A 144179-nucleotide genomic window follows, 5' to 3' on the forward strand; every position below is an offset into this window, starting at 1 on the left:
TCTATTTCTTTACTTATTCTTGTGAACAAGTTCTGTCGACACTCTCTATTACAAAATTTTTAAAGTGAGGATAAAGTCTATGTTCAACCCTGACTCACTGCAGCAATAAGTAAGAGCCATTCAGGATTACATAAATTATGAAAAAGAAAAGAAAATTCCCATCCATCTCATTAATAGACAAAAATGTCAATAAATTATTTTTCATATTTAATAATTATTTCTCAAAATTCTGTCAGATCAAAAAATTAATATAGAGCTTTTTATCATAGCAAGTTAAAAATATAATACTTCAAAATATAAACATATTAGTCATTGGAATATGACAGTGTAATAAATAAAGGAATTATAAGTAGAAGGTATATCTCATTAGGATAAATTTTGTGGAAGAAATGGAATGGAAATGCTAAGTCAAATTAAAAAAGGAATGGGGTAACATTTCCAACTATTAAGAAAGAACTATTTGTTTATGTTTAAGCAGATCATAATGGACATCAAGATAATACGTTATTTACACTTCATTGGAAATATTAATACCTAAAATGTGACATAGCAATTTCATTTTAAAATGTCACTATTTACAATTCACATAAATTATTTCCTTTGAAATTCTTTTAATATTGCAACTTGGACATGATACTTAGAAAGAAACATGAGTGGAAGAACCTAATTTTACAAAACACTTTTCTGAGGTATGAGGTCAAAGGTATTTAGAAACCAATGGTTTAAGACAAATATTGTATGTTCTCACTTATTTGCAGAATCTAAAAAAAAGCCAAATTCATAGAAATAGAGTAGAATGGAGAGTAGAAACACAGAGTAAAATTGTTCTCCATGCACAGATGTTAAATATAAATGGGAACAAACTCTTCAGGAATTTGTTTCAAGACACCTTTCTCTGTCAACATAATTTTTCTGCATTTACTTAATTCTTTATAATAGCTGCATATCAACTATGTAGTCTTATTTAATCAAAATGAACCTAGAAACTTCTGGAGTGATGCACATTTACTTTATTTCAAATTTGAAATCAATGCAAATTATAATGTAATAAATATTCTTGTATTTTTCCATAAATATATCTATAGGATAGCTTATTAAATATATGATCACAGGGTTGATCCATCAGCATTTCAAAATCTTGGTAGATCTTGCCAACTGTCTCAGCAGAGTTCACTTCAATCAATGTGGTGTGAGAGAGCTAGTCTCTATTTCTTTACATCATTTGAAATGATCAAACAAATCTATGGTGATCTGAGGGTCAAAATAATCTTGTTTTTGCATTAACTTGTATTTTACTCATTTCTAGTGAGGGGAGCACTAGTGACTGTTTATTGGCTATTTGCATTTGTCATTTTACAATTTGCATTGTATTAACCTTTTTCCACAAATGTATTTCCTTTTCCTTACTGATTTAAAGACATTTTGAGACTTTTGTCAATTGTGACCATGTCTTTCTTGTATATTTTACAAGTGTTTTCTTCCAATCATTTTCTTGTCCTTTAATTTCATTAATTTTATTTTTTTTGTGCAAACACTTATTTATATTATTTTCATAAAGTTAAATCTGTTTAGCTCCATGAACTCTTTCTTTCTTTTTCTTTACTTCTGGGTTGTGATTTTTTTAAGTAGGCCAAGTATTTGTACAATGTTATAAAAATACATATTTTCTTGGGCAGAAGAACTGAATCGACATTTTTCCAAAGAAGAAATGCGGATGGCTAACAGACACGTGAAAAGATGCTCAACATCACTAACCATCAGGGAAATGCAGAAGAAAACCCAATGAGATATTATCTCACATGTGTCAGAATGGCTATTATCAAAAAGTCTACAATTAACAAATGTTGGTGAGGATGTGGAGAAAAGGGAACCCTTGTACACTATTGGTGGGAATGTAAATTAGTGCAGCCACCATGGAAAATGGTATGGAGGGTTCTCAAAAAACTAATAATAGAACTACCACATGACCCAGCAATTCCACTCGAGTATATATCCGAAACAAAAAACAAAAACACTAATTCAAAAAGATACATGCACCTCAATGTTCACAGCAGCATTATTTACAATTGCCAAAACATGGAAACAACCTAAGTGTCCATCAACAGATGAATGGATAAAGAAGCTGTGGTATATATATATACAACAGAATACTACTCTGCCATAAAAGCAATTATACTCCAAGAAAGATGTTAACAAAAAAAAAAAAGAATGAAATTTTGCCATTTGCAGCAACATGGATGGACTTGGAGGGCATTATGCTAAGTGAAGTAAGCCAGATAAAGATAAATACTGTACATCACTTAACGTGTGGAATCTAAAAAATACCACAAACTAGTGAATATAACAAAAAAGAAGCAGACTCACAGATACAGAGAATAAACGTGCTTACAAGTAGGGAGGGGGGAGGGGCAATGTAGGGGTGAACCAGTGAGCGGTACAAACGACTGGGTGTAAGATAGGCTCAAGGATGTATTGTATGACACGGGGAATATAGCCAATATTTTGAAATAACTATAAATGGAAAGCAATCTTTAAAAATTGTATAAAAATTTTAAAAATTAAAAAATAAAATAAGAATTCAAAAAAATACGTTTTCTTTAACCTCTGTATTATTGATTTTTTAAAAAAGTTCAGTTAAACGATGTTTTTTTCTTCAAACATCACTTAATCTATTTTAATATAACATTTCCCTATTTGCTTGAAATGCATCTTTATCATAAATGTAATTCTTATCTATACATGAGTCTTTTTTGGAATTCTCTCTTCTGCTTTATCAACTTTTGCTTCTTCCTCCACTAATTCTACCTTGTTTCAATTACTTCAGTTTTATTTCACATTTTGGTTTAAAATAAGGCTAGTTTCTTTATTGTTCTTTTAGACGCATTTCTCGACACACCTCATGTTTTTCTCTACTGTCATATGAGCTTTGAAGTCACTTGCTGGATTAGAATAGAATCACCTTGATATGTTATATTGAGATTACACTAAAATCATAGGTGAACTTAGAGAAAATGGATATCTTTATAAAACTGATAACTTTTATTGAAACAATTATAAATTTCAAAAATATGAACAAGATGAAAAAATATAGGGCAGATGAGTTAATCTTTCACACTTTCCCCAATTATGTACATTGCTAATTTCTCCCTCCTGTCATGGCCGCTGGATAGTTTGGAATAAGCTTACCTCAGGACTGGCCTTATTTCAGTGTAACTATGAAGAAACAAAAACAAAAATGAGAAACCCATAGGCACGTGCCTGAAGGTATAAGGATGTAAGCTGTTGACTCCAGCTGGGTTAACTTCAAGCCAGAGTAAATAAAATGTTGCAGAATCGTCTAAACTGTCTACTTTGAGTGTCTACAGCCCTCTTGGCTCTTGAGTGCAGCTCCAGTATGTCAGTGATTTAAAGTCCTCGTATCTTAATTCTCCTCAACTCCCACTTTCCAAAGCTCACTCTCTTCTTTGTCAAAGTAAATATTTTCTTGTATATATTAAGTGACCTTTTTATTTTGAGATAATTGTAGAGTCACATGCAGTTGTAGGAAACCATACAGAAAGAGCCTGTGCATCCTTCACCCAGTTTCCCCCAATGGTAATATCCTGCAAAATGATAGCGCAATATCACAGCCAGGAAATTGACAGTGAAACAATACACTGATCTTGTTCAAATTTCCCCAGTTTTACTTAAATGCGTGTGTGTGTGTGTGTGTGTATGTATCCCTTTTTTCTACTTCAGATGTAATTAACTACAGTACAGCAAGCATATGAGTATTTTTTCTTAATTATAGAATCACAATTTAACAGTTTTGCTGTGGATGTGATGTACTGCATGGCCCAGGATGATTTGTAACAGAGTTTAAATGTACTTAATGTATTAATAATATTAATGTATTGTGGAAATTAAACCATAGACCACGAATTCATGACATGTGAACTCTAATGGATCAAGAAAGATATTTCTATTTGTGCGAAAGAGGTTGGTTTCTCATCCGCTGATTTTAATTTATTAGTATGCAATCTGGGTGATCGGCTTTCCAAATGAGTTTCTGCCTTCACATTGTTCCAGTGAGACATTTATAATTAATGCTACAGAAAAATTACACTGGGGCAATATTTAGTCAATCTTTGTCAATAGGAAACAAAACCATAAATCTAACACTAGATGGAAAATACAAGATTGCATTAGAATAAATAGGGTAAATGTTGATTAATTTACTTACAACTGCATTTTTCTTTGATGAAATTCCATTTGGGTGGCATGTCTATCTTTGTTTAAATTCATTGTTTCATCTTGTCATAACTGTTCGTTATTTATACACTGCCATTTGTGCTTAAAAATAAAGTGCTTAAAAGGATAAGCTCTAATGTGTATTCCTTATTTTAAAATCATTCTGTGGGCTTTCCCTTTCCTAATTATGCTTGGCTCATCACAATAGGGAAGAATGTTCGGTCGCAAAAATATTCAAACAGAATTCAAAGAGGGTCCTCTTCAAGACCAAATAGAAATGGAATCAATGAGCACTTCATAACTAGGAAAGACATGTTCTTCCTTTGCTTCTTTATCTTTTATTGTTTACCATTGCTATTGTTGTTGTTATTATTATCTGGAACGGCTGTCAATTTCTGTTTATTTGGGATATTTTTTCCCCTGGGCTATATGCAAGGCTTGGGTTCTCTTAAATTGTGGCACATAGCTGGGCACAGCTTATTCTGATTTTTAGCAGCTATTTGACTGACAAAATCGAGCAAAGATCAGATCAAAGAATCATATAGGTCGATGGGTTAGCTTGGTTGCCAAGCTGAAAGTAAAACAGAGGAGCCCGTGCCATCTGGGGGTTCAGAGTATCTTGTCTGGATTGACTTTTGCCAGGCCCGACAGGGCTGTTTATTTTTTGCTGCTGTTAAATTTGGAAGATAACCGGTAGAGAAATAACCACCAGCATCCTCATCATTCTTATCATTTTGTTCACCACAAAGTCTGATGTGGAACAAAGCAAAGTGAAAGAGGAAGCCATAAAGAAATTATGATTAACATTGTCTTGAACATAGCTTCTCTATCCAGAAATATGTCTGTTAAGTCAAACATTTTATTTTATGCCATTGAAGATTTAGTGTTAATTACTATTACATTGGTATGAGAACACTTCAACTTTATAAACTTTAGTTTTCACATCTATAAATAAAGGATAAGAATGACATATACTTCATATAAGCTGAAAATATGAAGATGATCTTACTAGATTGAGAAAGTAGACTGAGAAAAGAATTCCAGGTAGAGGGAACAATATTAGCAAAGGCACACAAGCATAAACATGCATATTAAGCATGATCCAAAGTCTATCTGAGCAGAGTACAGTGTTATGAAATCATCATGAAAAATAATTTGATGTTAGATGATGAAAGGCTTTGGATGCTCTGAAAAATGATTTAGGTATTAACATCTTCAAAGACACTTTCAGGACTTCCTTTACCTACTCTTTTTTGTGCCTTTGACTTTATCCTCTTCCTAGCTTTTGTGACACAGTCTTGTGCTCGCTTTCCCCTTAATGTTCCCTTCTATCAAGGACCCTAATGCTCCTTATGCAGTGAGAATTTTAGATCTGTTTCTTTAGAAATCTTAAGTTAGGAAATTGAATTCACAAAGGCAAATGAGGTTAGTCACGAGACTCAAGTTGAGCAAATGCCTGGCTAGGTGTTAGCCTAAGTGAGGCAGAGTTGGACATCAGAAGAGCTCTTTCTTGATGATTCTGTAGGGTAAAATTAAGAGTTCTGAGTCTAGAGGTGTTTCCATAGCCTACCTCTGAGTACTGAACTTCTGGAGGGGGTTTTCCCTCTTGTTACAATGCTGTATCTCTCTCTGTAGCTCACATCCAGGGGCCATACCTACTATTGCTGACTAATATGACCAAGTTGCTGGGCTGAATTGACTGCTAGTGAGGAAGAGAGGGACAACAGCAGACATAAATAGTAATGACCAGGTTGAGGGCTACAATGAAGGAAATACAATCAATTCTATACACACCTCTCAGTTGGATAGACAGCAGAAAAAATGAAAATGCCTTCATCAATTGGCCTATAGAAATGACTGGCATTTCTCAAGGAGTAAGTCATCTGTTGCTCTGAGTCAATTCTGAGAAAATCCACTGCCCTCTTGTCCCACATACATTCAGAAGAGCAAAAATAATAATGGAGAAGAGAACTGGTATATTCCAGTTCACATACAATATTAAAAAGTTTGAGGCTGAGAGAATAGAGCAAAGGCTCAGAATAAAGGTAGAGACTTCAACGACCAGAGCAAAGATCTCACTTTACGCCCAGTGCATCCTGCATCCTTACAAGGGTGTCTCAAATAAAGCTTCATTTATTTTTGGCATGGGGAGAGCATTGTTCTCTGCTTCAGATAAATGGGTGGAATAAAGACTAGGCCAGAATCTATATGCTCCTAAGCCCACATAATCATGTAAGCATCAGAGTTCACTCAACAATAAATGTTTATTAAGCATCTACTCTGAGCCACGTTACTTTTTCTGGTGTTGGTGACATAGTTGTAAACAAAGCATGGTCCTTGCCCTCATGAAACTTATATTCTTATAGAAGATAAGATCAATAATTAAATGACCAGATGAATATGCAGTGTTTCAACGTAATTAATAATGTCAGGTAGTGACCAGTACCATCAAGTAATTTAGGAAATAAGATGCAATAGCTATAAATAGACATTGCTCTTAAAGTGAACCCTTATTCAGAAAACCACTTGCAGGACTTAGGTCAGGAAGAAACACACTTAATGTGAGTTGCCAACTTCTTTAAGAGAAAGAAGACGGGGAACAGCAAGCATTTCTGTGGAGCATAGCTTTTCCCTCTCCTTCTCTACAAGGGCATCTGGGATACTTCCGGAACAAGTATGGTCTTATTAGAGTTGAGAAAGGAGACTAATTCTCTTAAGGTGTTTTTAAAATATTTTTACATAAAGGATTTACTCATTATTTTGGAAGAACTCACATTAATAATTCAAATGCTTCTGTTCAGGAGAATGATTATAAATTTTAGGCTTTCTGAATTCCTAGACTGAACTCAGAGTCAGCAGAGATGCATCTTCAGCCAAGGACAGAAAACTGACTCAGTGCAGAACTGTTCCTGAATAATACCTTTTTTGGCTTCAGCGCTTCAATATTTCATAAGGGCTATTTCCCCACAGTCAAACAGCTCCCCCCCCACCAACTCTGAATTGATATATTTAATCTGATTATGACACTCTCGGTTAGACGCTCACAATGATGAGTTATTTCTCACTTAGCCTGTATTCTGATGTTTTTCCTTTTTCCTACGGCTGAGGTTCTTGTCTGATTTTTTCCACATCTCCTACCCCATCTGCTGGGTTGTCTATTTTAGCGTAGCTAGAGCCAGGCTTTGCAGAGATGAGGGATTGAGGCCCAGAAGGTCAGCCAAGAACATAAGGTGCATCTTTATTAGAAACCATCACACTCTGCTGTGCATTTCTCTCTTAAATTCTTCATCTAATTCCTTATAAAAATATTTAATGAATATCTATGAGTGCCACATAGGGTGCTAGAACTGTGAAGGTCATTTATTTCCTTTTGAAAGTCATTCTCGGTTGGCAAAATAATTTCATGTAGTTAAGCCCAAAGGGTAAACATTCATTGCAAATAATTATACAAAATACCAGGAAGCAAACACTCAAAATGATGAACATTTGCTCTCTACCTAGAAGTGATAAAATACCAAACTTCAAGAGCCACAGAAAATCAAAGATTAAACAAACACTACAGGTATGCAGGAGCAATTTGAAAACAAACTTCACACCTGATAGACGGTGTGGCCTGTTTCTCAGCTATAGATGATAGGGCCGATTAAAAAATAATATACTTGATATCAGTGATAACAAATTGTCAAGACTTCACTGAGAATTGCTTTATCAGCAACTAGGCACAGTGATAAATCATCATTACCCATCACTAATACTACTCAAGAACACTAGTAAGCTTCCTGAGAACTCTGTGAAATTTTTGCTCCATAATTAACCCTCATTAAAAGGTTGCAGGGGTTTTTTTTCCTCAGAACGATCAGCGATGACACAAATGCAGCTGAGAACAGCTGTGATACAGGTGTTTTATGTTCAGTTTCTTGGGTGTAGTTCATCACTCATGAAGTGATTCAATAATTTTTTTCACTCTATTCATTCTGTTGCAAAAAATGGAGAAATAGGCTTAAATGATCATTTCTAACTTATTAGAGGAAATATCAAAGGAACAGACAATAGTCACTAGTATAATAAAATGTATATTTTAGTGTTTTAAAACAAGGTTTTACATTAAAATTTTAAACACTCCATTATGTCACACCAAAAGGGGACAAGAGATGCCTTGACAGGGCTCCTACTGGTCAACTTGGGATCTGAACATCAAAAAAAAAAAATGCATATTAATGATAATGGTTTATATTATATTGAATAAAAAAAAATCACTGAGTCCACAGTAATACTCAAAAACAAAAAGGACATAAGGGAAAGCTGTTTGTTGTAGAAAAACACTAGCTAATACATTTGTATGTAACAATACAATTAGAAATCCACCAATGACCTTTGCAACCACTAATACAACTATTGATTAGGTGAGAATCATCCACAGATGCTAAAACCATTAGGTGAAATGTTTTAGGAGGACAGGACATTAATATGGTCTCATAGTATGAAGCCACAGTTGCTATTACTTACAATGGATAAAAATACCTCTACAACAAAGAGAGCTAGAAAACACCATCTTAATTCAGTCTTCAAACTAGGATACCCATCATGGGACAAACTGACATTACGTGTTTTCTGAAACACTCTAAGAAGTGCACATTTATAGAATTCTTATAAAACAATATTTAACATACATTTAATCATGAGGAAACATTTGGATAAATCAAAATGTGGGGCATTCTACAAGACAATTGACCTGGTCTCTTCAAAATATCACCGTCATAAAAGACAAAAAGTGTTGGTGGGAATTTTCTAGATTAAAAGAAGTTAAAGACTCATGACAATCAAATGTAGTAAATGATCCTTGATTGGATCCTGGGCCAGAAACAAAAATCTGTAAAAGAGTATTTGGGGAAGTTTTGGGAAATTTGAATAGGAACTCTATGTTGACTAAATTACTCTATCATTGTTAAACTGCTTGGGAGGGATACTAGTTTGGGCATTATGTAGGAGAATGTCCATATTCTTAAGAGACACAGGATAAAGTATTTCTGATGTAATGTCATCATATTTACGACTTCATTTCAAATGGTTCAGTAAAGATGATGATATAGATATAGGACTAGTTATAGCAAATGTGGGAAAATGTTTTTAAATAGTCACCTTTTGATGAAAGATTTTTATTATTATGTTACTCTCAGATTTTCTTAGCTGCGTGGTTACAAAATGCAGTCTTAAGATAGATCTGCCATTTTCCATACCATAAGTAGATTATACAGTGAAAAAGACAGTTTCATTTTGTCTTTAAATGTCAATGAAGGGACTTCCCTGGTGGCGCAGTGGCTAAGAATCCACCTGCCAGTGCAGGGGACACGGGTTCGAGCCCTGGTCCAGGAAGATCCCACATGCCACAGAGCAACTAAGCCCGTGAGCCACAACTACTGAGCCTGCGCTCTAGAACCCGCAAGCCACAGCTACTGAAGCCTGAGAGCCACAACTACTGAAGCCCACGCTCTGCAACAAGAGAAGCCCCCGCAATGAGAAGCCTGTGCACCGCAAGGAAGAGTAGCCCCCGCTCGCCGCAACAAAGACCCAACGCAGCCAAAAATAAATTAATTAATTTTAAAAAAATGTCAGTGAAAAAGTTGGCCATGCACAGCACTCCATACTATTAAAAAAAGAGGGGTGTGGAAAGGGTTTTAGAAAGAAAAGGAGAGATAGTATAGCAGATTTTCAGAAGTGAAAGGAACACTGGAGAAAAGAAAAAGAAAGAAATTTGTACTGACTGTCCTCATGTTTTTATGTTCCATGAAGACAGGCATTTTGTATGTTTTATTCACTGCTTTATCCCAACTGTCTAGAATGGTGCTACCACAAATTAGGTGTTAAATAATAGATGTGTGAAAGGATGTGGGGTTGTACCAGCTACCTTTATACATTTAAAGTTATACAATGGTGGGGGGCGGGGAGAAGAGGGATGGACTGGGAGTTTGGGGTTATTAGATGCAAACTATTACATTTAGAATGGATAAACAACAAGGTCCTACTGTATAGCACAGGGAACTGTATCTAACCTTCTGGGATAAACCATAATGGAAAAGAATATAAAAAAAAAGAACGTATATATGGGTATAACTGAGTCACTTTGCAGTACAGCAGAAATGAGCACAACACTGTAAATCAACTATACTTCAATTTCAAAAATAGAGAACAAAAAAAGTCATACAACAAATCTGAGAGACAGAGACAGTGAGAGTGAGTGAGAGTGAGTGAGAGTGAGAGAGAGAGAGAGAGAGAGAGAGAGAGAGAAAGAGAGAGAGAGAGCGCCAGAGAGCAAGAACCCCTATTTTGCATAGGACAGAATGGAGAGTCATCTACTTGCTGGGAAAAGACAGGTGCAACGGCATGAGTCTAGCTCTATTCAACCCCACAGCCCATACATCAAGTCCACAGCCCCTCGTAACATCATCTAGTCCTTTCCTTTCAGTCTATAAGAAAGGAAGGACAGAAGTAGGACCCTATCTGTACTAAGGCAGTAGAGCTCATTCATTGCAGAACCAAGACAATGCCCTATATTCTTTACCCTAGTCTACACAGGAGATACAATTCCACTTGTCTTTGCTAATAAGGGAAATGCCATATCATCGAGAAAACTGTTCTGGCTTTAGAGTTAGATGTTCCTGGGTTCAAATATTAATTCTGCTCCTACTGCCACATCATTGTCAGTAAGTATGTGTTAAGTAATTACTTTATACTTTTCATGCTTTTACTCAAGAACCCAAGCTAAAGGAGGGGTCTTCCGAAGTGTTTTCATGATCACCAAGGCAGAGGCTGAGGTGAGTCAAAGTGCCTCACATTGATACACACCACCTTGGCTCACTCTCATTAAGCAGAACTTAAACAGTGATGTGGTCATCCATCTTAAAGGAGATGTGGAAGGATCATTTCCACAGGGGCCTCAGAAGAGAGGGAACCAGACACCGACAATTATTTGCCATATGTGACACAACGGTCACCTGATGAGAATTTGCAGAAGATTTATGCAGAAAATCTAACGAGGAAAATCCAGAGGAATATTACTTTACAGTAAGAATATTTTGTACTTTGTAACTTTCTGAAGTGCCTTTATTCAGATAATTTGAAGAATACGAGTAGACAAACATTGATTGGTTCTTCCTTTACCTCAAAGGATTTAGCCCAACACTAATAGACATGATTTTGAAATAAATGATCATTTAAGAAATACAAAGTAGTATAATAATCATAAGTCTTTCAATCCTCACAACAAAGCTGTAAAGTTGGGATGCCCATCTGAACAAGTAAGAGCTGGATGAATGCAATAACCTTCCCCCTTATCTGCCTCCACTCTGCCACACCTGCTGTCTACCATCCACACATTGGAGAGAAATCCTGTAAAAACGCCAGTCCAATCAAGTCTCTGCTCGATATACTGCACAGGCTGCCCAACTCTGAATAAAAACCAAGGTCACAGCATCTACAAGTCACAATACATTCTATTTCCCTCATCTCCACACTAACCTCTACTTTCATCTCCCAATTATTACTGCTCTCTCCTCTTCACTCACTCCGCGGCAGCCACCTTTGACCTCCTTGCTGTTCCTCAAACAAAATAACTCTTTTTTCTGTTCCTTTGCATTTACTATTATTTCCACATGAAACGACAGTCCCCTACACCAAGGGTTCTCAAACTTTAGCTGCATTAGCAGCACAGGGAGGGCCTGTTAAAATACATACTGCTGGATCCCACTCCCAGAGTTTCTGATTCATTAGGTCTAACATGGGATGCAATGATTTGCATTCCCAGCAAGTTGCCAAGTCATGCTGATGTTGCTGGTTCAGGGATTTTGATAACTACCTCTCTATACAGCCACCTGTGTCACACTTTATTGATATTCCCTAGTTTATCCTTATCAGGAGACATTCTCTGACATCCTATATTAAAAAAAGAACACACAGTCCTCATCAGTTTTTATCATCTTGTTCTCTTTTGTTCTTCTTCATAGAATTTATCATCTGATGTCATATAATTTATTAACTTTCCTATACTTTTCCTCTTTCTCATTTACACCCATCAGAATTCAAGCTCCATGAAAGGAGGGACTTTGTACATTTTGTACACCACTATAACCCAAAGCCTAAGTCAACATCTGACATACAGAAGGTGCTCAATAACTATTGGTTGAGTCAGTGACTCAGCAGAAAATTTGGGAAACAATTCCCAAAGAAATCTAGAAGAAACTTTTGCTCCAAAAAGAAAATATAAAGACAAGGTAAAGTTCATGATGATGAGCTTGAAATGAAAATGAAATGAAATTTAAAATGAAAGATGACTATCATCTATGAAATTTTTAAAACGCCTTTGAGTACAATTATTTTAAGGGAACAGGGAAGATAAATTGTGATCTCCGTTGTATACAGATTTTGAAGAGGGTTATACAGGGAGCCCATTTAATTATGGGGATCAAGAAAGTGGTTGTAATAATTGTTAAAGAGACTGAATAAAAGAAGCTCCTATATTTCTAAATAATCTAAGTGTCAACTGCATTCACTGAGTTGGGGGAGGCATTACAGCAGGGGAAGAGGAAAAGGATTTTCCACTTTCCTCATCAGCCACTGAGTTGTTTAAATCTATATTTTAATCATAAAGTGTGTTAATACAGTGCACGCCTATCATACTTGCAAAAGATGTACGAGCTACGATCACCACCTTGATACATAACAAAACTTCCCAAATGTAACACACTTCCCACAAGACAAGAATGATCACAGAATTCTTAACATGTTCCATCTAGTCCAACTACATGAAAAAGTCACATTTTATTTTTTAATGAAAATTTTTAGTTTAGAATAATTTTAGGTTTTCAGAAAAGTTGCAAAGACAGTACAGAGAATTCTCATACACTCCACACCTAGTTTCCCCTATTATTAACTTCCCTGTTATTAACTGAAGTCCACACTTTACTCAGATTTCCTTAGTTTTTACCAGGTGTCCTTTTGATGTTCCAGGATCCCATTCAAGTTACAATATTACATTTAGTCTTTACATCTCCTTAGGCTCTTTCAGCCTGTGCCAGTTTATTAGACTTTGCTTTTGATGACCTTGGCAGTTTTGAGGAGTTCTGATCAGGTATTTTGCAGAATATAACTCAATTCGGTTTTGTCTCATGTGTTTCTCATGATTAGCTGGAGTTATGGGTTTTAGGAGGAAGACCACAGAGGTAAATTACCATTCTAGCCACATCATATCAAGGGGTCATGCTATCATCATGCCTTATCATTGTTGATGTTAACCTTGATTAACTGGCTGAGATAGTGTTTATCAGGTGTCCCCATTATAAAGTCACTTTTTCCCCCCATGCATACTCTACTTTTTGGAAGGAAGTCACTATGTACAGCCCATAGTTAAGGGGTTGGAAGTTGCGTGCCACCTCCTTAAGAGAGAAAAAAATCTATAAAAATTATTTGGAATTTTTCTACATGGGATATTTGTCTATTCTCTCCCATTAATTTATTTCAGTATGGTCTCATGGAGTTTTGTAATACTTTGAGTTACAATGCAATACTACATTGTTTATTTTGTTGTTCAAACTGTTTCTGCTTTGGCCATTGGGAGCTCTTTCAGTACTTTGACGTTACCACAGTGTTGTGGTTTTTGTTTTTTTGGTTTTTTTTTTTTGTTTTTTTTTAGCATTTCCTTATTTTCTGGTACTACAAGATGCTCTAGGCTCATCTATTATTTTTCCTGCTCCATTCCTAGAATCAGCCATTTCTCTAAGAAGCCCTGGTTCCTCTTCTTGGGAGATGATATTAGAAATCAAGATTTGGGCATTGAGTGTGCTCATTGCTCCAGAAGAGTTGTCATTTCCAGGCCCTCTCAGCTGACAAAGCAAGAAAATATGTGTGTGTACTAAAACATGTATAATACATGTCCATATCTATAAATATTTCCACATGTACCATTTGTATCTCTAACAAATTAAACATGAGTTCATACTAATGTCTCCAACTCTAATCTACTATCAAATGGATTATTCTAGTCTTTCCATCTTGCTTATCTGTCACCTCTCTCTCCAACAGTGAAAAGTCAGGGTGCCCTAGTCCACCAACCATTTGCTTAATTGTTCAATTCTACAAGACATGTATAGCAGTTTCAGAATTGTTAATCCTTACCCCAGGGGAAACAACTTTATCAACTAGAATAAAGTGCTGATGTACAGTTCCTTTTGCCTTTAGTCTTAACAGTCTCCACTAATTTGCAAAGCTACTTAGGTTAGCACCTTATACTCCCCTACTTCGTCGAAGGAATTATCTCATTTATTAGTAATACAGATTCTTTTCTCATAGTATGCATTTTTTTCTGGGTTTCCCCTGGCCTCTTAAATGATTTTTTTTTTAATTTCCATATATTAAGGTTCACTCTTTGTGCTATAAAATTCTACGGGATTTGTCAAATGCACAGTTTCATATGTCCACCACTACATTATCATATAGAAGAGTTTCATTATCCTAAAACATGCCCTGTGCTTCACCTCTTCAACTGTGTTCCCTTCCCAAACTCCTGGGGGCAAGTACTATACTGTTTACCATTACTACAGCTTTGCATTTTCCAGAGTATAATATAAATGGAATCATCCAGTATGCAGCTTTTCCAACTGATTTATTTTCTACTTAGTAATATGACTTTATGCTTGCATTGCTAGCTCATGCCATTTCATCACTAAATAGTATTCTACTATATGGATGTACCACATTTCATTTATCCATTCTCTTTTTGAAGGACATCTTGGTTGCTTCAAGTTTTTGGTGATTATGAATAAAGCTACTATAAACATATGAGTACAGGTATCTGCGTGGAAATACGTTTTCAAATTGGTTAGGTAAATACCTAGGGAATGTGCTTGCTGGATCATAGGGTAAGACTACTCTGAGCTTTGTAAGAAAATGCTGAACTGTCTTCCAAAGTGGCTATATCCACATTACATTTTATTACAAAGACAAAAAAAAAAAACCCGACAAAAAAACCCCTGCTCTTAAGCTGATGTATAGCATTTACAGGTGGATAGCAGATTCATGCAAGTGGATTCATTAATAACAATGGATTGAATAAGGCATATTTCAGGCTCAGCTCATGGGGCATTCATTACAGAGCAATACTAACACACTCAATTCTAATGTGTCCACCCCAGAATCAGCTTCTGAGGTTGAGACAATTTGGCCTGCAGACAGATGGTGTGAAATGGCTTTGTGTATTAGTACAGCAAAAAGTTCTACAGAAAGCTGGAGTAGCAATTCTCATATCAGACAAAATAGACTTTAAAACAAAGACTATTACAAGAGACAAAGAAGGACACTACATAATGATCAAGGCATCAATCCAAGAAGAAGATATAACAATTGTAAATATATATGCACCCAACATAGAAGCACCTCAATACATAAGGCAAGAAAGCAACAGTAACACAATCATAGTAGGGGACTTTAACACCTCACTTTCACCAATGGACAGATCATCCAAAATGATATTTATAGGACACTCCATCCAAAAACAACAGAATATACATTCTTCTCAAGTGCTCATGGAACATTCTCCAGGATAGACCATATCTTGGGTCACAAATCAAGCCTTGGTAAATTTAAGAAAACTGAAATCATATCAAGTATGTTTTCCAACCACAACACTATAAGACTAGATATCAATTAGAGGAAAAAATCTGTAAGAAATACAAACACATGGAGGCTAAACAACACACTACTTAATAACCAAGAGATCACTGAAGAAATCAAAGAGGAACTCAAAAAATACCTAGACACAAATGACAATGAAAACACAACGACCCAAAATCTATGGGATGCAGCAAAAGCATTCTAAGAGGGAAGTTTATAGCTATACAAGCCTACCTTAAGAAACAAGAAACACCTCAAATAAACAACCTAACCTTACACCTAAAGCAATTAGAGAGAGAAAAACAAAAAAACCCCAAAGTTAGCAGAAGGAAAGAAATCATAAAGATCAGATCAGAAATAAATGAAAAAGAAATGAAGGAAACGATAGCAAAGATCAATAAAAATAAAAGCTGGTTCTTTGAGAAGATAAACAAAATTGATAAACCATTAGCCAGACACAACAAGAAAAAAAGGGAGAAGACTCAAATCAATAGAATTAGAAATGAAAGAGGAGAAGTAACAACTGACACTGCAGAAATACAAAGGATCATGAGAGATTACTACAAGCAACTATATGCCAATAAAATGGACAACCTGGAAGAAATGGAAAATATGAACAGACCAATCAGAAGCACTGAAATTGAAACTGTGATTAAAAATCTTCCAACAAAAAAAAGCCCAGGACCAGAAGGCTTCACAGGCGAATTCTATCAAACATTTAGAGAAGAGCTAACACCTATCCTTCTCAAACTCTTCCAAAATATAGCAGAGGGAGGAACACTCCCAAACTCGTTCTACAAGGCCACCATCACCCTGATACCAAAACCAGACAAAGATGTCACAAAGAAAGAAAACTACAGGCCAGTATCACTGATGAACATAGATGCAAAAATCCTCAACAACATACTAGCAAACAGAGTCCAACAGCACATTAAAAGGATCATACACTATGATCAAGTGGGGTTTATCCCAGGAATGCAAGGATTCTTCAATATACACAAATCAATCAATGTGATACACCATATTAACAAATTGAAGGAGAAAAACCAGATGATCATCTCAATAGATGCAGAGAAAGCTCTTGACAAAATTCAACACCCATTTATGATAAAAACCCTGCAGAAAGTAGGCATAGAGGGAACTTTCCTCAACATAATAAAGGCCATATATGACAAACCAACAGCCAACATTGTCCTCAATGGTGAAAAACTGAAACCATTTCCACTAAGATCAGGAACAAGACAAGGTTGCCCACTCTCACCACTGTTATTCAACATAGTTTTGGAAGTTTTAGCCATGGCAATCAGAGAAGAAAAAGAAATAAAAGGAATTCAAATTGGAAAAGAAGAAGTAAAGCTGTCACTGTTTGCATGATACTATACACAGAGAATCCTAAAGATACTACGAGAAAACTACTAGAGCTAATCAATAAATTTGGTAAAGTAGCAGGATACAAAATTAATGCACAGAAATCTCTTGCATTCCTAAACACTAATGATGAAAAATCTGAAAGTGAAATTAAGAAAACACTCCCATTTACCACTGCAACAAAAAGAATAAAATATCTAGGAAAAAACCTACCTAAGGAGACAAAAGACCTGTATGCAGAAAATTATAAGACACTGATGAAAGAAATTAAAGATGATACAAATAGATGGAGAGATATACCATGCTCTTGGATTGGAAGAATCAACATTGTGAAAATGACTCTACTACCCAAAGCAATCTACAGATTCAATGCAATCCCTATCAAACTACCACTGGCATTTTTCACAGAACTAGAACAAAAAATTTCACAATTTGTATGGAAACACAAAAGATCTCGAATAGCCAAAGCAATCTTGAGAAAGAAAAACGGAGCTGAAGGAATCAGGCTCTGTGACTTCAGACTATACTACAAAGCTACAGTAATCAAGACAGTATGGTACTGGCACAAAAACAGAAATATAGATCAATGGGACAGTATAGAATGCCCAGAGATAAACCCACACACATATGGTCACCTTATCTTTGATAAAGGAGACAAGAATATACAGTGGAGAAAAGACAGCCTCTTCAATAAGTGGTGCTGGGAAAGCTGGACAGCTACACGTAAAAGAATGAAATTAGAACACTCCCTAACACCATACACAAAAATAAACTCAAAATGGATTAAAGACCTAGATGTAAGGCCAGACACCATCAAACTCTTAGAGGAAAACATAGGTAGAACACTCTCTGACATAAATCACAGCAAGATCCTTTTAATCCACCTCCTAAAGTAATGGAAATAAAAACACAAATAAACAAATGGGACCTAGTGAAACTTAAAAGCTTTTGCACAGCAAAGGAAATCATAAACAAGACGAAAAGACAACCCTCAGAATGGGAGAAAATATTTGCAAATGAAGCAACTGACAAAGGATTAATCTCCAAAACATACAAGGAACTCATGCAGCTCAATATCAAAAAAAACAAACAACTCAATCCAAAAATGGGCAGAAGACCTAAATAGACATTTCTCCAAAGAAGATATACAGATTGCCAACAAACACATGAAAGAATGCTCAACATCATTAATCATTAGAGAAACGCAAATCAAAACTACAATGAGATATCATCTCAACTGGTCAGAATGGCCATCATCAAAAAATCTACAAACAATAAATGCTGGAGAGGGTGTGGAGAAAAGGGAACCCTCCTGAACTGTTGGTGGGAATGTAAATTGATACAGCCACTATGGAGAACAGTATGGAGGTTCCTTAAAAAACTAAAAATAGAACTACCATACCACCCAGCAATCCCACTCCTGGACATATACCCTGAGAAAACCATAATTCCAAAAGAGTCATGTACCAAAATGTTCATTGCAGCTATATTTACAATAGCCAGGACATGGAAGCAACCTAAGTGTCCATCAACAGATGAATGGATAAAGAAGATGTGGCACATATATACAATGGAATATTACTCAGCCATAAAATGGAACGAAACTGAGTTATTTGTAGTGAGGTGGATGGACCTAGAGACTGTCATACAGAGTGAAGTAAGTCAGAAAGAGAAAAACAAATACCGTATGCTAACACATATATATGGAATCTAAAAAAAGAAAAAAAAATGGTCAGAAGAACCTAGGGGCAAGATAGGAATAAAGATGCAGACCTACTAGAGAATGGACTTGAGGATACGGGGAGGGGGAAGGGTAAGCTGGGACAAAGTGAGAGAGTGGCATGGACATATATACACTACCAAACGTAAAGTAGATAGCTAGTGGGAAGCAGCTGCATAGCACAGGGAGATCAGCTCGGTGCTTTGTGACCACCTAGAGGGGTGGGATAGGGAGGGTGGGAGGGAGGGAGATGCAAGAGGGAAGAGATAATGGGACATATGTATATGTATAACTGATTCACTTTGTTATAAAGCAGAAACTAACACACCATTGTAAAGCAATTATACTCTAAGAAAGATGTTAAAAAAAAAAAGTTCTAGAACCCAGTGCTCATTAATTGACAGCTTTTATGGAAGCTGTGTGTTTTAAAGGAGGGCCTTGAAACTCCCTACTCTGCATTGCAGCAGTGATAACAGAAGATATCAGTCTTTTTCACACAGAATTAGCTCTGCCAGCACTCCGCTCAATCAGGGGAGAAATGAAAATCGGCACTTATCAAATTTGAGTAAAATCTAAGGGACGTTAAGCCTGTATCTGAATTATAAAACCTCAGATAATTCAGAAAGACAAGCTAGATCCATGTCTTCACTTGTTCCTTTTCCTGTCCTTTGCCCATTATTTGGATGCTTATGGATTAAAGCCACATTATTGAAACAGTAGCATGCAACAGAATCATCTGGAAGGCCAATTAAAACACAAATTGCTGGGATCCAACCCCATAGTTTTCTGATTCAGTAGGTCTCAGGTAGACACTAAGAATCTTCTTTTCTACAGTGTTCCCAGATGATGCTAATGTGCTGATCCAGGGTTAACACATTGACTAGTACTGTATTAAGGTACCACATTCCTAAGTTTTCAAAGTGTTTTGATATTTTAATAAAAAATTGTTTGTCTTTACAAAATTTGAAATGTCACCAAACAACCAAGTAGCCATTTTTGCTATGCAAGAAAAAAGGAAAGTATCTGAATTCACTGGATGGCAATTACATAAAGGGAAGGAAAGAGAGAAATTATCTCAGTCATTCATTTTTCATACAACCAGTATTATCAAATAATCCCATCTGCCATGGATGGTGCTTATTAGAGTGGACTAGCTACTTGCTACAACGTTGATTATAATCTCACACAGTTTCCCAATTCATGAGAACACAGTCACAGCCCAGGTGTTAGGTTACATTTAGAGAAGAAAGTTGATTATATATTTCGACCACTCTTTTTCTAAGTTCCTCTCTCCTGACATTAAGAGGCATCTCCACCCCACACATTTCCTCTAGAGCTTTGACAAAGTGGTCTTTTCTTTGCATCCATCTAGACATAGGCACTGAGATTTTTTTCATATTGTCTTACATAAATTTAGTAATGCTATCTTTTCGTCTGTGAATGCATGATTTGTGTCTTTCTTTAACCTTTAAGATTTCCACTTTACCCCTGCTGTCCAAAGCCAAAATTTCTCCTTTTCTTGAAATTTTATCTTATTTTCCTCTTAAAGGCTGAATAGATATTGTACAAAACTGAGGTTATAGTATTTAAATCCTTCTTTGACTAGATCTTTTTAAAAAGTCACTATTTCTTGGAAATCCTTACACATCAGTAAAATTAGATTTTATTAATTCTGATGGATGCATATAATTTCATTTTCTTTATAGAAAAGTTAAACTTTGCTCAACCTCACCATGGCAATGGCTGGGGTGGCACAGTGAGGATCTGCTACAGTAGCAACCACATGGGGAACCCGAAAGATTCACGCCATCCCCACTCCCCCCTCCCCCCCACCATCCCTCACTCCTGACCTCACCTCTCCACCTCTGCCAACAACCAATCTGTTCTCTGTATGTATGAGCTTAGTTTTTTTTGTGAGTTTTTTGGTTGGTTTTTGTTTTTTTCTTTTGTTTCTTTTATTTTAGATTTCACATATAAAAAAGAATCAATACTGTTAAAATGACCATACTACCCAAGGCAATGTACAGATTCAATGCAATCCCTATCAAATTACCAATGGCATTTTTCACAGAACTAGGACAAAAAATTTTAAAATTTGTATGGAGACACAAAAGACCCAGAATAGTCAACAAAACAATCTTCAGAAAGAACGGAGCTGGAGGAATCAGACTATACTACAAAGCTACAGTGATCAAAACAGTATGGTACTGGCACAAAAACAGACACATACATCAATGGAACAGAATAGAAAGCCCAAAATAAAACCCACACACTTACAGTCAATTAATCTATGACAAATGAGGCAAGAATATACAATGGAGAAAAGACAGTCTCTTCAATAATTGGTGCTGGGAAAACTGGACAGCTATATGTAAAAGAATGAAATTAGAACATCTCTAACACCATATACAAAAATAAACACCAAATGGATTAAAGACCTAAATGTAAGACTGGATACTATAAAACTCCTAGAGGAAAATATAGGCAGAACACTCTTTGACATAAATCAGAGCAATATTTTTTTTTGGATCCATCTCCTGGAGTAATGTAAATAAAAACAAAAATAAACAAATGGGACCTAATTAAACTTAAAAGCTTTTTGCACAGCAAAGGAAACCATAAGCAAAATGAAAAGACAACCCATGGACTGGGAGAAAACATTTGCAAATGATGCTACTGACAAGGGATTAATTTCCAAAATATACAAACAATCTATAGAGCTTAAAATGAAAAAAAATCCCAATCAAAAAAATGGACAGAAGACCTAAATAGACATTTCTTCAAAGAAGACATACGGATGGCCAAAAGACACATGAAAAGATGCCCAACATTGCTAATTATTAGAGAAACTCAAATCAAAACTACAGTGAGGTATCACCTCACACCAATCAGAATGGCCATCTTTTAAAAGTCTACAAACAATAAATGCTGGAGAGGGTGTGAAGAAAAGGGAACCCTCCTACACTGTTGGTGGGAATGTAAATTGGTACAGCCACTATGGAGAACAGTATGGAGGTTCCTTAAAAAACTAAAACTAGAGCTACCATATGACTCAGCAATCCCACTCCTGGGCATATATCTGGAGAAAACTCTAATTTGAAAAGATACATGCACCCCTATGTTCATAGCAGCTCTATTTACAATAGCCAAGACAAGCAAGCAACCTAAATGTCCATCGACAGAAGAATGGTTAAAGAAGGTATGGTACATATATACAATGGAATGTTACTCAGGCATAAAAAGGAATGAAACAATGCCATTTACAGCAACATGGCTGGACCTAGAGATTATCATATTAAGTGAAGTAAGTCAGAAGGAGAAAGACAAATATCATATGATATCACATATGTGGAATCTAAAAAAATGATACAAATGAATTTCTTTACAAAACAGAAATAGATTCACAAAGAAAACAAGCTTATGGTTACCAAAGGGGATGGGGGTGTGGGGGGAGATAAATTAGGAGTTTGGGATTAGCAGGTATACACTACTATATATAAAATATATCAACAACAAGGACCTACTGTATAGCACAGGGAACTATATTCAATATCTTGTAATAACCTATAATGGAAAAGAATATGAAAAAGAATAGATATATATATATGTATAACTGAATCACTTTGCTGTACACCTGAAACTAACACAACATTGTAAATTAACTATACTTCAATTTAAAAAATGGTTTTAAACAAAGAGATTATACAGCATACAGTCTTTCTGTGACTTATTTCACTTAGCCTAACGCCCTCAAGGTCCATCCATATGTTGTCAAAAATGGCAAGATTTCATTTGTTATGGCCGAATAATATTCCATTGTGTATATATATGCATATTTACTATAATTTCTTTATCCGTTCATCCATCAATGGACACTTAGATTGTTTCCATTATCTTGGCTACTGTAAATAATGCTGCAATAAACATGGGGTGCAGATATCTTTCCAAATTAGTGTTTTTGTTTTCTTTGAATAAATACCCAGGAGTGGAATTGATGGATCATATAGTAGTTTTATTTTCAGTTTTTTAAGGAACTTCCACACTGTTTTCCACAGTGGCTGCACCAACTTATATTCTCACCAACAGTACACAAGGGTTCCCTTTTCTTCACATCCTTGTCAACACTTGTTATGGCTTCTTGATGATAGTCGTTCTAACAGGTGTGAGGTGATAGCTCATTGTTGGTTTGATTTGCATTTCCCTGTATCAAATTTTTTTTTTTTCCTGATTCAAGATGTTTGATGTAGGAAGATCCTGAACTCCTTTCCTTCCTGAACTCCCTTTCCTTCCACGGACACACTGAATCTACAGCTACATATGGAACACTTTCTTCTTAAAAAAACCAAAAGACTGGCTGAGTGATGACTACATGCCAAGCAAATGAGAAGAAAACCAAATTGAAGCAAGTAGGAGAGTCTGGGACCCAATATTATGATAAACCCCACCCTTGGCACAGTGTCCCACAAGCTGGAGGGAACTCGGAACCTGGAGCTTCTCTATGAGGAGGGAGGGGTTCAGACCCCATGACAGGCATCCCAACTTTGGGGATGTCAACTTGAGAGATCAGCCCCCAAAGCACCTGACTTTGAAAACCAACAGGGTCCTGACACCCACTATGCTATAGCAATCTGAGAAGCCACCCTTAAAGGACTCACGTGCTTGGACTCACCCAGGACCCAGCTCGGTGGCAGCTGATCGTACCCAGACCTAAAGTGAAGGAGGCTCACCTGATTATATAAAAGCATCGGCCTGAGAGGCAGGCATCTAGTTTAACACACACATCTAAGAGCCTGCTGGAACATTCTCTGGAGACAGAGACTGGGGGGCCCCAACCTTTCACTCTCCCTTTGCTATGCTCCAAAGCACCAGAATCTGCTATGGGGGAGCCTTTGTTATGGGTCTGTTGCCTCAATTTTTATGCTGCTGCCAGAGGATGCCGCTCGATCACCTGGCTCTGGATGTCAAGGGAGCTTGCATTCCTGGTCCCATGGGACTATAATAATTGGTGTCACCCAGAAGGGAGCTCATACCCCTGTCTTGTGCCCCAATTTTTATGACTGCTGCCAAGGGATACCTCTGCATCACCTAGCTCTGGTGGCTTATGCTCGCGGATCCCATAGGACTGTAACCAAGGGAGCGAGAGCTGTTAAACAGCTACCACCCCCAGGGCACTGCACAGACAGTGGGCTGGGGCATATTCCTAGGCTTTCTGTGAAGGAATTTGCTTGCACTGGAGCTTCAGCCTGAGGGGCAGGTCAGGTTTGACACACAGTGGCCTACAGAGCTGCTTTCAAAGAACATAGGCAGCAGACACCATCTTGGCGCTCTCCCTCTGCCCTGCTCCGGTTTGCCAGTATCACCCAGAAGACAGCTTATACACTCATCTGGAGCCTTGATTTCTGTGACTGCTGCTCAGGGGGCACCTCCAGATCGCCTGGCTCTGGTGGCGAGCAGGGCTTAAGGTTGTGGTACCACAGGACTGTATATATTTGCATAGATTTAAAAGCTTATACCTTGTGGGTCTGGCTTCTAGTCAGCCTGACTCTAGGTGCTGAGATCCTCCCATGGGGCACTGACAGGTTTTGACACATCCTCAACTACTGGGAACAATTAAATCTATCATAGGCTGCTAGGACAAGCAGAGGGGTTTAAGAGACAACAAGGAGCTGAGGGAGGGTTGGATAACAAGGCTCATCTCTTACATGAGCCCACTCCTTCAAGACTGGGAGAGGTGGTTGTTTCATCTACTATATAGAAACCAACACAGAGAGTCAGGTAAAATGAAGAAACAGAATATTTTCCAAATGAAAGCACAAAATAAAACCTCAGAAAAAAAGCCTTAATGAAATAAAGATAAGTAACACTCATAAAGCTGCTCACCAAACTGGGAAGAAGAATGAACACACTGAGAACTTCAACAAAGAGATGGAAAATGTAAGAAAGTATCAAACAGAAGTCACAGAGCTGAAAGATACAATAACTGAACTGAAAAATACACCAGAGGGGTTCAATAGCACACGAGCTGGAGAAAAAAATCAGTCAACTCAAAGACAAGGCAGTGGAACTCAACTAGAGTAGTAAAAAGAAAAAAAGAATTTTAAAAAGTGAAGATAGCTTAAGGGACTTATGGAACAATATTAATTGAACTAAGATTTGCATCGTAGGGCTCCCAGAAGGAGGAGAAAGAGACAAAGGAGCAGAAATCTTATGTGAAGAAATAATGACTGAAAACTTCTTAAACCTGGGGAAAGAAACAGACATCCAGATCCAGGAAGCCCAGACAGTTCCACATAAGAGGAACCCAAAGAGACCCACACCAAGACACATTATAATTAAAATGTCAAAAGATAAAGACAAGGAGAGAACATTAAAAGCAGGAAGAGAAAAATAACTTGTTATATACAAGAGAACCCCTTTAAGACTAGCAGCAGATTCTTCAGCAGAAACTTTGCAGGCCAGAAGGAGTGGCCTGATATATTAAAAGTGATGAAAGGAAAAAACTTCCAATCAAGAATACTCTACCTAGTAAGGTTATCACTCAGTAGAGAAGAGGAGATGAAAAGTTTTCCAGACAAGTAAAAGCTAAAGGATTTCATCACCTCTTAACTGGTCTTACAAGAAATGTTAAACAGATTCTTTGAGTTGACAAGAAAGGGTGCTAACTAGTAACCTATGAAAGAATAAATCTCACTGGAAAGGCAAATATATAGTTAAGGTAGTGAATTAATCACTTTTAAAGCTAGTATAAAGGATAAAAGACAAAAGTAGTAAAAATAGCTATGTTTACAATAATTAGTTAAGAAATACACAAGGTAAAAAGATATAAAATGTGACATCGCTTGTTTGCATACAAGTATGTATGCTTACTTTAGCCTTAAATTTAATTGTTTAAATTTAGACATTTGAAAGTGTGGTTTAAATGGGCTAAAGGATACAGAAATGTTATTTAACCGCAAAGTCTAGATTAAGATCCTGACCTATAAGTGTGGTGGTACTGGATTGCACTGAATACTTTTCATTACATGCCGCTCTCTGACATGCTGTTTTTTCTTCTAATCCAATCAGTTTCTTAAGTCAGGGCTTTGAAATAAACTTATTTCTTAACATAATTCACTTAAGTTGGGGGCTTTGAAATAAGTGAATTATGATCAAGTAGTGATTCTCCCCACTCTCATACAGAAGGCCTTAATAATTTAAATCTAATAAATTTTATATTTTTCAGAAAATATGAGCATTGTTAATCTTACTTAAAATTAGCCCATATTTTATTCTAAAAGTAAGACTGAGCTCCAAAGCACTAACACAAATATATTACAAATAACATTCTAATCTAATGAACAGAACCATTTTGTGGTTTTATTACTTTCAAACATAAAGATTTAAATTTTTTGTATGGTTAAATATAGACCCTTAGAGTGTTCCTTGGATAATTCCTTATATTCTAATTCATTATCAAACTGTCACAACTGACTGTGTTGTGGAACTTACGAAGTTTAAAACTGTACTTTTAATCTCTACTGTATTTAATAAGCATTTATTGAGCAATTATTATGTTCAGAGTGTTACAGATCATCTTTGCCTTTAAGGGCTCACACTGTATTTGGATAACACCATACTTGTAAGTACAGAGAAAAATAAAGAACAACACGGGGAGAAGGTGCCAAAAGCCAAATGAGTACATCAGGTCATATGTTCTAAAGCAACTCAGAGGAAGGAGATAACTATGCTTCATAGAAGAAGAAAGCAGCTTCCTATTTTGCCCTTAAATACAGTTAACTTTACCAGTGCTTTCTATGTAATGAACATTGTGCAAAGCTATCCACCACTTTTTATTACCTTGATAGAAATACAGAAAAACAGAGATTGGACATGACTCTTATAGCCAAATGTGAGGTAAGTAGCAGACTAAAAAAGCAGTCTATCAAGAGCATGATTTTCAAGTAACAGACCAGTAAAAATAAAGATCAAACAAAATTGTATACAAGAAAGCTCAGTATGGTATGCAAACACTGATCTAGTTGTCAGGGACATCGGGGTTCGATCTGAACATCCATTTGTTGCTCAGATATACCACAAGGGAAAACTGTTTCACCTTACGTTTCTCATTGTCCTCGTGTGTTACGTTTTCAGCTCTAAAATACCACGGTTCAACAGTAAATCACTAGAGGTTTTGATTGGGGAGAGGGACGTGAGAAAGAAATGGCAAGCATATAGTCTGTATGGTGGAGGAGGGAGTCTGGAGGAAAAGAGAACAATTAGTAGAACATTGTAATACGTCATGCTTAAAGAACCGTTTCGCTTATGATGGTGTGCTTTATTTAATATCATGTTAATGTACGTTTTCTTCAATGGATATTTTCTGATGCTATTTACGATTTGAGATATATAAAGTTCATATTTTAGTTTGTCTCTTCAGTTTCACAACTCTGTATTTTTAAACAAGTTAACCTTAATTTTAATTGCGAAATATCTTTGTTCTCCTTTATAATGGCCTAGCCTACTTTCCATCCAACGGATACTTCCAGTTGAATTTTAGATCACTGTAATTTTATTGTTTTGCCTACTTCTTTGAAGCCACCCTATACTTTTAAATACAATCCCATTTTTTTTATTTCTTTTTTTTTTATTGTTTCTAGGTTTTCACGATAACGTGAATAAAGAATTACATATGAATTACATACAAAACAGACATTGATTAACAAATGTGTATCAATGTGTGCCCGAATTTTGGTTTTGCTTCATAAACTGTTTAAAATGGTTATAATTTATACTTCACTACTAATTCTTAATTTTTTTGAATTTTTATTTACTTTTTATACAGTAGGTTCTTATTAGTTACCCATTTTATACATATTAGTGTATATATGTCAATCCCAATCTTCTTAATTTCCCTAGTGAATTCCATTTCTTTGAACTGATTTCTTTGTTTTAACTTTATTCATTCCAGATAATAAAATACCATCTGTTTCTTATCATTTTATTAAAGATGCTTTGTATTTAAAATCACCAAACAATCCTTCCCTGTTTATCATGATTCTGTGCAGAAAAAAAAAAAATTATTCCAGTTATTCCCTAGAAGGTAGAGCATTTTGTGAATTCATAACCCAGAAAACATATAGAAAATTAAGCCCCACTTAAGTCACTTATGTTTTCTATCTAGTGTTTAGGCTGTTAAGTTGGTAAATAATGTGTCCTCTATTTCTACAACAGGGGTAAGTAACTTCTTTTTTTTCTGGGAAGGAATAAAGAGGAAGCATTTTAGGTTTTGTGAGCTATATGGTCTCTGTTGCAACTACTCGATCCTGCCATTGTAGAATGAAAGCCACAGACAATACACAGAATGGGTGTGGGTGTAGGTCCAATAAAACTTCAGTCTGTCACCTTTTTAAAATAGATTTGGTCCACAATTTGCCGATCCCTATTCTACAATATCTAATATTTCATAATTTTTTCTGTAAATATTATTTCCTGTTTCGAAATAAAATGAGAAAATGTTTACCCATGAAATTATTTTTATATTATAAACGTGAAAATTGTATTACTAGTATAATTTAGCACTCTCATATATCAGACATCCTTGCAAAACATGAAGTCATTGCATGATTTGAAAAAGATTTATTTAATCTTTTACACGATGACAGTTTTACTGTCCAAATGATCAAACTGATAAATATTACTCCTTAGTTTTAGGAGTGAACAAGAAAAAATAAATTTTTTCAGGAGTTGTAAGGCTGAAATTTCACAACTGATTTTGATTGCTTTTCCTTCTAGCATAAACGGGAATGGGAAAGGCTCTGGATCACTTACATGTATATTTCACAAGCCTGGGTGTAGTGGTAGAAACAAACAGAGGTAGTATCTGTACTGGTTATTTTGAGGAAAATGCAGAAGTACAGTCAAGCAAGTTCAAATAAACAAAGAGTTCATCATAAAAATATAGGAGAATCACACTGAACAGAAAATTGCAGGAACTATAACTGAGCCTCATGGGGAATATAAAATCATCAAAGATGTATTCTCTCAATTTCTCTCTCTTTCTGACCACAGTTTTCCATCTGTGCTTCTTTATTACATCTGTTCCACTGCCCTCTCTGAAGACTGCTCATGTCTGAAAAGTTTTTAATGTTTGCTCCTTCATGCATTTGACATGTGCACATTTTCTGGCTTGTCAGATTCTGGATCTTACTTTACCAGATCTTTCAGCTTGGGTGTTCACTGTCTCCCAGCTACAATGACTATCCCTTAATCAGAGATTTTGATTGCCCGCTGGCTGGCAACGGATTGCCTGGCTTTGAGTTAGTTTCTCCCCATTCAAAACAGTCATAATCAGAAAGGGTAGCATCATGTGACCTGATGCCAAAATCAAAGCCATTCTAGTTTAAATAAATTTCCTGAGTAGAAGCTGAGGGCAATGAAGGAAAATATACTGACACCTCTACTATACTCGGAGAAATAAGATTCCCACAGTTGGGGGAGTTACTATTCTTGAAATTAAAAGAACTCTTTTAATAGTAGGGCTCATAAGAAAGAAAGATTCTTGAACATTAGTTGATAGCTGAGAGGCCTGTGTGCTGGGTGGATAAGCACATGTTCACTAAACTTTCCCAGAATGATCACAGACCTAGGGGATGAGAGGGAAGTTGTGATCCAGGGTCAAAATCTTGATTTGAGAGGATGGCGAGGTGCTTAGCAGGTGAGAACAAGGAGCAGGCTTTCTTCTGAGAAGATGACATAATAATGGTGGGGAAGCGACGTCGAGGAGAGTGTTGGGGACTGTGAAAAAATAAGTGGCCTACACTTCAGTTTTAAGAGGAAGACTACCTTAGAGGAGACCTAATTACATCCAAAGAATCTTCTAGTCATAATAAAGTGGTTTCAGTCCTCTGTAGCTCCTTCTTTTTCTTGGACAAACTATCTCATTTCCTGCAAATGCTTTTCCCAACTTACTCATCCTCACTACTACACACACTCTGTATAAAATAAACAACAACGACCTACGGTATAGCACAGGGAACTATGTTCAATATCCTGTAATAACCTTTAATGGAAAAGAGTCTGAAAAAAAATATATGTATAAATAAAACCAACACAACATTGTAAATCAACTCTACTTCAATTTTTAAAAATCCTCAAATTTGGACAGAAATAGACAGAAATAGAGATTATAGAGAATTTGTGTAAATCAAAGAAATATCCAAACTGGTAACAGGAATAATGTTAAATTCTTGAACGCTGTACCCCCCAAATCAAGTTATTAAAATAGATCATCAGAATCTGTGTTTTCAAATTCTAGCTACAATTACAGCAATTGAGAGGAAGACATATGGACTGAAGCTGATAAGACTGTTGAAGCTATTACTAACACTGAATTAACAGAATATTTTGGATGCTGACAAAAATCCTCAGAACCAGAATAAGGTCAAGAATGAAGTGCTAATTTTTTAATCCAAAGACCAGGTCTTATTTTCCATGACTTCTCCTTTGCCAAAAAACAATGTTCAGTTTCCCTTATTCTTGATGTTCTCTCCCACAAATTTCATAGACCACAGTCTTTGAAGTTTCCCCCATCTCTCTGACTTAGCTCTTTAATGGCTTCTGCTGCCTCGTTCTCTTTTAGAATACAGTCATCTCTTGGTATCTACGGGGGATTGATTCCAGGGCAGCCATAGATGGCAAAATCTGCAGATGGTCAAGTCCCTTATATAAAATGGTGTAGTATTCCATATAACCTACGCACATCATCCCGTATAGTTTAAATCATCTCTAGATTACTTATAATACTTAATACAATGTAAATGTTATGTAAATAGTTGCTGGCACATGGAAAATTCAAGTTTTGCTCTTTGGAAATTTCTGGATTTTTTTTCCCAAATATTTTCAATCCATGGTTGGCTGAATCTGCAGATACAGGGAGCTGACTGTATTTGCTTTCCCCAGATCCCATGCTTTGTATTTCTTTCCCTCCATCCTTGTTTTCTGAAACAATATCATTGATGATTATGATTTCCTTTCTCTTCTATAGGCTAATAACTCATAAGTCTTTATTTCTAGGCACAATCTTGGTTCTCAATGCCAGAAATATTTAAGTTGTTATTTATTTGCCACTTTTTTTACCCATTAGAAACCAGAATACTACACTCGATACATTGAATACTAAACTCATTTTTTTGCTCCTATTCTTCTTAGGTTCTGTATCCTGCTTATTGAACTCAGCTTTGTCTCTGTCAATCAAGTCAGAACTCTCAGAGCAATTCTAGACCTCTCCAGCTCTTCCAATGCCACATGTATCCTTGCCAGTTTCCCCTCCTTTAATAGCTGTCAAATCTTCTCCCTGTCTTTATGCTACAGTCACAGCCTAGATCATCAGTCTTGTATCACCTAGAGCAGGGATGTCCAATAGAAATATAATGCAAGCCACATTCATAATTTTAAAAAACTTTGGTAGCCACATTAAACAAGTTAAAAGGAAACAGATGAAATTACTTTTAGTAGTACATTTTGTTTAACTCAATATATTCAAAATATTATCATTTTCAAAATACAGTCAGTATCAAAGATTATTAATAGGATATTTTACATTCTCTATTTAAATTGTTTCATTGACATCCAGTGTATATTTTACACTGGTCAGCACATATATCTCAATTCTGACTGAGGCATTTCAAGTACTCAGTATCCAAATGTGGCTGGGGGCTACCATATGGACAGCATATATCTAAACTATTGGAATTGCTTCTCCACATCCAGGCCCATCCTCCACAATACTACTACTGGAGGGACATTTCTAACATGCAAATCTGATCTTTATACTTCTATGTTCCATATATTTATCCACGGCTTATAAGATAAAGTCAAACCTTCTTTTCCTGTCTCCCATAATCCTCTATATTCCCATACCTTTCTGTTCTTTCCTCATTTGTTAAGTCCTGACTCATGTTGCCAGCGAGTTTACTGATCTTCAATCTAGTGACATTGTATCTCTCTGCAGTTCTTCAAATATTCTTGCTGTTCCCTTTCTCTAGGAGGTTTTATCTCCTTCCTCCTCTCTTCTAAGAACTTCTACTTAACCTACTCATTTATAAAATTATATTCTGTGAAGCCTTCCATGAGCTCTGACTATACTCCTGTGCCTAACGACTCTCACTGTGTTTCTCCATAGTACCTTAATCATTGCTGAAAACACTATAAATACTAGAATACTATAAAAAAATACTTTTTTGCGTGTGCCTTTCGTCTAGGCTTTGAAACTCTTGAGGGCTGAGAGGGTGCCTTAGTTATCTTTGTACCCCCAGGGTACACAACAGAAGATCGATAAATCTGGGCAGAATAACGAAAAACTTTAAGGACATTCTGAGAAATACCTCACCAATTATGAAATCATAGGATTCACAAGTAGCCCGTGATATACCAGTCTCTCAATTTGTGTATTGCATATGGCTTCCACATTTCCAGGACACAATTCACAACCACAGAACTTATTCTGAATTAAATGAGAATGAAGACATGGAGATTCATGGTCTCCCACCAGAATTCTGGAGCCTACTCTAATCCTCACAGGGTACTACACACCCTCTAGAAAGCACACACATAGTTACCAACTAAAATATACACATGTACACACAGTCACATTCTATCCAGGTCCTGCTCTGAAGATTCCCTACAAACTTTCTCTTGTCTGCCAGCAGCTGCTAAAGACATAAGGCCTCCAACCACCTGTCTCAGAATTGCACAGTCATGTTAACTGGGGTTAGAGAGGGCAACGTGGGTGAGTTTAGAATATGAATGTCTTTTGTGCAATATGCAGATCATCTTTCCAGGGATGGGTGATCAGGCAAGAGTAAAGCCTCCAGTGAGATATTCATCCAGGTATGTCTACACATTTAAAAAATTCATACAGAGCCCACATAAAGACTAGTAGCCAGATGGAGAATTCAGCATGCAGGAAGTCTTCTGGGCATGATCCATACTGTCTCCACTGCTACAATAATATAACAAACAGCCACAAAACTTCAGTGTCAAACAAATATAAACATGAGTTCAGCTCAGGCGTCTGCAGGGGTAATCTGATCTGGACTCAACATATCTTGACTGAACTTGTCCCTCTGTCTGTGATAAGCTGCGAGTTGGCTAGGAAGATCTGCTGACCTTGGTTGGGATGATGAGCATTGCTGGAGGTTGGCTGGCTGTTCAATCATCTTAGGAGAGCCTTGGCTGGGATGACAGGACAACTCGGGTTAGCTTCCCGTGTCTCATCCCGCAACAAGCTACCCCAGGCAAGACCTTCTCATGATGATGACAGAGGACAGAAAACAGCAAGCAGAAAAACACGAATGCCTTCCAAAAATCTTCTTGCAACGTACTTGCGAACATACTTTTGACTAAAGCAAAACACATGGCCAAGCCCAGTGCCAGAGTTGGAGAATACTACAGGGCATGGGTAGGTAGAAGGAGGAGTGAATGAATGCAGCCATTAATGCACTAATTCCAACACACAGGAAAGTATATATAACCAGACAAACTTGATGGTTGGAAGACAGTTTACTGAAAGTGTACCTGAATTTTTTTGTGTGGAATATGTATTTTAATTTTGATGTTTAAACTTAAAAAATTGTTGGTCCTTCAAGAGGTAACATGGTTCCGCTTTGAGTTGTATCAGCAATGCCCAGACAGAGTAAATGGTCTTGTAAATCTTGGAATAGTGAGGAAGTTTAGGCCCAAGCACTACAGTGGAGAAGCCAGGGAAGGAGGTAAGCTGACGAAACCCTCATTGTGAACTGAGGCTAAATTGTGACATCGGTGGTGGTGAGATATCCCACTCAACCCCTGACTACCTACTCTTATGTCTTTCACCTCTACTTTAGTAAGCTATGGAATCTTTATTTTGACAGCTCTGAAAAACACCAGCTATTTCCAAGATGAGGAAACATTCATATTTTCTGGATTTTGATGTATCAATGGAATGTGCATCTGCTGAACGAAAACATAACCCAAATAGCATTTCTGCAATTTTCAGAGTAGTATATCTGGAGAAAACGCATCCAGACTCAATAGTAATTTATCCTGAACTTAATTTTGCATGTTTTCCTTTGTAATAGTGTAGATTCTGTGACTGAACATTAATCGAACTTTCACTGAAAGGATTATAACCGGAAATTGGGAAAACTAATGACTTGATGGGTTTTTTTTCTCCTCATGGTTATCAGCAGGCAAACCACTCTTGTGGTCTCCTTGACTGCTATATTGGTGGAGATGCTAATGATCTAAATCCAACAGATGCTCAGAAGCACAGCACAAGTTAAAATGTGCAACCAGCAGAAATGAAAAAAATCGTGGGCTGTTTGACACACGCAAAGAGAACTCTTCCTATGATTAATTACCAATGTTAGGAGATCAAAAGCAGCTCTTTTTGGTCCTCGAAAAGCTAAATATAAACTGCAAACAGACACCAGCAGGTACACTAAATTCACAAGATGCATAATTTCTTGAGAAGGGGCTAAGACACTTCATAGCTATTTGCCTCCTTAGCATTTCGTGTACACTTTTCAAAGTATACCTTAAATAAATCATTTGCTGCATACAGTTTATAGCAGCATAATTTATTTTTCCTGGATATACACATTCATTCCCTGTAGTAAAAAAAAAAAAAAAAAAAAAGAACAGAACAGAACCACAGTGAACATCTAGAAAATGAAAACAACTTTTCTCTATAAATATGTCCCTATTGGATTGCTTCACATGAGGGTCTAACTTTTAAAATAAAATTTACATTTTAGCATTATAGTAGAAACATGAAACTACCAAACAGGGATACAGCACAACCTCTATTTTGCACTCCTATTTAAGCCCTGTCTTAGTTTAACTGGGTTATTTAATTTCCACAGATATTTTAAATGTTTTAAATCTACTTCCCAATTTTATATCTAGTACAAAACTCATACAGTTCTTTTTGAATTTTATTTTATTTTTGTATATAGCAGGTTCTTATTAGTTATCCATTTTATACATATTAGTGTATACATGTCACTCCCAATCTCCCAATTCATCACACAACCACCACCCCCCCCGCCACCTTCCCCCCTTGGTGTCCTTATGTTTGTTCTCTACATCTGTATCTCTATACTAATAAAATATTTAATAACTTGGACTTTAGGTGTCATAGAAACTATCTGCAAATGGAGAGTTTTGCAAACTAAATATATATATATATATATATATATATATGTATATATATCTATCTTCATTTTCCTTTCTCATAGAATAAAGCATCTTTATTTGTTTTGTACCCATAGTAAGGCAGAGGAGATTATTCTTAGAACATTCAGGATTACTCCTGGAACTGTTCTCCTCAAAGTATGTGGTCTGCATGGGAAGAGATTCATATTTTTTTTTCTCTTTTTTTTTTTTCTTTTTAACATCTTTATTGGAGTAGAATTGCTTTACAATGGTGTGTTAGTTTCTGCTTTATAACAAAGTGAATCAGTTATACATATAGATATATCCCTATATCTCTTCCCTCTTTCATCTCCCTCCCTCCCACCCTCCCTATCCCACCCCTCTAGGTGGTCACAAAGCACCGAGCTGATCTCCCTGTGCTATGCGGCTGCTTCCCACTAGCTATCAATTTTACATTTGGTAGTGTATATATGTCCGTGCCACTCTCTCACTTTGTAAGAGATTCATATTTAAAAGAGAATTGGAGTACTCAAGGAAAGGGAGAAATAAGTACCAGGCAGGTAATCAAGAATACCTTGAAGGTAACTTGGATTTTGCTTGTTTGTAATGAGACTCAAAGGAGCTTTGTAAGCAACTATATATTCTCTTCAAATATAATTTATGGCCTCCCCATTTCCTATAGGATAATTGCTCAACTTCCTAGGATAAAATCCAGTCTTTTTCCAATAACACCCTAGCCTGCATTTTAAAATTCATCCTCTTTCCACACATCCTCTGGTGACACTGGATTATTCACTGCCCGTCAAGCATATTCAGTTTTCTGACTCCAAAAACTTTCCTGTGAATCTGTCCTTTTCTCCTTACCCCCTCTATTTAGAGACCACCTTAGGGCCAAATCAGAGGTCAACTATTTGGGGAAACCCTACCTAAACCCCACAGGTATATTTAAAGACAGTCTTATCTGTCTTCCCAGAACACTGTAAATTGAACTTCATCAATTTTAACCGTGACTTATATCCCATTATCTGCATATCCATTCTTCCAGCTAGATGTTAAGATGTTTATGCTACTTCCAGCTTGTATAGGCCCCAACACAAGGTCTTGTTCACAAGTGTTCCATAAGCCATGATGATATTAAGAATTTAAATGCTTGTTTAGAGCAGAGGGTAAGTAAACTGTAGCCCAAGGGAACATCACGTATTTCTATAACTAAAGTTTTATTGGAACACACTCATTCATTTATGTACTTTTGTTATGACGGAAACCATATGGTCTGCAAACCTAAAATATCTATTCTCTATCTCTTTATGGGAAAATTTTGCTGACACCTGGGGTTTGGAACAATCTAGACTAGTACAGTCATGGGAGTAAATAGTATATACTTGGGTGTACAGCGTGTTAACTTAGTCTAGGCACTATTTAATACACCGAGTGCCAAATTAATAAGTAATACATTGTGATGGCCAGTTTTATGTGTCAACTTGACTAGGATACAGTCGCTTAGTATTCATTCAAACACTTATAAATATTTCTGCAAAGTTATTTTGTAGTAGTAATTAAAATCCATAATAAGGTGATGTTAAGTAAAGGAGATTATGCTTGACCTCTCGGTAGCCCTAATTCAATTTGTTGAAAGGCCTTAAGAGAAGAGCCAAAATTTAAGAAAAAATTTCCAGGCAACCTTTTCCAGGTGGCCTGTCAGACAGATTTCAGACTAAACTAGCCAGCACCACAACTGCATAAGCCAATTGCTTCCAATGAATCCCTTAATATGTATCTCTTATTGGTTATATTTCTTTGGTTGAATTTTGACAGATAACGTGTATCTTTGCGACCTAAAGAAGTTAAACTCCTTTATTGGAGTGAGCTTTATTTTTAATAACAGGAAAGATGTACTGAAACATGTTTAAACCTTTATATAGGAGGCTTGAGTAGTATTATTATCAATATTGCCTTGACCTGATAGAAAGACATTAAGATCTTTTTTCACTTGGCCACCTATTTCAATCCATTATGCAAGTCTCATTTCTTTTATTTGAACGTGGGCAATGTTAACTTATTACTAATGAAAAATTATTTAAGTCTTAAAATCCTATATATTTCTCCTAACTGTGACATCCAAAAGATATACTACTTTTCAATGGTGACAAAGGTTACTTCCTATTTTATTAGTACTGCCTGAATGTTCAGGTGGGGGGGGGTGGGGGGGAGTCAAGCCAAATCAAAAGAGGGAAAAAATACAAAAACTCATTTTTATTTCTGTAATCTTTTGTTTGGATACATCAGTACTGTACTTCCTTTTATGTGTAAAGAAAGACAGCTCCTTTCACTTTGCTTATCAAATAACCTTCCTTTATCATTGAGAGCAAAGAGCTGAAATATTGTTCTTTCAGGACTTATACTTTGCAAATAAGTTCCCCTCATCCTCCAACTCTCTACAGAATTCAATATTCACAGTATTCATAGAGCATTATTCTCCCCTGCAGAATCCAAAATATAACATGGCAGGGATATGGGCTATGGTATTAGACCAAAGATCTATTTGACAAATAAAGTGACAGTTTCTAAACATAGAAATTTTGTATTTATTTTGCAGACAAAGTAAATTTGAATCTATGGTTTTATTTTTAAAGAAGTGTATCCAATGTGTTTGAAATTAACTGCATCATTCTTCATCTTATACGAAATATCATTGAATTAGCCGACAAATTTCCTGGGACCTCAGCTTGATTTCTAAAATTATTGCCTGTAAGACTGGGCCAGTTATTTAACATTCACGCATCTCATTCTCCTATGTGTAAATAAGGATGATACATTTTTTTGTTTCTCCCCACAGTGTTATTTTCAGAATCAAAATAAATAATCAAGGTAAAGTTGCTTTGAGAAATGTAATGCAAAGGCGATGTTATTTTGAGGGGCACTGTCAAAGAACCTTTTGAGAATGTGATAAAAACTATGGGCATTTTTCAAAATGCCCATATTACGATACACATGAAATTTTGCTAATGAGCATAGTATGTTCACAATCCACTGGAACCCTATCCTACAGCCAGTCCATGGAACCTTATTTAGAACTCCTCCTTAAAAGTGCCAGATGGCTTCACAGGCAAATTCTATCAAACATTTAGAGAAGAGGTAACACCCATCCTTCTCAAACTCTCCCAAAATATTGCAGAGGAAGGAACACTCCCAAACTCATTCTATGAGGCCACCATCACCCTGATACCAAAACCAGACAAAGATACTACAAAAAAAGAAGCTTACAGACCAATATCACTGATGAATATAGATGCAAAAATCCTCAACAAAATACTAGCAAACAGAATCCAACAACACATTAAAAGGATCATACACCATGATCAAGTGTGATTTATCCCAGGGATGCAAGGATTCTTCAATGTACGCAAAATCAAAGTGATACACCATATTAACAAATTGAAGAATAAAAACCATACGATCATCTCAACAGATGTAGAAAAAGCTTTTGACAAAATTCAATACCCATTTATGATAAAAACTCTCCAGAAAGTGGGCATAGAGGGAACCTACCTCAACATAATAAAGGCCATATATGACAAACCTACAGCAAACATCATTCTCAATGGTGAAAAACTGAAAGCATTTCCTCTAAGATCAGGAACAAGACAAGGATGTCCACTCTCACCACTATTATTCAACATAGTTTTGGAAGTCCTAGCCATGGCAATCAGAGAAGAAAAAGAAATAAAAGGAATACAACTTGGAAAAGAAGAAGTAAAACTGTCACTGTTTGCAGATGACATGATACTATACCTAGAGAATCCTAAAAATGCCACCAGAAAACTACTAGAGCTAATCAATGAATTTGGTAATGTTGCAGGATACAAAATTAATGCACAGAAATCTCTTGCATTCCTATACAGTAATGATGAAAAATCTGAAAGAGAAATTAAGGAAACACTCCCATTTACCACTGAAACAAAAAGAATAAAATACTTAAGAATAAACCTACCTAGGGAGACAAAAGACCTGTATGCTGAAAACTATAAGACACTGATGAAAGAAATTAAAGATGATACCAACAGATGGAGAGAGATACCATGTTCTTGGATTGGAAGAATCAGTATTGTGAAAATGACTATACTACCCAAAGCAATCTACAGATTCAATGCAATCCCTATCAAATTACCAATGGCATTTTTTACAGAACTAGAACAAAAAATCTTAAAATTTGTATGGAGACACAAAAGACCCCAAATAGCCAAAGCAGTCTTGAGGGAAAAAAACGGAGCTGGAGAAATCAGACTCCCTGACTTCAGACTATACTACAAAGCTACAGTAATCAAGACAGGATGGGACTGGCACAAAAACAGAAACATAGATCAATGGAACAAGATAGAAAGCCCAGAGATAAACCCACGCACCTATGGTCAACTAATCTATGACAAAGGAGGCAAGGATATACAATGGAGAAAAGACAGTCTCTTCAATAAGTGGTGCTGGGAAAACTGGACAGCTACATGTAAAAGAATGAAATTAGAACACTCCCTAACACCATACAGAAAAATAAACTCCAAATGGATTCGAGACCTAAATGTAAGACTGGACACTATAAAACTCTTAGAGGAAAACATAGGCAGAACACGCTTTGACATAAATCACAGCAAGATCTTTTTTAATCCACCTCCTAGAGTAATGGAAATAAAAACAAAAATAAATAAATGGGACCTAATGAAACTTCAAAGCTTTTGCACAGCAAAGGAAACCTTAGACAAGATGAAAAGAGAACCCTCAGAATGGGAGAAAATATTTGCAAACGAGTCAACTGACAAAGGATTAATCTCCAAAATATATAAACAGCTCATGCAGCTCAATGTTAAAGAAACAAACAACCCAACCCAAAAATGGGCAGAAGACCTAAATAGACATTTCTCCAAAGAAGACATACAGATGGCCAAGAAGCACATGAAAAGCTGCTCAACATCGCTAATTATTAGAGAAATGCAAATCAAAACTACAATGAGGTATCACCTCACACCAGTCAGAATGGCCATCATCAAAATATGTACGAACAACAAATGCTGGAGAGGGTGTGGAGAAAAGGGAACCCTCTTGCACTGTCGGTGAGAATGTAAATTGATACAGCCGCTATGGACAACAGTATGGAGGTTCCTTAAAAAACTAAAAATAGAATTACCATATGATCCAGCAATCCCACTACTGGACATATACCCAGAGAAAACCGTAATTCAAAAAGACACATGCACCCCAATATTCATTGCAGCACTATTTACAATGGCCAGGTCATGGAAGCAACCTAAATGCCCATCAACAGTCATATAGATAAAGAAGATGTGGTACATATATACAATGGAATATTACTCAGCCATAAAAAGGAACGAAATTGAGTCATTTGTTGAGACGTGGATGGATCTAGAGATTGTCATACAGAGTGAAGTAAGTCAGAAAGAGAAAAACAGATATCATATATTAACGCATGTGTGTGGAACCTAGAAAAATGGTACAGATGAACTGGTTTGCAGGGCAGAAGTTGAGACACAGATGTAGAGAACAAACATATGGACACCAAGGGGGGAAAACTGCGGGGGGGTGGGGATGGTGGTGTGATGGGGGTGACTGGGTTTGACATGTATACACTGGTGTGTATAAAATTGATGACTAATAAGAACCTGCTGTATTAAAAAAATAATTAAAATTAAAAATTAAAACAAAAAACAAAACAAAAAAACAACAAAAAAAGAATAAAACCTGAATATTAGAAGTATTAATAAAAGAAAACTTTCCCAGAGTTAAGATTTATAAGACTTATTGTGATGTAAAGTACCCTAATTTTATTTCTTAAAATAAACACATTTAATTATCATTTACCAACAATTTCCTCAAATCGTTTAAAAATTTTTCATAGCTATTCTCTATAGATCAGCTCTTCCTTAATTCGTTCAATTTCTCTATAACCTTCACTTAAAAACTGGTAAAATGGGGAACTTTCTTATATTCCAAGCTTCTTAAGCATTTTAACAATAGTACAATTATTAGTAAAATCTATAAATATAAAGGCCATATGTAATAAAGAGTTGATTGATCCAATTTCATGCAATTTGAGCAAAATGACTGAATTTTGACTTGACAACTTATGCAGTCTAATATATTTAATTCTTTATGATGGTTCTGTAGATGTTGCCTTTACAAATGAGATCAACATTTTCTTTACAAATAAGGGAAAGATATAAGCATAGTGACTTCACACTCTGTAACTGTGCTATTTTTTCTCATTTAAAACATATTCTTTCCACAGAATGGATAAGAAACTACCTGCATGATAAGGTTTAAGTAGCTCTCCTACTCTTCAAAAGATCTCATTGACCAGTCCCCCACTCCTGAAATTTCATTATTAGAATCAGGTACTACTAATTCTTCTTCTTGTTTAAAGTAAAGTTAATCCACAGACATTATGACCTTAAATATAAAATGATTTGGTAGACAGGTATTTTATTGGAGTAGATTTTGTTAGAGGTAAAAGAGAAAAAAAGGTGGCTTCAGAGATCAGAGAAATCAAGAAAAAATAATAAAGGGGGAAATAAGTCACTGAAAGACATATTCACCAGGTTCACAAGCTTGCCTGCAGCTAGCTAGTTTTGATACTTAAAAAACTATATATATATATACGTGTGTGTGTGTATGTATATATAGACTATGAGTGGTCTACGTTAATAGGGATAAAGCTAGGAAGTTGAAGACTGTCAAACAACAACAAATATAAAGGTAGGTCAGATGTTTTTTGTAGCTATTGCAGGAAAGATATTTTCCATTAAATATGAATGATAAAGATAAAGATTTAGGGCATTAACAGAGAAACAGCATTTTTGATGGCCAATATCTGGCCACACTTGACCTTTTTGTAGGAATTAATTGCAGTAGCCCAGGATTCACACACATTCAACTGTGATAAAAAGTAGTTAATATGATAATTCAATTGGACATACATGTCTTAAAAACGGTTACCCTCAATTTAGCTGTCAGCACTCTCCATAAAGAGACTCTGCAATTTTCCATAATTTCCATAATTTCCAGATATTTCCAATTTTCCAGAAATGAATTAAATGATTAAAAAATAAGTGCTGAAATGAGTTCAGGACAGAAATAATAACCTTGATTCTTATTTTCTTTAGAAATGTTATTTATATACAAAGTGAAAAATAGATGCTATATAAGATTTATTAATTAGGTGCTTGAGCAACTTTTCCAGTTTTCTTGCCTTGTTTGTCTTTAATTTACAAAATACTTTTCATTAAACATATTTATTTTTTCTTGAATAGAGTCAAGTAGTTTAATAAAGACATCATTACCTCTGCATACTCTCCAACTCCCACAGAGACAGAAAATGTAAAATGTAAAATAAATTCTATGGCTATGAAACAAGTAGCTTAACTGAAGTACATTAATTTTGGTCTGCTTTCAAAAGTAAAAGTTATTTCAGTTAACAGATGGGGAAAAGTCTGGAGGTCTTAAACCTAATACTACCCTAATAAACTCAGGATAAGGTTCTTATTTCTCTAACATAAAGCAACTTAATGCAAATGAGGATACACAGTAAATATTACTTAGCGCTCATTATGAAGTGTTAAATCCGTCATCACAGCATGTGGCTCAGGACCTATGAGTTTAATCTACCAAGTAACATAACATTGGTGTGTAAATATGTGCTCTCTACGAATCTAAAGTGTATTTCATTTGTTAAAACCTGTAATTTTTAAGTACTTTCTAACTAGCATCCTGTAAACAGAATGATTAAGATTAATTACAATTCTCTGACTTTTAAATAAGGATATTTTATTGTGTCTTGGTACCAGCACTGAAAGACCAGATTAACTTAATGTCCATTGTTAGCAAGGACAATAAGAAACTTTATGAAACATGCTTATGTTTGTAATTTTATTTACCTTTCCACTTAATAATTATCAACTGATAAAACTCTTGTATATTTTTGTCCCAACTTGAAAAATGTAGTTATAAATCACACAGATCCATTAATCAATTATTAAAATGAATAAATGATAAACTAATATTTTTTAAACTTTCATATAATAAAATAATTTGAAATATTAATATTCAAATAATGTTATTTATTAATTGGTAATTACATTTGTCTGGTATGTGTACCTGTACACACACCCCTATATCTATTTATGTCTCTCTCTCTATATATATAGAGAGAGAGATACTCTCTTCCCTCTCTCTCTCTCTCTATATATATAGAGAGGGAGAATGAATGAATTAGAACAAACCTGTTCCCAATGACTGTAAAATAAGAGAATCTAGCATATAACATATCAGTTTTCCTTTCATTAACTGTCCACAGAAATGGAAACTATTTCAAATAAATTTTTATATATCATTTTCAGAATGACTTCTATCTTGATCTATGTTACCTGCACAGATAGTGTTTCAGTTCTCCTTTGCTTATATCAACGAAATTAGCCATCTTTTAACAATAGGTGTGAAAAAAAAGTATTATGTAGCTGTAGACATAAAAGAAAGGAAAAATGTAGTAGTCATTTTTGGCTGAATGATGATCCCATTCGTATGAGGAATGTCATTAGGTGTTGAAGACTGTTGCAACTCCTCATATGAAAAACAAGGATGTGCCCAGACTCATTTTTAAAACCTAAGAGGGGCAATCAACCTTCTCATGCTTCCCCTATCCTCACCCATCACGGCCTTGTGAGCAAAGTTCTTCTCTCTCTCCCAATGTTGTTACTTCACAGGTGGTAACTCCTCTCTCATTAGTTAATTTCCTGCTTCCCCACTCAAATCAGAACCATACTCTGTAGGACAATTCTGAAACAGAACTTTCCTCCTGCTTTGCTTTAATTCACCTCAATTAAGGTTAGTCAGAAACATAACCTTAAAACAGTCCTATAAATGGCTAATGCCATTAGAATGAAATTGGAATTACATGATTTTAAAGTATATTTGAAAGTAAGCATTTGTGTAATCTAACATCACTACTTTTCACATAAACACAATGAGGCTCTGAGAGTCTAAATGACATGCCAGACTGGTGCCCATTCCAAGTGTCCAGTTAGCTCTCACCAATATCGCACCATATTAATAACTAATTTTGTCACTATTAGTTGGGTATTCTGTTACATGTGTCCAAAAGCATGCTAATTGATACAACCACTACTTGAGTATGAAGTATATAGGGCTTGCCATAGCTACCTGGAATATGAAGTCAACTATCCTGTCAAGACTCAACCAAAATACTTAAATGTTAAAGATTATTTTAACTTTGGTTTCCATATTATCATCAGGATCTTATGTATTTATGCAAAAGCTGTCCTATCAAAACTTAAATTACTGATTTATCTAATAGCCAACATGTGATGCATAGTCCCTATAAAGTGCTAGGTTTTCCAATATAAAGAATACTTTAGGGCTTCCCTGGTGGCGCAGTGGTTGAGAATCTGCCTGCCAATGCAGGGGACACGGGTTCGAGCCCTGGTCCGGGAGGATCCCACATGCCGTGGAGCAACTAAGCCCGTGCACCACAACTACTGAGGCTACGCTCTAGAGCCTTCGAGCTACTGAAGCCTGCACACCTAGAGCCCGTGCTCCGCAACAAGAGAAGCCACCGCAGGGAGAGGCCTGCGCACGGCAATGAAGAGTAGCCCCCGCTCGCCGCAACTAGGGAAAGCCCGCATGCAGCAACGAAGACACAACACAGCCAAAAATAAATAATAAGTAAAATAAATAAATTTTTAAAAAAAGAATACTTTATCACCTTCGTTTGCATGAATATTCTTAAGTTCTAAGAGATAGCAAAGCGTGATAGAAAGCAAAAATGTTTAATAATACATATTTCATCTATTGGCACTATGAAATGAACAATGGCAGCGTGGAAAAGTAAAACTTAAAACATCAGTGACATAATTAATAGTGATGTAATTAATCACACCATAAAAATGTTGAAAATAAATCTTCAGAATACAACCAGATATTCTCACTGAAGATTTAGCAACTGTTCCAAATTTTCAGGATGTTAAATTATCTGGGTCCTATAAAATTTCTTAAAAGTTTTTTATAGCATAATGTCAGTCAAAGGGTACAAACTTTCAGTTTCAAGGTGAGTAAGTTCCAGGGATCTAATGTATAGCGTGATGACTGTAATTAATAATACTATATTGTACGCCTGAAATTTGCAGTAAAGATCTTAAATGTTCTCACCATAACAACAACAAAATGGTAATTATGTGACAAGGAGGATGTGTTAAAGAACTTTACTGTGGTAAACATTTCTCAATATACATGTGTATCAAATATCGTCACTTTGTACACCTTAAACTTATACCATCTTATATGTTGATTATATCTCAATAAACACAGAAAACGTTGGGTTTTTTAATAAAATCATTCTTCTAAATGTCATGACATTCCAAAGTTTTTCTTCTATTTATGAATTGTGTAGGATTGTATTAATCACCCATACTTGTAAGTTACCTTTTAAGAAATAACTCCATTATAATAGAGATTATCAACAAATTTTTTAAAATATATTTATTTATTTTTGGCTGTTGGGTCTTCGTTGTGCTGCGCAGGCTTCTCATTGCGGTGGCTTCTCTTGTTGCGGAGCACGGGCTCTAGGCGCGCAGGCTCAGTAGTTGTGGCTCATGGGCTTAGTTGCTCCGCGGCATGTGGGATCTTCCCCGACCAGGGCTCAAACCCGTGTCCCCTGCATTGGCAGGCGGAGTCTTAACCACTGCGCCACCAGGGAAGTCCCTCAACAAATTTTTTTTTAATTTACTTTTTGAACTTTAGGTTCAGGGAATTCTGTTAATCCTATTTATCAGATTAGCAGGCTGTGCAAGGTCCCCACTCTTGGCTTATTTCACTTTTTTAATATGACTTGATGTTTGTCCATTTATCCTAATTCCCCCTCTCACTTCCTCCCTCCATATAGCACCACCAAGAGTACTCACTAGAATGAGTTATATCCTAACATATGTACACTTGAATAATATATTATTGTTTATGCATTTTAATAATCATATTATAATATTATTTTGTATTTCTTTCTGTGTGTCACATTTTCTTAATATGCCCAATTTTATTATTTATTCTTGGGCTCTATGTATAGCTAATTAATTGTTCCTTAATTCTGCATAGTATTCACAGAGTTTATTAGAGTTTTAAAAATAGTCCACTTTTACTCATTTTACTTTTCTAGAATACCTATTATTTACTCACTGACTGCAACATACAAATTTTCTAAAAGAATAAATATAGGCCTTCACCAGTCATTTTTATAAAGATTTTATAAGAAAATCATTAGGAAACAAAAGCCAGCAATGTAACATAATGAAAACAGAGTCTTGATGGTGATTCTTCAATGTTCCTTTTAAGCCCCTCCAGTCCAAATAGCACAGGATTGGGTGTTAGCGCCTGTGGATTTAACCCAAAAACTGCCCTTACAGAAGCTCTGATCTTTCATTAGTCACTTAATGTCTCTAGACTTTTTTTTCTCCCCACTAATAAGATTTGTAGTTAGATTATATTATGTTAAACTTTTAGGTTCTGAAATTCTAAGCTACTCTCAATTGTTTAGAATACCTAGAAAATAGAAATTTTGTCTAATGAGGGTTTAAACATGAAGGGCACGGGATTTGCATTGTGCTCAAGATGTTGGCACTGGTATTCTACCTCATAGGAATATGCAAAACATAATCCTTTTGGATTTCAGGAATAATCAAACCTGTATCTATACACTCAGTTGTATTAACCTTGTTGAAAATGTTAAATAGTAACACATACAGAGTTAATCTTAGAAGAACAACATCTGTTAGCAATTGATAAATTTGTGAAACAATTATTTCTGAGAATGATACAGGTAATCTTCTCTTGCTGAAAGTAAACTTTGGAGCAAAGTAAGTCTAAGTTCAAACCCCAATGTTGTCACTTAAAAATTATTTGACTTCTGACAGATTATTAAATAGCTAAGTATTCTAGAACATGTGAAGTGACGGTAACGGAACTGTTTTGTGTAAATTGTTATTTGTTTGTTGTTAAACAATATACCATGAATTACTGGTAGGCAGGACTGACATTTACTTTTCATCCTTTCATTTGAGAACAATGTCTACTAAGATACTTAGTCCATTTTCTCCAAAAATTGAGTAAATTATTGAATCTTAATCTTAATGAATCTATTTCATGTCTTTATAAATGTACATTTTTAAAATACAAGGAATCTTACTCTATTGAGAATAAGAACTGTTTGGTAGCTAGACACTCAATAAACATTATTTCCACTTTCCTACTGCATATAGAAATGAATCATGAACAATGATCAAGCCATACTGTGAATAAAGTGTGGCATTACCTGTTCATTCTCTTGAACTTTTATTAAAAGAACATTTTACATCAGATACTGATCAAGTAAATGATCTAGTATTTTGTTTGAACATTTGGAAATTTCTGTTTATCTTCAGGCAGATAAAGCATCTTGGTGGTTAAATATTTTTTTCACTTGGACATTTTTAAAACCTGTAGAAAAGACCTATAGCTTTTGCCCAGAAATAAATAAAACCCATTATAGGTTAATAAAATAAACTAACTTGACCTGTAAGATTGGTATTGTTAAATTCTTTATTTTATCAAAGAGCACACATAGTGTAACAAATTAAATGTGACTACAGTTTAAAATAAAATACAACAATGATTTCACTTATATGTGAAATCTAAAAAATAAAACAAATGGACCAATAAAACAAAACAGAAAAAGACGCAGATACAGAGAAGAAACTGATGGTTGCCAAAGTGGAGAGGGGCAGGGGTAAAATAGGTGAAGGGGATTAAGAGGCACAAACTTCCAGGTATAAAATAAGTAAGTCACAGAGATGTAATATACAGAGTAGGGAATATAGTCAATAACGTTGTAATAACTTTGTATGGTGACAGATGGTTACTAGACTTAGCATGGCAATTTGTAATGTATATAAATGTCAAATCACTATGTTGTACACTTGGAACTGATATAATATTGTATGTCAACTATACTTCAATTTAAAATAAGTTAGAATAACAGTGTCCCATCCCTCACCAATCTCCCAATTCCTCTGTTCTAAAGGCAAATACTTTTGCATCTTTCGGCTGCTTAATCTGGAATTTTATATCTCCATATTTCCACGTGATGTGCATATGGCTATTTTAATTCAAATATTGTTACCAAACTTCAAGTTTCAGCATAAATACAGTTGCCACTTAGTTCTAAATCTTCCCTGAAAACCATACAGATGAATTCGAAGAAAACATACACACGTGCATGCACACATACATATAACACGAGGGAGGCTGCTATTGTTTTCATCTTCTGTAAGTGATAGAACAGCTCTTCACATTGTCATTCATGTGTTTTCCTTCTTTCAAACACCCATTATCGCTACAGCACAAATTTTAGTTACATTGGTATTTAGAGTAAATATTATCAGGCTTTAATCTGGACGGGTGCTCTTTATGCCTCCTGCACACTTGTAACCCTGTAACTTCCCTTCCTGACCAATCTGGAAATTCCCTTTGAGTCCTTCCTGTGTTGTGGCTCCTGTTTTCTGAAGGCCATTTCTTCCCCTTTCCTTACTTACTGGCTTGTGTTGCTGGAGGTCATCCTTTGCTAAGTTACTTTTTTAAAAGGTATATGAGGTATATTTTTGAGATTTTTGATTGTCTGCAAAATATTTTTATTTTCCTCTCACGTTCTTGATTAATTATATTTTTTAACATATTGCTCCAATGTCTCTTTGTTCTTGTGTCACTGTTGAGGTGTCCAAAGCTATTCTGATTACAGATCCTTTGCATGTGACATTCATTTTTCTTCTCGGAAATCTTATGGGAACTTCTTTTTGGCTCTAGTGTTCTGAAATTTCACCATCATGTTATTTGGAGGGAGTCTGTTTTCATCTACTGTGCTAGGCACTCAGTGGATTCTTGTGATCTGGAAATTCACATACTTGAGTTCTGGGAAATTTTCTTGAAATATGTGCTTATTTCCTGCCATGGATTTTTGTTTTCTCTTTCTAGGATGCTTATTATTCAACCATTAGGCTTCCTGGTACAATCTGCTAATTTCCTAATTTCTCTCCTTTTGAAGATTTGCAGAATTTTATCTTCCAACGTATTCACTGAGATTTTCATTTCTCCTATTATGTAGTGTCAGTCAGAGTCCTTTGAGGAGAAAGAAATTCTCTCCTTTTTTGAAAGGAGAGAATTTAGTAGAAAAAAAATCACCTAGCCAATAAACTTATAGCCAATTTGTTGTTTGTTGACTAGGTAACTGAAAGGTTAATCCCACTACTGGGCATATATCCAGACAAAACTATAATTTAAAAAGATATATGCACCCCTATGTTCATAGCAGCACTATTCACAATAGCCAAGACATGGAAACAACCTAAATGTCCATCAACAGATGAATGGATAAACAAGATGTGGTACATACAATGGAATATTACTCAGCCATAAAAAAAATATATTAATGGCATTTGCAGCAACATGGATGCAACTAGAGATTTTCATGCTGAGTAAGTCAGAAAGACAAATACCATATGATATCACTTATATGTGCAATCTAAAACATGACACAAATGAACCTATCTGTGAAACAGAAACAGAATCACAGAAATAGAGAACAGACTAGTGGTTGCCAAGGGGTAGGGGGGTGGGAGAAGGATGGATTGGAAGTTTGGGATTAGCAGAGGCAAACTGGTATGTATAGAATGGGTAAACAACAAGGTCTTACGGTATAGCACAGGGAACTATATTCAATATCCTGTGATATTGGAACCATAATGGAAAAGAATGTGGAAAAGAATGTATATATAACTGAGTCACTTTGCTGTACAGCAGTAATTAACACAACACTGTAAGTCAACTATACTTCAATTAAAATTAATTAATTTAATTAAATTTAAAAAAGAAAACTCGCAATATTAGTGATGGCAGGAAGTGGCCACCACCCTAGTGCTAAAGGAACAAAGGTAAGAGGTTGAAATAATTAAAACCTAGAAATATACAAGAGGGGTCTCCTGGAACTGATACTGTGATTTCTGAGAAGATACTAATACATTGGTGCTGGTGTCTCTGAATTCAGAGGAAGGGCCTTCTGGGCCTGTGACCTTGACATCTGAGGAGGGGCTCCAGTAGACTAGCACTGATACCTCTGATGTGGGAGGGCATGATGAAGCTAGTTTTGCCAATGTTGGAAAAAAAGCTGCCAACCGTACTTATCTAGCTGTTGCTATCAGAAGAAAGATGCTGCTGGGGTGAAGCATTTTGGGGAAGCAAATGGGAATAAGTCCTCTGTCCTTGCCCCAGCCTCACAGCCTCCCTCTCACCCCCCCCACCCTAGTGACAAAGTCCAACCTGGAACAGCTGGTAAAGCCGAAATAGAGTTTACAGGGTCCCTGTTCCACCATCACAAAGCAGAGTACAGAAGGATGGGTTTGGAAGTGAGAAACAGTAACTCTTTTATTGTTTTTGAAGATTTCATTTTTTATAACATTCTGACCAAATATCATGAATGTGGCATTTTCTGTCTCTGTAGATACTGAAATTTTCTTCTCCCTATATAGTGTCTGTTCCTCTAAGTTATAGTTCCTGTTTTTTTTCTTTGTTGTTTTTGTTTTATTTTTTGTCTTCCTCCGCTTCTGATTTTTTTCTTTCCAGTTATCATATTCTATGTGTGAAACTTGCCAGGAATACTTGGGCATCTGCCTATACTTATAATTGAGAGACTAAAACTCAAGTATGTGGAAGAAACTTAGCAAATTTAAGCTTTATCTTAGATCCTTATGAATAGGGATTTCTTAGGGAAATCCTGGTGGCAGTATCTCTCCTTTTGAGCAGGTCAGTTTCCCAGAGGACTCTCTCAGTCTCTGGCCTGAACGTTAACACTCTGCCACTGAACCCAGAAAGGAAGATTTCTGTAATCTAATTATTCCGATAAATCAATTACTGCCCATCCACCTGCTTTACAGATTTTTCTTTTTTCTGTTTTGCTCTCATTTTTTCAAGCTATGGCCATGAGTGCTTATGGCCATGAAAATATACTCAATGTATTAATATTGTAATAATCATAGTAGTTCAGTGAAACACTCCATGCTAACATAGATGATGGGTTGTTATATTTGAGCTGTTTATTAACAATATCCACAAAAATGATTTTTAAATGAAGTGCTAATTAATTGAGGCTAGAAAATTTACGCTAATAGGATCACTGGAAGTTTTCCTTACCATCCTTCTTCAGACACATTGCACTCCTCAATGGTCTTTACAAAATAAACTCTGAAAACATTTTTAAACTTTTAGGATAACAAAGTATATAACCCCACTTAATTCTCTTCAACTTTAAGCACAGGTTGCCTGAAACAGTTATTTCTTATGAATGAGAGTTTCGTAAAATGCTCAGCACGGAATCCTGCAATGTGTAATGCTAGAGGATTTATCCTATCTACAACTTTATTTAAAAGGAAGGAAAGAAAGAATAACACCCTCTAGAATCACTTCACTCTCCAATTCTATACTGCTGTAAAGAGACGGTTTTATCAGAGTTTCTGTGTGTACTGCGAAAATCTCTGTGCATCACGCAGATTAGAAAAATAAATGGTCAGATCTTATCTCAAGGAAATTGTCATTAACCAAGACTGATACCTTAATAATACTAGAGATGTAATTAAAGTTTAATTTGGAATTGAATTTCAATCGGTTCTTCTGTAAAGAATGAGTTATCATCAAGCAATACTAGAACCTCAAAATCTTATTTGTATTTGTTTATCAAATCAATAAAATGGGATTTCAGCTTATCAAGACTTTATTAGATATTTTTTGAGATTAGCTAGAGACGAATGTAATTGGAAAGTAACATTTATAGTATTAAATGAGCATGCATCTGGATTTGATGACTCAGATTAATGTAGATTCAGTGTGAAAATATTATGAGCTTCATTTTTTGGCTTGTATGTTCTTCATATACAGCCAGATTGCATAATTTGAAATTTCCCTGCCATATCAAAGAAACAACCTAGTTATTTTAAGTAGACATAATACCTAAACTATAGTCATATACAAGGCACACAAATATTTTAGTATAATAATACACATAATAGATACTGTTTATTAGTCAATGTATATCAGACACCTGCTATGACCTTTATGCATATTATTGCATTTAATCCTCACAACAAAGTAATGATGTAGATTATCCATTATCCCCAATTATACAGATGAGAAAATTAAAGCTTATAAACCTTGGATATCTTGCCTAAAATGTGAGTGTGCATATATGTGTGTCTACAAAACAGTATCTTGGGGGACTTCCGTGGTGGTCCAGTGGGTAGGACTCCACGCTCCCAATGCGGGGGGGCCTGGGTTCGATCCCTGGTCGGGGAACTAGATCCCGCATGCATGCCGCAACGAAAGAGTTTGCATGCTGCAACTAAGAAGGCTGAATGCTGCAACTAAAGATCCCGTATGCCACAACTAAAGACTCGGCGTGAGCCAAAAATAAATAAATAAATAATAAATAAATAAGTATTTAAAACAGTATCTTAACCTAACGTCATTATTAGCACTATCAACTTTCAATATCATCTGTTGTAGGCAAAAAATGAATTGCCAACGATGTCCACAGCCTAATCCCCAGAACCTATGAATCTGTTAGGTTACAGGGTAAAGGGGAACTAAATTTGAAAATGAAATTAAGATTGTTTATCAAGTGACCTTGAGATGAGAGATTATCCTGGATTATTTTAATGAGCTTGCTGTAGTCACATGGATCCTTTAAAGTGGAAGAGGAAGGCAGAATAGGGAGAACCAGAGGGATGACAGTGTGAGATAGACTTGGCCCAACATTTCTGTCTTTAAAAGTAGAATAAGAGGACCATGAGTCAAGGAATGTGGATGACATTCAGACACTGGTAAGGACAAGGAAATGGATCTCCCCTAGAACCTGCAGAATCGAATGCAGCCCTGCTGACACCTTGACTTTAGCTCAGTAAGACATATCTTAAGATTTCTGAATTACCTAATGGTGAGATTGTAAATCTGTGTTGCTTTAAGCCAATAAATTTGTGGGAATTTGTTATGGCAGCAGGAAAAAACCAATACACTATCTCAAAAGGGAATAATAAGGAGCTGAAAAGTACTCAAGGAAAAGTGTTCAAATTTCATTTCAGTGCTATCTTTTAAAGAAGTAGAACACTTTATACTAGTAAATGTGTTTTGCTTTTTTACATAGTTGGCATAATATTTACATACATAGAATCTAACACTTTGCCACAGCTGTAACTGAGAAATAAGACATACAAACAAATGTTCTGTTTTTTGCTTTTCATCTAGCAATTTCGTGACACTTGGGTATTTTTATTACCCAATCTATAGTAGAATTTTATTAAACCATTCTGAATTGTAAGGAATAATTATGAATTTTTTTTTTTTTTGGCCAGAGATTTCTATAATTCTCTATAACAAAATACCCCCAAAGTCAGTGGTTTGCCACAAAACTTTCTCATTTTTCTACCTAAGGATTGGTGTATGCAGTTCCGTTTCAAGCTAGAGGTCATCTGGGGTTCATCTGAATAACTCTGCTTCAGGCTCCAAGTGGAGTTCAGGGTCTTTTCTATGGGTCTCATTATGAGCCCAGGATGAAGGGACAATGGCTACCAGGGAATAATTTTCTCACGCTTGTAGTTAAGCTCCCAGATGGCTAAGCATAAACTTCTGAAGTCTCTGTGGTTTTTGATTTGGAATTCATAGTTACTCCTGCCTACTTTCCATTGTTCAAATCACGTCAATTTTCCATGCCTAAAAATCAATGGGCAGGGAAGTCTACTCCTTCCTTGGAGGTAGGGGCAGGGTAGGTAATGACTATTAGCTAAACGATGATATAATGTGCAATACCCAACACTAATAAAAATGAATCTTGGCTAAAGTACAAATTATTTTTATGCTTCCCCAAGTATTGATATTAATTATACCATCACGTAATTATTCAGGGGCAAACGTCTATTTAACCATAAAGAGCCCTAATATTATAGTAAGTTAAGCCAAATTTTTATTTTCTGTAAATTGTATTCAAAATTATACTTAGGGACCTCAAAAAAACACCCCATGTAGTTTATTACATGGGAGAGAACTATTATAAATGAAAATGAAAGTGGCCATTTAGTCTAGTCTTGGAGATGAAATATACTTTTTCAAGAAATCTCTTTATAAAACATAATCCTGAGTATTTAGTATAATGGCCAATTGTAGTCTTTGATAGAATAGGAAGGTCTTAATTGTATCTTTGAACTGTAGGGAGTTTTGTTGGAATTCAACAAATAGTTTCTTTTCTATCTAGGTACCAAAGAGATCTATTTTTCTTAATAAATTTATTTTATTTATTTTTGGCTGCATTGGGTCTTCGTTGCTGCACGCAGGCTTTCTCCAGTTGCGGCGAGCGGGGACTACTCTTTGTTGCGGTGAGCAGGGTTCTCATTGCAGTGGTTTCTCTTGTTGCAGAGCACAGGCTCTAGGCACGCAGCCTTCAGTAGTTGTGGCACACGGGCTCAGTAGTTGTGGCTCGTGGGCTCTAGAGCGCAGGCTCGGTAACTGTGGCGCACAGGCTTACTTGCTCCGCGGCATGTGGGATCTTCCCGGACCAGGGCTCAAACCTGTGTCCCCTGCATTGGCAGGCGGATTCTTAACCCCTGTGCCACCAGGGAAGCCCCAAAGAGATCTATTTTAAGAAGTTATATTTAGTGCTTTTAAATGTATGTTAGATTGGTCAGAAATGTCCTTTGTAGTCTAAAATTAGCCAGTTAACTGTTTCATAATGCTGTCCAGCTAATTGGAAAAAATGATAGTGTTACTCATCAGTAATAATAAGCCTTAAATATCACTCTCTGGGATCTAGTCTAATGGCACTCTCAATATACAATAATACTTGTGTGTTTAAGTTTTCATTATATCCTAGGCATAGGCCAAAACAATAGCATTTTATTATTTATCTTGTCTTTCATCAAATAAGTTCAAAGCTAATATCCTTAGAAAGTGTACCTATTTTAAGTTCACCTGTTACATCATGTTTAAACATGGTAGTCCCGTTTAATCAATAGAATATTAAATACTATGTAATAAGACATATGCTCTCATAAGTTAATAGGTAAGTTATAGTTTAAACTCTAATTCATCTGCCTATTCTACTATTTATCCATTAAGAAGGAAAAATAAGTCAAAAGGATATACACTGTCCACTATACAAATGGACATTATATATTTAAGGAATTTTCCAAATTATCTTCACATTATACAGCTTTCCTTATTTATTCTATTCTATGTGGATACCCTTTTCTTACAAATCCTGACCACAGCCTACCCCTAGACTTTTACCTTCAGTGCCCTTCCTTGGTTTGTCTCAACCATAATGTGACAAGTCCGCTTGTCTGTCTATCATATTTGGACCCTGCATTCACCTCCCTGGTTGATCTAAACTTTCCTTCCCACTGTTACGGTAGCAGGACCAAAGAGCATGAAAGTTTCAATTAAGTGTATGAGACGCATGTGCATTATTTTAACTAATTCCGTTTACTGCAGACATTTCTACATTTTTCTAGAAGAAAAGTGAACCATCACTCAATAAGTCTCTCCTCCTTTCTTTCTTGCAATACTATTTTATCCTGTTTATTTATTTATTCAAAATTATACAGTAGGACACTGATTTTTAGTGGATCCTCTCCCTTAATGTGCCCCCTAAGAATCAGTGCAGCCTAGTTTTCCTGTCTTGGTTCTCTTCTTTCTATATATTTATCACAGGCAACTGCAATCAAATCCCAAACCTCAACCACCAAAACTTTATGCTAATAACTTCCTCATTCAGAACTATCTCCAAAATTTTCTCAAACTCTCTCTTCTACCTACCCATCTACCCACTAGGCTACAAAATCCATAGACACTACAACTGAACATTCCCTAAATTGAACTTTTGTCTCTTCTTCCATTTGGCCTTATTTCACTTAACACCATCACTATCTTCCCAAACACTCAAGTCAAAGGCTTTGACTCACTCTAGATTCCTTCTTTTCTCATCCCCTACACATTTCTGCAGATTGCTCCTCAATTAGTTTTTCCATTTGCTCCATCCTCACGATCTTACTGCCACTATTTTACTTTAGACCACCGAGCAATATATTGAATTGTGCTTTTTATCATGAGTTCAATTCAATACCTGGGGCTCCACGATAATGCTAGATAACCTCTGTTTCCCAATCCCCTCCAAGACCACCCTCATCTTATCTACTTTGCTCTCTGCCCTCTGAGATGGATCTTTATGGACTATATCCATGGGCTTCATTGCCCTCTGACTTCTGGTTGGTTTCCTCCAATAGGAAGCTCAGGGGGAGACGGGAGTTGTGTGGAGAATCATCTTGGGGGTATTACTTAGCTTTTTTCTGTCCTTACTGAGTCTCCACAGACTGGTTTCACATCTTTACCAAAGGCCACAGTTCCTGTCAGGTAATCCTTTACATACACAAGTTACTTCTCTGGGTAACACTTACCCTGCTTGCCCTTTTAGGCTTGCAGTGGTAACAGCTGGTGGTTGGTGCTATCCTGGATTACAGCACTGACCCTTTTGGTTTCCCTAAACTATGTCAATGCCTTTATACACAGTACCTGTATTAATATTTCTTTACATTATTCTGTCTGAATGCACCACCTGTTCCCTCTTGGGACTTGACTGATAAACCCTCTTACTAGCCATGTGCCTCTGGGCAAATTACTTAATTTCGATAAGCCTGTTTTCTCCTTGCAAAATATGAACAAGAATCTCTTCCTTATACGGTTTGCATGAATATTAAATGAGACTGTGCATTAAAATGCTTAGTGTAATATCTGGTATATAGGCTGAACCACACGAAATTGCCATTTTGGTAGGTTAGATAGGTGTATATTAGCAATTGTATGTGAGTCAAACTAAGTACGTGCTCAAGAAATGTTAACTTTATCACTGTCTTCATTATTCTTTCTCACATGAATTATTATAAAAACTTCCTAACTTGTTCCTAACTCTGCTCCTAGCTTCTATATGTTCCTTAAATATACCGAATTATTTTCTTCATTAGAAGTTCATGGAGTTCTCTCTGTCTGTCATGCAGAGTCACCAAAGACTGGTTTCCTGTCTTCTTTCATGTATCATTTTTAATGCGACTTCCACAGAGAGGCCTTCACTGACAAACTCTCCTGGATAGCTCCCACCTGGTCTTTTTATTCTCAGAGATCCCTGTCTGTGCTTGTCACAAATGTCATATCTTATAATAATGAGTATTTGTTACTTTTCAATTGTTTTTCCTTATCCACTTATCTGTAAAATCAAAGACTGTCTCATTCATTCATCCTTGTAAAATCAGCTCTATGACAGTGCTTGGCTCCCAATAAATATTTGATGAAAGTATAAATGAATAGTTGAATAGAAAATAACGAAAGAGTAAATGGAAATAAAGGTAGAATATGTCCCTTCTGACCTTAAAATTTTTCTTTGGTTACCCCTAGGTTCCAAAATGAAAATAAAAACCTTAGATCCAGGTCCTAGTTCCTTCATTGGTTTCTTCTTTAACACACTCTCACAAACTCTTTCTGCTCTCATCATAACAAACTATTTACACCATAAATCACTTGGCTTATCACACATTCTTTCCTTTACCTTTACTATTTTCTGAGTATGGAATGACTATCCTCTCTTTTCTTAGCCAAGTCATTATTATCTTTCAAGACTCCGTTTCAAGTACCCTCTCTTCAAGGTTGTGCTATGAATTTCTCAGTGTGATTTGGGTATCCCTCATCTTTGTTAACTTAATAACTTGGTACCAATTTTAGCCCTCATTGCAAATGTATTGTATTGTTTACTTATGTATTGTTTGCACTAGACTATGAGTTCTGTAAAGACAAGGGGCCATCCTTCAGCTGTAAGTGAGCATCTATTTATGGCATAGTGCACAGTAAAAAGTTGGTACTACATATGTAATATTGTTATCAATCCCATATATCATCTAGGCTTTATGTTAGGTGCTTAGGCACTCAGAGCTAGTCATAAACTGGTCATCTATAGTATGAGTGTGTTTCGTGTTTGGTAATTGCAATCATTGTTGCTTTTGTTGTGGTCATCTATTTACAATGCTTGGTGTCAGTTTATTTATCTCTTGTAAAAATAAAATACTGTGTGTGTGTGTGTGTGTGTGTGTGTGTGTGTGTGTGAAAAATAAATAAATAAATAAATAAACTGGTCATCTATTCCCTTCCCACCTGGAACAAAAGGAGATGGGTGATGACTAGCTTGTCTTATAAACATACTTATGATCTATATTGCTTATTGTAAATAAACAACAAGCATGGTTGGCTGGAGAGTAAGGGGTAAAGTGGGCATTTTTCTCCTTGTGAAATTAACAGTGTATAAAATGGAGGCGTCAAAAACTCTCAAAATCTCATCTGTTAATCCAAAAGCAAAATTTATCACAACTCACTAGAAAATGGTCACCTGACAACTTTGGGCTCCTCCAAAGAAACAAAATTCCATCTCTTCTTGATGCTTATCTGTATCCTTTGAATTGTTAGTATAGTTGGTGCTGGATAAGATCTATTATTAGTGTGAGCCTGATTTAATAATTAAACCCTTTGTAGTAATTCACATACTACACCTGAGAAAGGAAACTGTAGATGGAAGTATTACTTTGTTATATTAAACAAAAGAATGTGAAAGATAGTATGTTCACTGAGGGGAGAAAATAGCTTCTAAACCTTGGGTATTATTATTATTATTATTATACTCTAAGACCTTTTTCCTCAGCTTAAATCAATGATCTATATATGAGTTTTGTTGGCTGTGACACTTGAATCTGCAAATGACAAAGATTTAATTCAAATGATATTAAGCAATAAAGATAATAATTGGCTTATGTATCTAGACAGTCTAATTGCATTAGTTTAAGTTTCTATTACTGCTTTCAGTCTTCCATCCTAACAGAGATGGCCTAATTCCATTCTGCAAATGGAAACACAAGAACCAGAAGCTGCTCTAGGCTTTCCTCATTCTTCTTGTCTGCAATACAAGCTCTACTGAAAGTCTCACAGAAGGCTCTGGCTGGCTAGCTTTGAGTCGTGACTTTATTTCCAAATCAATCTTTTTACTTGGGGGGTTGGGATGTTCTAAATGGCTTGGACTAGATTATGTGATCTCTCCTGGCTTTTGGGGGTCAGCTGGGCAACTACAGAATCATCTGGACCGAGAATAGGGGATTCATGCCCCCCCAAAGAATTTCTGAACAGATGAAAGATCTCTTTCAGCTAATCTGCCAAGGCCAGATGTCTCCTTGCTTTTTAAAAGTCTTATAAAAGATACATTTCAGAAACAAAGAGGAGAAGCCTAGTATTTACATGTATAACTTGAATATAGAGGAATAGTTTTTTCTCTTCCCCTTTAACTTTTATTCTTTAAAAGTTATAAAGTCGGGAGGACTGTGTACTTTTCTATCTCCTTTCCCTCCTCTTTCCTCCCCTTCCCTTCCTTTCAAGTAATATCTTGTTTGAGAAAATTTGATATGAATTTCAAAGACTCTTATGCTATGCCTATATGAAAAAAGAAAATGAGAAAAGAGATGAGAAAAAATAAAGATAAATTACAATGGGAAATAAGATAAATAAGATAAAGGTAAATAGTAAGATTAGTTTTTTTTTAAATGTCTTAATATCCTAAACATTTCCTAATGAAGATAATATATTCTGGGTTCTAAGCATTCCATTAGACCAGTCAAAGAGGTAAACTATTAGTTACATGATCGAGAATGTATGTAAGAGGAGGAAGTCAAACAGTTCCTCTAAAGAAACACAACCATTTCTAACTCTGAGACCAGAGAGATATTTCTTTCAAAAGTCCTCATAGAAAGAATCCCATACAATGTAATGTACAATATTGTCAACATTCCTCTAGTAAATACAGCTGTTGGGTTCATAGAAATATTTGCATTCAACGTTTCTACAATAAATGCAGCGATTGGGTTTAAAGAAATATTTCTTATAAGTCTGTAGATGTAAGTTAATGTCACTAAATGAAATTTCAAGTCTGTAAAAGCTGTCTACAAAAGGTGCTAATAGAACATGGGTCAAAGTCATAACAGGACTTATAAAGACTGCATTTTCTCCTAATGTCTATAGTGAGCAATTGCAAATGTGGACCCATGGTAGTAATATCAGATTTGATTTTTGAAAAGTTATCCCATTAGCTTTTGGGAAAATGGATGTATTTTGATATTAGAGATATTAGGTTTGATATTAGAGATAAAGTCATAATTGTATTAATCCAATAAGAAATGGAAAGGGAGGACCTCTTGTCAAAGATATCTTTGTACACTCAATTTTATTCCTTCTAGAATACTAATCTACTTCAAACTCCCTCTGGTTCTTCATGCTTTGTTCTGTGTCATCTCAGAATCCATTTTCGATTTCTTGTACTTTCTCTCAAAAGTTAGGTGTTACTCCTCTGTAACCCCTCCTCACCTTGTACACACACTTATCTTATATGAATATGTTTGGGTTTATCTATCTTTCTTCCCACAGAGATTCTGTCTACAGCCTCTATATATTAGCCTAGGGAAATAATACACAATTATGAATAAAGGGATAAATATACAAATGCATAATATCATAAGGATAGACTGTGTTAGCCATGTGGAGACCTATCAAGCCTATCAGCTTCATGGGACTTCCCTGGTGGTCCAGTGGTTAAGACTCCGTGCTCCAAATGCAGGGGACACGGGTTCGATCCCTGGTCAGGGAAATAAGATACTGCATGCCGCACGGTGCGGCCTAAAAAAAAAAAAAAAAAAAAAAGCCTATCACCTTCATATATTGATGAATATTTTTTTTAAAGTAGCAAATCCTTTAAACATTGTATATGGGTATTCAATTTGGATAAATATAAAACCATGGGAATATTTGTAATAAACTATACATTCTCTTCCTATTTCTTTTAAACATATCTTATTGAAAAAATTACAGATTCAAAAAATTACTAGAAGGATAAAAATAACTTCATTGTACTTTAAGAGACCAGGTCATTTTTCTAAAAAAAGAGAATATCTAGTGAACAATATCAGAGATAGCAGAATGTTTCCTAGCAGTGTAAAAAAAAAAAAAAAAAAAAAAAAAAAAAATCAACAACAGTATACCCATGCCGTGATGCCCAAATCAAGCCTGTAGGCTTTTTTCCCCTACCACCTCAACTAACAACCTCTCTAAACCAAGAGAACTTTCTCTTATCATTCTGCATATCTGAAAACATAAACCTTCATCTGGCAGGATCATTCTTACAACTGAGTGAATCTAAGTATAATAGAAAGAAGCAGAGTTTACTGCAAACTCTTATTTTTCTAAAGTTTCTTTCATGTTTCCTTTTGTTAGGTCCTGCTCTTCTGGAACCCCTCTTGTTGGTAGTGGCATTTAAGGACATTTGGAAATACGCATATAAATATAAATTCACGTAAATGATGTATGTGGATCAGCTCATTTGTACCTTCTCAAATGCCCATGGCTGCAACACTTACAAAGACTACTGATTTTAATGGTGAATGGAAGGAAGTGTTGTACACTTCAGAAGTGAAAAAATGACTTTGAGCAAGAGAGCCATCTACTTCTTAGAGCCCACATTGATTAATCTCTGTCAACATCTATAGATTTCACCTTCATCTCTGCTGGTTCTCCAAGGCTATTTGGTGCTAGGTCTCAAGCAGACAGAGCAAAGAGTGGGGAGAATGACACTGTCTTAAATATTGGTGACTCAGTTTGGATCCTAAAGATCATGTAGGAATAGGAAAAAAGGGTGGATAAAAATAAATGCCAGTAGACATGGAGAATTTATTTTATTACCATTTCATCACTGTAGTAGATATCTCAAGATGTTCTAATATTTGAGAATTGTATGAAATGGTATTTAAATACTGCTATTGACATTGCCATCTACAAATTAGGAGGTGAGCGATAAGGGCTTTATACCAAAGGTATTAGCCATCTCTGTAAAAATAGATTTTATTTTACATGTTATAGTAAAAAGTTACTTTTTGCAAAACTAAATGTGTTTTATTTTTTGCTTATTTAATTATTGCTATCTTTTCATTTTAGAAATTAGATACTTGGTTCTAGTTATTTCATTTTGTTTTCTCTTCAGTAAAGAGAAACCAACGGCTGAAAAACTGTTGAAGCAATTGTTTACTTGATATTGTTAAGTCCATAAACATTGCTAGGAAAAATCTTGTCCCTTTCTATGGGTTAAATCCTCTCTAGGTTAAATTCTGGGAGCAGATAAAATGACTTTCCCTTCAGGGACATGCTCTTGTTAGGGGCATTAATTTTCACCAAAGAATGTCCAGCCTAGGCTCAGCTGTGTGGGTTCCTAAAGGGCATGGTTCCACACCTCAGTGACAAAACGGAGTGGCTGCGCTCCCAGACCTCATCTGTAACTTCAAACTCACTGCCATTTTTTATAACTATATAAAGCCAGGCTGAGGCACAGAACATTTATTCAAGTTTGTCTGGAGCAGCCTCTCTTATACATACCTGACCAGGGAGACTTTTCTTTGTGAGAAATATAGTTGGGGACATTTTGTGTACAGGAGTGGGCAGAGGAAAGATGAGCCAACAGAGGATGAAAAAAAAAACCAAAAAACCCCAACAGGGAACTGGAAGAATTCCTGAAAAGAGTAAGGTAATGGAAGAACAAATTTCAAAGGAGGATATTTTCAGTGGCTAAGTTTTATCCTTGTTTTTTCTTGACATCTGAAATGTTGACACTGTTCCTTCCTGCCACCTGGGAGACTGAGAACAGGGACCCTACCCACCAGCGCTGTGGTGTTCATCTTTAATGAAAAATTCCAATTGGAAAAACAGTCTAATTTATGCCCATAATCTGTAGTGATTCTTCTGAACGATGGACTTATCTGAATTTGAGTCTGACTCATTCATGGAAGGAGAAACAGGGGTAGCCATAGCAAAAAAACAAAACAAAACCCAAAACGGAGTTCCCGTCAGAAGCCAACAATAAAAATAACTTCATTATTGTATACCATTGATTGCTAATAGTGATTCCAGGTATTTTACTAAATATTTTACACGTTATCTCATTTAGTCCTCAAAACAACTACAGGAGGGAGGTATTATAACTATTTTATAATGTTATAAGACTACTTGGAATAATAAGGCTGGTAATAAAGTAATAAAGGGGGAGAGACACCATCCAAACAGAAGGTATCTGACTTTATAACGTGTGGTCATCACATTGTCTTCTTTCTGCCATATTATGTCTGGCTGTACCAAGGGTTTTCAGACTTGATAAGAAAATTCCTGTGTGTGTGCACGCCCGTGTGTGTATATGTGAGCGTGTGTGTGTACACCTGCCTGACAAAAAGTTCTGTCTGAAAGAAGAGCCATGGATTACAGTAAGTCACATGCTCTCTAGCTGGAGGATAGTCCCCTTCCAGTATTGCAAGGCAGGGATGGGCCACTCTTTCCAGCCCATGGTCCTGGAATGACTTTTGCAGTCAAATGCTGTACCACTGAGCATACCCCCTTGGAATGCCTTTTGAACTAGCTTGCGTAATTGACTGAAAATCCTTTTGGAAATTATTCATGTGCCCTCACTCCAGGATTAAACTGAATTAAATATTCAACAACAAGCACTTTTTTTAAAAGCACTCTTTTAACTCAATAGACTGTGGATGCAGACAAAACAAAACCCAAAAAGCGATGTGGTAAGGTTTGCCCATCTTTCTTATTCCCTTGTTGCAATCATCTTCGAAAACAGTGACAATCACAACAGCAATGGCAGCAAGAACAACAACAAAAATACAGTAACAAATTTTGAGTTTTATATGCCAGGCCCAATTCAAGGCTCAAAATCCCAAGGAAAGACATTCTTTCATCCTAACATTCTTTCTCAGGTTAAAGCTGACTGGTAACATGTGTGATGTAACAATTACCCTTGGACCAGCTCAGGACTTCGCTTTTTCTACATCCGCCACCTCTGTTTTGTTTGTTTTGCTTTGATTTCTCCTCATAGGCTATGCCATCTGAGACAAGTTTTATGAGAAATTCTTCACCTGAATAAAAATAAAACTTCAGTCCTCTTGTCTTCTAGGGATGTGCTTTGTTTATAAAACCAATGACTCTTCTCCCTCATCTGTATGTAGAATGTCGCTTTACCAATACTACTAATGGTAATGAGTCAAGTAGGTCTGAGTTTGAATCTTGCCTTTGTCAATGACTTCACTTTAATCCTCTGTTTTGGTATCCATAAAATTGCGTGGATAATGCTATCTTAGGATTCTTGAGACGGTTAAGAAGATAATTATAATGTGTGGCAGTCAGCAGACACTAAATGCACAATAGATATTATTTGTCATAGGCCACTCGTTTGTTTTAATCTCTTAAATTCACAAATAAAACTTGAATTGATAAGATGATTTCTTTGTCAGAGATTTACAATTATATTTTAAGTAATTTTTTATCAAAATTTCATACTAGTTTACATAAAGACTTTAGCATTTGGGTTATAACTTTATTTCTAATTTAGTTTATAACCCTAAATTCCTAAACAAAACCTCAACTAAATCGCATCATCTCTGTTGCATCACATTTCCCTCAATATCGTTAAATTTGTTTGTTATGAATTAGAATGCCCAAAGTAAAATATATGTGTAAAACTTACGTATCCAAGTAGCTGTTTTCTATTTACAAACTGATTATGATACAAAGTGGGTTTTTATTTTCTGATTTTTTTTGCTCTTCTTTTTTTTTTTTTAGTTTTCTATCGTTAATTTTAATTTAGTTTGTTACGGTATTCAGAACTACCCATCCTATGAAAAGTCATAAATGGAGGATAAATTTATTCACAAAACTGTCTCCATGAGGAATCCTGGGGACTAGTTTTCTCAGCCAGGGCACTTGTCCTCCGACCTCTGAAGACTCTAGGTTGGACCCTAAATGGTGGCAGAGCCTTGTCCTCCACAAAACCACAGTTATTTGGGCAAAGGGGAGACTGGCAGAAGTTTGGTCACTTTCTGCAGTAGCAGTGCAGATGGTAGGTATTCTGAATCAGTTATCAGTTAGTATCCCAAGTGGGAAACTTGGGATAGTTCTCTTGGATGACTAAGCCTCCAGAGAAGCCTCCTGCCATTATCATGCTGTAGTTTATTAAGTTTTGGATTGAGTCCTTGAGGCTGTCCCTATTCATTAAAGCCCAACACCAGGAATTACAGACTGTCATACTCTCAGTGATAATCACTGATCAACTTTGAGTAATAGTAGATTATGCATGTCTAAATGAGGAAGAATTAAGGATTCTGTAGAATAATAATAATTGAGGAATCCACCCAGAGATATTATAGTCATGCTGCATGCACAACCACCTGGTCATACCTGGGCTAACTCTGAAGTCTATAACTCTCCATCAACCAGATGAGTGCCTCTGGAGAAACAGCACAGTTTACAGATTAAGAGCAGGAAGTCAAGTGCATAAATCAAAATTCAAGCTTCACGTCAATTATCTGTGTGCCCTTAGAAAAGCTACCTAACCTCTTTGTGTTTCAATTTGCTAACCTGTAAAACCGAGATAATAATAACTATTTTGCAAGGTGTTTTGAGTATTAGAAATGAAAATACTTAGCACTTGGAAAAGCACCAAGCCCAGGATAAGCATTCAATAAATGTTTGTGGTGGTTCTTGTTGCTGCTGGTACCCAAAACCAATGGAATAATCTGAGACAGTATCAGGTAAGACTCAGTACTTTTCATGGCCATTTACATTTAACTGGTAATAATGGAATCAAAATAGTTCACACTGTTCTACTATTTTAGGGGGGTTTTACTGTGTTCAAGATTTTATATTTTATTTATATTTTCTCAATATTGCTTAGCAGAAAACACTTGCCACTTGGAATCCCTTCCACTTTTTTCTCCATTGTTTCTCTTTATTGCTTGTTGAGTGACTGCCCCTTTGAGTCACGGCCACTTTCTGACCCCACTAACCCACCATACAAAAATATCCACGTGGCAACCACGTTAAAGGTTCTCTTAGTTTTTAGTCTCATGGGAGAGAGCATACCAATGACGTATGCTCACTGAGGGATTCATGGCACTCAGAGGTGAAGAATATGTGACCTTAGGGTTGCCAAATCTTTGGGGTCACGAGCAATCTTCACATGCACATAAAGTATTAATGGACTTTAATACTTTGAGTTTCCTTAAACCACAAGTGTTAATATGAATGTATTTTGAAAACATTTAAAATATTATGGCAAAAAAAATGTATTGACATGTACTAGACATAACATTTTCACAAAAATACATACATTTTCATATATCTTTTACGTTCCTATGCTTACAACTTCCCCCTATTCAGTCACAGGCATTCATTTGACTTGGGAAAGATTAGAACTGTTGGAACACAACTACAAAGAGAAACAAAGATCAACAGTCATCTTTTGGAATCCAAAATTGACTTGCTTTGAGTTAAAAGCATGCTAAGAATCTTAAAAGCCAAGTTACATGGAGAAAGACAAGGATTTTTACAGTCTTTTAGGTTCCATTAACATATTAAGAGATGGACTTGGAAGACTAGATTATAGAGAAATCTCATCTTTTTTAGAGCTGTGAATTTTAGTGTCTACAGGGAAGAAGAAAGATACAATCTAGGGCAATTTATGAATATAATATAAAACCAGTGGTAAGTCTGCTCTTCTTCCACAGTGGTTTGTGGGAAGTGGGAGAGAGATGGTAGTGGGAAAAGGTGTCTTCAATCCACTCACGACTGCGACGAAACCAGGGAAGGGAGTGCTTTAGAAACACCGAGGTAAGTATGGAGATCTTGAGAACATCAGGGAGATAATAGGTATTTCCTCCTGAGTAAAGCTTGGGGGAATCTGAAAGCCTGGGCATACCTGAAAAGCCTTTCTCTAGACCAAACGCCAACAATTTTCAAGTGAGAGCAGAGTGGTGTTAAAGAGAGATGGCTAGAGAGAAGAGCCTGAGGCCTGGGCGTAAGATAAGTGCCCTAGCAAGAAGACTCAGAAGTGCTAAGAGGCCCAGTGGACGCAAAGGTAGATGAAGTGACTGTTAGAGAACAAATGATTGTTATCATAGATTCTGAATGTCAGATCTGGGATCTCTTTATTAAGCATGATCACCAGTCCACAAACGAGATCAGCTGCTGCTCATCTGAGACCAGAAAGAACCCACAGGACAATAATTGAAACTGAATCCCTACTCCCTTCTGCTGCCAGGAGAACAAATCATCCACGTTCCCATACTCTCTGTGAATGTAAGGTTCCCTTTTTTCCCATAACAGTAAATAAAACCCAACCAAACCCCCAGGCTCCTTACTGCGGAAAATCAAGGAAATGGGAGAGAAATTAGAAGACAGAAACGTTGGTCGAATTACATTGATTTATAACAAACATAAAATTTAAACTGAAAATGCAACATTTTAATTTTTATTGCCAATTTAGAATTTGTTCTTGACCCCTAGTGAGTGAGTCGGTATGTGTGTGCGTGTGCGAGCATGCACCCACCTACCTATCAGCAGGGCTCTGTTCCTTCTGGACGCTCTAGGAGATAATCCATTTCCTTACCATTTCCATCTTCTAGAGGCCACTCTTACTATTGGCTCATGGTTCCCTTCCTCCATCTTCAAAGCCAGTAGCATAGCACCTCCGTGGCCCTTTTTCCATCATCACTTCTCTTTCTCTGCCTCTCTTCTGTCTCCCTCTTTCACTTTTAAGGATCCCTGTGACTACACTGGGCACACTTGGATATTCCAGAATAATCTCCCTATTTTAAAGTCACCTGATAAATTCCATCTGCCAACCTAATGCCTCTTTGCCACATAACCAAATATATTCACAGGTTTGGGGGATTAGGTCATAGACATCTTTTTTATTCTACCTACTATACCTTTTTGCTAACAAAGGCCACCTTGGTCACTATCAGACAGGTGAGCAAAAGGCAACTGAGTGAACTTAAGCCAATCATCAGATATTCGTTACCTGGTACATGAACCATTCCTAGAGTAGGGAGGCCTGTGACCTAAGTAGGAACCCACATAGGGGCATTTAAAACCTTCCATGGGATTTTCATATTGAAGACTCATCATGAAACTATTAGAATGTAATCTAGGGAGATATTGTTCTTTTAATAAATTCTCGGAAGGAACCAAGATGGTGGAGTAGAAGGATGTGCTCTCACTCCCTCTTGTGAGAACGCCAGAGTCAGGGCTAGCAGCTGGACAATCATCGACAGGAGGATACTGGAGCTCACGAGAAAGGGTACCCCACATCCAAAGACAAAGGAGAAGCCACAATGAGACGGTAGGAGGGGTGCAATCACAGTAAAATCAAATCCCATAACTGCTGGGTGGGTGACTCACACACAGACTGGAGAACACTTATACCACAGAAGTCCACCCACTGGAGTGAAGGTTCTGAGCCCCACGTCAGGCTTCCCAACCTGGGGGTCCGGCAACGGGAGGAGGAATTCCTAGAGAATCAGACTTTGAAGCCTACTGGGATTTCATTGCAGGACTTCGACAGGACTGGGGGAAACAGAGATGCCATGCTTGGAGGGCACACACAAAGTAGTGTGCGCATCAGGACCCAGGGGAAGGAGCAGTGACCCCAGGGGAGACTGACCCAGTCCTATCTGCTAGTGTTGGAGGGTCTCCTGCGTAGGCGGGGGCTAGCTGTGGCTCACAGTGGGGACGAGGACACTAGCAGCAGAGGTTCTGGGGGGTGCTCCTTAGCGTAAGCCCTCCTGGAGTCTGTCACTGGCCTCACCAAAGAGCCCAGGTAGGCTCCAGTGTTGGGTTCCCTCAGGCCAAACGACAAGAAGGGAGGGAACTCAGCCCCACCCATCAGCACTCGACCAGAATAAAGTTTTACTAAGCTCTGCCAACCAGAGCAACAGTCAGCTCTACCCACCACGAGTCCCTACCATCAGGAAACTTAAACAAGCCTCTTAGATAGCCTCATACACCAGAGAACAGACAGCAGAAGCAAGAAGAATTACAATCCTGCAGCCTGTGGAACAAAAACCACATTCACAGAAAGATAGACAAGATGAAAAGGCAGAGGGCTATGTATCAGATGAAGGAACAAGATAAAACCCCAGAAAAACAACTAAATGAAGTGGAGATAGGCAACCTTCCAGAAAAAGAATTCAGAATAATGACAGTGAAGATGAACCAGGACCCTGGAAAAAGAATGGAGGCAAAGATCGAGAAGATGCAAGACATCTTTAACAAAGACCTAGAAGAATTAAAGAACAAACAAACAGAGATGAAAAATACAATAACTGAAATGAAAACTACACTAGAAGGAATCAATAGCAGAATAACTGAGGCAGAAGAAAGGATAAGTGACCTGGAAGACAGAATGGTGGAATTCACTGCTGTGGAACAAAATAAAGAAAAAAGAATGAAAAGAAATGAAGACAGGCTAAGAGACTTCTGGGACAACATTAAACGCAACAACATTCACATTATAGGGGTCCCAGAAGGAGAAGAGAGAGAAAAAGGAGAAGAGAGAGAGAATGGACCAGAGAAAATATTTGAAGAGATTATAGTCGAAAACTTCCCTAACATGGGAAAGGAAATAGCCACCCAAGACCAGGAACTGCAGAGAGTGCCATACAGGATAAACCCAAGGGGAAACATGCCGAGACACATAATAATCAAGTTGGCAAAAATTAAAGACAAAGAAAAATTATTGAAAGCAGCAAGGGAAAAATGACAGATAACATACAAGGGAACTCCCATAAGGTTAACTGCTGATTTCTCAGCAGAAACTCTACAAGCCAGAAAGGAGTGGCATGATATACTTCAAGTGATGAAAGGGAAGAAACTACAACCAAGATTACTCTACCCGGCAAGGATCTCATTCAGATTCGATGGAGAAATCAAAAGCTTTACAGACAAGCAAAAGCTAAGAGAATTCAGCACCACCAAACCAGCTCTACAACAAATGCTAAAGGAACTTCTCTAAGTGAGAAACACAACAGAAATAAAGGACCTACAAAAACAAACCCAAAGCAATTAAGAAAATGGTCATAGGAATATACATACTGATAATTACATTAAACGTGAATGGATTAAATGCTGCAATCAAAAGACACAGGCTTGCTGAATGGATACAAAAACAAGACCCATATATATGATGTCTGCAAGAGACCCACTTCAGACCTAGGGACACAGACAGACTGAAAGTGAGGGGATGGAAAAAGATATTCCATGCAAATGGAAATCAAAAGAAAGCTGAAGTAGCTATACTCATATCAGATAAAATAGACTTTAAAATAAAGAATGTTACAAGAGACAAAGAAGGACACTACATAATGATCAAGGGATCAATCCAAGAAGAAGATATAACTATTATAAATATATATACACCCAACATAGGAGCACCTTAATACATAAGGCAACTGCTAACAGCTATAAAAGAGGAAATTGACAGTAACACAATAATAGTGGGGGACTTTAACACCTCACTTACACTAATGGACAGATCATCCAAAATGAACATAAATAAGGAAACAGAAGCTTTAAATGACACAATAGACCAGATAGATTTAATTCATATTTATAGGAAATTCCATCTAAAAACTGCAGATTACACTTTCTTCGCAAGTGCGCACAGAACATTCTCCAGGATAGATCACATCTTGGGTCACAAATCAAGTCTCAGTAAATTTAAGAAAACTGAAATCATATCAACCATCTTTTGTGACCACAACGCTATGAGATTAGAAATGAATTACAGGGAAAAAAACGTAAAAAACACAAACACATGGAGGCTAAACAATACGTTACTAAATAACCAAGAGATCACTGAAGAAATCAAAGAGGAAATCAAAAAATACCTATAAACAAATGACAATGAAAACACGAAGGTCCAAAACCTATGGGATACAGCAAAAGCAGTTCTAAGAGGGAAGTTTATAGCTATACAAGCCTACCTCAGGAAACAAAAAAATCTCAAATAAACAATCTAACCTTACACCTAAAGGAACTAGAGAAAGAAGAACAAACAAAACCCAAAGTTAGCAGAAGGAAAGAAATCATAAAGATCAGAGCAGAAATAAATGAACCAGAAACAAAGAAAACAATAGCAAAGATCAATAAAACTAAAAGCTGGTTCTTTGAGAAGATAAACAAGTCATAAACCATTAGCCAGACTCATCAAGAAAAAGAGGGAGAGGACTCAAATCAATAAAATTAGAAATGAAAGAGGAGAAGTTACAACAGACACCACAGAAATACAAAGCATCCTAAGAGACTACTACAAGCAACTCTATGCCAATAAAATGGACAACCTGGAAGAAACGGACAAATTCTCAGAAAGGTATAACCTTCCAAGGCGGAACCAGGAAGAAATAGAAAATACAAACAGACCAATCACAAGCACTGACATTGAAACTGTGATTAAAAATCTTCCAACAAACAGAAGTCCAGGACCAGATGGCTTCACAGGGGAATTCTATCAAACATTTAGAGAAGAGCTAACACCCATCCTTCTCAAACTCTTCCAAAAAATTGCAGAGGAAGGAACACAACCAAACTCATTCTATGAGGCCACCATCACCCTGATACCAAAACCAGACAAAGATACTACAAAAAAAGAAAATTACAGACCAATATCACTGATGAATATAGATGCAAAAATCCTCAACAAAATATTAGCAAACAGAATCCAACAACACATTAAAAGGATCATACACCACGATCAAGTGGGATTTATCCCAGGGATGCAAGGATTCTTCAATGTACACAAATCAATCAATGTGATACACCATATTAACAAATTGAAGAATAAAAACCATATGATCATCTCAATAGAGGCAGAAAAAGCTTTTGACAAAATTCAACACCCATTCATGATAAAAACTCTCCAAAAAGTGGGCAGAGAGGGAACCTACCTCAACATAATAAAGGCCATATACGACAAGCCCACAGCAAACATCATTCTCAATGGTGAAATACTGAAAGCATTTCCTCTAAGATCAGGAACAAGACAAGGATGTCCACTCTCACCACTATTATTAAACACAGTTTTGGAAGTCCTAGGCATGGCAATCAGAGAAGAAAAAGAAATAAAAGGATTACAACTTGGAAAAGAAGAAGTAAAACTGTCACTGTTTGCAGATGACATGATACTATACATAGAGAATCCTAAAAATGCCACCAGAAAACTACTAGAGCTAATCAATGAATTTGGTAACATTGCAGGATACAAAATTAATGCACAGAAATCTCTTACATTCCTATACGCTAATGATGAAAAATCTGAAAGAGAAATTAAGGAAACGCTCCCATTTACCACTGCAATGAAAAGAATAAAATACCTAGGAATAAACGCACCTAGGGAGACAAAAGACCTGTATGCAGAAAACTATAAGACACTGATGAAAGAAATTAAAGATGATACCAGCAGATGGAGAGATATAACATGTTCTTGGATTGGAAGGATCAAAATTATGAAAATGACTATACTACCCAAAGCAACCTACAGATTCAAAGCAATCCCTATCAAATTACTAAGGGCATTTTTTCCAGAACTAGAACAAAAAATCTTAAAATTTGTATGGAGACACAAAAGACCCCGAATAGCCAAAGCAGTCTTGAGGGAAAAAAATGGAGCTGGAGGAATCAGACTCCCTGACTTCAGACTATACTACAAAGCTACAGTAATCAAGACAATATGGTACTGGCACAAAAACAGAAACATAGATCAATGGAGCAAGATAGAAAGCCCAGAGATAAACCCACACACCTATGGTCAACTAATCTGTGACAAAGGTGGCAAGGATATACAATGGAGAAAAGACAGTCTCTTCAATAAGTGGTGCTGGGAAAACTGGACAGCTACATGTAAAAGAATGAAATTAGAACTCTCCCTAACACCAAACACAAAAATAAATTCAAAATGGATTCGAGACCTAAATATAAGACAGGACACTATAAAACTCTTAGAGGAAAACATAGGAAGAACACTTTTTGACATAAATCACAGCAAGATCTTTATTGATCCACCTCCTAGAGTAATGGAAATAAAAACAAAAATAAACAAATGGGACCTAATGAAACTTCAAAAAGCTTTTGCACAGCAAAGGAAACCATAAACAAGACGAAAAGACAACCCTCAGAATGGGAGAAAATATTTGCAAATGAATCAACGGACAAAGGATTAATCTCTAAAATATATAAACAGTTCATGCAGCTCAATATTAAAGAAACAAACATCCCAATCCAAAAATGGGAAGAAGACCTAAATAGACATTTCTCCAAAGAAGACATACAGATGGCCAAGAAGCACATGAAAAGCTGCTCAACATCACTAATTATTAGAGAAATGCAAATCAAAACTACAGTGAGGTATCACCTCACACCAGTTAGAATGGGCATCTTTTGAAAGTCTACAAACAATTAAATGCTGGAGAGGGTGTGGAGAAAAGGGAACCCTCTTGCACTGTTGGTAGGAATGTAACTTGATACAGCCACTATGGAGAACAGTATGGAGGTTCCTTAAAAAACTAAAAATTGAATTACCATATGATCCAGCAATCCCACTACTGGGCATATACCCAGAGAAAACCATAATTCAAAAAGACACATGCACTCCAATGTTCATTGCAGCACTATTTACACTAGCCAGGTCATGGAAGCAACCTAAATGCCCATCGACAGACGAATGGATAAAGAAGATGTGGTACCTATATACAATGGAAAATTACTCAGCCATAAAAAGGAACAAAATTGGGTCATTTGTTGAGATGTGGATGGATCTAGAGACTGTCATACAGAGTGAAGTAAGTTAGAAAGAGAGAAACAAATATCATATATTAACGCATGTATGTGGAACCTAGAAAAATGGTACAGATGAACCGGTTTGCAGGGCAGAAGTTGAGACACAGATGTTGAGAACAAATGTATGGACACCAAGGCGGGAAAGCCGCGGAGGGGTGGGGATGGTGGTGTGATGAATTGGGCGACTGGGATTGACATGTATACACTGATGTGTATAAAATTGATGACTAATAAGAACCTACTGTAAAAAAAAAGTAAATAAAATAAAATTAAAAAATTAAAAAAAAATTTTTTTTCTTTTGTTCTTTAATCTAGCTCAAATGGGGTGTTCTTCCTTGCAATCAAGGAGTCTTTTGCATCATTTGCCTGAAAGTGACTGTACAGGATTTTGATACAGGGAAAGGGAAACATTTTTCAGCTTGAATATCAACCTCTTAAATTGGTAGTAGTTGAGAAGTAATATGAACAATGATTTATTGTCTAATTTACTTTATTTTCTGAAAAAATAGCGTGTGAAGACCTCAAGAAACGAGTCATAACCTTATTTCTTAACTGGATCCCCATCAGCAGCTAAAAGGCTGTGACACTACAGGGTAATGTCAGCTTAATATGTATTGACTAATGGCTTTGTAATTTTCAAAGTGCCTGTATTGTTTCAAATCTTGTTAGGATTTTACACTGCATTGATATGACTTCTTTCTGTAAAAAAGAATATGCTCAGAACTTATTGGTGACCTTCCAATTTCTTCATTTTTCTTTTTTTTTTTTTTGCTAAACTGAAACCATGGCAACCTGTGGATGCAGCATGTCATTTTTTCTCTCCTGAGTTAAAGGAATTTCAATCTTCTTAGACTAACCTTTCAGATAAAAATTGTTTTACTACAGATATATAGCAGGAGCGTATTTTCCTAAAACTTGAAATAGCTCCAAATATATTATTTTGCATACTTTAATAGTATCTAAACTAATTAAATATGTATAAAAAAGTGACTCTTCTCAATTCACTTTTTTCAACAGTTTTCAAAATGTTTTCCAAAACAAAACTGCAATTTCTTTAACACGGCATGTTTTCTCTTTCCTTGGTAAACTATGAGAAGTAAAAATAGGACTAACTGACTAAATTCTCTAGCATGGGTCATGATCCACTTTAACTACAATCTGAACCTAAGAATACTTGATGCAGATCACATGTGAGCATGCAGCACCTTCTTAGTTGTGCTAAAGCTGAGAAGGCATTTTATTTAGTTTACGTATAGAATCAATCTATGGGAACTGGGTTTCCCTGGTGGCGCAGGGGTTAAGAATCCGCCTGCCAATGCAGGAGTCACGGGTTCGAGCCCTGGTCCACGAAGATCCCACATGCCGCGGAGCAACTAAGCCCATGCGCCACAACTACTGAGCCCACGTGCAGCAACTACCGAGAGCCTCTGCTCCACAACAAGAGAAGCGACTGCAATGAAAAGCCCACGCACCGCAATGAAGAGAGGCCTCCGCTCGCCGCAACTAGAGAAAAGCCCGCGCGCGGCAACGAAGACCCAACGCGGCCAAAAATAATTAAAAATCTATGGGAGGGCTTCCCTGGTGGCGCAGTGGTTAAGAATCCGCCTGCCAATGCAGGTGATACGGGTTCGAGCCCTGGTCCGGGAAGATCCCACATGCCGCGGAGCAACTAAGCCCGTGCACCACAACTACTGAGCCTGCGCTCTAGAGGCCTCAAGCCACAGCTACTTAAGTCCGTGTGCCACAACTACTGAAGCCTGCACACTTAGAGCCTGTGCTCCACAACAAGAGAAGCCACCGCAATGAGAAGCCCTCGCACTACAACGAAGAGTAGCCCCCGTTTGCTGCAACTAGAGAAAGCCGGCGCACAGCAATGAAGAACCAACGCAGCCAAAAATAAATCCATTAAAAAAAAAAAAGAAGAGTCTGAGCCACAGAAAGATGTGATGATGGGAGGAGAGGTCAGGAAAGGAGAATAACTGCTACAAAGATGGCTTTGAAAGTGGTGAAGGAGCCATGAACCAATGAATCTAAGCGGCCTCTAGGAACTAGAAAAGGTAAGGAAACATTCTCCCCTAGATCCTCCAGAAGGAATATGGGCCTACTGACACCGCATTTTTAGCCCAGTGAGAGCCCCTCTTGGACTTTTGACCCACAGAACTGGAAGAAAATAGTGTTATTTTCTTCCAAATTACTTGCAGTAATTTGTTACAGCAGCAATAGGAAACTACCACTGGAAAGCTCTTTCTGAACTAAAAATTAATCTTAGATATGATTCTGTGAGTAATTCTAAATGTAGACAATTGATTTTAAGTCAATATTTTCCCTAATTGCAACATTAACAAAGACACAAAGAGTGAAAGTACATATACATAATAACATTCTAAATATTCCCTTCCTGCTTCTCAGTGATTCACTTTGATGTGTTCCCTTGGTTTTTCATTTTTCCTCCACATATGGCCATCTTGTTGATGTCTGTTCACATTCAGTGTAACTTCCAATATTCATAGTTCTTGAAATCTATCTGATTTCTCTTTCACCCTCTCCTGCCCCCATCCCAACCCTCTAAATATACATGCATGCATACACACACGCTCCCAAACGCATAAGGCTTTTCAATTCAGAAAAATTATAGCAAGAACCCCCAGCATTGTATTGGTAAGGATTTGTACTTTGTTCTAGAATTTAAACAGATTTTTCTTCCCTTTTCTCCTTCCTATTCGCTGACCGGAATAAGATCCAACAATGTAAAAAGAAAAATGGAAATATCATACATAGTGCTTAAGTACTATGTATCTGGGGACACTCAATGTATTTTTAAAATTATATTCTATAATTACTGCACAGTAAATGCCAGACTTCAGAAGTGAACCCTTGGTAAACTGCCTTGACTGTTATCTACTTAAATTTTTTAAAATTTTATTTTAGGTACTGATAAATCTCTTGGCCCTGACAAGATTTCAATCACATGCTCAGGACCTGAATGTGAAAAATCTCAAAAATGATTTATGTAATGTGGCCCATTCACAAACAAACAAGAATTAGTAACACTGTCCATCAGATAAGTCCATTCATAGAACTGCTCATGTGTGTGAAGCAGAATGTTAAAATCACCATTTCCCCCCAAAAAGCAACTTTACAATGTATTATGTATAAAATCCACATGGCCTTAGAGAAATCTTCTACATAGAGATCATTCTGGAGTATCTCATTCAGACAAAAAATTTCCTTCAGACACATGGATTTAAAAGAATTTATGTCTGAAAGTAAGTAAATAAGTTATGTGATTCTTTCCTCTTTAGCAATACAAGCAATCTGAGTTGAGTATTGTTTTTCTTTCAATTTACTAAAATGCTAACAAAAGTTTCAATGATCCCTTAAAAGTAGGAGATACAGGTTTCGCAATTTAAGAAAAAATAACTGAGGGCTCTTGAATCCTTCCAATATAATTATCTCCTCCTCTTTTTTTTTTATTTATTTTATTTTTGGCTAGATTCTTTGCCCATTTATTGTTGTCCCATTCTCTTGAGACAAACCAGAACAAAATACTATTCAACATCTTAAAGTTTGGGGAAGCCTGTTTGGTGTTCATAATACAGATTTAACTCCTTATCTGTGGTGAAACCTTCTGTTAATTTGCAACACAGAGAGAAATCAAGAGTTTATTATGCCATATTGCAAATATCTGGTTACAAAAAGACAAAATAATCATTAAGACAAAAATTATTTTTGGTGTTTGAGATGATTAGGGATTTGCTGTCACTTAGATCACTTTGATTTTTCCTGATGGGATATTTTAGACAACTGAAGTTTAATCGGTTTTTTTGAGGAAACTAATATACACATTTACAAACCCAGATCATTGGTAAAATCTGTGATTTGTTGAAAATACTGCTGACTCTGGAGCAACACAAGTTTGAACTGTGTGGGTCCACTTATAAATGGGTTTTTTTTAATCCAATAAATATTGGAAAACGTTTTGGAGATAGGTGACAATTTGAAAAAATTCACAGACAAACCGTGTAGCCTAGAAATATCTCAAGTTAGGTAAGTCAAGAATGCATACAATATGTGTAGATACTAGTCTATTTTATCATTTACTACCATAAAATATACGCAAATCATTAAAGGTTAAAATTCATCAAAACTTATGTACACACACACTTACAGAACATGCATAGCACCATTCGCAGTCGAGAGAAATGTGAACAAACGTAAAGATGCAGTATTACATCATAACTGCGATCATAACTGCGTAGTACATGTTGTTCTACTGTAATAACTCCCTATCTGTCTCCTGTTGCTATTACACTGAGTTCAAGGGTCCAGAGTACCTGCTTAAAACGACATGTGACACTCATTATGTCCTGGGATGATGTGTGTTTATCCCTCCTAAACTGTGTAGTTCAGTAAACAGTGATCCCCTGTGGTTCTTGGGTATTTCTCATCGTGTTTAGTATGATACCGTAAACCCCGAGTAACACCATGGGACCCATACAAAGTGCCACTAGTGCTGTGGGAAGTGCTCCCAAGAAGCAGAGGAAAGTCATGACATTACAAGAAAAATTTGAATTGCTTGATTTGTACCGTAGATTGAAGTTTGTAGCTGCAGTTGCCACCATTTCAAGATGAATGAATCCAGCATAAGGACCACTGTGGGAGGGAGGGAGGGAGGGAGGGAAGGAAGGAAGGAAGGAGGGAAGGAGGGAAGGAAGGAAGGAAGGAAGGAAGGAAGGAAGGAAGGAAGGAAGGAAAAGAAAAATTCATGAAGCTGGAGCTGCAGCTGTACCTTGCACTTTTTGCAAGAAATATCTTTTTATCTCATATTGAAAATGCAGCTGTTATGTCTGCAGCATTGCTATAAGCAAGGCCTACCCATAGACTCTAATATGATTGGAGAAAAACAAAGTCATTACTGTATATGACAACCTAAAGCAAAAGGATGGTGAAGGATCTAAAGGTGGAGGATTTAATGCCAGCAAAGGATGGTCTGATAATCTGAGAAAGAAGTTTGGCTTTAAAAATGTCAAGGTAACAGGAGAAGCAGCTTCTGCCGACCAAGAGTTCCCAGATGCTATTAAGAAAATCATTGAGGAGAAAGATCTACCTGAACAGGTTTTTAATGCAGATGAAAGTGCCCTGTTCTGGGGGGGGGGGGGGGAAAGCCACAAAGGATATTTATTAGTAAGGAAGAGAACCTAGTGCCTGGATTTAAGGCAGGAAGGGATGGACTAACCATTGTTTTGTGCAAATGCAGTCGGGTTTATGATCAGGACTGCCCTTATCTATAGAGCTGCTAACCCCCGAGGCTTGGGGGCAAAAGATAAACACCAGCTGCCAGTCTTTTGGTTGTACAACGAGAAGACCTGGACAACAAAAACCCTTTTTTGGGATTGGTCCCATCAATGTTTTGTCCCTTAAGTCAGGAAGCACCTTGCCAGTAAGGGACTGCCTTTTGAAGTTCTGTTGATATTGGACGATGCCCTTGGCTACCCAAAGCCCCACGAGTTCAATACTAAAGGTGTCAAAGTGGTCTACTTGTCCCCAAACACAACATCTCTAATTCAGCTTGTAGATCAGGGGGTCATAAGGACCTTTAAAGATCACTGCACATGGTGCTCTATGGAAAAGATTGTCAACACAATAGAAGAGAACGCCGCTAGAACAACACAAAAGTCTGGAAGGATTATACCACTGAAGATGCCATTGTTGTTATAGAAAAAGCTGTGAAAGCCATCACGCTCAAAACAACAGATTCCTGAAGAAAACTGTGTCCAGATGTTGTGCATGACTTCACAGGATTTGTGACAGAGCCAATTAAGGAAATCATGAAAGAGACTTTGGATATGGCAAAAAAGGTGGGGGGGTGAAGGGTTCCAAGAGATGATCTTGGAGAAATCCAAGAGCTAATAGACACTACAGCAGAGGAATTAACAGAATACAACTTGGGCTGGAGATAAGTGGTTCCGATCCACAGCCAGACAGTGAGGAAGAGAACTAGAAGAAGCAGTGCCTGAAAACAACTGACATTAAACAGTCTGGCAGGAGGGTTCTGATTATTCAAGACTGCTTCTGACGTCTTTTATGACGTGGACCTTTCTATGGTACAGGCACTAAAACTAAAGCAAATGGTAGAAAAACTATTGGTACTGTATAGAAACCTCTTTAGAGAAATGAAAACACAAAAATGTCGGACAGAAATTACAATGTATTTCCGTGAAGTTACACCGAGTGTGCCTGCTTCTCCTGCCTCCCCTTCCACCTCCTCCACCTCTTCCATCTCTGCCGCCCCTGAGACGGCAAGGTCAACCCCTCCTTCTTCTTCCTCCTCCTCAGCCTACTCGACATGAAGATGACGAGGATGAAGACCTTTATGATGATCCACTTCCACTCAATGAGTAGTAAATAATCATCACGCCATACAGTTAATAAATTTATCTGTTGAGTATGTGTATATGAGTGTCTTCGTGTGAAAATTTAATAACTGTGTGGCAAGAACTGTATGAGATGCCTTTGTGTCATCGTCATCACCTAAGTATTCATCATGTAGAACATTGTATGCAAGACTTGTATTGATGTGGATAGCCCACCATTACCTAGGCAGAAGGTGAGTGATATTTAATATAAATTAATAACGCATTCATCTTCTTACTGTTTTATAATTTGCTTTCAAAGAATTGTATTACTGTACAGTATGCCTCTTCTGTTATGAATGGAGAAACTGCATATCAGCCTATCATCACAGGTAAGTGGTTTTTGAAAAAATGCAACGATGTTTCCACTACTGTATTATGAATATGACTGTAATACTGTATGCCATAAAAATTTTATAATGATTCGTTCATTACTGTATAGGCTACGCTGCCATGAAGTAATTGTATCAATTACACTAGGCTACCAGAAAGCAATCATACTGCCACGTCTTCATTATCAATACATGAATAGTTATACCTGTAAATATGAATTTTTCATATTATCTTTTCATTTTTGATGTCTAGTGTTAATTATACACATAATATCTAGAGTATTTTGTATCACATAAGACAACATGGATGTAGGTACTGACGATACATCTTATAAACAGGACGTAAACTTACAGGATTGATAAGTAGAGTACAATACTGTCAATGTATTTTCTCTTCCTTATGATATTCTTAATAACATTTTCTTTTCTCTACCTTATTGTAAGAATACAGTATGCAATACATGTAACCTGTTTATGTTATTAGTAAAGCCTCCGGTCAACAGAAGGCTATTTGTAGTTAGGTTTTGGGGGAGTAAAAAGTTTTCAACTGCCCGGAGGCTGGGGTGGGGGTGGGGGGGGTTGCAGAGTCACATTGTTCAAGAGTCAACTGTGCTGCTGTACACAAAGAGAAAGTAAAAGGACCAGTTTTGGCCAATCATGTTTTTAAGTTAAATGTTAAAACATATCTTGAAAAGGCTGCTGTGCCTAAATAGGATAAATTGTGAAGCACTAATTTGAAAAATATGCCATGTTTTTTCCTTTTATAAAAAGAGCATTTTAAAAGTTAAATTAAAAGACATGGAAAGGCCCTGTGACTTACCACTGATATTTTCTAGGAGGAGCTGATGTATCACTGCAAGATGTTAAAGAGATGCTAGATACCCTTACAAACTATTTTTTCAAATGTGGATTTGTGGCAGTTTTCCATAGACTGATTCTTAATTTTAATCCTACTTTCCATTTTTTAAAGATAATAAAAATATTTTGCATTGCATCTGTCTTCTACTGGCAATAGTGCCAGTTTGTACCGATTTTTGGCATATTTTCCCTCTTAATTGCCTTTCTGTATTATACAGCATTACTATACACTGATTTCAAATAAAAGTAAATGGTGATTAAACACTTTATCCCCCTGAAGAAAGGGTATTTGAAACCTTACTGAAATGGAAGCAATCCTTGCAAACTCTATTAAAATACGAAAAAAAAAAAATTTCACTCTTAAAATGCCCAGTAGTAAATTACTTCCAGCATCTGTGATTAGAGTTTTCCTTAACTAAAAGCAACTCTTAATTCATTAATTCATTTCTATAAATGTTCATCTTTGTGACATCAGTTCTACCTAATACTCATTATATCTCATTTTCTAAAAGATAGATTCATGAAGTCAAAGTAGTGCGGTTCTTGGATATTACATATTTATTTTATAACTACTAATATGTAAATTCTATTTTATTGTTTCAAAAAGTTACCATTTTTTTCGGCCTACCAATATGAAATCTTAGTTTTCCACTGTTTATAAAAGGTAAATTATTACCGTTAGCTGATTATCCAAGTACTCATAAAACTCTTTATGTTACAAAAACTAGACTCGATGAATATAACAATTTATGTTCAGGAGGCAAATAACCTTTTTATTTTGCTATAAGAAGAAATAGCTAAGAAATGGTTCCCCAGTCTAGTCTTTATTTCATGTCATAGATTTAAATTAACTGCCGGTTCTGAACTCATTGCCATGTATCTACATCAATAAGGGAAGAATCAGAAGGTCAAAGCAAATGTTTTTAAGAATAGAAGATAGGTTCAAAGATTCATTACCAGGATCTAAGTTTTCTACTAATGTAAGGATATTGTAATCAGAAAGAGAACTATATTACCTTGGCAGCCTGGGGCCCTAATGGCGCTGTGAATGGCAGGTTTCTGATCCTAAAACTCTGAAGAACAGGCAAGTGTCCACAGGCATGCCATCGTGGTGCATTTGTCTTAATATGGATTTGGCAACACATGGACTTGTCCTGTTTTATCTACAAAACTCCTTTTTATCATTTTCTTTCCACATTCCTAACCTAATAAAGTTTTCTTACTCAGTTGGACAAAGCTTTAGGCCATTTCACAAGGTCTAGATGTAGCTTGAGAAATACTTAACATGTATCTTACAGGCTTTGGCAACTAAAGTAGACAAGTAGAGTAACTGAATAGATGTACTTCTAAATTTTTCCCTTCCAGGGACTTCAAAATCTTGTTAAATATTCTTAGAATATTCCAAAAATGACATCATAGGCCATAAGTAAAACCCATTTCCAAACATGGATTTTAATCAAAACATTTAAATTTAAAATATCAAAATATTTGAGGGAAAACACTTTTCCAAAAATATTTTGGAAGAAGAAAATAGAAATTTTACACAGTTATGCATAAATCACAATAAAAAGTGAAAAAAAATTAACTCCAAGAAGTTAGAAAAGCAATGATCAAATAAAACCAAGAAAATTAAAAGAGATAATATAAAAATATAATTAGATATGAATTCATTAGAAAACAGAGAGACATTACATTTTTGAAAAATACAGGAACCTTTTTAAAATAAATTAATAGATCCACAATTGGCAAACTTTTTCTGTAAAGGGCCATACAGTAAATATTTTAAGCTCTGCAGGCCATACTACATAGCTACTCAAAGCTGTCATTGTAGCATGAACACAGAGGAAATATGTAAATGATTGGGTGTGGCCATGTTCCAATAAATTATTTACAGAAACAAGCAACAGGCAGGATTTGGCCTGTATGCCTTAGTTGGCTGACTTCTGGATTAGACTGAGTGTTCTTAACAAGAATGACTATTAGTTTTCTAGGATGACAAAAGCCTTTAGGACATGAACAACTATCCAATATTCCTTGACTATTCAGAGGAAACAAGGCAAAAGAAAACAACAAATGTACTTATTTTCATTATCAAAACAAATGGGTATATATCATAGAATGTTGCAAAATGTACATGGATTTGTTGATAAAACATGAGTCTAAAGGAAAACTTTATCCTTCTTGCAGAAACCCAGGAAGTTGAATTCACTGAGTGTGTTAGGAACAGGCATTAGAAAAGCTCAAGAACCACTGATAACAGTCTCTAGCAAAACTAAACCCACAAAACAGAAAACGCAGATATACAGTATTAGAAGATGTAGCAACCTGTACATAAAACTGGTGTAGAAGTTCATATTTTTTATAAAAGAAAAAATATGTCTTATGTGTAAGCAAAAAGCACTATGATCAGGTAGGGCTTACTCTATTCATGTAATAATTATTCAATATTTAAATATGTTTTTACTTGCAAATAACCCTTTGTTTTAAAATCAATAACCAATAAAAAACATTTTCTGAGAGGACAAAAATAATAAAAGAGGAATAAAACAAATGAGAAATGTATACAGGAATATGAATAAAAATTTAAAACTACTGAAAGACAAAAGGAGGTTTGGTAAAATGGAGACACATCATGATCTTTTTTAGAAAGATTCAACATTGTTTAAAAAAAAATTATCTCCAATCAATACCTAAATTCCGATTGTAATTAAATTACATTAGAATTTGGAACTTGGAAAACTGATTCTGAACTTAATCTGAAAGGATACAAATGACATTAGCCTAGATTTATGAAAGGATTCGCTGCTCAGTAGCAAGGACTGTGGTTAGCAGGCCGTCTCCAGCTGTAAGCACCTTTAGAGGTCAACTCAGCTTGAGTTGAGCCTACTCTTCTTATTTATCCCCAGAAAATACGCTCAGATTAATATGTCACTCCCCACCACTGCCACATTGGTCTTTTTGCAGCTCACATCTACTCTGTATAAGAGGCCTTGAATGATGAGCTGAAAGAAGAAAAACCGGGGCTTGCTCTGCTGATGTCAGCTCAGAATATGAGACAGTTCTGAACAGGGATAATGGCTATATTACAGGCACTCTCAGGAATGATCTTAAAAGACTGAGGAGAGAAAATCTTCCCAGTGGGTAGAACTGAGAGCAATTCACCTAGTCATTTACTTTAGGTAAAATAAGAAATAACCACAACTTAGAATCTGTCTGTATTCACGGGCAGTGGCAAATGGCCTGGTCAGCTGATCAGGGTTGTGGAAGGAGAATGATTGGGAGATTAGAGACAAGAAGGTCTGGCATAAAGGCACGTGGACAGACAGGAGCGTGAGAACTGAATGAGAGTGTCTTTTGATTACGTGTTAACACCCTCCAGAAAGCATCCTCCATTGAAGGAGGCACTAAACAACCAAATGACAAAATAACGTGCCCAAATGACATTAGCCAATGTTCAACATTGGCCACCCCATAACTGTCCATGATGGGCACACAAGTGGATGATCATGGTGGCAGAGATGGAGGGTAGCATGGGCTCAGCAACATGGTCTCCCTACTTACCAAGGCTAATCTAGCTATGATTGCCTCTGAATGCCAGCAAGAGATACCAGCATCAAACCCCTTGTATGACAGTATTCCTTGTGGAGACTCCAGAAAAAACGGGTGTTATATTCATTTAGGTATGAACACCTGTCCTGGGTATGGGATTTTATTTCTTGCCCAGAGTGGCTCAGCCAGCATCATCATTGGTAGCTGTTAAAAAGATTCTTTAGATACGTATTTAGTAATATAAGAATGTGGGACTTCCCTGGTGGTCCAGGTTCGATCCCTGGTCGGGGAAATAAGATCCCACATGCCGCACGGCGCAGCCTAAAAATTAAAAAAAAAAAAAAGATGGTAATATAAGAATGTTTGTGGTATGTGTCAGAACATGAGATCCCATAATCATTCAACTGTACATACATATGTATTTTCTAAAAATTTTTCCAAATAGATTACAGTGATGAGCTGAATGGTTGTATTTTGTATGAATTTTTCCTTTTTGTCCCCTTTATGCTACATGCTAATTTTACTATAAGAAACATGAAATACTCTGTAATAAATATTGTAAATTTTAAAAACATTATAAAACCTCATTAGTTCTCAGTTGAACAGAGAATCAGTAAATGCCATAATAGTTTTCTTATGTGCCATCTCTTGTAATTGAACATCTTGTCTTCCAAATAAAGTTGTGATTTTTGTAGAGAATCTCCGCATTGACTAGACTTAATTCTATTAGAGCATGCTGGCTATCGTTTTCACGTTTTCATCCAAAATTGTTGCAGCCAATAGGGCTGGAGGGTGCAGTGCTCGACTCCTTGGTTCATTTGAAGGATTCCAGCTAAATACATAGGCGAGGGTCAAAGTTTATAGCTCCTTCTCAAATCTTCTTTGGCAGAATAGCTAGACAAAAGCTCACTTTGCTTAAAAAAATCATGTATATATACATATATATATATGTATATATATATATATATATATATATATATACACACACACACACCTCCTCCCCATCTTTTTCACAAGAGGGGGGCTGGTGGAAAATACAGGAGAATTTTATCAAATGTATATAAAGCAAACAATACTCCTGATGTGCTAACAAGCATGTCCCTGGGGATCCAGACTGTGTAACAGCTGTGAGTCTCTGTGACTGTTATCTAAAAGCAACATTCAAAAGTCTCCTTGGGGACAAAAGAATATAGGGTATGAATTACTTGTTAATTTGTGTTTGTTGTAAGGAATACAGTAAAACAAGAAGTTCTTATTTAGCAGCTAATCAACTAACCATACGTGTTTGCTAACCAATGTCCAATAACATTAGTATTTATTCTTCATTCCTATACTATTGCAAAGAAAGATTAATAGGTGTCATGTTTATACCTACAAGTGTGCAACTATGACTCAGAGCTAAAAATGAATGCTTTCCAAAAATATTTATTATTTTATCATTTTTATGTCTTTCTCCTCCCTTTAGGAAGTTCATTTTCAAAACAAATAACTGAAATAATACACTAATCTTAGTTTTATGTTCTGAAGGATTGTAGTGTAGAATAAAGGTGTAGATGATTAAAAGTGGAAAAACAGACAATATCTGTTTTCAGGTATTGAGCACACTATGATAAATGCTTCCTCATTTAAATGAATATACTTAACTCAGATTTCAACATTAATGTAACAGACACTACCTTCATTATTTCATTATCATGATGCAAAGTATTTCTCTTTCACGTTGACCTGTTTTTTCAGACTAATATCACAGATAATAATTGACTGAAGGAAAATCATGCACATAAGAATATGAAATTAATCATCATTAAATATGTATAGTTCAAACAGCATAAAAATATCTTCATATTTTCACAGCAATTGTAGTCTCAATTAGTTTTTGAGACCAGTATTTAATAGACTGAAGTACATTTTCTAAGCAGGTAATTTGTTTAAGTGTTAAATCATGATAGCTTAACATGTCCATATATTACAAAACTCAGTTGAGTACGATTTCGCTTACTCAGGAGTTTTAGCTATCCTTTTTTTTCCCACCCCTATCAAATAATATCAAGGTGGGTACTGCATAAATTAATAATGCTGGATGTTTATAAAGGCTTGTAAAAAGCACTCTCTTGAACTATAGCTGTTTTTACCCACTACTCCTGAGACTTATTTTGTAAGCTGAAAGAAAGACTCTATCAGCAAGTTACAAAACGCTGTTTGCTCTGTTACTCTGTTCAGACAGGATCTGTCTAATCCTGTTTCTAGAGGAGCTTCAGTTACGAAGAGGTAAAAATAACAGCAGTAACTTCTAATAGAAGATCAAGCTCAGGCTACTGTGGAATAGGACATATAAATTGCCAGAGATTGAACAGAGTTTCTAGGAAGAGTAGTCAAATGCTACTTCCTTTGTCCTTTCAACAAAACAAAAAAGGTGCAGGTAATCCAAAAGATCACTCTGTCAGGTAAACTTAGGCATGGCTGTGGATGGTGAAGAATCTAGATAACCGTGGGTAAAACAAGACAGAAGTTTATTTTTCTTTTAAATAATAGTCTAGACAGTTATTCCAAAGATTATATAGCAGGTACAGAAGGCTATTGTGATGTGCTACCAGCCTTATGTGTGATGGCTGCCTTCCAGCTAACTACAAAGAAAAAATGAAGGATTCCTCCTCTAAAGTAGCATTCTCCCTTTAAGGAAACTCTCCAGAATTTTTTTTTATACCAGTCTAAAATACATTCAGTTGTCCAGAGCTTAGTCACAGAGCCACACTTACCTGCAATGGAAGATGCAAAATGTAACTGGTGTACTACATACCTAGCTAAAACTCAAAAGAGTTTCACTACTGTAGATGAAGAACAAATAGATGAAGAACTGTGGTAGTTCTTGATACAGCCACAAACATTCACAAAATTGCCATCATGTCTCTTTTTGAGACCAAAGCAATATTAACACAGATTTATTTGGAATTTTATAGGCAGGAATGTGGCAATGCAGAATAAACTTGGAATATCTCAAGGGGAGTATCATTTTTCTTTCATATTAAACAATTTATGACTTTATATTAAACTAAATGCAACTCAAGTTTTTCTGTCAAATAGCTTAAAATTTTTTGTTCACTTAACTACAAGGGTACTTTATTTTATAAATATAAACCTAATTATATTATATAATCTGCTTTGAGAACCTTGCAAAGTATTTCAGACTTTAAAAGGGAGGGAAAATACTGAAACTCAAAGATGTTAAGAGTTTGAGGGAGTAGCAGATCTCAAGTATCAAACCTTATTTTTATGACAAAAAAAAAAACCTGGTATTTTTCCTTAATTCCAACTGCTTCCTTCTTTACTATTTCTTTCATGCATGCAAATATAAGCTTTCAAATATGTTTGTCGAGTCCTTTTCCTATTGTAATCTGTCTGAAAATATATCATTTAATAAACAAATAGTTACATAAATATCCACTGAACTCAAAATGGATTAAAGATCTAAATGTAAGATCTGAAACCATTAAACTCCTAGAAGATAACATAGGTAAAACATTTTTTTACATAAATTAGAGCAATATTTTTTGGATCTGTCTCCTAAGGCAAAAGAAATAAAAGCAAAAATATGAGACTTAATTAAACTTAAAAGCTTTCACACAGCAAAAGAAACCATTGGCAAAATGAAAAGACAACCTACTGAATGGGAGAAAATACTTGCAAATGATATGACTGATAAGGAGTTAATATCCAAGATATATGAACAACTCATTATCAAAAAAAAAAAAAAAACCCAATTAAAAAAAAATGGGCAAAAGACTTGAATAGACATTTTTCCAAAGAAGACATGCAGATGGTCAACAGGCACATGAAAAGATGCTCAATATCACTAATGATCAGAGAAATGCAAATCAAAACCACAATGAGTTATCACCTCACATCTGTCAGAATGGCTATCATCAAAAAGACTACAAGTAACAAACATTGGTGAGGATGTGGGGAAAAAAGGGAACCTTTGTCCACTATTGGTGGGAATGTAAATTGGTGCAGCCAGTGTAGAAAACAGTACGGAGATTTCTCAAAAAACTAAAAATAGTACTACTTTATGATCCCACAATTCCAGTCCTGGGTACATATGCAAAGAAAATGAAAACACTAATCAGAAAAGACACATGAATCTCAATGTTCATAGCAGCATTATTTACCTTAGTCAAGATCTGGAAGCAACCTTAGTGTCTATCAACAGATGAATGGACAAAGATGTAGTATACTTATACAATGGAATATTACTCAGCCATAAAAAAGAATGAAATTCTGCAATTTGCAACAACATTGATGCACATGGAGGATATTATGCTTAGTGAAATAAGCGAGACAGAGAAAAACAAATACTGTTACCACTTATATGTGGAATCTAAAAAATTAACGAGTGTTGGTAACAAAACAGAAACAGATTCAGATATAGAGAACAAACTAGTGGTTACCAGTAGGGAGGGAAGGGGAGAGGGGTAGGGGATTAGAGGTATGAACTGCAATGTATAAAATAAATAAGCAACAAGGATATATTGTACAGCAGAAGGAAAAATAGTCCTTATTCTGTAATAACTTCAAATGAAGTATAACCTATAAAAATATTGAATTGCTATGTTGTACACCTGAATCTAATATAAAAAAATATTTAGATAATATATAGTTATTATATAGATAATATAATTTATTATTACTTTTGATTGCTGAAAATCAAGATAATCTCAAAAATCCTAAAAGAGGAAATAAAATCATTTATAATCTAACTTCCAGAGTATGTATGTTGTTAATGTTGATATTTACTCTTTGTATGTAACATCTGGAACATACTTTGTTCCAAAATTTTTTCCTTCTTTGTTAATTTCTATAAATATTTGCAATATATTATTTTTGTACAACATCCAGTTTAAAGGCTCCATTAAGTTGTATCTATAAAGATGTATTATAGTTTACTTGATGAATGTCCATATTTTTGCTCTTAAAGTTGATTATTCAACACGAACTTTTGCTAATTACCCTTAAATTCATCTCTTTGTAAACAACCACGAGTATTTAGTATAAATTTCTATAAATAGAATTAATTAGGCAAAAGACATGCTGTTTAAGGATTTTGATGCTTGATGAAAAAAATAAAATCAATCCTCCAGAAATTTTTAATCATTGGTTTTTCCAAAAATGCAGGGCAGCACCTGTTACACAGCACCCTGCCCAGTTAAATAAGTTTCAGTGTGTTATTTGACAAAGTAATTTGCCACTCTTCCTTTAGTTGATATTTGATTACTAATATTTTTCATATGCTTGAAACTTTTCCTTTGTCATTTATCAGTTAAACCTCTTCCCAGTTCATTACTGCACTTTTAATTTTCCTTCTGATTTATGTAAAACCATATCATAATTCTCAGTTACATTACTTATGCACTCTGAAGTGGCAGTCCTTATATGAGGTTTCCTATTCTATAACCTAAGGGTTATAGCATTTGGGAGGGAAAAAACCCTGTGTTTTTCTTTAGTATAAAGTTTAGCATAAATAATAAACTTGCTTCAGCAAGACATGTCCAATTTAAGGCTTTTGATGCCATATGGAAAAATGACCCTCCAGAAAGTTTATATTAATTTATAATCCCCCAAACCTTGGGATTGGTTGAACTGGCATCAATCAATCATTTTACATATAGCCAGGCCAGGGCCTTGGTCAATCAAGAATGTAAGAGTAGTTTCCCAATATTTCATGATGCAACCATGGGAAAAGGATACATATTACACAAGTATGAGTACTGACTGGTCATTGGCAATGTTGACTCTGACCTTAAAGCAAGTTTAAGCAAGTTTTTTTAATATCTCTATCAATAAAATGAATGGGCTGGATAGTGTCACTTCTAAGGTCCATTTGCTTAACTCAAATTCTATGTCTGTATCTGCAAATAAATTGAAAACATGTTTTTATTTTCCGTAAGGTCTCTATAACTTATGATGTATTTGATGTAAAATATAAATACAGTTTACTTTGCATGGATACCACTGGATTGACAAAGTTGAAAAAAACTGGCATTTTAAAGACCCTTTAAAAAATAAGATGTTACTAATCACCAAGTACTTAAGTATATATTATTTCCCTACTGTACCGTGCTTTGACACTGCCGTGGTAGATAGAGGTCTCTGGGCTGTGACCCACACAAGGGTCTAGATCAATTCTTCTCAGACTTCAATTCACATACAAATCACCTAGTGATCTTGTTAAAATGCAGATTCTGATTCCTAGCTGGGACTTGAGACCCTGCATTTCTACTTTTTTTATTATTTTATTTATTTATTTTTTTCCACCATGCCGCATGGCTTGTGGGATCTTAGTTCCAGACCAGGGATCGAACCCCGGCCCTCCACAGTGAAAGTGCGGAGTCCTAACCACTAGACCACCAGAGAATTCCCAAGATTCTGCATTTCTAAAAAGGTCCCAGATGGTGTCCAGCTGCCTTTCTGAACAAAATTTGTATAGTAAGGTTCTATGATACTTGGAACAAATACAACATAGTAACAAGACTTTGCTTTTGGAGTCACCAGATCATTCACTGATATAACTAAAGTCTTTAGTTTACAGATATAAAATGGACTAATGCAACTTGATTATAATGCACCTTTTAAATTTAGACACCAACATTGTGTTTGAAATGAAAGAGTGCTTTTAGTTATAGTATTAAAAGACTTGGTAACTTATTTCTGCCTGTGGAAACCAGTCTCTAAATATCCTGCCACCCTTCGTAAGCTGGGGAAGCCCAATGGGCCAGCTTCTATGTGACTAAAGTGCTCAGGTCCTGCTTGCACGGCCCCCACCTGTTTAGCCATATGAAGAGAGCAGGACAGACAAGCAAATGTCCTGTGCTGCTGCTACGTTATCTCCTGGGATCCAGGAACACAGTGTTGGTTTTGTTCTAGCCAGACTAGGAAGGAACAATTTGTATTCTGATGAGACATCTCTATTGTCCGGGAGGAAGAAATATTCCTCTACCCTTCGAGGTTCTTCTGACTGGTCTAAGAACTAAACTGACATAAGACAGATTAACAGGAGAAAAAAAATCAAACAAAAGTTTAATAGCATGTATACATAGGAGAGATCCAGGAGAACAGAGTAACTCACCAAAATGGCTAAAACCCTCACCCTGAACACCACCTGCAGCTAAAGACAGAAGAGGATGCTGTGGGGAGTGGTTTACGACTTCAAAGGGGGGGAAGGCAATTCACAAGGAGATGGAAAAGCAAATGTTTGGTAAACAAATGTTTGCTGGCCCACCACACCTAGCCCATATTCTTTGCAGATACCTCTCCTGATAGCTCTATTCTGGTAACAGGCCCTTTATCTAAATTCTTTTTAATTTTATTTTATTTATTCATTCATTAATTTATTTATTTATTGGCTATGTTGGGTCTTCGTTGCTGCGCACGGGCTTTCTCTAGTTGCGGTGTGCGGGCTTCTCATTGCAGTCGCTTCTCTTGTTGCAGAGCAGGGGCTCTAGGCACGTGGGCTTCAGTAGTTATGGCACATGGGCTCAGTAGTTGTGGCGCACGGGCTCTAGAGCACAGGCTCAGTAGTTGTGGTGCACAGGCTTAGTTGCTCCGTGGCATGTGGGATCTTCCCAGACCAGGGCTCGAACCCGTGTCCCCTGCATTGGCAGGTGGATTCTTAACCACTGTGCCACCAGGGAAGCCCTTATCTAAATTCTTTAGGCAGTTGAAGGAGAGGTAAAAAAGAATGACTTCCTGGGTCTTTGGGGCCTTGATTGTTTTCAGCTCCCCAAAGAGACATTTTAGCGTGGCAAATTTTGCTCCTTTACACAATAGTTTTCTGCTGTTAGTTTGGGCCAACTCCTAAATGGTATTTAGAAATTATAACCTTTAGTCCCCTCTTTAGCTAGGGGACATATTGTTTCTTTTCTATCAGGTCTTAGGTGGGTAGGAGGATGCCATTAAGTTCTGTGAGTGGTTCTTAATATAATAGCTGTGTATTACTGTAAACTTGGGAGCTTTTAAAAATACAAATACCTGGATCTCATCCCAGACCTAGATGGTTCCTGGTAATGCACATTATTTTGAAGCTCTTCCCGTGGTTCAAACACATAGCCATCATTTCAAATCTCTAACCTAGAGGGAAAAGAGCCTACTCTAGCTCCCCCTCTGAAACTAGAAAATAAACATTAACCAGACTAACAAAGGTATGAAGAGAAAGAAAGGAAAAAAAAGTCTAAAATTTAAAGTTCCGATAAGCAATGCATATTTTTAGTATAGTTATGTCCCATGAAATATTTGAGACTTACTTATACTACAGAAGTATCCATTATTTATTTGAAAGTGACATTTGACTGGGAAGCCTACTTACAAGGGTTGCTTTAGGCTGCTTGGGAAGAAAACGTAGCTAAGAAATACTTAGAACAAGGTATACATCATTACAATTGGAAGGATAACTTATTACATTAACTGAGATTCAAAACCAATGCACTAAGGGGGAGAAAAAGGATTGATTTCTTAACGTTAAGATTTTGCCAATAGCTTGACTGGTGGTACTAGTTGCCGTGTAATGCGTTTGCATATTTTTAGGTTTGAGGTTTCGTTTTGTTTTCTCCCGCTATCAGAGTTCCATCCGTGTGTGGTTAGGAGGAGCTGCAACTTGGGCTGCTGGCCAGACACCACGGTCAAGCTGGTACCCTGCTTTGACCTTTTAATGGTAGCCCAAATCTGCCTTGTCAGAACACGTGTTTGTAAAACGTCCTCCCTGACTACTCACTAATGACCCTCCTAGTCATTCTCCTCAGGCATCGAGACACTCTTTGAAAAGATATCAACGCACAGCATGTGACTTGGATGATTCTTTGGCTCAGAACTCATAACTCTGTTCTTGTCCACATTCTTACAATCTTTAGTGAATCATAGGGACCAAATAGAAATTGTCTGATTGTGAATATGAGACCATGAGCACTGGATGGGGAGATAATGGTATTATTCAATAAGAAACACACGTTTTTGAGCAAAGAAGCAGTGATATGTCGTTGTTCTCTCCTTGATGGATGTGGCAGTCTAGTACACGATGGAATGTGTAATGTGCATAAGTCAATATAATAATAAAAGGTACTGTGATTTGTGATTTCTTTTTATTTTTCTTTAAATAACTTAAATGGATGTCTCAACTGCAAAAGACAAACAAGTAAAAAATAAATAAAAGAAAAAAACATAACTCCTCTCACTAAAGGTGGCTGGGAAAGTTCTTGAAATCCTGCTGCTTGGGACTCCTCCATGGCCTAAGGTAAACTTGAGTTAAAGTAGAGGCATAAATGGCCTAAGAATTCAAAAAGAATGTTAACTTCTGGTAAGGATTAAAAATTGGTGTTTGGAAACAGACTCACAGACTTAGAGAACAAACTTATGGTCACCAGGGGGAAGGGTGGGGGGAGGGATAGATTGGGAGGTTGGGACTGACGTGTACACACTGCTATATTGAAAACAGATAACCAACAAGGACCTACTGTACAGCACAGGGAACTCTGCTCAATATTCTGTAATAGCCTAAATGGTAAAAGATTTTGAAAAAGAACAGATACGTTTATATGCATAACTGAATCACTTTGCTGTACACCTGAAACTAACACAACATTGTTAATCAACTATACCCCAGTATAAAATAAAAATTTTTTAAAAAGCCTGTAGTAGACACAACATAAAAACATAAAAATAAAAAATAAAAATTGGTGTTTGTATCTGACCTTGGAAAACAGAAATGTTTTAAAGCTAGAAGATTACAAATCGAATTTCATAAGCAGAGGAACCTAAAAATCAGAAAATTTAAAGGCAGACAAAGGTACCAGTATGCTTATATTGGAAGGCTTGTAGTACAGTAGCCCCCATAGATCTGGGCAAGAGGATGTGGGACTCTGGTTAGGCCCCACATGTCATAGACATGCAAAAATAAAGTGGTTATATCACACCTGGGTGGCTATGTCACCTGGGGTCTGATGCTCACAGAATAACTTTTACACCCGGAACATCTGCTCTTATCAAATTCTGTTCAGGCCCCAAGGCAAGCTCTTCCCCCAGATCGTCTTTAAAAGAATCCAGTAAAATAAAAAAAGATTACTGTATCCAAATGCCATGAAGGTTTAGGAGCTGGGCTACTGCCAGTGTGAAAAATGAATACTGCTTCAGAGTTTGGGGAGGATTTGAGTGGCAGAAGCATTTAAGGAAGAGAAAAGGCAAATTAATTAACTTGTTAAATTCTTTCCCTCAGCATGAATGCAAATAGGTTCTGCCTGTTGAAATAGAATCTCCCAGTACTAGTTCAAAGTATCCATCTTCTGCCTCTTTGAATGTTCCAACTTATGGTTCCAGAGGTACATAGGAATTAGGGTGGGATTCTCCAAAGCTGCACATGACAGCTGAGGAATATTTGGCAATATTACAAAATTTATACTATTCTTAAATTTGTACACGTGTAGACGTAGACACAGCATGGTTTACATTGTCAAGTGGATAGACACTAAACACTAGAAGTGCAAAAAGCTGATATTGTATAAAATATTTAAGAGTCAATAATACATTTTTTAAATTAAAAGCTGAGTTTTAAATAATTTTGATTTAAAATTTTTATACTCATCACTTACAACTTATATTTTGTCTTCTGATTTTTAATGAAAAAAATCATTTTGGAAGAAAAACCACCTTTTATAAAACATATGAAACATGAAAAGTAACTTAATGTTTTGAGTTTCTCTATTTAATTTTAATTTCCGATGACTGTATGTTCAAATTATATCAACTCTGAACACAATAATGTTTAACTTCTTAACCTTTTAAATCAATGTTTTCCAATAAAATTTTCTGCCATGAAGAAAGTATTTTCTACCTGCCACATCCCATTAGTACCTACCAGTGATATGTGGCTATTAAGCCACTCAAAGGTGACTGTTGTGACTGAGAAACGACTTTAATTTTAGTTAATATCATGTGAATAATCATGTGTTGTGGTTAGTGGCTACTGTATAAGACAGCACAGCTTGGGCTTCCCTGGTGGCGCAGTGGTTAAGAACCTGCCTGCCAATGCAGGGAACACGGGTTCGAGCCCTGGTCCGGGAAGATCCCACATGCCATGGAGCAACTAAGCCCGTGCACCACAACTACTGAGCCTGTGCTCTAGAGCCTGTGAGCCACAACTACTGAGCCCATGTGCTGCAGCTACTGAAGCCCGCACGGCCTAGAGCCCGTGCTCAGCAACAAGAGAAGTCACCGCAATGAGAAGCCTGCGCACTGCAATGAAGAGTAGCCCCCGCTCACCACAACTAGAGAAAGCCCGCGCGCAGCAACAAAGACCCAATGCAACCAAATATAACTAATAAATTAATTTTTTTTTAAGAAAAGCACAACTTTCTGGTATTACTTTCTATTCACACAAATTATGTAAAAGATTTTATGGTACATTAAACAATCAGTACTTTGCCAAAATAAAGGCAAGAAAAGTAAACTGATAATTATATAATAATTATGAGTCCAGAACTCCCCATTCCATAGGAACACCCAGAAATGTGTAAAATGAAACTTAGTCATCCTTAATATTTTGCTCATTTTAAGTCTTAGAAAAACATAGCTTTGCACCTATTTTTCAATGTCATTGATAGAAAGCATATCAAAATAAAAGCATAAAATATATTTTATGTACTATATGACTTGAGTGACATCTTTTAAATATTTTGATACATGGCATGTGGCCTTCCCTTTTCTCTTTTCCCAGGCCTGGAATAAAGGGGTTTAAAGAGTAAAAGGGGGTTTATAGAGGTTAAGGTTGAAGGCGTTAACCAGATTGTCGATGAATAGAATTCTAGGCCATTTCAGGTTTGAATATTATTTTAAGAATAATGTGTTGCCCAAATTTAAAAAAATCAAAGCTATATGACACCATATTTTATAAAGAATGATCTGGTGGAGAGTATGAAGGAAAGATCTGAGGAACACAGGACTAGAGAAGGAGCACAGGCAAAACTATGTGTATGTGTGTACTGTAGCCTCACTGTTCAGTTCTCTGTGAAACTTAAAGCATTATCACTTAGATTCTTTGAGCTTTAGTTTTGTGATCTGTAATATCAGAGTAATAACACACGCCTCAGTGGATGACTTTAAGAATCAGAGACAGTGTGGGTGAAAGTGCCTGGTATACTCCCAAGCATTGTAACCATAAGAAATCATGATACATTTTCAGGCTAATAATGAGAATTATTAACCTTGACTACATGGTTCATCTTATGTCCAGGTTTATAATATTCATAAAGAGCATCCACTTGATGGTTTTATCTTCTTTTGTTAAAAAAGCTAAGATCTTTTTGGATCGTAAGTCCACAATTTCTAAGGATTCCAAAAGCAGACAGCCATGGCTAGAAATATGACAAAAATGATAAACTGTTCCGGAAAGAAACACAAAAAGACTTGCAAAGTTTGTCATGCATTTACAAAGGTTATTATTTCAAGAAAGCAGGGCAATCCAATCGTTTCTATTCATACTCAGTTTAGGTCACTATTTGTCAGGGCCTAAATGCTTAGCACCAAGTGAATGGGCAGAGCAAAAGATTTTGAGAGAAAGAGAGATTTCTAAAGTACATGTTGAGAGCATATCATTGCATACTTAAAAGGTTTCTAAATAAATAGACTATAATTCGTTTCCCACCTTTGAGAAGCTTAATTTGTTAGATCAGAATTAGTAAAATGGAAAAATTAATGTCTTTAATAACCTATCAGTCAAAGAAACCCATAGAATCAATATAATCAAACATGCGGAAGAAAACTGAATGACCAAATACTGGGGTTTAAAGGCTGTGCTGGTGCCAGAAATGCCTTATAGACATCATAGGGCTTGTTGATTCATCACCTTGTTGATTCACTGAATTAACTACAGTGGTATGCAGAATTATAATTAGTTATAAGCCCTATTACTGTTACATCAAAGACATGCTCTTTGAACAGCTTAAAAAAGGCACTCTGACAAGCAGAGACGTCAATAAATCCATAAATAAATTTTTTAATGCTGCATACATCATCAGAAACTACATCCATTTGCTTTTCTAGAACATGCTATCTTAAGCATATCTACACATTTTAATAACCCAAAAAGCTCACTAAATATCAAGTCCTTAAAATCATTTTCAGCAATTACAATAATATCTAAAAGCCACTAGCTAATGAACATCTACTATGTGTCAGGTTATGTATTGAACACTTTATCAGAAAAAACCCAAAACATTATTTAATGCCAGTAATAACCCTACTTTTTTCAACCAAAAGAAAACTGAGACTTCAGTTTCAAGTCTCTCCAGAGACACGTGACTAAAAGTAATTGAAACATACCCTGCCCCCTACTCTCCATACCACCACCACAGCCTTGTTCTGAGCCTACCCATCCCAGGAGAAGTGGGTGTGGAAAACTACCACCTTTTCAGAAAATAAACTTCACCACCAAAACTACCAGGAAGGTCATCACTAGGCACTCTCAATATACTTGCATGTAATCAGTAAGAAGAAACCCAAGACCCCTACTTTATTTCCCATCACCAGGAACTCATCCCATATATTCTGGACACCCTCTAATTTTACACCATTATCACCGCTCTCCAACATTCAACATCGTTTCACTCTGTTCTCTGGAAAATCCCATCTTTCCTGAATGTTCTTCCTCTAACTGAAAGCACACATTCCTCTTAGGACACTGTTCCCCATGTACTCTTCTCAAGAGTTTGTTACCTTATCACTGTGCCTAGAAGTAGGGTCAATGTCTTCCTTGTTTGTTATTGCCACTTCCAGGCAATTGTACTGTTACTCCCTATCTCTGGAAATTTCAAGTTTAAAGGTAAATACCATTGACATATCACTTCCTATTATTATTATTATTATTATCATCATCACATGCACCCGGGTCCCCTCTCTCATTATTTAACACGTTTAGCAGCTGGCTCACTTTCATTCTAAAACTACTTCTTTCATAATTCCTGGTGATCTTTATTTCCCAATCAATGCCCATGTACTTGGACTTCTCCCATTAGTATGAATGAATTTGCTGCACTCCTGGTTAAGGCTAACTCATCTCTTTTATTCTGCAGTTCTCTTAACTTCATATTATTCCTTTCTAACTCTATGAGATAATTCGAATCGCAGTGGAATATGCCATAATATCACCTAACTACTGGCTGAATTTTTCTGCTTTCTTTACAGTACATATCCTCAAAAAATTGTCTATACTCGCCGCTTGTACTTCCTTTCCTCTGACTCTTTCTTGGTTTCATGCCACAGAAGATTGGGGGTTGCTATAACAAAAACTTATTTTTGCCAAGGTCACAAACCTCAGTATTAACAAATTTATTGGCCAACTCTCAGTTCTTAAATTACTAGGTTTACTGACAGCATTTGACACCGTTTTTTCCTCATTTTTTTTTTTTCACTTCAAGGACACCTCTCACTCTGGGTTCTCCTCCAACCCTCTGCCTACTTTTAGTCACCTGCAGCAATTCTTCCTTATCTTCCCATCCTCTAGTGATGGAGGGTCTTAGTGTTGAGTCTTCTGATTACTTCTGTGTCTGTGGTAGGTCATCTCAAACAGACTCAGGCTAACTTTCCCATTCATATATCCTCTGAATGTCAGACTCATTTATTTAACTACCCACTTGACATCTGTGTTTGAATGTCTAATAGACATTTCAACCCTGTTAGGTTAAAAACTGAATTCCCTGTATCCCCCACTTGCCAAACCTGTTCTTCCCATTCTTGTCATTTCTCTCAGAATAGAAACAAAACGCTCCCCCTGATCTACAAGGCTCTACACGATCTGGTCCTCTGAGACTCCCCTGACATTTTATTCTACTTCTCTCCCTTCACTCACTCAACTGCAGCCAACTGACCTTCTTGCTAATCGCACAAATAAGCCAAAGGAAAAAATCAGCCCCTGACATCCAAGCACTCACCACCAGGCCTCAGTGCAATTACAAGGTGTCCTGATGCCAAAAATTAGGTCTTGGTATTATGGTAACTGGTGTGATAGGCACAAGCTAGGCCATGTTGTTCCCCTGATGATTTCAGTGGCACTATATAAAGTACCAGAAATGTGGCCAACACTCAATAGACATTAGTTGAATAAAGGGATTAAATGAATTAATAAATATATTAAAAACAAAGTCAAACAATACGAATTTTTTTCTAATTATAACATAGTTGTGGTACCTGGATTGTCCAAATTGGGATAAGCCATATTAGACACGCTTATGCATGTTTAGAATAAATTTCTACTAATAATCACTATGTACCTCATTTGGTTTGCTTAAACTTCTTCTCACTTAATCCTTTAAAATTTGCTCCTCTTTATTTTACCTTCTAGAAGTACCTTAGCTAACTACTCACTCGACTTTGTTTTTATGACAGTAAGGGGGTTTGATTTTGTTCTTAGGATATGTTTCTTCTATGAGTTTGGTTCCCACTTGAACTCAGCATCTGTCTAAAACAACAAAAGAATTAAGTGTGGTTTGGACAAGTGAAGGTAATTTTTCTCTCAATATATCACCTTTATTCATCCAAGTCTAAATTGTTGGCTGCTATTAGTTGCCTATTTGCAGCAGTAGCTCTGGATAAAAACTGAATACAGGGCTTCACTGTGATTTTGTTGATAGGATGAATTTAATTTTTCTTTCTCCCAGGGCTGTCACATTAGCTTCATCTCCTATGTATTAAATGTGACTTTCCAAACTTCTTATTTAGAGATATGTGTAGGTAAACAATGAAGAATTTACCTACTATTTACCCCTTGAGGGGACCCCTGTTAGGGAATACTCTATGTAGAGCATAAGGAATCATGCTACTAATGTTTTTGCTTATAAATTGTCTAGAGTTTTTATTTTTGAAATATATGAAGACATGCTGAAGCTATATTTTAACTTGCGTGGCTAATTTACCTACTTAAATATTAAATATTCACAAAATTACAGTAATGTTAGTTAAATCACAGTGACTCTTAAATATTCACATTATATCACAATATAGATCTTACTAGCCCTGGGTATGAAGAAAGCAAATGTATAATATTCATTAAGTAAGTTACAATTATAATTTTGAAGGTAGTTTTTTAAAAACATTGAATTAATCTATTTGCAGGATAAGATTTCAGTGGAGAAATATTTTTATTTAAGTTGTTTTTATTTAATTCATATCTTGTAAAGATATATCATCATTGTAAGTACAAAATACCTATAACTGCTTTTTTAAAACATCATGTTCAGGAAAAAATCTGTATTTATTTGCTTGTATCTAAGTGTGGCTACATTGTGGGTTTGTTTATGGAATATATACTGTGAAGTACAGAATTTCTTATTAGTATTTTTGTATTAAAGAGACATGCTGAAAAATACATATCTTGGACCTATCAATTAATGGTACTGTAGCTAGGTTTTTCATCTCTGTTGGATTCTTTAAAACATCTTATAGAGTCCCCTTGCAACTCTCATGAATAGCTTTTTTTCAGTCCTAGAAGAGGAAGCATGATTCTTTAAAGTTTTTAAAAGTATCTCAATCTGATAAAGGACACATATGAAATATTTACAACTAACATCTTACTTTCTTACTTAATCATGCTACATTGAACATTCTTTACTAAACTCGGAAATAGAACAAGAAAATCTGCTCTTACCACTTTCATTTAACATTGTACTGGAAGTCACAGCAAGTGTAGTAGGGCAAGAAAATTAAATAAAAGCTGTAACATTTGTCAAACAATAAGCAAAATTGTCACAAACGACTTACTCGCCTACATATAATGCCCTAAGGAGTCTAAAAAATCCTATGAGAGTTAAAATGTGGATTTTACCCACATAACATGTAGGATACGCAATTTATATACAAACATCAATTTTATTTCCATATGAAAGAAAAAACGTGGAAAATGAAAGAACCATTCTATTTAAAATGGCATAAAATGTAAATATTGAGAATAAATTTAACAAAGGATATATCACTCCTCTACACTTCCAAGATAAAGAAAAGCTAAATAAATGTAATCTATACCAAGTCTATATATTTGAATACTCAGTATTACTAAGATGTCCTTTCTCTCTAAATTGATCTACAGATGCAGCACAATCCCAATTAATATCTCAGAGGGCTTTACTGAAATATGGAAATGCAAATGACCTAGCATAGCCAAAACAATTTTGAAAAGAACAAAGTTGCTGGACTTATACAACATGATTTCAAGACTTACTATAAAGTTTCAGTAGTCAAGGCAGTGTGGTACTTATATGAGGTTATACTATTAGATCAATAGAACAACATCAAGTCCAGAAATATACACATATATAGATGAACTGATTTTGACAAAAGTGTCAACGCAATTCAACCAGGAAAAAAACTCTTCAACAAATGATGGTGCAACAACGGAATATCCATCAAAGAAAACACGAGCCTCAACCTCTACTCACACACAAAAATGAATTCAAGATGACATATAGACATAAAGGTAAAAGCTAAAACTATAAAGCTTCTTAAAAAAAAAACTCAAAAAGATCTCTACAGTCTTAAGGCTGATATAGACAGACAATAAATGCACTAAACGAAAAAGAAAAAGTAATGTTTGCAACACACATATCTCACAAAGACCTTGTATCCAGAGTGTATTAAGGACTCTTACAACTCAAAAGTCTCTTTTGTGAACAGACTGTTCACAAAATAAGTATATTAAAAAAAAATTTTTTTTAAATAATCAAGCAGTTTCCTTACCTGAATCACTGCAGAAACATTCTGGAAATGAAGCATGCTAATCTCCTAAGCCCATTTAGAAATACCTGGGAATAAATACATGAAAGTAAAACATACTAAAAAACAACCATAAAACAATAAAGACAAAAATAAAAATAACACTTGTTCTTTGATACAAAAAACATTATTGCAACCAATGAATATTATTTGTAATAAACTACTAAGACATTCTCTTATTTCCTTCCAAAGAACATTAGGGACAGGGGAAGTTTCAGTTCAAATATAAAGTCAGCCAGAACTACCCTCTTATCACAGACATTTCATCTGGTCCCTTCACACTCACTACCAATCAATTTACTTTTATATTTAAACATCCATTTTCAGACTTGGTATTTTGGGTTGGCATTTTTGGGAAGGATTCCTTGGGAGATAATACCAAAGAGTACCTAAGATAATTTTATCTAACTTTTTAATCTAACTTCATCACACATTGACTCTCAAATATAGAATAACTAAATTTAATTATTAAAATTTTTGATCCTCAGTGCACATGACTGAAACAAAAGCCATATAGCTACTTAATGCAAATATTTCTAAGACCTTTCTAAAAGTTACAAATTTCAAATATTAAATAATATTTGGACACCTACATTGAATATGCAGTGTCTTAGAACAGCTATTAATATATTTTAATATATTAATATTTTATTAATATATTTTCACATGACTGATATAGTAATAAAAGATTGGATATACTGAAAGGAAACAAGATTATAAATGTTATGCATATATTCATATTTCCATATCCTTAAATTTATGACTGAGTATAAAAGGACTGAAGTAAGAAATGAAGGGGTTACAGTGTTGTGAGCACTGTCAACTGCTTAAACAAACTTTCTACCAGAATAAAGCCCATCAATGAGGACAAATTAGTGGTAATATGATCCAAGTTAAGGAGGACAGGACCAATAGGAGCAAAGAAAAGGTAAGTTTCAAATAAAATTTAAGGAGTGCAACAGAGGAAGCAGATCCCAGAATATATGAAGCAGGATTTATTGTTAATTCATGAAAACAGTAGAAGAACAAACACTAGGATGATGAAGTTAGGAAAGATATCCTGGCCAGTTTACTCTATTAAAGCACAGAAAAAGAAATTTGATTTCAAAATACCAAACAAAAAATGGATCCTGGTTAAAACACCATACAAAATTAGGATATGAAAAAAAATAAAGAACAAAATAATGTATAGATACTCAAGGTACAAAAGAAAAGCGTGCCCACAAAGTAGATTTTTTAAAAGCAACTTACATTTCACTCAAAACCTAGTTTTTCAGCTTTACTGACATAAAACTGACATAACATTGTGTAAGTTTAAGGTATACAGTGTGATGATCTGATACAGGTATATACTGTGAAATGTTTACCATAATAAGGTTAACATATTTATCACCATACATGATCACATTTTTTTATGGTGAGAACATTTTAGATCTACTCTTAGCAACATTCAACTATTCAACTATAGTCACCATGCTGTACATTAGATACCCCAAAATTATTTATCCTACAACAGGAAGTTTGTACCCTTAGATCAACATCTCCTCATTACCCCCGCCCCCAGTCTCTGACATCCACCATTCTATCATCTGTTTCTATGACTTTAGCTTTTTTTTTTTAGATTCTACATATGAGTGAGATCATACAGGATTCGTCTTTCTCTGACTTATTTCTCTTACCATAATGTCCTCAAGGTCCATCTGTGTTGTTGCAAATGGCAGGATTATCTTTTTTCAATAAATATTATTTCACTGTATATATACACCACATTTTCCTTATCCATTCACTGGTACATGAATACTTAGATCGTTTCCAAATCTTGGCTATGGAGAATAATGCTGCAATGAACATGGGGTGCCCATATCTCTTCCAGATTATAATTTCATTTCCTTTCGGTATATGCTCAGAAGTGGGATTGCTGGATCAAACAGTAGTTCTATTTGTAGTTTTTTGAGGAACCTCCTCACTGGCTTTAACAATTTACATTCCCACCAACAGTGCACAAGGGTTCCCTTTTCTCTACATCCTTGCCAGCATTTGTTTTCTCTTGTGTTTTCGAAAGTAGCCATTCTAACAGGTGTGAGGTGATATGTCATTGTGGTTTTGATTCTCAACTTCCTGATAATTAATGATGTTGAGCATCTTTTGAAATACCTTGTCACGAATTTGAAGAACTTAGTAATGAGGTGACTGGAGAAAAGGAAGATTTGGAAAAAGAAGCATCAAGACTCAGAAAAGAATTATAACTAAATCAAAAATATTTCAGATATGAAAACTAAGCTGGAAGGAAAAACCAATAAACACAGGTAATGCTGCCTTATGGAAACAAGATGAAAAGAAGGGACTTGTTATCATAAGGAATTGGAGAGAATAAAAAATAGAGGAAGAAAATCAAAGAAATGTGACAAAGAATCAATACACACAACATAAACGGAAAAACTGACCAAAGCTATCAACACTGACAAATTTGAGTGGAAGTATTGGACTATAAGAAAAAGGAATATTCAGGCAAAAATTCAAAGTCACATATAAGGGAAAGATAATTTGTTGTCAGATTTTCCCACAGAGTATATACTTAATGCCAGAAGGCAATGGAAATGTCTAATTATTACACTTTAGTAAAGAAAACCTTAGCTAAGAATTTTGTATCCAGCCAGTAAATACTTAAGTGTTAAGGCCAGGGCCAGAGACAATCTTTTCAACAATCAAGAACTCAGCAAATATTTTTACCATGAGACTTTATCTAGCAAAGTTCCAGAGAATTAACTTTAGACATTTCAAAGGACTGGAGAGAGCAGTAGTGAGAATTAAGTATTACCTGTACTTAAGACCATAGGTTGGTTATAAGGGTAACAATATAATATGCAATGGCCAATATGTTCTGAAAATACAGATGTTCTCAACTAAAATGGAGACAGGGACTTCCCTGGTGGTCCAGTGGATAAGACTCCGTGCTCCCAATGCAGGGGGCCCAGGTTCAGTCCCTGGTCGGGGAACTAGAGCCCGCATGGATGCCGCAACTAAGAGTTTGCATGCATGCAACTAAGAAGTCTGCATGCTGCAACTAAAGATCCCACATGCTACAACGAAGATCCCGCGTGCCACAACCAAGACCCGGCGCAGCCTAAATTAATTAATTAATTAATTAAAATAAAATAAAATAAAATGGAGAGATGAGGAGAGTACATGAAAAGTAAAATAAACTTATAGATTGCCTAATAAGCATTAAATAAAAGAAAAATGACTATTTCAAATCTGATGCTAAGAGAAAGGGAAGAGATAGAAAAGAAGGTATTAATTAGCTAAAACTAATTTCATAGTTGGGAACCAATAAAGTATAGCCAAATAAAAAGGAGGCCAAGGAGACTAAATATATAAAAAACATACGAGAGAGAGAGAGAGGGAGAAACATATCAAGAAGTATAAATGGGCTGAATTCACCCAATCAAAAATAAATGTTTTCACACTAATGATGCTAAATCCAATAATATGCTGTATGTAAAAGATAAACTTAAAACAAATAAATTCAGAAAACTAAAAAAATTTAAAAGACGTGCATAAAAGGACTGCAGAGTTCAGGAGGTTCTCTCTAAATGTTCAGTTTCCCTTTAGATATTTGGCATTGTATAATATCATAAAAGAAAAACATAAAACTTTAGTAGGGAAATACATTAAAACAAGGAAAAATGCAATGATCCATTTAACTTCATCAATATATATTCAATAGGCCTATTTTAAGACTGCTGGCCATATATTATATTTCCAGGATTACATTACTTCTAACACAGAGATATAGAGTTCTTGAAATGCAGTCTTATCATTAGTACATTCTAAATTCTCTCTTTTTAATGGTAATAAAAGGGGCCACATACTACTTATTTTGATTCAAAAGCATTCTAGGACAAACCTTTCATTATAATCACAGCATCCATTCATGCTCAGAACACCAGTTAGTAATTGCTGAACTGTCATTGAGATAGGGTTAGAAAAGAGACAACTAGAAATTACAAATATTATGGGAAGTAATAACACGATATTTAAGAAGTTTATTTTAAAGACAGTCCTTTGAAAATGAATTTACCTGTTTGATATGCCTTTAACAAACTGCAGAACACATCAGTAAAATTCAAGTTTGTTGAGAAGCAATAATTAATGTTTCTTTCTTAATCGTAATGTCTTAATAATGCCATCTATCAACAATCTTTCATCAGAATATTTTTGAGGAGGCTTAAGAGCAATAAGAACCTATTCTCATTGACCTATTTTTAATAAAATCATAATATTTCCTCAAATCTTTCGATTAACTGTAATGTTTCACTTGTATTACAATTATGATTTCAATCACAGTGTCTTGAAATTCTCAACATGACTGAAGTGTTGCTCTGTTTTAATTTATATCATATCAAGGCTTGTAAAGTTCCTCACCATTGAGGGGAGGTTATTGTACCCTGAAGTTCTCTCTCCCTCTAGGTTTAGCCTTTGTTTGACTGCACCTCCTCTGGTGTCTTTTTATTTTTTTAATTTTCAGCCCTTGTATCTCCGACCAAAATTGAGCCCTCTGAAAACTTTTCTGTGATTCACTAGTCCTTTTCAGCAGATGGCACTGTTATTTAGGCTAAATAATTTGTCAACAGGGCAAGGTAATTATTCTCCTGAGATTTTTTTCTAGAATAGGGCATCTATGTGTATAAAATTAACACTGACTCATGCTAAAAAAGGAGAATGAGCCGAAGAAACTCTCTTTTGCTCCTACTAAGCTTAGATGATCAATATATTGGCCTTATATAATTTATATTGTTAAATTTTTTCAGATATCTAATTTTCTATAAATGGATAACAGAGACCAGATTCTATTGGAGTTGGTGTTTGAGAGGGGTTCAGGGTGAAGATACCAAGCCAATCACTTATTAGCCAGGTGAAACCAGGGTTTTGTGGGTCTCAGTTTTATCCATAAAACAGAAATAATACTGAAAATACAGGGTAAAAGAAGAGATAAAACAAGCAAACAAAAGGAGAAGAGATGATGTGCGTAATTTCTTTTTTTGGCCGTGCCTCGCAGCATGCGGGATCTTAGTTCCCGACCAGGGATCGAGCCTGTGCCCCCTGCAGTGGAAGCGCAGAGTCCTACCCACTGGACTGCCAGGGAATTCTCAATGTGCATAATTATTATTTACCCACCAGCTCAAATGAGCAAAACAAGGTAAAAAGAAACTCCTGAAGGAACAATATCAAAAGGAACATTCTTTTGTCTAACAAAAGAAGTGATTTCTGCACACATTTCTTTTTTCTTTTTTATGAGAGTTATATTTATTTATTTATTTTTATTATTTTTATTATCTTTGGCTGTGTTGGGTCTTTGTTACTTCGCGCGGGCTTTCTCTAGTTGTGGCGAGCGGGGGCTACTCTTCGTTGTAGTGCGTGGGCTTCTCATTGTGGTGGCTTCTCTTGTTGTGGAGCATGGGCTCTAGGCATGCAGGCTTCAGTAGTTGTGGCATGTGGGCTAAGTAGTTGTGGCTCGTGGGCTCTAGAGCGCAGGCTCAGTAGTTGTGGCTCACAGTCTTAGTTGCTCCGTGGCATGTGGGATCTTCCTGGACCAGGGCTCAAACCCATGTCTCCTGCATTGGCAGGCAGATTCTTAACCACTGCACCACCAGGGAAGCCCCCCTGCACACATTTCAATGGATGCATTGCCATTACATCTCAGAACACCAACAGTGGCCTTTCAGGTTTCACTTTTGTATCTAGTAGCTGATTCTACCTAAGCCAGAAGGTCACACCACTCTTTGCACTTGCCAGGGCGAGGTTATTCATAACCACATAATTCAACTTTGCATGTATACAGTGATCATTATGCAACAGTCTCAAGGGCTTTGAACCATATTCTTAAAGCTTTGTTTTTGTAAACAAAAGGATCTCAGGTCTCTCCTAGCACCTCGTTATCCAAATCCTGACTACGCAGGTAGTTTATGTGTTTGCTTCAACTACCAATAGATAGAATCTAGCACATATTGATTTCAACCTCCCAAATTAAAAAAAAAAAAAAAAAAAACTGTCAAATAAATGCTTAGTAACCAGCATAGTATTGACAGATTATTCTCCCCCAGGAGAATAATGAGAGGGGCCTTATGATGCCACTCGCAGCACTGCATTCCAACTCACCCACCTTCATCATCTCCTCCAATTACAAGTTTGGGGAAATACAAGCATCCTCTGATTACACATGGGGAGATCCCCTAGAGGGGATTCTCACATCAACCGCATTAAAAATATCTTCCTCGGGGCTTCCCTGGTGGCACAGTGGTTAGTGGTTAAGAATCTGCCTGCCAATGCAGGGGACACGGGTTCGAGCCCTGGTCCAGGAACATCCCACATACCGCGGAGCAACTAAGTCCGTGCTCCACAACTACTGAGCTTGTGCTCTAGAGCCCGGAAGCTACAACAACTGAAGCCCACAGGCCTAGAGCCCATGATCCGCAACAAGAGATGCCACCACAGTGAGAAGCCTGCGCACCGCAACGAAGAGTAGCCCCTGCTCGCCGCAACTAGAGAAAGCCTGCGCACAGCAACGAAGAGTCAACGCAGCCAAAAATAAAATAAATTAAATAAATTTAAAATAAAATCTTCCTCTCTTTCAAATGCCTAGAAAAGGGTTTTCAGATTCCTTAAAGATGATCAATATAATCCTACACTAGAGCAAACAGCAAATATACCCTGGAATTGCAGGTATTCCCATAGCAAAGGGTGGAGTTGGTTGGAAAGAAATTGCTTCCTCGGGAAATGGGAAGTGATATCCGGTCTGGTGAGAAACATTTAAAATCCCTTTCATTCTTTTTTATGGCCAAGTAATATTTCAGTGTGTGTGTGTGTGTGTGTGTGTGTGTGTGTGTGTGTGTGTGTGTGTGTGTGTGTGTGTGTGTGTGTGTGTGTGTGTATATATACATATATACACCACATCTTTATCCATTCATCTTGGCCAAAAAAAAGAATGAAATATTGCCATTTGCAGCAACATAGATGGACGCAGAGAATATCATACTAAGTGAAGTAAATCAGACAGAGAAAGACAAATATCAAATGATATCACTTATATGTAGAATCTGAAAAATAATGCAAATGAACTTATTTACAAAACAGAAATGGAGTCACAGAGATAGAAAACAAACATAGGTTACCAAAGGGGGAAGAAGGGGAGAGGAATAAATTGGGAGTATGGGATTAACAGAGACTACTATATATATAAAGTAGATAAACAAGGACCTACTGTATAGCACAGGGAACTATATTCAATATCTTATAATAAATCATAATGGAAAATATGAAAAACAGATAACTGAATTACTTTGCTGTACACCTGAAACTAACAATATTGTAAATCAACTATAATTCAATTTTTTTTTAAAAATTAAATAAATAAATAAATAAATAACCCTTTCCCCTAGAGATGGTGGTAAGTATGTATTAGTTCCTGAGCAGTGGATTTCAGATACAAGGCATGTCAGCACACCACTGAGGTGGTCTATAATTCTTTTTTTTTTTTTTTTTTTAATAATTCTTTACATGTCTTATGAATTGCCGAAAAGGTGGATGTAAAATAGATCAGGGAGTTGTCTACAACAGAAGGAAGCTTGTCTGACTTTTGAGTTTTGAAAAAGATCCTTAGGTGACTGTGACACAAACTTTAGCAGGAACTTGAAAGAAGATATAAAAATGTAGAGCCAAGCCATAAATATGGCTGCCATAATCTAGGTGAGGTAAGCACAAGGTCAGGGATTTTGCTATTTAGGGGTAAAGGTATGTGTAAACTGTGTAGATCAATCACCAAAATTACTTTTATATTAATTTATAGGAATCTGTAGTAAGAGTAATTGTCATTATTTCAGATAGTTCCAGGAATGCTAGAATAAGAGATTATAACAAACAAGCAATATTCTATGAAAAAAATTACCAATAGTATGACCGCTACCTATATAAAATCTAAACAAATGAATGGGCTGATTCCATCCATACACAAATGGGAGCCCACAATTTTTAGCTTTATTTCTCCTGGCCCTCAGGGTCATCTTTGGGCACTACTGCTGTTCCTCACAGATGAGCAGATGAAAAGAGTATTTCTAAAAAATACAATATAAATAGTGGTGCTTTTCTTTTTTGATCTTTGATGGAATTGGACTTGTTTCGTGGTTCAGCAGCCTTCAGTGTCTTATTAAGAACAATTTTCTCTACCACGCTACGAATGCCATCCCCATAATACTCTTGTCAGTGGCAGCGTTGGCCCAAATATAAGAAGGCTTTCTACAGAAGGTGAAATACAACCATCAAATAAAGAAGGAATAAAATTGGTCTCAAAAACTTACATTTCTCATGCTAGCCTCAAACAAAGGGAACATTTTATTAGTTTCAAATAGAAAAATAAAACATATTCACCTTCTACGGAATATAAATCTCAGTCTAAAGCATGGATTCTACAAGTGTGGTGGTCCAGGGACCCCTGGCCTTCCCTGAAACCCTCCCAGGGGTCTGCAAGCAAATATATTTTCATAATAATTATGTCATTTGCTTTTTTCAGTCTCATTCTCTTTCAAGTATTACAATCAAGTTGCCCAGTGGTTCTGTGACACATGATGCTACAACAGACACAGAAACATATATGAGAAATCAAGTGCCTTCTATTAAGCCACGTGGTTCGAGATGGCTGTTTAGGAAACTCCTGAACTCACCTCCATCCCCGAATACACCAAATCTACGGAACGATTTTCTCTTGAAAAAGACCTGGAAACTAGCTGAGCATCACATCAGGCAAAGGAGAAAAAAAGCCACATTGAAGCGAGTAAGAGAGGCTGAGAACCAATCTTACTATAACACACCCCCTTCCATCCTGGGGAGCAACCCATAATAGGGAGGGAACTCACGAACCTGGAGCTTCACACACCTGAGGAGTTAAGTGTTCGTACCCTATACTGGGCACCCCAACTTTTAAGACCTGCACCTGAGAGACGAGCCCCCAGAATATCTCGCTTTCAAAAACACTGGGGGTCACCTCCACGAGACCCAAAGAGCTGTAGGGATCTAAGAGCTCTTAAAGGGCCTGCACCTGGACCCACACACCCCAGGGTCCAGAGTAGAAGCAGCCATTTGAAAAGCACCCAGATTTCATGTGGAAAAGATTCATTTCCTAATCTTAAGCCTTCACCAGAGGGGCAGGGGACACTCTTTGGCGAGGGAGGCTGTGGGGTGTCATTTTCATGCTCTTACTCTGTGAAAGCCAGTGGGCACCATTTTTTCCCTTAATAAAATAATTCCAGATATTTAAGAGATTTTCAGACATGTAAAACAATGCCATATTTAGCACTAATTTTTTACTATGAAGATACGTTTTTAAATAAAATTATATCTACAGGTAATGGGTTTATTATTGCTATTTTTAAAATAATATGTTCCACAGTCTTTTCAGTTTTAATTTCTAATGTGATAAATATCAATAGGTTTAATCCACATCAACACTAGCCTTTGGGGATCCTCCTTAATGTTTTAAGAGTTTAAATGGTTTTCCTGAGGCCAAAGAGTTTGAGGACTGCTAATCTAAAGACTTGATTATCTGTTCTTTATCTCAAAACTTTGACCTTTGTTATTTTTGTAACAGTTCAAAAATTTTGACCTTCTTTTAAATAAAACAAATATGTAATTCTATTATTTTCAGAATGTGCCTTAAAAGATCTGATCCAAAGTGAAGGCACATATGGTAGTTAAGTTCAACTCTTTTGGCAATTTGCAATGATGGGTGAAATACTGAGAAATGAAGAGCAGCATTTCTGTCAGAGAAGAAGTGTTACATATGTTTATGCATTACCCTTAACCATTTCTTACAGCATATCACAATTTAATATATACTGAATATTTTTTAAATCTTAATTTTTTAATCAATAATTTTAATCTTAATACTTTAAACAATATGTAATCTAAAAATAATCTGAACTCATAAGTATTTTTCCTGCATGTGTTTCTCACTTGAGGGTTATGAAGGAGCCACCAAATGGCAAATACAAAGCAACTTATCAAAATTATTTCATAGGATGGTCAAACAAAACTCCCTACCTGCTGTTAAAGAACTGTGATATACTTCTCTTTCTTTTAAAAAGAACTCTTTGAGAGAGTCAGAAGGAAGCTAATTTTTACCACCAAGCACTGACAAGACATCTAAAGCTTGTGCTGAAATTGCTGGTTCAGGCTTGGACTACTGAGAAATATCTGCCAATCAAGCTAAATTGTGTGGTGGATTGTCAATCCTTGTCCACAAGCAATTAGAAGAAAATGACCTACAGCACTTCCATTTGTACAGAGAGAATTTAAAGGCCTGTCTCGAAAGGTGAAAGGCTATTGCATTAAGCCACTGCTGACAGAGAAAGAAGACCCTCTTGATGGGACTTCAGCCCATAAATAACACAGTCCTGGCAATAAACAGTAGTAATTGTGCCTTACAACTAAAAAGGAATTAGGGCAGACATACTAAATATAAAGCAACAGGCCTACATTACAATAACTTGCTTTACACTGTTTTTGTGTTTTCTCTCTTAAAATAACATTTTGGTAGGCCTCCCAGATTATGTAAACTTTTTGTCTTGTCTATGACTTCGGGTACTTTAGTGTTATGGTAAAATAAAGCTAACTAATTCTTTGATAAGCGAAAATTTGTCTCTCTTGTATATTCTTTTTTTTTAATGTTTTTTTATTGTGGTAAAAGTCACATAATATAAAACATACTATTTTAACCATATTTAACTGTACGTATTTATTTTAACCATATTTAACTTAGTTCGGTGGCACTAAGTAAATTCACATTGTTGTGCAACTCTTACCATCATCCATCTCCCGAATTTTCCACCTTCCTAAACTGAAATTCTGTCCCCATTAAACACTAACTCCCCATTTCCCCCCACGCCCCCTCAACCCCCGGCCCCTGGCATCTACCAATGTACTTTCTGACTCTATGAATTTGACTATTCTAGGTAGCTCACATAAGTGGAATCAAACAGTATTTGTCTGCACTTAATGTATACTGGAATGCATTTTTAAGGTTTACGGTTAACTTAATATATGTCCTACAAACAGACTGTACCTTCTTTTTTTCCCCCCAGGGTTATACAGCAGGTTCTCATTAGTTACCTATTGTATATATGTCAATCCCAATCTCCCAATTTATCCCACCACCCCCCTTTCTGTCTCTATTTCTGCTTTGCAAAGAGGTTCATCGGCACTATTTTTCTAGATTGCACATATATGCATTAATATACGATATTTGTTTTTCTCTTTCTAACTTACTTCACTCTATGACAGTCTCTAGGTCTATCCACATCTCTGCAAATGGAACAATTTCATTACTTTTAATGGCTGGGTAATATTCCATTGTATATATGTACCACATCTTCTTTATCCATTCCTCTGTTAATGGACATTTAGGTTGCTTCCATGTCCTGGCTATTGTAAATAGTGCTGCAATGAACATAGTGGTGCATGTACCTTTTTGAATTATGGTTTTCTCCAGGTATATGCCCAGGAATGGGATTGCTGGGTCATATGGTAATTCTATTTTTAGTTTTTTAAGGAACCTCCATACTGTTCTCCACAGTGGCTGTATCAATTTACATTCCCACCAACAGTGCAAAAGGGTTCCTTTTCTCCACACCCTGTCCAGCATTTACTGTTTGTAGATTTTTTGATGACAGCCATTCTGACTGGTGTGAGGTGATACCTCATTGTAGTTTTGATTTGAATTTCTCTACTAATTAATGATGTTGAGCATCTTTTCATGTGCCTCTTGGCCATCTGTATGTCTTCTTTGAAGAAATGTCTATTTAGGTCTTCCGTCCATTTTTTGATTGGGTTGTTTGTTTTTTTAATATTGAGCTGCATGAGCTGTTTGTATATTTTGGAGATTAATCCCTTGTCAGTTGCTTTGTTTGAAAATATTTTCATCCATTCTGAGTGTTATCTTTTCATCTTGTTTATGGTTTCCTTTGTCGAGCAAAAGCTTTTAAGTTTAATTAGGTTCCATTTGTTTATGTTTTTATTTTCATTTCCCTAGGAAGTGGGTCAAAAGTGATAAGCAAGGATGTCCACTCTTGCCACTATTATTCAACATAGTTTTGGAAGAAGTCCTACCTATGGCATCAGAGAAGACAGAGAAATAAAAGGAATCCAAATTGGAAAAGAAGTAAAACTGTCACTATTTGCAGATGACCTGCTACCATACATAGAAAATCCTAAACATGCCACCAGAAAACTACTGGTGCTAATCAATGAATTTGGTAAAGTTGCAGGATGCAAAATTAATACAGAGAAATCTCTTGCATTCCTATACACTAGCAAAGAAAGATCAGAAAGAGAAATTAAGGCAACAATCCCATTTATCATTGCAACAAAAAGAATAAAATACCTAGGAATAAACCTACCTAAGGAGGCAAAAGACCTGTCCTCAGAAAACTATAAGATACTGATGAAAGAAATCAAAGATGACACAAACAGATGGAGAGATATACCATGTTCTTGTATTGGAAGAATCAATATTGTGAAAATGTCTATACTACCCAAAGCAATCTGCAGATTCAATGCAATCCCTATCAAATTACCAATGGCATTTTTTACAGAACTAGAACAAAAAATCTTAAAATTTGTATGGAGACACAAAAGACCCCGAATAGCCAAAGCAGTCCTGAGGGGAAAAAACGGAGCTGGAGGAATCAGACTCCCTGACTTTAGACTATACTACAAAGCTACAGTAATCAAGACAGGATGGTATGGCACAAAAACAGAAATATAGATCAATGGAACAGGATAGAAAGCCCAGAGGTAAACCCACGCACCTATGGTCAACTAATCTATGACAAAGGAGGCAAGGATATACAATGGAGAAAAGACAGCCTCTTCAATAAGTGGTGCTGGGAAAACTGGACAGCTACATGTAAAAGAATGAAATTAGAACACTCCCTAACACCATACACAAAAATAAACTCAAAATGGATTAAAGACCTAAATGTAAGACCAGGCACTATAAAACTCTTAGAGGAAAACATAGGAAGAACACTCTTTGACATAAACCACAGCAAGATCTTTTTTCATCCACCTCTTAGAGAAATGGTAATAGAAACAAAAATAAACAAATGGGACCTAATGAAACTTAAAAGCTTTTGCAAAGCAAAGGTAACTACAAACAAGACGAAAAGACAACCGTCAGAATGGGAGAAAATATTTGCAAATGAATCAACGGACAAAGGATTAATCTCCAAAATATATAAACAGCTCATGCAGCTCAATATGAAAGAAACAAACAACCCAATCCGAAAGTGGGCAGAAGACCTAAATATACATTTCTCCAAAGAAGATATACAGATTGCCAACAAACACATGAAAGAATGCTCAAAATCATTAATCATCAGAGAAATGCAAATCAAAACTACAATGAGATATCATCTCACACCGGTCTGAATGGCCATCATCAAAAAGTCTAGAAACAATAAATGCTGGAGAGGGTGTGGAGAAAAGGGAACACTCTTGCACTGTTGGTGGGAATGTAAATTGATACAGCCACTATGGAGAACAGTATGGAGGTTCCTTAAAAAACTAAACATAGAATTACCATATGACCCAGCAATCCCACTACTGGGCATATACCCAGAGCAAACCATAATTCTAAAAGACACATGCACCCCAATGTTCACTACAGCACTATTTACAATAACCAGGTCATGGAAGCAACCTAAATGTCCATCGACAAATGAATGGATAAAGAAGATGCGGCACATATATATGATCAAATATTACTCAGCCATAAAAAGAAATGAAATTGAGTCATTTGTAGTGAGGTGGATGGACCTAGAGTCTGTCATACAGAGTGAAGTAAGTCAGAAAGAGAAAAACAAATACTGTATATTAACGCATATATGTGGAACCTAGAAAAATGGTACAGATGAACTGGTTTGCAGGGCAGAAATAGAGACACCGCTGTAGAGAACAAACGTATGGACACCAAGGGGGGAAAGTGGTGGGTGGGATGCTGGTGGTGTGATGAATTGGGAGATTGGGATTGACATATATACACTAATATGTATAAAATAGATAATAAGAATCTGCTTATAAAAAAATAAAATTCAAAAAAGTGTATAGAGCATACACAAGTATTTTGTGAGAACGTGAATTCATTTTGCTAAGCATTTTACTTCTCAAGCATTGGCAGTCAAGACATAAAGAGGTTTATGGGTACAGATGATCATTTTTAAGTGCAGTTAATCTCCTGGTGCAGGGAAAATTCCATTTCAGCTTTGGACTATAACAGTGGTCATACAGGGGCATGAAATGAGTTTTCCTCAAAAGACAATAAATCTTACTTCTCTTTGTTTGTGCAGGGTGTGTGTGTGTGGGTGTGTGTGTGTGTGTGTGTGTGTGTGTGTGTGTGTGTGTGTAGAAATCTTAATTCATACATTCATTTTTACATGCCCATCTTACTTCTTCCAGTTCTCCCCTGAGTCTGTGCTCATGACCACACATATTTCCATGTTATTCCTGATTTAAATCAAAATAATGTTTAGAATATATTTATTAATAACCCAAAATACCTCTCCCTTCCCTCTGCCCCTGCCTCCCTCGTTCCATCCCTCCCCCACTCTTATCCCTCCCTTTCTATCTATAACACTTCATACATAATTCTCACTATATGTAACTATATATATGCCATGAGGGAGCCATTATACTGTGAGACACCAGTTAGATTTTTACTTGATGTTTTCATAATTTTTCCACTGCCAACAAATGTTGTATCACAAGCCTTGTTTTATTTTGGTTTTTTGTTTTTTTGAAATTTGTCTGCATCTACATTTTCTGCCTTAGATTTTAGTTCGTGGTGTGGCCTGTGTTCATTCAACGTGCTCAGTGCCCAGCACTGTACCATGGACACTTGGCTGCTTATTAAGACATGTTGTTATAGAACACTAACTAGTGACCTAAGAAGAGGATTAAAATATATCTATCATTTGGCCTTAAAACCCATCTCTGAGGCCTTCCGGCGTTATAGCCTTTAGCAAATAAACACAAAATCTCAGTTTTCTAATCTATAGCTTTTCTACCTTAGAGGCATTTTTCTGGAATTATTAACGTGGGAATCACTTTTAGATCCACAGATGAAAAGCCCTCTCCTAAATGCTATGGATTGGTTAATTATACCATAGGGGACATTTGGGTTTATATTGTAAAGCATGCATATTTATAGCTCTTTTATTTTAATGCAGGTTATTTTAGCTGAGGAAGCTATTTTTACTACTGAGGATGCCTGGTATTTTCTTGTTAATAACTTTGAAAGATATAAATAGTATACTGTAGCAGTTAAACCCAAAGGTCAAACGTGCTTGATGCATGAAAGGGGTGCATATATTATCAAAGCTTTTTAATCACAAAGTATACATCATTGGTGTTTGCACCGTATTTAACCCACGAATGGAGAGATTCATTTTAGTATAGAACCCACTATGGGCCTAATTTATCTATAACATCTTGATATGTAGCCTTGCATGGTCATTAAGAAGTGGTGTTGAATAAATAGTGTTTTTTTCCTGTTTTCTTCAACCCCATTTTATAGTCTTTGTGAAAAAGATGGTTTCAACCATCTGTTTTTCCATCTGATCCACATGTAGTAATATACCCATTACATGGAAGCTGATAATGCACATAAAAATAAAGTACAGTTCTATTCCTATAGGACCTCAGTCTACCAGAGCAGTCAGAAGGTAAACAGATTACTTCAATACAACTAGTTCTATAATAGTGGCTTGAACACAAAACTGTAAGTTCTCACAGAAGGGAGAAACTTCCTTCTTTTGGTGTCTAGGAGAATTTCAAAGAGGAAATGATATGTGACCTTTAGAGTGTGGACCATGAACATGAAAATGGAGTCACGTATGTCAAAAGGATCAAAAATGGAAGCCGCCACCCCCACCCCCAATGCAACAAACTTTTGTCCCAGCCATCCTGAGACCACCTGGAACTTGCTGTTTTTATTCCCTAGAGACCACAGCATAGCAACCAAGCTGCTGCTGACAAATGCCTGAATGCTCGCCGGCACTTACTGTAGTTCTGCAAAGATAACCTATATCACTTCTCTGGAATGTCTTTGTCTGTTGCCTTTAGAAACCCCCATCACTTTCTGTTTCCCTCAGAGCATATTTGGGTTGCTCCTCAAATCAGTGCCTCCTGAATTAAAATTCCCAAGACTCCACATAAACTCTGGTTCTTATTTGCAGCCTTCTGCATATCTTGGTCGACAAAATACAATTTATCTAGTTATTTAAGGAAAAGAGGAATCACATAGTAGAATTCCAAAAAAATCTACCCAGGACTGTGTTTAAACAGAGAGGAAGGTCATCCAGTTAGTTGGATCTGAGAGCTATCATCCTATTTTACCGTCCCACACACATTCCCCTCTTTACACCTGACATATGACTCTAGGGACTCACACACGTGTACTATACTGCGGCAGTAATGGCAATTGCACACCAGGGGTGTTTTCTCTCCCTCCTCCTACTTGCCAGCAAAGCCTGCCATCCATGATGGAGGCTGAAATGCCGTATCTTCGTGGTCCCAACCACCCTTGCTACTAAGTGTGTCTATTTAACTAAATTCTGCCCAAAAGCAAGTCTGTGAGAGAGGAGAGAAGGGTCTCTGAGAAGGATTAAGAGTCAGAGTCAGGACTGATAACAAAACAAAAACCCGTATCTACTTAACACTGTGCAGATGTGACACCTATATGGCCTGAGTATCACCAGGCAGTAACAATCCTGAGAATGAAAAGCCAGTACTCTAGTGTGGAGGAAAATCATTTTGGCAAGAGTCTACTTAATGACATTGCTAAGCATCTCAACTTATCCTGGAGATCCTTCTCTCCAGACTTTTTGGTAAGATAAGTACTGTACTTGATGTCAAAACTCCGCTAATGGATACAATATTTATATATCTCTATGGCCATTTACTAGATGATTTTATGTTAATAAATGGTTTGATATATTTTAGAGTGTATACTTCAACATACAGTATCTAGAAATGTTAACTAACAGCTAGTATTTTAAAAGAATATTTTCTTAGATGTATTTATAGATTCTAAAGAAGTAACACATGGTTATTGTTCTTAGTAAATTTGATTGGCTCATGTACTAATTGTGGCAACCAGAAAGGATGTGATTGCAAAAGACAACTCACAGGACTGAAATGGCATGGCTTATGAACCTACAGTTTATTCTGAGCAAAGGATATGATATAGAAACAGCATCAAAGCCAGGCTATGTACCACAGCCAAAGACTGCCTCACAGTAGGATCTGAAGAGGCCAGCTTCAAGCACCAATTATCCTCCCTCTGTAATGGCTATACTAAGACAGCATTTCCCTCAGGAACCACTGAGATGTATACAGGACACCCTGAAATCAGGGAGCCCAAAGGGAGTCTCAGCTTGGGTTTCTTATACAATTCTGTTCACTTAGGCATATTCTTGCTATGTAACCAGCTTGTGTCAGAGCCCTCTGGGAGGGCTTGGCGGGGGGGGATTCCCCTAAACCAGGTGTAAACCATCAATCTCTGTAATCAGTAAATAATGCTGAACAGTTGGTATAAAATGCCCCAAATTACCTCTTGAACCCATGGTTACAAAACACTATTAATCAGTATGTTTCATGTTTTGACCATTGGTCAGGGTTGGGCAGGTACAGGTCTTACTTTAGCAAGACAACACAGGCCAATTTCAGGCCTACTAGAATTAACACTTACAGCATAGATGTGACAAACTCCATAATTCATACTTCTACTTTAAACAAATTATTTGTGCAACAGTGTATGTATCTGTAAGCAACAGATTATCTTAAGATAAAAGTCATCTGAAAATTATCTGAAAACCAAAGGTAATAATTTCTTGAAAAGAAAACATTTTAGATATGAAGAACTAAACAAATATGAGATGCTATTTTTTTACTGCTACTGCTTGGTACACTAGAGCTGTTCTCAAACATTCTGGTCTCAGGACCTCTTTACGCTCTTAAATATTATTGAAGACCCTCAAAGAGTGTTTTTGTTTGTTGGGGAGGGGGTATATTTATTAATATTTACCCAATTAGAAATTAAAACAAATTAAAGATACTTTTTAAAGAATTATATTTGACAAAATGTAAAACATTTACTCAGAAGAGTGGTACTGTTTTACATTTTTGCAAATCTTTTAAATGTCTAGCCTAATAGATGACAGGTGCGTTCTCATACATTCTACTTTAAATCTGTTGTGATGTTACTTTGGTAGAAGTACACACATGAACAAAATATGGCCTCTCATAAAGAAGTATTTGGAAAAGGGGGGGGCTATTTTAATAGCCTTTTAAGATAATTTTGGATATTCTTTACAAGTGATAGTTTCATAAAAGTTACAATGCAGAATCAAACTATCAATGGACTTTTTGTACTCTGTTACATTAAAATCCATTGATATATCTTACACTTTTAATGTAAAGTATCTTTTATGCGCCTGCAATTTTGTAACATCAAACATTGATCCCTGGAGAATTTTGGTTCACTGACATTTCATTATGCAATATAAAAATCATCTTAATATCACCAGTATTGTCATCAGAAAAGTCTTTAAGTACTGAGAAGGTGTCAAGCTTATGGAAGCATTTACAAGTTTTCCAAAATTCTAATTTTTGCATGAAATTTCAAAATTTTTCTTTGGCAACAAAGAGTCAATCATTTTCCTTTAAGTGGCAGCCTCACTTTTAATTATTTTCAGACATTATCTTCCAACTGCCCAAGTCTGAATAACCAGTTCTTGTCTGTCAGGAGTTCTTTCAAAATAAAATAAAAATAATGTTCCATGAAAAACAAAACATCTACTTCAGCTCAAAACAAAACAACCGCGCAAATCCCTTGAGACAATATTTACTTTAGCATACAGCAGAAATGCTTTATCCGTACTTCCCAGGTCAACAGACAAAATGCTAAAAGATGAGCAATTGAGATTTTGGAAACTTAGTATTTTTTCCCCGCTTTTCCCAGAATATTTTTAAGTGAAACCAGCATTTTTTTTTTAAATAGTGTGCATATATTTTGGTGCCACTGTCTTAAGTTGTTCTAAGGTGCCAACTCTTCTATCCTGTTGCTTTTGTAACGTTGGCGCAAATATTAACACAGTGAAAAAGAGAAATAACTTTTCCGTATAATTATTGATTTCCTTATGCTCACAGACCACCTGAAAATGGTCTCATTGATGCCGAGGCTTCGGTGGAACATATTTTGAGGGCCAAAGGAGAAGCCTAAACACAGACTGAATACATGGATTCAAGTTCTAGGTCTGCAATTTTCTAGCTATATTGTTGGGAAAAAGAATGAGCCATTCGTGGGATCTTTTTTTTCCCCAAAGTTAACAGCTTATATGTGTAAGGACAAAATGACGTAATGTAAAGGAATGTTTTATGTAAAGTAATAAATGCTATGAAAATATATTTTAGTTACCACCACCGCTGGTGAACACATAAAACAGTTAATAGCATCCCTTTAACATTTAGGTATGCCAGTGCTGTGTACTGGCAATACAATGTTACATGATGTCTTTATGTAAAAAGACTTTTAAGCAATTAAAGTTGAAAGGATCACGAAAATCCATTTACCTCAACTCTGTTGATGTATTAGTAGCTGTAACATTTTAAATATCAGGAAGATACAGACGGCCCATTACCAGAAATAAAACATTACTCTCAGAATATCACTGTACACGTAGAACGGGTAACACCACAGCAGATCATAAGAGCCTACCTTGGAGAGGAATCATGGAGTCCCTCCAATCTGGTTTTCCTTTCTCCTTCAGTCTTATGGTGCTCCGGCCAGTTTGCTCATCTACCTCTCACTAAGATCCCTGCGTTTTAGCTCACTTCCTTTGGTTTTCTGCTTGGTAGAGAAGCATTCCCGTCTTCCGGGTCTTTTCTCAAAGGACCCACAACTGCTAGATAAAGGCTTCTCAAAGCCTTAAGTGCATGAGAATCACTTGAAGAGATTTTTAAATCAATTACTCCTGAGAGCCCCACCCTTCGAGACTCTGACTCGGTAGGTGGGGCTCAGGTGTTTGTAAAACATCCCACGTGATACTCATGTTACTAATCTCAGGACCCCACTTTAAGTAGACAAACTTTTACTAATACAAACCACCTTAAAAATAAACTTCGGGTATGTTATTGTAGGGGAGAAAAATTTGCCACCGCCAAATGCATCTCTTTAGCATGCAGATTATTTTGAGCTGAAAACAATCAAGGTCCAAAAGACTCCCCGAAAATCTTTGACCTTCCCCATAATTGCCTAAAAGAATGCAGAGGGAGGATCTGTTCTAGGAAGGGAGCCATCACAATAGATAACTATAGCATAATATAAAGTAGGTGTGATAGCAAAGAGTTAAAATTTCTCTCAGTGTCCCACTGTCTCTGCAGGGCCCAGCAAACATTTGTTTGCCAAACATTTATTTTCTATCTCCATGTCAACTGCCTTCCTCCCCTTTGAAATGCCAAACCACTACCCCCAACATCCTCTTTTGTTTTTAGCTAAAGATGATACATCAGGTGACGGCTTCCACCATTTTGGTGAGTTACTCAGTTCTTCCGGGTCTCTCCCATGTAAACGTGCTATTAAACTTTTGTTTGATTTTCTCCTGTTAATCTCTCTCATGTCAATTTAATTCTTAGAGCAGCCAGAGGAACCTAGAAGGGTAGAGGAAAATTTCTTCCTCCCTGACACGATCATGCCATCAGAGTCATGGTCTCTTTTTTTTTTTTTTCTGTCTTACCAAGATAACCAGGCAGGTAGGGCAGGGAAGCAGGGAAAATCGGCATTCTGGATATTTAAAAAAACAAAACAAAAAAACCCCACAAACAAGCAAAAGAAAAGTAAATGCAAGAAAGTAAACAGTTCCTTAATGACTGCATTGAATTGGCAGTTTAAATTTAGCTTAAATTTAGTTTAAATTTAAATTTAAGTGAATTAAGGTATGCATGTTAAAATAAACAGCTGATGGTATTTAATTTTCCCTTTCTCTTATTTTAAAGCCTCGGAGATTCACCCAATTCATTGTAGATGAAGGCAGTTTCTGTTGACTTTTTTTTTTCCTCATGGAATTTTTGTTCCTTATTTGTCTTATAGGTTGCATACTTTAGGACTTGAATTTTCCTTTGGAAATTATCTTTTCGACTTCATGTGAAGTAATTAATTCTTCTTTAATAATAAACCATTTGCAGAAACGTGTTAGCCTAGAAGAAAACTAAAGTTTCTATATCTGTTAAAGGGCAGAAATCAAAGATCCCTAAAAAACGTCTGTCAGGGAGAAGTTGAGTGTATCAATTCTTCTAACAGCCATTTATTTTGGAATGAAGTCTTAGGGGAATTAGCTATGAATGTTCACAATAGTCTGTTAAGTCATATTGGAGGGAAAAACCCAAATGGCTATTTGCTGATTATTTTTGAAAATTTAAAGCCCAAACTGGTAATTGAAAGTAACTTTCCAGTAGAAAAACTATTCCGAATACCTAGCCCATCTTGCAGAGAACTTTTACAGAATACAGCACAATTGCTAAACACATCCATGAATGAGATACATACATGCAAGGGGGATGGTGGTGGGATAGAGGGGTAGAGAAAGTTTACTCTGTAAATATGTTTTAATGATGAGGTGGATGCTTGAAACTGCTTCAAAGTCAGTAATATTTTGAACATTAGGACGTAGTTCTACACTTCAACTGTGCAAATATTAAAGACCATGTTTAAAGGTAATGGACCAGATCAACCATTCTCTTTTCATATTTGAGAAAATTTCCCTGAATTACTCCCTTTAGGGCTTTAGTAGCCAAAATTATTTCATCTAGTTCAATCATTATAGCATTTAGAAGGTGTCTAGATCTCATTTTATCATGGCATTGTATATGAATGAATGTGTATATATATATATATATATATATATATATATATATATATATATATATACACACTTCCAGAATGAAGAACTATTAAGAAACAAATTGGCTTTATTAGGTGATTCATGAATCAGGCAGCATCCTATCTAGCAACTAGAAGGCACTTTGAGGGGTTGTACAAAATGGAAGGTTTTTATAGGAAGAAAAGTGGGGCAAGGGAGCTATTAGTAAGAGAAAAAAAAATTATCTTTAGGCCAGGACATCATTGGGGGCAGGGGGAGGGGTGGGGGGTGGAGGGAATGGCAAGGGTTTTATCATGTAGATTGCCTCTTCTTCCACTGGGGGAATAGAGAGGGTCTATGTGACAGATCAACTTATTGAAGCTGATCAGAAAATTCTTAGACTGGTTGATTAAGATTACCTATCTACAGAAAGTCAAAACTGCAATTAAGTCTTGATTTACTATTGAAACCCAGCAGGACCCTGTCGGGGCTTCCCGAGTACAAAGCCTTTCCCTGTCTCCGTTTTCTTATTTACAGGATAAAGGCTTCAGCCTCCTAGACCTCCCCTGAGTACCAAAGAGGAGATTCAAACAGTTACTAATCAAGGAAGGGAGGGAATGCAGAAACAAAGAAGCAGTGAGAAACAATAGTGCAGCCTTTAAAGCAGGATCCTAGTTCCTCAAGGAATATATACATATCAATATTTTTGAGTCCTTCTGCAGGAACCAAGGCCCCCACCCAGGTGGAGGATGGTAACCTCAGGCTGAGCACAGGATTCCTGCAGCACCGCCCTGTTACCTCACCACCAACCAGTCAGAAGAAAGCCACACACCCTGCAGCCCTCACCCCAAATTTTGCCTATGAAAACTTCTCCCCCAAAACCACTGGGGAGTTTGGGGGTTTTGAGCATGAGCCACCCATTTCTCCTTGCTTGGCCCTGAAATAAAACTTTCTCTACTCCAAACTCCGACATTTCGGTTTGTTTGGCTTCACTGTGCGTCAGGCACAAGAACTTGTGTTCACTAACACTGTCATGGTGGGTAAATGACTCTACTTGGGGCCTGTTATTTCTTTTTTAACAGACCTTTAAATGCCTAAATGCTGTACCTTTGTTACTTCTTCTCCCTGAATAGGAGATCAGCAAATGCATACACAACATTGTAAATCAACTATAATCCAATTTTTTAAAAAAAAAAGCAAATGCTTTTCAGAAAGGAGACACATGAGCTTAATCTTGGATTAACTGGCATAACTCAGATGACGGAGGGAGGATATCCTGAAGCACAGAGATCATGGAGAATATGTTACAGTCTTCAGCTCATTCTTAACACAGTATAGGGATCCATGGGGATCTTATTAAAATCTATGTTAAATCATGTCATTTCTCAAACATGCTGATAGCTTCCCATATTACTAAAGACAAAGTACTTACAATTCCTTTAAGGCACTATATGATCTAGCCCCCTTTTATTTCACTTTCCCTTTGTTCCCTTTGCTTGAGCCACTGGGCCTTATTACTCCTCAAACAGGCCATTGAAACTACCTGCTCAGTACTGTGAAAAAACAAAATTCAGCTGAGTAAATTTTAAAGCTCTAATTGACTTTACTGAATGGTTCGTGAATTGGGCAGCATTCCATCTGAGGAGTAGAGGGGAGCTCCAAAGCGCTACAGAAAGGGAAAGGTTTTTAAAGACAAGGAAGTCATAAATGAAAAAAAATCACTTCAGGCTCAGATCATTCAACCAACCTATGGGGTACAGAAGGGGGTCTATGGGGCAGATCACGGCATCTTCCTCTGGGGGATGGAGAAGGCCCTTGTGATAAGTTACTTCATTGGTACTGATCAGAAAATTCCTGACTGACTGGTTAAGACTACATTTCTGGGGTACGTTGACCTTCAGTTAGGTTAGTGGTGTGGCCTAGCATAAGTGACTCCATTTTGGGCCTGTGATTGGTTTTTTAATTTTGTTTTGCTTTCAAACAGTACCTCTGCTTCTGCTGGTGGGCATAGGAAAAATAATTTTTCCTCTATCTTTCTAGGTTCTTGGCTGAGACACCCGTGTGGTAAAAGACAGATTAACAGAAGAAAAACAAACAGAAGTTTCATAGCACGTATACCTCCAGTATACATGGGATATGCCAGGAAAACTATAAACTAGTTACAAAAGGTCACAAATTATATGATTCCCTTTATAGGAAATGCCCAGAATAGGCAAACCCATAAGAACAGAAAGTAGATTAGTGTTTGTCAAGGGCCTGGGGGGTGGGGGGGTTGGAGGGTGGAGGGAATGGACAGTGATGATGAAAATGTTTAGGAATTAGCAGTGATGATTGCACAGTTTGTGAATATACTAAAAACCACTGAACTGTACACTTTAAAATGGTGAATATTTTGTATGGTAGGTGAATTTTATCTTAATTTTTTAAAAAGATTCAAAACCACAATTCAGAGTGTGAACAGTTAACCACTATTCTATACTGCCAACTGTGTAATTATGTAGTATTTCCAAACTCTATTGAATTGCTTACTACTTTCAATTGTTTTTCTAGGTTAGTGATTCCCTGTCTAGGTTTTGCAATACCTGGGATATCTCTAATGACCAATGGGTGTCAGAATTATCAGCTCCCAATATTTTTCAATTAAGAATTATAAGACTGTTAAAAAATATTTGACTCCTATATTGAAAAATACCTTTAGGAAGTACAGGAGGAAGCGGTATGACAAAAAGAATTAAAAAATAAAACAGCAGGACGTTCAAGATGGCAGAGGAGTAAGACGTGGAGATCACCTTCCTCCACACAAATACAGCAGAAATACATCTACATGTGGAACAACTCCTACAGAACACCTACTGAACGCTGGCAGAAGACCTCAGACTTCCCAAAAGGCAAGAAACTCCCCACGTGCCTGGGTAGGGCAAAGAAAAAAGAAAAAACAGAGACAATAGAACAGGGATGGGACCTGCACCTCTGGAAGGGAGCTGTGAAGGAGGAAAAGTTTCCACACACTAGGAAGCACCTTCACTGGTGGAGATGGGGGATTGGCAGGGGGGAAGCTTCGGAGCCACGGAGGAGAGCACAACAAAAGGGGTGCGGAGGGCAAAGCGGAGAGATTCCCACACAGAAGATCAGTGGCAACCAGCACTCACCAGCCTGAGAGGCTTGTCTGCAAACCCTCCGGGGCAGGTAGGGGCTGGGAGCTGAGGCTCAGGCTTCAGAAGTCAGATCCCAGGGAGAGGACTGGGGTTGGCTGCTGAACACAGTCTGAAGGGGGCTAGTGCGCCACAGCTAGCCAGGAGGGAGTTCGGGAAAACGCCTGGACCTGCCTAAGAGGAAAGAGACCATTGTTTCAGGGTGCGCAAGGAGAGGGGATTCAGAGCACGGACTAAATGAGCTCCAGAGACAGGCACGAGCTGCAGCCATCAGCGCGGACACAAGCGATGGGCATGAAATGCTAACACTACTGCTACAGACACCAAGAAGCCTGTGTGCAGGCACAGGTCACTCTCCACACCGCCCCTCCTGGGAGCCTGTGCAGCCCGCCACTGCCTGGGTCCTGTGATCCAGGGACAACTTCCCCGGGAGAACACACGGCGCGCCTCAGGCTGCTACAACATCATATTGGCCTCTGCTGCCGCAGGCTCACCCCACATTCCGTTATCCTCCCTCCCCCTGGCCTGAGTGAGCCAGAGCCCCCGAAGCAGCTGCTCCTTTAACCCCATCCTGTCTGTCTGGGTGAAGAACAGACGCCAGAGGGCGACCTACATGCAGAGGCGGGGCCAAATCCAAAGCTGAACCCCAGGAGCTGTGTGAAAAAAGAAGAGAAAGGGAAATCTCTCCCAGCAGCCTCAGGAGCAGTGGACTAAATCTCCACAATCAACTTGATGTACCCTGCATCTCTGGAATACCTGAATAGACAATGAATCATCCCAAAACTGAGGCGGTGGGCTTTGGGAGCAACTATAGACTTGGGGTTTGCTTTCTGCATCTAATTTGTTCCTAGTTTTATGTTTATCTTAGTTTAATATTTGAGTTTTTATCATTGGTAGATTTGTTTATTGGTTTGGTTGCTCTCTTTTTTAATTACTTTATGTTTTATTTTAATAATTTAAAAAATTTTTATTTTAATAACTTTATTTTGTTTCTTTCTTCCTTTTTTTTTTCTTTTCTCCCTTTTCTTCTAAGCCATGTGGCTAACAGGTTCTTGGTGCTCCAGCCGGGTGTCAGGCCTGAGCCTCTGAGGTGGAAGAGCTAACTTCAGGACATTGGTCCACCAGAGACCTCCAGCCCCTCATAATATAATCGGCGAGAGCTCTCCCAGAGATCTCCATCTCAACGCGAAGACCCAGCTCCACTCAATGACCAGCAAGATCCAATGCTAGACACGGCATGCTAAACAACTAGCAAGACAGGAACACAACCCCAACCATTATCAGAGAGGCTGCCTAAAATCATAATAAATTCACAGACACGCCAAAACACACCACCAGATGTGGTCCTGCCCACCAGAAAGACAAGATCCAGCCTCATCCACCAGAACACAGGCACCAGTCCCCTCCACCAGGAAGCCGACACAACCCACTGAACCAACCTTACCCACTGGGGGCAGACACCAAAAACAACGGGAACTACCAACATGCAGCCTGTGAAAAGGAGACCACAAACACAGTAAGCTGAACAAAATGCGAAGACAGAGGAATACACAGCAGATGAAGGAGCAAGGTAAAAACCTACCAGACCAAACAAATGAAGAGGAAATAGGCAGTCTACCTGAAAAAGAATTCAGAGTAATGAGAGTAAAGATGATCCAAAATCTTGGAACTAGAATGGAGAAAATACAAGAAACGTTTAACAAGGACCTAGAAGAACTGAAGAGCAAACAAACAGTGATGAACAACACAAAAAATGAAATTTAAAATTCTCTAGAAGGAATCAGTAGCAGAATAACTGAGGCAGAAGAATGGACAAGTGACCTGGAAGATAAAATAGTGGAAATAACTACCAGAGAGCAGAATAAAGAAAAAAGAATGAAAAGAATTGACGACAGTCTCACAGACCTCTGGGAAAGCTGGAGTAGCAATTCTCATATCAGACAAAGTAGACTTTAAACTAGACTGTTACAAGAGACAAAGAAGGACAGTACATAATGATCAAGGGATCAATCCAAGAAGAAGATATCACAATTGTAAATATTTATGCACCCAACATAGGAGCGCCTCAATACATAAGGCAAATGCTAACAGCCATAAAAGGGGAAATCGACAGTAACACAATCATAGTAGGGGATTTTAACACCCCTCTTTCACCAATGGACAGATCATCCAAAATGAAATAAATAAGGAAACACAAGCTTTAAAAGATACATTAAACAAGGTGGACTTAATTGATATTTATAGGACATTCCATCCCAAAACAACAGAATACACTTTCTTCTCAAGTGCTCATGGAACATTCTCCAGGATAGACCATATTGTGGGTCACAAATCAAGCCTTGGTAAATTTAAGGAAACTGAAATTGTATCAAGTATCTTTTCCAACCACAACGCTATAAGACTAGATATCAATTACAGGAAAAAAACTGTAAAAAATACAAACAAATGCAAGCTAAACAATACACTACTAAATAACCAAGAGATCACTGAAGAAATCAAAGAGGAAATCAAAAAATACCTAGAAACAAATGACAATGAAAACATGACAACCCAAAACCTATGGGATGCAGCAAAAGCAGTTCTAAGAGGGAAGTTTATAGCAATACAAGCCTACCTCAAGAAACAAGAAACATCTCAAATAGACAACCAAACCTTACTCCTAAAGCAATTAGAGAAAGAAGACCAAAAAACCCCCAAAGTTAGCAGAAGGAAAGAAATCATAAAGTTCAGATCAGAAATAAATGAAAAAGAAATGGAGGAAACGACAACAAAGATCAATGAAACTAAAAGCTGGATCTTTGAGAAGATAAACAAAATTGATAAACCATTAGCCAGACTCATCAAGAAAAACAGGAAAAAGACTCAAATCAATAGAATTAGAAATGAGAAAGGAGAAGTCACAACTGACACTGCAGAAATACAAAGGATCGTGAGAGATTACTACAAGCAACTATAGGCCAATAAAATGGACAACCCAGAAGAAATGGACAAATTCTAAGAAAAGCACAAGCTTCTGAGACTGAACCAGGAACAAATAGAAAATATAAACAGACCAATCACAAGCACTGAAATTGAAACTGTGATTAAAAATCTTCCAACAAACAAAAGCCCAGGACCAGATGGCTTCACAGGCGAATTCTATCAAACATTGAGACAAGAGCTAACACCTATCCTTCTCAAACTCTTCTAAAATATAGCAGAGGGAGGAACACTCCCAAACTCATTCTACGAGGCCACCATCACTCTGATACCAAAACCAAAGATGTCACAAAAAAAGAAAACTATAGGCCAATGTCACTGATGAATATAGATGCAAAAATCCTCAACAAAATACTAGCAAACAGAATCCAACAGCACATTTACAGGATCATACACCATGACCAAGTGGGTATTATCACAGGAATGCAAGGATTCTTCAATATATGCAAATCAATCAATGTGATACACCATATTAACAAATGGAAGGATAAAAACCATAAGATTATCTCAATAGATGCAGAAAAATCTGTTGACAAAATTCAATGCCCATTTATGATAAAAACCCTCCAGAAAGTAGGCATAGAAGGAACTTACCTCAACATAATAAAGGTCATATATGACAAACCCACAGCCAACATCATTCTCAATGGTGAAAAACTGAAACCATTTCCTCTAAGATCAGGAAGAAGAAAAGGTTGTCCACTCGCACCAGTATTATTCAACATAGTTTTGGAAGTTTTAGCCACAGCAATCAGCGAAGAAAAAGAAATAAAAGGAATCCAAGTTGGAAAAGAAGAAGTAAAACTGTCACTGTTTGCAGATGACATGATACTATAAATAGAGAATCCTAAATATGCTACCAGAAAACTACTAGAACTAATCAATGAATGTGGTGAAGTAGCAGGATACAAAATTAATTTACAGAAATCTCTTGCATTCCTATACTAATGATGAAAAATCTGAAACAGAAAGTAAGGAAACACTCCCATTTACCATTGCAACAAAAAGAATAAAATACCTAGGAATGAACCTACCTAAGGAGACAAAAGACCTGTATGCAGAAAACTATAAGACACTATTGAAGGAAATCAAAGATGACACAAACAGATGGAGAGATATAACATGTTCTCGGACTGGAAGAATCAACATTGTGAAAATGACTATACTACCCAAAGCAATCTACAGATTGAATGTAATCCCTATCAAACTACTAATGGCATTTTTCACAGAACTAGAACAAAAAATTCCACAATTTGTATGGAAATACAAAAGAACCCGAATAGCCAAAGCAATCTTGAGAAAGGAAAATGAAGCTGGAGGAATCAGGCTCCCTGACTTCAGACTCTACTCCAAAGCTAGAGTAATCAAGACAGTATGGTACTGGCAAAAAGCAGAAATATAGATCAATGGAACAGGATGGAAAGCCCAGAGATAAACCCATGCACATATGGTCACCTTATCTTTGATAAAGGAGGCAAGAATATACAGATGGAGGAAAGACAGCCTCTTCAATAAGTGGTGCTGAGAAAACTGGACAGCTAGTTGAAAAAGAATGAAATTAGAACACTCCCTAACACCATACACAAAAATAAACTCAAAATGGATTAAAGACCTAAATGTAATGACGGACACTATAAAACTCTTAGAGGAAAACATAGGCAGAACACTCTATGACATAAATCACAGCAAGATCCTTTTTGACACGCATCCTAGAGAAATGGAAATAAAAACAAAAATAAACTAATGGGACCTAATGAAAGTTAAAATCTTTTGCACAGCAAAGGAAACCAACAACAAGACGAAAAGACAACCCTCAGAATGGGAGAAAATATTTGCAAATGAAGCAACTGACATAGGATTAATCTCCAAAATATACAAGCAGCTCATGCAGCTCAATATCAAAAAACAAACAACCCAATCCAAAAATGGGCAGAAGACCTAAATAGATATTTCTCCAATGAAGATATACAGATTGCCAACAAAAACATGAAAGGATGCTCAACATCACTAATCATTAGAGAAATGCAAATCAAAACTACAGTGAAGTATCACCTCACACCAGTCAGAATGGCCATCATCAAAAAATCTACAAACAATAAATGCTGGAGAGGGTGTGGAGAAAAGGGAACCCTCTTGCACTGTTGGTGGGAATGTAAATTGTTACAGCCACTATGGAGAACAGTATGGAGGTTCCTTAAAAAACTAAAAATAGAACTACCATATGACCCAGCAATCCCACTAGTGGGCATATACCCTGAGACAACCATAATTCAAAAAGAGTCATGTACCACAATGTTCATTGCAGCTCTATTTACAATAGCCAGGACATGGAAGCAACATAAGTGTCCATCGACAGATGAATGGATAAAGAAGATGTGGCACAAATATACAATGGAATATTACTCAGCCATAAAAAGGAACGAAATTGAGTTATTTGTCATGAGGTGGATGGACCTAGAGACTGTCATAGAGAGTGAAGTAAGTCAGAAAGAGAAAAACAAATACCGTATGCTAACACATATATATGGAATCTAAAAAAAAAAAGGAAAAATGGTTTTGATGAACTTAGGGGCTGGGCAGGAATAAAGATACAGATGTAGAGAATGGACTTGAGGATATGGGGAGGGGGAAGGGTAAGCTCGGGCAAGGTAAGAGAGTGGCATGGACGTATATACACCTCCAAATGTAAAATAGATAGCTAATGGGAAGCAGCCACAGCACGGGGAGATCAGTTCGGTGCTTTGTGTCCACCTAGAGGTGGGGGATAGGGAGGGTAGGAGGGAGGGAGAGGCAAGAGGGAGGAGATATGGGGATATATGTATAGCTGATTCACTTTGTTATAAAGCAGAAACTAACACACCATTTTAAAGTAATTATACTCCAATAAACATGTTTAAAAAATAAATAAATAAGATGCTTAAAAAAATAAAATAAAATAATCGCAGTGCTACAACTTCAAAAAAATTATTTATGTAATTCTCTATGCTCTACTATTTTTATAACATATATTTTACACACACACACATATACATACATATGTATACATATATATATCTCAGGTAAAAATGTATTGATTTTTCTGCTTTTTTAACTTAGAAACTCACATTTTCATATTGATACATTTAGCATTTTCAATAGTGACCCACTGGCCAATCATTTCAATATAATTTGTTTAGATCTCAGTTTCCCAACTAGGGATTGAATCCGGGTCACAGTGGTGAAAGCCTGGAATCCTAACCACTAGGCCACCAGAGAACACCCCCCACACCCCCAGTTTTGAATTTTTATAAGCTCATGAAAAATTAAGTCACCAGCATTGAACAGAGGTGATGTAATTTTTCTAATATTCTTTACCATGTTTTTCTAGTCTCATTTGCTGGCTGCTACTCCTCTCCTAGACCTCCTCCAAATACTGGAGTGCCCCACAATTCAGTTCTGTGACCTCTTATATTTTCACTCTAGTTTTATAATTTTGATGATCTTATGTAGTCACACATCCTTAAATTTATCTATTTGCTGATTACTATTAAATGTATGACTCCAGCCCATTCCTCTCTTTTGACCTCTGGACTTCTATATCTACCAGATTATTCAATATTCACTTGTGTCTCTACTGGATATCTCAAGCACAAAATGTCCAAGGCTGAGATTCTACTTTTTCTCCCCATTCCTGCACCCCTTTCAGTTTTAACTAGGTTAGTTAATGACAGCTATACCCTTACTCTTCTTCAGTCAGAATATTTGATGTCATCTTTGACTCCTCTCATTCTCTTACAACCCATATCCATCCTGTCACAATGTATCATCTCTACCTTCAAAGTGCACACAGAATGTGACTGCTTTTCAGGGTTATTGTAGAGTACAATTCCAGGAAGGATGTTAATATGCATGCCATGTTGAAACCGAGCAGGACCCTGTGGGTCTCCTGGGCACGGAAGCCTTTCCTTGTCCCCCATTCCTTGTTTGCAGGGAGGAGACTCCATCCTCCATGACCCTCCCTGAGTCCCAAAGGGCAGATTCGAACAGTTGCTCATCAGGGAAGGGATGCAGAGATAAGGGAGGAGCAGCCAAAAACAATAGTGCAGCCTTGGGGCAGGGTCCTGGTTCCACCTCAAGGGATACACATAACAATATCTTTGAGCTCTTTTGCAGAACTAAAACCCCCAACAAATGGAAGATGTTAGCATTCTTCATTCCAGAGAGGATGACCTGAGGCCAGATTAAAGGAACCAGAGAAGCTCATCAAGAGACTACCTGAGACCAGATTAAAGAAGTGCAGGCCCTGCACACACCCTAATCCTTATAAGCAACCCCACCCTTGAACCATTGTTATAAAACTCCTCACCAAATCCTCCCAGGTTAGGCCACACAGTTTTTGAGAGGCTAGCCCCCTTTGTCCCCCTTTGCCTGGGAAAGCAATAAACCCATTCTTTTCTACTTCACCCAAAACTCTATCTCCAAGATTTGGTTCAGCACCTGTGCACAGAGGCCAAGTTTTCGGCATCGATGTGAATGTTGCCCCCTAAAACAATACAGTGCATAACCACTCACATAGATTGCAAAGTTAATATACCCCTGCTACTGTGCAATATGATGTCTGTGTTCACCACTTCCACTGATATGACCCTGATCCAAGCAACCATAAATTTTCTGCCTGGAATACTATAATAACTTCATAAAAGGCCCCCTTGAATCCACTGATAAAATATACATCTCATCCTGTCATTCTTATGCCCAGAACCTTCTAGATTCCCATCTCAATCACAGTAACAGCCATATATTTATACAAGGTCTAGCCCTCCTCTCATCACCCCTTTTAACTTTATCTCCTACTACTCTTCCACTTGCTCACTCTGTTCTAGTCATCAGTTTCTTTCTTGTTTCCTGAATAAGCCTGTCATGATCTTGTGCTATTTCATTCTGAAATAATCTCACCCCAGACATCTGCATAGTTTCCTATCTCAGTTTCTTCAAGTCTTATATGCAACATGTCACTTTCTCAATAGGCCCTTGTTTCCCATCCTATCTAAAATCTCAGCACCTTTTTCCCTTTACAGTTATTGTTAGTAATTATTACCTGCTAACATATTATATATTTCATTTCTTTATTTTCTCTCTTACTTCCTAAGATGTAATTTCCATGAGTGCAGATATTTTTGCCTCTTTTGGTCACTCACATTTCCATAGTATCTAGAAAAGTGTCTGGCACATAGTTAGTGTTTGAAAACGATATGTTGAGTTAAACAATATTTAAAACTTTGTAAATATAACTGAGTTTCTATTAAATGTAACCACAAGGAATCCAAAATGATATAACCATCAACTTACTGACCTGTGATAAAGTGATTTGAGAATAAAACGGGTGTTCAGCTTCTCTTGACTCCTGGGAAGAACATTGTCAACGTAGCTGGAAAAACATCACCTATAAAAATAGTATGCAAATACATTAGAATGACCATTCCACCACCATATAGGTTCTTCTCTATCTTCACTCATTGATTTCATTATTCCATAGACGTTTTTGGTATTTACTAGAGAGTCAAAGGAAATATGTGTATCATAAAAAGAACACAGATCCATACTTATATGGTATAAATATAACATAAATTTTATTGGGAAAACTTATAGGGAGAAAAGCTACAGTGAACAAAATCTTCTGTTCTCTTATTATTCTGGATCTGGCTTAGCTGGATGTACCACGAAAAGTGATCCAAAAGAAAAAACCCCACCCACCATGTTGCTTGATATATTTATAGGAAAAGTACATGAGGGACAGTTTATCTAGTCAATTACATAATAATGGAAGTTTCTTTTTTTTAATTGAAGTATAACTGACTTACACTATTATATTAGTTCCAGGTATAAACGTAGTAATTTGATATTTTTATACATTACAAAATGATCTTGTTTGAAGAAACCTGTCAAATAGAAGTCTTGGAGGAGACGTACCCACCCCTGCACCAGCAGTTTGGGTAAAGCAAAAGAGAGAGCCATACAGATTTTTAAAAGTGGGCACCCACCAGTTTGAGAACTTGGATAAATGGGAGCCTTAGTTGAAGTTTGATTTCCATTTCACAATGGAACTTTCTGAAACCTTTCGCAATACATGGGATCTTAATTGACAGAGAACCCGTGGCCAGTTGGAAATGTTGGGTCGGTTAGTAAAAAATTTTCTTTCAGTGAGATGATCTGTTTCTATTGGGTCCACTAAGATGCAAGGCATTTCACCTCAAAAATCATATAACAGGACAGTTTATTAAACATGTACATGAAAGTGCATATTACAATGACTGGTTTATGATGTACACTCAGTAATTATTCATTGATTCTAAATGTGAAACAAAAGAAGCGGGGTTGTTGATGAGAATGTAGCCAGGACTATTCTACATGCTTAGTGCATCATATTTCATTTATTTCTCACATCAACTCTGTGATGTACCTCCTATTATTCTCATCCCCACATCACATATGATGAATTTGAGGCTCAGAAAATTGTCTCAAATCACACAGTTTTTAAGTAAAAGGATTATAAACCAAATCCTGGCATGTTTCTTCCATTCTACACTCTTAACTACCAGGCATATTGCCTCCCAATTTCCTTCCATAAATTGTTCAGTAAGATAACATGAAGAAGGGGCAAATAAATCTTTTTTTCTTTCTTTCCATGGTAAAAAAAAATCTACAAGAATATTGAGTTTTGTGCAAAAAGGGAAGTAGTTTCTTGTGTTTCATATTTGTACTATCCCATGCTATTAGTATAATGAAAATAGTGAAGAAATAAGGATCTGCTTCTGTGACTGTAGTAACTTAATTAAAAGCAAAGTCATTTAAATTTTCTTTCCCCCTTTCTATCAGAGGAGTTACTTGGCCACTTCACTTCTCAGGGGTACGGATATTAATGAATGAATGGCTGTAATAGGATTGGCAAGTTTAGAGGAAAGAGTATACAAGAATGAATCATAAATTGTATGGTTCAGATTTCCATTCTTAGATTCAAAACCCTTTAACAAGGTGAACAAGCACTGATAAAAGGCACATAGAACAGGAAAATGTTGTGTCTGAACACAGGGAGGAAAGTATAGGCTTAAAAATGGAAGTTGTCAGTGTCTCGGGAAAGACATAATTGCATTTGGGAAGATTTTAAAGGTTAATAAAAAGTTTATCTCCTACTTTTGTCTTTTGGGGAATAAATGTAAATTATTGACATGATAGTTACAGAACATATCATGGTGTCCTATGGGGTCATTAATTCAATATTCTCCATATCTAAATTAACAAAGAGAACTATATTTCTACTTATGCTTGTAGATTTGCTGTGAGAGAAGTTGATCTGGATAGGAGTTATTCGCATCACATGTCTGTTTCTTTGCAATTATATGTTTCATGTTTCTAGGCCTGATTAGTCACTTGAACATCATCCTGATCATATACCAGGTACCTAATTATTGTTTAGCAGTAGCCGTAAAATACACATGAATCCTTGTCAAGAGTCCTTTGAGCATTTTTTAGATTGCCCTTTTAGTTGTTTGTTTTCTGTGTCTCCCTACTATCTTTGGAAATCAAATAAAAACTTAGCAACTCAAATGTATTTTGAAAAACAAATAAAAAAATAAAAGTTTAGCTGTCTAGAGTTTCCAATTCACCAATGTGATTGTGGCAGGCAGGATAATGCCCCCCAAAGATTTCCATATCCTGATCCCTGGAACCTGTGAATATGTTAGGTTACACAGCAAAGGAGAGAATCAAAGTTGCAGATGGAATTAAGGTTACTAATCACATGACCTTGAAATGGGAAGATTATCCTAGATTATCTGGGTGGGTTCAGTGTAATCACAATGGTCTTTACAGGTGCAGAGGGAGGCAGGAGAAGAGTGCAGAGAAGGGGATTTGATGGGATAAGAGGCTGGAGTGATGTGACTGTTGACTGAAGATAGAAGAAGGCCATGAGTCAAGGAATTCAAGTAGCCTCTAGAAGCTGGAAAAAGCACGAAAACAGATGGTCCACTAGAGTTCCAGAAAAGAACGCAATCCTGCCAACTTCACGATTTTAGCCCATTAAGACCCTTTTCGGAATTCTGACCTTCAGAACTGTAAAGTAATAATTTTATGTTGTTTTCATCCATTGTTTGTGATAATTTATTACAGTAGCAATGGTAACCAAATACAGTAGTTTAAATTTTTCCAATGCTAAAATCAAATAAAAATAGAATGTTTTAATTGACTTCAGTTACATTGAAACATGCAATACAGGCACACCTCAGAGATATTGCAGGCTCAGTTCCAGACCACCACAATAAAGCAAATACCGCAACAAAGTGAGTCATAAGAATCTTATGGTTTCCCAGTGCATATAAAAGTTATGTTTACACTATGCTGTAGTCTATTAAGTGTGCAAAAGCATTATGTCTAAAAAACAATGTATATACCTTAATTAAAAATTACTTTATTGCTCACAAATGCTAACCATCATCTGAATCTTCAGTGAGTTGTAGTAGTAACATCAAAGATCACTAATCAGAGATCACCATAACCAATATAATAATAACGAAGAAGTTTGAAATATGGGGAGAATTACCAAAATGTGACACAGAGACGTGAAGTAAGCAAATTTTGTTAGAAAAATGGTACCAAAAGACGTGCTCCAAGCAGGGTTGCCACAAACCTTAAAAAAAATGCATTATCTGTGAAGTACAATAAAGTGAAGCGCAATAAAACGAGGTAGGCCTTTAATTGCTAACTTTGGACTTTATCACTGGTTAATAATTAGTTATTTTAAACACACTGGTAATTAGATTTAAGTACATTTTATTCTTTCAGTATTCTTTTTAAAACCCATCTATATATATATTTATTCATGAATTGATGAGGCTGCCTGCCATTATCTAAAAGTATTAGGATTAAAATGGATATAAAGTAACCAGAGAACACAGGAAAGGAAAAAATATAGTTTATGTTAGAAAATGCATATTTAAATATGCAGAGAGGACAAAATGAAAGACGTAGTGATGATGTAAACTGAGAAGATACGTTTTTATAGGTTTATGGAGTTATGGAAAATTATAGTTTTAAATTTGGGCATTTTCTTAATTGCTACAAAGAATAATCATTGGTTTTTATGAGAGTAAGGAGATAGATGGCTTTTTTTAATTTTAAAATTTATTCTTATTTATTTTTAATTGTGGTAAAATAAATATAACATTTATCATTTTAATCATTTTTAAGTGTATATAGTTCAGTGGCATTAAATACACTTACATTGTTGTGCAACAATCACCACTATCCATCACCATAGCTTTTTTTATCTTATAAAACCAAAACTCTGTACCCATTAAACAACAACTCTTCATTCCTTGCTTCCCCTAACCCCTGGAAACCACCATTCTACTTTCTGTCTCTATTTACTACTCCAGGTACCTCATATAAGTGGAATCATATAGCATTTACCCTCTCATGACTGTCTTATTTCACTTACCATAATGTTTTCAAGGTTAACCCATGTTGTAGCTTGTGTCAGAATGTCCTTCCTTTTTAAAGCAGAAACATATTCCATTGTGCATATATGCCGCATTTTGTTTATTCATCTGTTGACAAATACATGGTTGTGTATCAATTACATCTCAATAAAGCTGAAAAAAAATTAAATAACCAGAAATAAGACAAAGTAATTTAGACTTAATATAATTTTCATCTTCTAGATCTTTGGCAAAAACTTTGTGTATACTCATAGACATTCTTTCTCAGAAAAGTCAATGTACTCCTTATTTTAAGGTAATAAAATGAAACTCTGAATGAAAACTATTTTCTTACAGGAACTAATGTTTTTAATGTTAAGACTTTCCTTCCTTACTCCCTTCTCTTTCTTTCCTACCTTCTTTCCTTTCTTTCTTCTTTCCTTCCCTCTTTTCTTTCTTCCTCCTTTCCTTCTCTTTTTTCTTCCTCTCATTCCAGTTTACACTAAAGTAGTGAACTGTTAACTTTTCAAAGTCCAGCCTCGAAGTATCCTCATTTTGGGGGTGAGACACCTTTAATCTAACAGCCCACATTAGGTAATATCCTAATATTGTTTCCTAGTTGCATTTTAAACTGGAGGTAATAGCAAAATAAATAAAATCTCTAAAATATATTAAGTGCCCATATGTACATGGAATTTAATAGATTCAACTAGAAAACTAATAGAGAAACACTCTATCCACATCTTAAAAAAATGACCATGTGAGGATTTCTTTATAATGCTGTAGGGGAGAAAAATTTTCCACCCTAAAATGTCTCTTTGGTATGTGGATTATTTTGAGCTGAAAACAATCAAGGCCCAAAAGATTCCCGAAGAAGCTAACCTTCCCCCAACTGCCTAAAAGAATTTAGATAGAGGGCCTGTTCCCAGAATAGAGAGATCACCAGAGATACCTGCCAAAAATATGGGTGAAGTGTGGTGCCAAAGACTGGACAGGGCCTAAAGATTAGAGTCCATCAGTGTCCTATTGTCTCTATATGGGCCGGCAAACATTTGCTTACCAAATATTTGCTTTTCTATCTCCCTGTGAATTGCCTCCCTACCCTTTTGAGTCCCAAAACATTACCCCCAACATCCTCTTCTGTCTTTGACTGAAGATGGTATTGGCAAGTTACTCGGTTCTCCTGGGTCTCTCCCATGTATACACATTAAACTTTTATTTCTCCTGTTAATTTATCTCATGTTAATTTAATTCTTAGATCAGCCAGAGGAACCTAGAAGGGTAGAGGGCAATTTTTTCCTCCTCAACAATGCTCACTTAGAATATTGGTAATAACATTATAAGAGGCAGAGAAGTTATCACATTGCATCTTATCTAAGGATAATTTGGTAGCAGGCCAGTGTTAATCCTTTAATTAATGACACATTAGGTGATACAGGAAAACCCCTCTGTTAAATGTTGTGTGGAGATAGTGGGGTAATCCTAACTATAAGGCAGTTGCTGATAGGATACTTGCAATACTTGCATACTATATACTTTGACTTCTTAATTAAAGGCTATACATAGTGTATGCAAATAATACATTCCCAAGAGTAAGTAAGTATACAGTAGAAATACAAAATGATGAAGCAACTTCCTATTAAATTGACCAGAAATTGATGTAGGTGCTTTCATTTGCTTTATTCAGTATTAAAATCTTGACTTTTTTATGATTGATTTGTTTTAAGGTTAACTATTCCATACACAGCAGGTATTCCATAAATAATGTTGACTGACAGATGGTTAAATGTTAGAATGTGCTTCATCCTTACAGGCAAATAGACACCTGGTGATTGATTATGGTCAAATATTCTTTAAGATAAATTTTGTGCGTGTTTCAGAATAATTACTTGCTAAGTTTAATTCTGAATTTAGAATGGTTTATAGCTATCATTAATTAGTCTGATTTCGTTTTTATTATGGGGTTGAATCCAAACTGGTTAAAATGTTTTAGTGCCACACTATTTACTGTTTAAAATTCTATTTTTAAAACTTTAAAGATATACAAGGTAGTTTTTCTTCTGCTATTGTTGTAGTAAATTTCAGGAGAGTAACTCTAAAAAGACTGCTGCTTAATCATCAATGAGAAAATCAGCAGATTCTCTGTTCATTTCTTTTAACTCATGAAGCTAAGTTATATGAAGTCTGTTTCCTCACAAGGTACGATAGTGTTCGATAACTTTAACCATGATTTTTCCCAACAGGGCAGTAACTCTTTCAGGATCCTACTCTTTAAAGCACTAGGGACCTATTAACTCCATATTGTGAAGATAATTCATGTGCATGTAAATGTCCTCATTTAAATGTTTCACTTCATTTTTTCCAGTATGTAGAGTTCAGAGGACTTAGGTTCTTTGCAAATAAATTCACGCCAGAACCCCAGGTATGGTTATCCAAATGAACAAATATATTGGACAGAAAAGGTTAAAATAGGTGACTTGAATCACCCCATAACACACCTTAAGCATGTATTTTTTATAATATTCAATGGCATCTTTATTCAGACATTTTCACAATTTACATCTGAGTGCTTGGAGGTTAAAAACTACATCGAGATAATATTTTATTTTAATCCATTGATTTAATAATATTTTATCTGAGTACTTCTCCCAACTAAATGGTCAGGTCATGTCAGCTCCCAAACTGATATTAGAATAATAATATTAAAACAAAGCATAGAAAATTAAGTAAAATAATCAAAAGGCTATACTTGTGATGTGGAAAATAGTAATAGGTAACATGTCAGACATGCTTACATGGTGGTGTCCTGAATATCACTGAATGAGTATTTGTTAAGATAATACATGACACATTCTGATACATTCTTTTTTTCCCCTTCAGCTAATGATACATGTTGTTGTTGGAAAGACAGTTAACTAAAACTTTCCCTGAAATTCCCTTTCATGACACCAGATGGTGCTTCCACTTATGAACTGGTTCTAAATAAAGAATTCTTTGGAAATGCTATAGAATAATAGCACTAAAGGAAAATTTTAGATGACCCAGCCACTACTCTCCTCCCACCCCCACATTAACAAATGAAGAAGCTCTAAAAAGTTAAATGGCAAGTGACATTACCAATGTCCCCCAGGTTTTTGATGACCGATCTGGGCAGGAACCCAAGGATCCTGACACCCAGTTGTTTGAATTAGTTTTCATTATTTTGTGCTAAAGATCCTGTTTCTGCACTCATAGGTACAGGCAACTGTTTACACAACATGTAATAGGGAATTGCTCTATGTAGATGTGTGTGTGTGCACATGTGCATTTGTGTCTAATAAAAAAAAACTCAAGTCATTTCCTTCCATTGTTATATCAACCTCATGTTAACCAATTCAACGATATTTTAAAAAAACCTTATATCTTCTCAAAGGATTTTTTTTTACTAAGTTGGGCCACATAAATAGCTCTATTTCCAGGTAACACTATTTTGTAGAATTCTATTTACCAAAAGAATTTAGCTAGAATGTGTAAATCATTTATTCCATATTTACGGATAAATATATCATACTTTAAAAAATATTTCCAATAAGAACTTAGGAATTGTCATACAAGGTTTGGACTACTCTGTAT

Source organism: Balaenoptera borealis, assembly GCF_965194805.1.
Source record: "Balaenoptera borealis genome assembly, chromosome: X".
Classification (NCBI taxonomy): domain Eukaryota; kingdom Metazoa; phylum Chordata; class Mammalia; order Artiodactyla; family Balaenopteridae; genus Balaenoptera; species Balaenoptera borealis.